Source organism: Erpetoichthys calabaricus, chromosome 8 (assembly GCF_900747795.2).
Source record: "Erpetoichthys calabaricus chromosome 8, fErpCal1.3, whole genome shotgun sequence".
In the NCBI taxonomy this organism is placed as follows: domain Eukaryota; kingdom Metazoa; phylum Chordata; class Cladistia; order Polypteriformes; family Polypteridae; genus Erpetoichthys; species Erpetoichthys calabaricus.
The window spans coordinates 103,372,798-103,516,976 of NC_041401.2; the positions used below are offsets into that span (position 1 = coordinate 103,372,798).

A 144,179-nucleotide genomic window follows, 5' to 3' on the forward strand; every position below is an offset into this window, starting at 1 on the left:
AAAAGGAATCAACTGCTCAGTGAACTGGGTCACTCTCAGACTAGGTACCAGAATGCTTTTTGCCTTTTTGGGTAATCAAGTGTAATTATGTATGGGAATTCTTAACAAACTGGTGGATAATAATTGCCAACCTTTAGAGGATCTCATTCTGTGGTTCAGACAAAGATCTATGGAAGATGATTTTTAGTGCCACTGTACACATAATTACATTTACTATGTTTACATGTCTTTTACATCCAAAAAAATTGTCCTGTGAAGATTTTAGTCAGATTTTTCAAACTTTTCAGTAAGAATTACTTGTACTGCTGCTAGATAATGCCAAACAATTTGATACAGTCATCTTGCTGCATGCTTATCAATGCCCAAAAAGATGTTCACCGCTCAAAGTTAATCTTGCCTTGAGAAATCCATCCATCCATCCATCCATTATCCAACCCGCTACATCCTAACTACAGGGTCACAGTGGTCTGCTGGAGCCAATCCCAGCCACAGGGCGCAAGGCAGGAAACAAACCCCGGGCAGGGCGCATGCCCACTGCAGTGCCTTGAGAAATTAACCATACATATGCAGTCTTGCAGTGTTTGAGAATGACATACAGATGGATTTTATCTTAATCAGATTGGTAGTCTGAGAAAATATGGTAAAAATAGAAGAAATGATAACCAATTAACAAGTAACATTACAACAAATGGAAAGTGTTTTTGATCAAATAAACTGACAAATGGTTCAATAAGTAGATTAAAAAAGACAAACCGCACTACATGAAAGACTAAACAAGTGAGCATGGTGTTGTTGTTAAAGGCTTATTTAAACAGTGAATGAGACAGGTGAGCAAAGGAGTGTTAAGAGACTATTAGATAATCTCAGTTGCCGAAAAACTACCAAGTAAGAGACATGTAATCTTAGAATATAGATGAATTCTTCACTTGCGAAACATATTTCAACCAAAGAGAGCTAAATGCAGATGCTTTTTTAGGGAGTGGGGAATCAATAATTATACTTACTTTGTATTCTTTATGATCACCAAAACAAGATACATCAGTTACATAAAAATGTAATTCCCATGTGCACTTATCTGCAACACCCAAAGCACTAAATGACAGTTTCAACTTTCTTCCATTTTCAACTGCTTAGCAGTACAGATGAGACTCCCTGCTCTCTTTTAAGGTGAAAGACACCATAGAATGTATTTATAGTCCACTAAAGCATTTTATTTTTTGATTATACAGCCTCATAACATTGTAATTTTTAAACAGATATATTTATTTTGGCGTCACTATATGTAGAACGTGGGGATGCCTCAGCGTTCCTTTTCCTTTGTGTTGTATATATGCTGTCCTTTATGAAGATTTGTCCTGTTGCCACTGCTTTTTTCCTGAAGTCCTGGTGAATTGTTATCAATTGACCGATGTGAAGATCTTGGTGAACTGTTCGATAGTGATCCTCTGCATTTAAAAAACAGAAGCAATGTTATTGAAATAGATCTACAGATGTCTCCAATCATCAAATACTATACGATATGAGTTATATGAGTTAGAATATTTGTGGATTAGTTCATGGTTTCATTCACTGTCCCCTCATTGCTCACTTTCAGAAAAGTACTAGCAATAGCTGATGATATATTTGTGGTGCCTCCAGCTGCCTGGAGTGTCATTTAGGAGTCACAAATAATACAAATGGTGTATTAATTTTTTAACAAGCAAGCAAGACAGCACAACATAAAGGAAAATATAAAGTACTACAATAAAACCAAGTTTTCCCTGTGGATCTACCTTTACAGATTGCTGAACCTATATCTACCCAGTTGAGTGGCTTGGCACGTCTCCAGTACCACCAAAACATACCTTTCTCACCTCCACCTTCTCTCTCTTATGACTCTGGCATCTTCTTTCTGTCAGTGAACCTTAACACCAAACTCTCCTTTTAATTCCAAGTCCATATACCTAATACCTAGGGCAGGTATTAACCTCCTACTTTGGTCACTTCTGGTCAGGCTCCAAAATTATTTTTGGAGTTAGGTCCACCTCTTCTTTGACTATGAGCCCACCGGGGTAGAAGTGAATTCCTAGTAGTTCACTGTCTGTCCATTAAAATTAAACAGAAAACTGTGTGTTGCTCATCAGAAGGTGAAACAGGGGAGTAATTGTGGTATCACTTTCTGGAATCTGCAGGTTAGGTTCCTCAGTAATTTAGCATGATACTACCTGGTCTTCCACTCACCCTTTCTTTTATGTTTGTCCTTGTACATTAAAACGTAAGGAACCCTAAAGACAATGAAGTCTAACACCCCTAAATATCCTTATGTTAATGTGATAAATGTTCAGCTCTCAATTACTGTGCAAGTGTAACTCTTGGAGATGTCTTGGGGGACTTTATTCTGTTCTGTGCTATCTTGCACCTGCCCTTGTTCCTAGGAAACTCTTCTCAGATGGGCTCAGTTTCTTATACTTCTATAAAAATATTTATTGTATTTTTATTATACTCTCATAAAACTAAAAATAATTTAAAAGTAAGAAAAAAATGGTTAACTATTTCAATTTCTCAAAGCATTTCATTTGAAGGATACTGTACATGCTAGCTATCAAAATATATATGGTGGCAATATTATAACCATGATGAAGGAGTCTGTTTTTTTTTCGTGGTGTTTTTTTTTTTTAAACTAGTGAAATTTATTTAAACATGAAATGGTAGACAGACACATCTGGAATTAGAGCAGGAAAACAGTTCCAGCCAGGAACAAAGACCCTTTCTTCTTGGGGCAATGGCACACATTTCACTGGTCGCGAAACATCATTTGTTTCTTCAAATTTTTGGGAAGCAGAACTCTTGGGTTTCCTTATGAATTCAATGTTGTGCAAATTTCTGGCTAATCACTAATTTCTCATTACTACATGATCACTTGTCACAGAGTACATGCATCTTCATTCTACCTCTTAACTAGAAAACAGCAAAACTTTTATCAATCAGTGTGGCAGGACTATAGGACCCGTGCCTAAAGGCAAAATGACTTCAATGCTTGGGTGATTATAATCTTTAAGTACAAATCCTAATTCTACAACTATTACTTATGCTGGCTGGTAAAAAAACCTTAATTACCTTTTTTAAAATAAAAATCTGACATTTATATATTAACTCTTCAAACACCTTTTGAATATAGTCAGCCAATAAAGATACCAGACTACTGAATTCAAGAAATATTAGCACATATAGTACAAAAACTAATTTTGACACATTCACACTCAATAAACTCAGCTTACATCTCAAGGACAGATGATCAGTGACAGTTCTTACATTTGTTCTCAGAAAAAAATCCTAAAAATATCATTTTCCATTAGACAGTAAATGGTAACATAGCTTACAAAAAGCAGTGTTAATATTTTTTTAGGATATTATTCATTTTCTACTTGCTTTAATAAATTGCTTCTAATAAGTTGAATTGAAGTACATATTCTACCAATGTCCAGAAATCTGGAGCTGTCAAACACAGTTTAACAATGAGATATATAATTTGTAGTTAATATGTACGTCCAAGATATTATGAATATGTTTGTACTCTAATTACAGCAGAAAGTATTTACTGCTTTACAAAAAAAACAAACACAAATGCCTTTGAGACACTGGGGAAAACTGGTGCACCTACAGAAAAACCCAGAAAATTTCATGGGGAAGATACAACCTCCATGCAGAAAATGACAGGATTTAAACCTACTCTGCTAAATCAATGAGCCAGCTGTGCAAACCACTAGCCCATCATGTCACTCATTAACTAAAAAAATGTGATTTCATTGAAGATATGTCATTCTTAATTCAGCTAGGCAGGGATTCAAACCCACACCCTTGGATATTGGAGTCAGCAGTGCTAAACACAGTGCCACCATATTGCAGAGTAAAAAAAATAAATTAAAACTAAAAAATCAATTGGCCTGCATAATATTTGCCTAAAAGCAGAATAAAAAATGAGGATAACAAAACAAAATGCTATAGCACAGTACTGAATCCAGAAATTCTACAGCAGTCAAAACTACAGTAGCTCTAACTTGCTACATCACACTATTCTGCCAGAACACATTGAGAAATAGACACTATTTCTCAACTAACATTTCACGTGGTAGATAAAAATAATAATTTTTTGTTTCACTTTCTAATTATATACCATTACTTTTCTGTCATTACTGCATGGTTGCACTTTTACTGAAATAACAAAGTTATATAGACCAGTCCCCTTCACAGACAGAGTGATAAAAGGAATCTCTTTGCTGACTGTTTGTAATAGAAGCTTTGATTGTGTAAGCTTGCACTTCAGATGATCACAGGGGCAAAGGTGGGCAAAGGTGGGGTCCCTTGCTTTGGATTAGTTGGTAACATTATATATAAATCAGTCACTATGGACACAAAAAGCTAAGTAATTATCTGCCTCTTGGGCTTGCTTACCACTAATCCGGATTTCCTGTTCTTCTATTAGGTGTTGGTTGCTGGTTCCAGGCTAACCACAGTGAAATGAAGCCAGAAATGCCCTGGCTCCAAAGTTCTCAGTTTTAACCACTAAGACGCAGGACCAGGATGTTTGGATACCAGTCCTCTGTCATAATCACTTGGCTGTGTTTCCAGTATCCTCTGCTTCTCTGTCTTCAGATCTAACCACTGTACTTCTGCCAAACTGTGCTGGCGTCAAGTGTTTCCATCTTTTTTGAAGCCAGCATTTTCTGACTTGTTAGTGAGAGGCTGACAACTGTTGACATTGTGTCAATAAATCATGAAACTGTCACATCTTGTGTAGCTTTCTGGATTTGCTAATAGACTATATAGCTGCGGTAAGCCAAATTAACATTTTGAGATATCTCAGAAAGCACTAGAAGGATTTTAAAATACGTGAAAACCATTTAAACATATCTTAAAATAAATCTCTGTCTTTTTCCTTAATATACCTTCTGAAATTCCCAAAACACAATGTATGCCTCCAAGATATTTCAATATACCAATAGGTTACAAGAACAATAAATTCTTATATGGAATTGGACTTCCATTCTTTTTCAAAATATTTCACAATTAATCATATTAAATTACTTCTATCCATCAACACATTTTTGACTATCGTAAGACACACACTGACAGATATCTGGAAATATTTGAGATGTGGGAGATATATCCAGAAGAACTGACTATGTAAGTTGGGAGACTATGCAATTTGCAGAAATTTTTGTTTAAATGTGCCAAAAGCAAGCCTATTATGAAATACCTAAGACACTTTGGATAGCTCAGGTTCAGTGAGGATACATTTTACATAATTTGTTTTAAGATATTTGAAAAGGAGCAGTAGTTTGTTTAAAAGGAAGGGTATTAGTACAGGTAATGATATTAAGATATCTAAAATGCTTTAGAGATGCTAAAAATGCACAGAAAGATGTTATTGATCAATCCATTTTCTAGGACTCCTTTCTCCAATATAGGGTTGCAAAGAACCAGAGCGTACGGGTGGCATCATTAGACACCACAGCACTGGATGGCACTCCATCATAGGAACCTATCATCCATTAGGCTCAGTTAGACTCATCTGTTATCTTTGTTAATCTTTGGATTAGGGAAAAAACACGAATACCTGCTACCTGGAGAAACCCTAGAAAAAAACAGGAAGGACATGCAAACATCACATAGTGAATTACCCTTTAGTGAAACTCTGGTTGATGCAACTGAGAAAAGAAGAAATAAAACAACTCTGTCATTGTGCCATCCACAGATCCTAAAATATGTTTTAGATATCTCAAAGCAAATGAAATTTCCAAATGTGTACTGTCTGATTCTTTGAACAAGTCTTTAACATTTCCTAAAAATTTTCAGTTATTTGCAAATATTATAAACCAGTAAACCCCCCCATTCTCGAAAGAATCGCAAATCCAAGAATGGCAATCACTTTCTGTTCCCTCCGATCTTTGGAGGGATGAAAAATCATGAAGGATGGGTGCGTTCTGGGAAAGTTTTCATTTAATTAGATAAATATATTTGTACTAAAGTTGTTTCTTTTTGGAGCCGTGACTCCTTTGGTTCTGGTATTTCAGAAGCGCGTTGTGGGTGCCTTCGTTCATTGTTTTTATCCATGCGGTCTTGTTTTTGTTTTTCTATGGCTGTGTCGTTAGCTAGAAGTCGTTGGCTGACGGCGGCGGATTTGTGTGCTGAAGTGACCATGGTGGCAGATCTGGGTTTGGAGATCTACATTACTAAATGAAGGTTGTATATGTGGTGGTGTGTGCGTTTGTGTTCGGGCGGCAGTTGTATTGTGCACAGCTTGCTTCTGGCCTCTGGCATCCGTGCATATATAGCGTGGTCCAGATCTAACTATGCAACTTTTAATGCAATGCAATAATTGCATAGTTAGATCTGGACCACCCTGTATACAACCTGGTGTGCATGCTTTACCTCAAGTTTAGATTACAGGTTGTGTTGTGTTGTTTGGGCGCCACCTACTAAACAAAGGTTGTATATGCGGTGGTGTGCGGGTTTGCGTTCGGGCAGTGGTTGTATTGTGCACGGCTTGCTTCTGGCCTCTGGAATCCGTGCATATATACAACCTGCCGTGCACGCTTTACCTCAAGTTTAGTTTACAGGTTGTGTTGTGTTGTTTGGGCACCACCTACTGACTCTGAGAAGCTGCTGGGTTTGACTCTGAGGCGATGTGCGCGTGCGCTTTCGGCATGGTTTGCTTCGGCACTGTGTGCGTGCGCTTTCAGCACGGCTTGCTTCCAGTGTCTGGCATCCGTGCATATATACAACCTTCGTTTAGTAATATAGATTTGTTTCTGGGTATTGTAAAATAAACAAAGTTGAATTCAAAACAAGGGCATGGACACTTGAAGTGATATTCAGATAACTTGAAATATCTATCCATCTCATGTCTGCTCAGTGTATTCAAGTGACGGTAAACTTGAACTTTTCCACTTGAGAGTTATAGTAGGCTGGTATACTAGAGATATTTAAAAATGTAGACATAGTTATTTTATGATATCTGTACATACTTTTTAAAATTATTTGTAATGCATTAATTTGCCTTTAGAAAACTAACCACAGCAGTACATATGAGTTAAACAATCTTCTAAATTTTGAGGAAGGATTTTTCTACATAGCATGTGATTGAATAGATTATATTCCTAAGAGCTCACTTTGGGGTGCCTGGTGGCAAGGCAATCACTCTTGGCCTTGAAGTTAGAACCAGTTCTCCACTGTTAGCTTCTCTCATGATGTTTTGTAGCGTATTCAAGAAAATCTCTTCAAGCAGGTTGCAAAATTCTGGCAGCCTAAGGAGGGAAATCCAAATATGCATATTTAAATTCAAGTCCTTTATTTATTTTCCGAACTTGGTTATGTCAGTATAGGAGTACTTAGGTTAAACAAGACAGACATCATTCATGGATGAGGCACCATTTGCTTACAGGGCACACTCAGGCACTCACTTACAGTGGAATAATTTAATAAGCAACCTATCCTACACATCTTTAAGTTGTAACCGTATCTGGAGTAAACCAATATAAGCAGTGGAAGAACTTGCAAATTCCACACATACAGTGCCTCAAACTAAAGACTTTCATGCTGAGAAGCACCACAGCTATATGCCTTATGACCAGCCTGATAATGTGTTATTCAGTAAGTTAAAAAATCAAGGAATCAGTCACTTAAGCTAACTCCACAATTATATATATTTTGTTCGCATCATGTTCTGCTTTTCCCAAATGTAGTCAATTTGATTTTCCTAATGAACAGTTTTATTTTTAAACAAATATTCCATACATTTGATTCATAAATGTATGAAATGCCCTAACTCCTTATGATACTTTTGTCCCCAAGGCACTCTGAAAATGTCAGCCTTGCTTAGTCCTTTGGATTTGAAGACTCATGTCAAACATCATGAACATTTTCTATACTCAGCCCATACCAGAAACTTCTGCAAAAACTTTCAGCCTGCAGCACCCATGTCACAACTGCAGCTCTCAGGACTCATGCTTCAACGCAACTTTGGGCTATCATTTGGTTTTACGAAGTCCCATTTAAAAACATAACTCACTGAAAATATAATCAAAAATGCTTTCATCCTTTAGACTAGCACCAAAAAACCTCTGGTTTTAGTTTTGTCTTTCTTACCTTTTAATATTCTCTTTTAGCTCCAGTTGTTGTTCTTGATGTATGAATTCCTGCCTCTGCATCTCCACACTTTGGCGATCTGTGATGGGAAGCTTGGGGTCTTTGTTAAAAGTGACAGACTGGACACTCCTATCACTATGTGTGGACATACTTTCATCATAGTCAGCATTTGTGTCTTCCTGGTTAGTTAAGGTCCTGTAACTATCCTCACTTTGCATCTGGCAGAAGTATGGCACTGGCTCCGAAAGAGTTTCAGCGAGTGACTGTTGAAATGGAGGGTCGTCCAGCAGACTCCTGTTTGTCAAGAAAGGCAAAAAAACTTAATATAGTTTTGGAAATTTAGCAAATTTTCTATAAGAAAATAGAGAAATTTATATTTGTGAATTTTGTGAATACTTATTTATACTTGATTTAAACTTTGTGAATCTCCCCTTGGGATTAATAAAGTATCTATCTATCTATCTATCTATCTATCTATCTATCTATCTATCTATCTATCTATCTATCTATCTATCTATCTATCTATCTATCTACTTCTCTCTGTGTAGCTCTGCATAAAACATTCTTCTGTGTCAATACTCTGAAATTAATATAAGAATATTCTAACAAATTCTGTAAATATTCTGCCTTAAAGCAATGGACACATGCTGTGTCTTTGCAAGGTTACGCTCACCATCAAGACCCTTAAAAAGACATAAGATGAAGAATAACATTTAAGTCATCAAAAATGGATATTAAAATGCTCATGAGTGACGTTTTCTGATTATTATGTACATCCCTCATATCTGTTTGTGGCATGTAATATGGATAGTTTGCTATATACACTTCATTACTGTTGAAAGACAAACAAACTAATGCATCTAAATAATGATTATCAATATGTCTGAGTGGCTGATTAATCCAGGATAACATACACAAGATATCTGTCCTCTATTGACTCACATATATTCTAAAGAATTCTGCACATAATGCCATAATGTATGCTGCACAGTTCTGTTTATGATTTTTTATTTTTAATAAAGTTTCCATTTGAAAATGACACCAAAAAATCTACTTCTAGTCAGAAACAGATAAACAGCAAGTGAAAAGCAAGAGGAACAGTTTTTTTGCAGGACAAGACAGAAAGTCTTCTGCTTTAAGATCAATTCAATTCATTTTCTGAAGCAAATTTACTATTATGGTGTCCCCTAGAGTCAAAGCTGATCAGAAGCCTCTGGTATGAATAAATCTTGAATGAATGCATGTCTAAGAGCTATGAGGGAAAAGCTGAGGCACCAGAACATGAAGAAAACATGGAAGCTCCACATGTGTTCCCTGTCAGGGAATAAAGTGGAGTCTGTGTGGTATGAAGTGGAAAAATAACTCACTGAAAATCATCCATCCATCCATCCATTTTCCAACCCGCTGAATCCGAACACAGGGTCACGGGGGTCTGCCGGAGCCAATCCCAGCCAACACAGGGCACGAGGCAGGAACCAATCCTGGGCAGGGTGCCAGCCCACCGCAGGACACACACAAACACACCCACACACCAAGCACACACTAGGGCCAATTTAGAATCGCCAATCCACCTAACCAGCATGTCTTTGGACTGTGGGAGGAAACCGGAGCGCCCGGAGGAAACCCACGCAGACACGGGGAGAACATGCAAACTCCACGCAGGGAGGACCCGGGAATCGAACCCAGGTCCCCAGATCTCCCAACTGCGAGGCAGCAGCGCTACCCACTGTGCCACCGTGCCGCCCCACTGAAAATCAGTTCATTTAATAAAATAAGAGCAAAATAAATTAGTGCCATTAACAGAAGACTGTCGTAAGACAATATACTAAATGTGAAATCACATAACCAACTAGTATAGAATTTCAAACATAAAATTAGTCAATTACGATAAGTAATTTATTGAAATGCTACCACTGTGCCACCATGCTGTCCTTTTGTATATCAAGGTGCTTCAGCACATGGCTTTTCAGATTTTACCTCATTTACTTACACTTCTGGGGAAAGACAACAAAATAAAGTGGGGTTTCATGTCAGTGAAGTGGGTAGATTTCACTCATACAGAAACAGGAGTATTTAACTCAAGAGTAAATATCATCACAACATGAATAAAAAGAATGTGATTTTCAGTGGTGTATGATGAGTTTCAAGACCTTGGCCCTTACCGATGTGTTGCAAATGTAATTTCTAAAATTATTAATTTGTGTTGCCTTTGAAATTTTTTATTTCAATTTAATATTTTATTTCAATTTTGATTTTAACACAGAAAAGTAGCAATTTAATTTATATTTATTCACATTTGTGTTGATGTTTTTATTTGAGAAATTTGTTCTGCTTGTTTCTGAATTGCCTCAAAACCTATGAATATGTTAGTTTTTGTTGTGCTGTTCCACTGCTCTTGAGGTAACACGATTCCAGTTGAACAATGTGATTCAATTTTATTTGCCACTTTATAGGTGTAGGCTGGCCTGGGTAACTGCATTATTACAAACTGATGTCCTCTCACTTCCCATTCATGAAATAGGTACTTTTTGTACATTGCTGTGACTCTGAATAAATTAAAGATAATTTACTAAGAAGTGATTAACTGACACTTAACTATCTTATGTCCTATAAGAACACTGCCAACTAAGTGCACAGAGTTTGGCACTTAGTAATGTACCTTGTGAGCAGCCTCTAATTTTATAATTAAACAGTATATTTCCAAAACCAATGCACTGATCTTTTTATCTCAAGAGAGGTTTGAAAGTCCTCATAAATTGTGTCGATTGTTATCATATCAAACTTGGTGACTTTTAATCCTGGTTTAGACTTTGATTATTTAATTGTCCAATGGCATGGTGGCATAGTGGTTAGTGCTGCTGGCTCACTGCTCTTGGAAATGATAATTAAATACCAAACTGTTTACAGTTTTGTGAGGTTATGTACCTTCTCTCCATGCCTGAAAATATCTAGGTTCCTCCCATATACCAAAGATATTTAGATAAGGTTAACTTGTTAACCTTTAAATTGACAAACAAATGAGTAAGTGATGGAGTGTGTGTGTATGTAACCTGTAGTGGACTGCTCTCCCTTCCATTGTGGTGTATATAAAGAAAGGGTATGGCTCTCAATGAACTTGTAAACTAAGAGAGTTCAAGAAAAAAATGGATGAATTATTCAAGTGGCTTTGCTGATTTTCAAAAACTTGCTGAACTCTGAATTTGATATGCTAAGCAAGGGTATGCACTAGATTATGCTATGTGCTGGACATCCCCAGTGTGAAAAGCTGTTCATCTTTCTAGGAAAGGGTTCATATGGATATAATCATTAGTGTTTGTCTATTTATGCTAAACACACTTTTATCAATTGTTTCCATTTTTCAGCTATATTAATACAATAGGTGATATTATTTTTTAAAAGAAATACCTTATCATAAGCATGAGTACATCTGAAATAATTTCTCGGTCAGTACTGTTATTTGCAATGCTGCTGTATTGTCCCTCTGATGATGTGGACTCCATGGAGTTTGACTCCTGCTTTGCACTGGTTGACCTGCAAGAAAATCATTTGAAAAACAGATACTCATCCATCAGTAGAAGAGAGATTCATCTATAAGAATTGCACTCAAACAACAGCAAAAATTTATATAAACTAGCAGCAGCACCCAGCATTGGCCTAATAAATAATTTTAAGCTATTGTCCTTTTGTCTGCTAGTCTGGCTTCAGTCTGTTCTGGTGTTGCTCACTTGCTCTGGACCTCAGTCACACAAATGAGCTACTAGTTGGCACTATCTTTAAAACACACTGTAGTAAACAAGAAAAAGAACCCTAAGGTACCCCAAAGTCAAAATTCAGGGTTCCAAAATAGTCTACAGTTTCTTCTTGATGATTTGTGTGCAAAATTTAGTTGAGATTGGATCAATGGTTTAGAATTGATTGCATAAAGAACAATCACACACACATTGAGCATTATATATAAGATACTATTGAGATGAAGGACAGAAAAAAGAAGCAGTTATATATACAATTTTCTTTGAGAACTTTTTTAATATAGGCATATAAAAAGATCAAAATATACAGATCTAAAACAAACAAAAAAAAAACTGTAAAAATGCAGATTTAAAACAAACAGCTTCTTTAGGTGAACCATCTCAGAATTCACAAGTATCATCAAAGAAAGTAATAAAGTTCTTGGGTGTGATTAAACAGAACTAAATCACCAGTGTTAAATTAGTGCTTTAAGTGTATAGATGGTGACAGTCTTCTATTGTACACACTTTACTTAGGCACTATAAGAGGTAATGTAATACTGCCAATTTTGCTGTGAACATATTAGATGGGCAATGTTTTGACATATTACAGTTTTCCTCCTTCAATATAGGGGGGATTCTGACAAATAGTTAATTGATTTTTAAATTAAACATAAAAACATTCATTTTACAATATGTTATTGTCACTAATTTTCCAATACTTTACTGTAACCTAGACATGAATAAAAAAAGTCAATTGACGAATTCACGTATTATCAGAAAACCCTCTCTCTAGGAGTCAGGTAAAAAATTGTGACATTCAGACTTAATTAAATTTGTTTTTGGAGAAAACACTTGGGCAAAGAAAATAAAAGATTATTTATTTATTTATATTTTTATACATAATATTATGATTTTTCTATTTCATTCACACCAACAGTTTTAGCTTCCATAATAGCTACCAATCCCTTCAATGAGTTAGTGCCTTAACATGGTGGAGTGGTTCACTGATGATCAATGATCCATTCCACATCCGCTGTCTCCAGAAGATCCTGGCACACTTGGGAGAACAAGGATCCACACACTAAAATTCTGGAATGCTGCTCATCAACCAGTACTGAGGCCATGCTGCTCAGCCGTGTCTTCCAATGGACCGGGCCCGTTATCTGCATGGATGAGTCTCAGCTTCCCCGGATAGTACTGTATGGTGAACTTGCTAAAGAATCCCAACCTCAAGATAGACCAAAGAAACACTGAAAGGACTACTAGAAGCATTCTCTCAAGGCTTGCTTGAGACACCTGCTGGGGACCACGTGCTTTGGAGATGGACAATAATTGAAGGAGTCCATCACTTTGAACAATGATAGATCCATCAACAAGAGGAGAAGAGAATAGCAAGACAATGAACCCAACCCACTGTCCCTTGTGAGCAATTCTCTTGCCCATTGTGCTCATGGGTCTGCCTTTCCCGACTTGACCTGCTCGCCTACCAGCATACACACAGGAGGGGGAGTGGTGGAGATGGACAAATGGATGGACAGTGTCATTGTCGGATTGACAGACAGCTATGACTGAATAACTACCAATAACTACCAAGTTTTCATCATATTTTTTGTATAGGGTCATAGGAACTAGGAGCATAACTAAGCCATTTGCATGGATAAAGGAGTAAGGGGTACATCAGGTTAGCTGACTTATGTTTGCTATTAAATAAAATGAAGTTTTGTATTTCACTGTACACTCTTTATGTAACAATATTAGTACTACTAATACAAAGAGGTATTTTAATTGCAAGGTGAGTCATTTGAATTAGAATAGTTCTCTCTAAAATCATGCACTTTCAAAACAGCAAAGCAACAGTCTGTAAAATCAGAAGTACTGCACATTTATTTCAATCACTGAAAACTATAGATCACTCCAAATTCTTTAGTTACAGTCAGTATGATATCTTGAGCTGGACACATAGTAGAGGGTATACTGATTTAGGCAGAAAAAGCCATTCTCTCAGAGGTTCTAAAGAAAGACAGGGCTAAGAAGAAAACTATTCTTGAGCTTAAAAGTTTTATTACAATATAAAATACTTGTCGTGATTAGTGGCATCATTGTGTGACTATTCAAGTTAGTAAAGCCATCTGTGTTATTTTACATCAAACCCAAAAATCTCCAGCAATTTTTGAACAGCTGGAAGATTTTTATTATGTGACTCCTATCCATTAATAACTGGTCTGTTAAATTTCATACTTGTTGCACTACATTTTGCACATTATTTAATGTACTAACACAGTTTCTATTATCTACTTTAATGATAATAAATTTAATGAAAGAAAGTTATTTTTATACTCATTTACTTATAAATATTTGCTTTAGTATTTTTATTGATAAAAATACATTAAAATATGAATAAGAATTCCAGTGCTCTGATCATATGTGGAGTACTCACAATTCCATGGGCCTTGGTTTAATTCCAAACCTGCTCACTGTTTGTGCGGAGTATGTATGCTCTCACTGTGTCTACATGGGTTTTTTGGAGGAACTCTCCTTTCCTCCCAAACCCTGAAGACACATGAGTCGGGTTAATTGATAACCCTGAATTGGCAGAATGCGGGTGAGTGTGGATCTGTACATGAGTATACCTAGCAATGGGCCAGTGTTTCATACAGAGACAATTACTGCCATGTTAACAATATTACTAGGAAAGGATCTGAGTTGATGCGGCCCTATAATGGAAAATGCTAGTTTGACAAATAAATCTTGATGGTTAAAAAAAAAATAATTGGAAAATGTAGTGAAGGATCCTTGCAATAACTACATACTGTAAAATATCCATTCAAATCCTCATATTTCCTTTATCTTCTAGAAGCTTTATAAATAAATGTATTATTATTATTATTATTATTATTATTAAGCTCACGTTTTTTTTAACTCATGAAAAAATAGCCATCTATTGAGCATTAGTATGTTGTAGTCAAACACCAGGCTACTCAAAGTTGTCTACCAGCCTGACTCTTGTATTTAGACCTACAAGAAACGCTGAGGCTCAGAGGTTATCTCTCAAGACCACAAGAAGATCAGGTAAGCTCCTGATAGAAGTTATGCCAGCAAGGAAATTAACTAAGGTTCAAAGTGTTATGTAATTGTGTAGTCTGATACATTGTTTAACAACTCACTCAAAGAAAACTTATACGTAACTAAATTAGAATACATTTTTTTTCTTTCAATTTATTGTAGCGTTTGACAGAACAACACTTACAATTAATTGGACTCAGTGTGGAGAAAGAGCTTTAAAAATGTAGAAACCAATGCCATTGCTTGCTCCATCCTCCTTCTGCTGACCGCAACATAAATTACACCTTTCTGGACTCACACAGACATTAAATTGGCAAATTGCTGTAATATGAATTATGGTATAACCAACCCAATATACAAGTCACATCTTGGAGTAGTTTCTGTTTTTAGTAAAGATGGATTAAACATGTTGTATATACAGTAAACTGCTGTTTTGCAGTGAGCCATCCAACTTTGACTAACTGAATGCTTAATTATGTCTTAGATGTCACACAGTTAAAGTGTATGTCTCAATAAAACATTAAACACTTCAAGCCTCTCAATGACTATCCCTCAATCAACACCAAGTCAGTCACAAGTATCCAGTAGATTTTAGCATTACATTTAAGTGTTTCACATCCTGGCTTTGTCAGTGAGCTCTGTATCTTGTATTCTTTGCTCGAGTCACTCCTTTAGCCCACTGACCTTACGAGTTCATTCAGTTCTCTTTCTTCGCTTCTCACTCATCGCTAACAATCCTTCAAGCCTCTTTCTTATTCTCAGACATCATCTTGTGTTCACCTGTTACTAACCTTCATATTTTGCTTTTCCACAAAATGTTTTGTCATTCTAAGTTTAATCCTTACATACGAATCAGTTAGCTTGCCCTGTAATCTACTATTACATTTCTTACACTTCCCATATCTGCGCCAGCCAGTTTATTTTAGATCTACTTTCCTTTTCTTGGTTCCCACCTGTATATGTAGTGTTTCTGAAGTTCAGAGGGAAAGTTAGCTTCAAATTCTTCAAGGCTATGAGAACGTGCTAAAACTGCCAGGTGAAGTGGGAAGGGGTCTGGAGCCTCTGGCTTCTTCCACAGCATTCCTGCAGCTCTCTGTCTTCTGCGCAACGATTTGTGTGACCTCCGGACATATGAAGTTCTGGATATTGGTGGAAGAGTCTACCCAAAGTAAGAAAGACATCACCTTGAACAGGACTGATTTTCAGAGAGTAAGAAATCTGCTTTGTATAGGCCATTGAGACTAGCTATTTTAGAACTTCAGATTATACAAATAACAAGTAACAATTATACTGCAAAGGAAATTATCATGAATTTACAATATTTACATGCCTCTTGTAATCAGTATATGCATGGATCATACCTTATATTTTCTAATGTTCCCTCCTACTTTGTGAAGATCATCTAAAGCATCCTGTTTAAGGGAAAACAGAAGTACAAGATGGACATCAAACATTGTCATTGTCCTTAAAATAGAGAGAACATGAAATGGAGTCATTTCCTCTTAATGACCTTTTCCTTTGTAAGGAAATCATTAACTAACTGACTAAACCCTTCATGTGTTGTTACCTCAAGAATTCTGTCAACATGACATTTAATTAAAGACACTCGTGCAAAAAAATTTTGTAAATGCTTTCAGAAGAATTAGAACCATCAAGCAGTGAATTCTTAAAAAAGGCCTGCTACACTTTTGCAAAATTATTTTAAAAGGGACAATAGCTAAGCAATGAATGAGAGTAAAAAAGGTGAAAAAAAGTGACCTATAAGAACAGTGTATAATATTGGGTAGTGATGACTAATAAGATCATCAGATCAGGACTGTGTAAAATTGTTTAAATACATTTTTTCAACAGGGACACATACAGGAAAACTAATTTGATTGGGATCACACAATGTGTTGAGGGCAGAAATTGAATCATCAGTCTTATGGTTCTAAAATACAGTGTTTTTGCCACTATGCCTCTGTAATTCATTACTAAACAAACACATATAGGCATGAAGAACAGTCATTGGTTGGATTCAAAATGAACTAATGTGACAGGGACATCATTATAATAATGAAAATGGCAGCAAAATTGTACTCTTTGATCTGGTAGGCAGACAAACACCATGCATCTATAAATTCACTTTAGGTGAAAGGGTTGCAGAAATTCAGTGTCAATCATAACAGCTACACTACCTGCCATTCTAAATAATATGGAGACATGCTGGTCCATGACTAGGAGAACCAGAATCAACAATATAAGATTGGATTTATTAAAAGTTTGAATAAAAATGTGCACTAAAAAGTAGATAAAGTCTTAATTTGATCATTACTGTGATGCCCATTTTATCTCCAAAAGTAGAAACTGCATTTTGGAACAGACAAGTGATTTCATTTATTATTGCACAGTAGTGGTTAGGCATTGAACCAGATACCTAAAGTGAACATTTTGATTTCCTCACTACTCCAGAGCCCTTCTTTCTGAATGTTTCTGAACTCATTATAATGTAACTTTAGAGAGAGACTCCTATTAGGGTAATGTAAAGATATTCACATTGATTTGACAAAAATAAATGACATAAAGTGATGTTATTTTAAACACGAGTAAAGTTCAGTTTACTAGTACTCCATCCACCTCTGCTGTCCTGTGTCTGGTCTTCCATTTTTGGTTGCGATGAGCTGCACTGATCATTAAGTATAAGGCAGAAACCAATGGCACATACAGGCACAACACATGCACATAGTCATAGACATAGACATTAAAGAAATTTACAATGACCAATTAGACTACCGCACACATCCTTGGAAAAAAAATTAGAATCCATTGAGACTCTGATGAGCCTAAAAATCTCCACACGGTGACCAGGCTGAGAGTATAAACCATTCTTTTTGGAGCTGTAAGGGAGTAGCTCTTTGTTTCAATGTGACATCTAAAATTCAAGTTTTTTTTAATTCCTATATTTTTATAGAAATTCAAAGTACACTGTTTTTGAGCATTTATGTTCACAGGAAGAATGACATTATTCAGATATATAAATGATATGATTACTTAACAATAATGCTACAATAACATTGCTGGCCAGCAGGCACAGTGGTTAGCACTACTGCAGGAGACTGAGTTTGAATTTTGTCCTTCTCATTGTCTCTGTGGATGTTCCCTGTGTCTTTGTGTGTTTTTTGAGGTACTCAAGTTATTCTCCCAAATATATTCAAGTTAAGTTGATAGATTTCTCTTGTGGACCCACCACCTGCAAGAGAGGCCATAGGGGTCGGGTGCAGTGCGATATGGGTGGTGGCTGAAGGCAGAAACTCTGGCGTTCTGACCCTCGGTTGCCGAAACTGGCTCTTGGGACATGGAATGTTACCTCTCTAGCGGGGAAGAAGCCCGAACTGGTGCGTGAGGTTGACAGGTACTGGCTAGATATAGTCGGGCTCACCTCTACGCACGGTCTGAGCTCTGGAACCATTCCTCTTGAGAGAGGCTGGACTTTGTTCCATTCTGGAGTTGCTGTGGGTGAAAGGCGGCGGGCAGGGGTGGGCTTGCTTATGGCCCCCCGGCTCGAGGCCTGTACATTGGGGTTCTCCCCGTTGGATGAGAGGGTTGCTTCCCTGCGCCTTTGACTTGGGGGAAGGACTCTGACTGTTGTTTGCGCTTATGCGCCGAATGATAGTTCGGAGTATTCGGCCTTCTTGGAGTCCCTGGAAGAAGCACTGCGAGGTGCAGCTCCTGCAGACTCTATCGTCCTGCTGGGAGACTTAAATGCTCACGTCGGCAATGACAGTGAAATCTGGAGAGGTGTGATTTGGAGGAACGGCCTCCCTGAACTAAACTCGAGTGGTGTTCAGTTGTTGGACTTCTGTGCTGGCCATGGATTGTCCATAACGAACACCATGTTCGAGCATAAGGGTGTCCATAAGTGCACTTGGCGCCAGGATGCCCGAGGTTGTAGCTCGATGATCGACTTTGTAATCGTGTCTTCGGATCTGCGACCTTATGTCTTGGACACTCGGGTGAAAAGAGGGGCTGAGCTGTCAACTGATCACCACCTGGTGGTAAGTTGGATCAGATGGCGGGAGAGGTTGCCGGACAGACCAGGCAGACCCAAACATATAATGAAGGTCTGCTGGGACCGTCTGGTGGAGGAACCAGTCAGAAAGATTTTTAACTGCCACTTCCGGCAGAACTTCAACCTTATTCTGAGGGAGGCGAAGGACATTGAGTCTGAATGGGCCATGTTCCGAGCCTCCATTGTCAAAGCAGCAGAACGGAGCTGTGGCCGCAAAGGTTCGTGAGGCCGTCAAGTTGAAGAAAGAGTCCTGCTGGTTCTGGTTGACCAGTGGGACTACACAGGCAGCTGAGGGGTACCGGTGGGCCAAGCATGTGGCAGCATCGGCTGTTGCTGAGCCAAAAACCCGGGCATGGGAGGAGTTTGCGGAAACCATGGAAAGCGACTTTTGGTCAGCACAGAGAAGGCTCTGGCAAACTGTCAGGCGCCTGAGGAGGGGAAAGCGGTGCTCTACCAACACTGTGTACAGTGGAGATGGGGCCCTGCTGATTTCAACTGCAGACGTTATTGACCGGTGGAAGGAATACTTTGAGGATTTTCTCAATCCCACCAGCATGTCTTCCTTAGAGGAGGCTGAGCTGGAGGACTCCGGGAGGGGCCCGTCCATATTAGGGGCCGAGGTAGTTAAAAAGCTCCGAGGTGGCGGGGCCCCTGGGGTGGACGAGGTTCACCCTGGGTTCCTTAAGGCTCTGGATGTTGTGGGGCTGTCCTGGTTGACACATCTCTGCAACATCGCATGGACATCGGGGACAGTGCCTCTGGACTGGCAAACCAGGGTGTTGGTCCCCCTTTTTAAGAAGGGTGACCGGAGGATGTGCTCCAACTATAGGGGGATCACACTCCTCAGCCTCCCCGGTAAAGTCTATTCAGGGGTGCTGGAGAAGAGAGTTCGGTCGATGGTCGAATGTAGGTATTACTTTATATATCAAATATTCCAAAGGCGAGGCTGTCAATTTACCAGTCGATCTACGTTCCTACCCTCACCTATGGCCACAAGCTTTGGGTAGTGACCCATCGCGGATACAAGGGGTCGAAATGAGTTTTCTCCGCAGGGTGGCTGGACTTTCCCTTAAAGATAGGGTGAGGAGTTCAGTTATCCGGGAGAGACTCGGAGTAAAGTCGCTGCTCCTCCGCATTGAGAGGAGCCAGTTGAGGTGGTTCGGGCATCTGGTCAGGATGCCCTCTGGACGCCTCCCTGGGGGGGTGTTCCGAGCATGTCCCAGTGGGAGAAGGCCACGGGGCAGACCCAGGACACACTGGAGGAATTATATCTCCCGGCTGGCCTGGGAACGCCTCGGGGTTCTCCAAGAGGAGCTGGAGGAGGTGGCCTGGGAGGGGGAGGTCTGGGCTTCCCTGCTTAGGCTGCTGCCCCGGTGACCCGACCTCGGATAATCAGTGGATAATGGAATAATAATGGATAGGTTGCTAGATTATTCTCAATTGTCTATCTGTGTGAGTGAATGTGCCTTAAGGTATGGGCTGGAATCAAGTCCATTGTGTGAATGTCCTATTCACCCCAACACTAGTGGAATCAGCTCTGGCTTCACCATAATTCTGAACAGGATTGGATGGGATCAGGAAATGGATAAATTACTTTGAGGTTTTAGTTTAGCGAGAACAATAATCAGGCTAATAATAATAATAATAATAATAATTTGGACCTTAAAACTCAGGGTAGTTTGAACCTTATTACGTGGCAATGAACCGGTCATCTGTATTCCTAAATCAAAATCAAATAATTGTACTATATTGTGTATTGTGAAGTACTTTGGATTGGTGTTAGCTAAACAAAGGTACTACATATTATAAATATGTTTGTAGTTGTTTGTGTTATTAATTTCTAAAAAGCACTTATTGAGTTGTTTTAGTAGACTACTTCAAATTTAGTTTCTATTTAGTGTGCCACATGGCAAATGTATTGTGACATAATGATATATAATATCAGGTATATTACCACAATGTCAGGTCTTTCAGTGTTGGTTCTGTCCTGCTCCTGATGATGCACTTAAACTGCAGGGCATTGAAAGAGTGGCTAGTGGGATGGAACTACAGGGTAGATATGCCTTTTTTAATTGTTGTGAATGGCATTCATTAAAAACATTGTACCTATTCCAGACAGAATTCCTGAACATGTTGTACTTCTTTAGAGATGTTGCTATCAAGAATGTCATACACACCAACAACTCTTTCATACCTTACTAGGGGATGAAGTTTTAATGTTTTTGTCTGTAATAGAAAATTCAGTAAACTGCCTGTCCTTTTCTTTCTCCCATTCCAGAAGTTCACGCTTGTACTGTGCCAGTGCATGCTTGGATGTCACCTGGGCCATTAAAAAAGAAAGAAAGAAAAAAGATAACAGGATTCGTTAATTTTATGTAATTTTACACCTGGTATGTGTAAATATCATATGAAAAAAAAACTTTGTAGGTATTTGGGTTTTGGCAACACTTTTGTTTAGGTATTCATTATAAGCAGCAATTAACAGTCTGCATTTTAAAAAAAAAAATATTAGAAGACTTTTAACATGACATATGTGTATAACATATTAAACAATGAAAATTTACAGTAGCACATTCTAAGAGTCTTATTACTTTTAATGATAATGTACAGTTATATTGTGTGGGATATGGCCAGCCATTCATCCCGGCCAATACCCCCAGGCCGCCAGGTGCAGCCCTCCCTGTAGCGTGGAAGTGCCTCGAATGCCAGCAGGGAATTATGGACAGTGGACTTTTAATTCACAGCCCTGCTGAATACCATGGGGGCCGCCAGAGGATGCTGCAGGGAGGAGTAAGGACTATTTTCCCTAAACCCCGGAAGTACGTCCCAGTCACATGGACAGAAGAAATTACATGCTTCCAGGATGAAAAAGAAGAGTTTTTGATCTGACCCAGAGGTGCTAGGAAGTCACATGGACTGAGGGTTCAGAAGCACTTCTGGGTCAAGAACTATAAAGGACTCTGGGAAATCCCAGACGGATGAGCTGAGCTGGGTGGAAGGGAGGCAACACGTCTGGGAGAGTGGAGGATTGATTATTGTGTATTGTTTATTGGAGTATAGTGGAGTGGAGGGTGCTTTGTGCACATTTATTATTAATAATAAAGTAATTTTGGACTTTTATCTGGTGTCTGGTGTTTGAGCCGAGGGTTCAAGGGGTCAACGATGCCCTTATCTGTCACAATTGTTAGTGATATAATTAATAAAACACTTATAGGCTGTAAATAGTTGCTTTATAAATGTTACCTAATATCTAAATTAATATGTGACCTGGTTTTTCTTGACAGCATGACCAGAAAGATCCTGACATGGCTGCCACTGACAATGCATTTAGACAGTAATACCTGAGGGCCTCACCTGACAAATGAATTCCAAGAGGTAGAAGCTGGGGCTTCCTGATGCAAATAGTGTTAGAATGCAAAGACAACTCTCTCCAGGTGCCAGTTCTCCACTTGAAGGCATGATGCTCACTGCCTGTACCCACAAAAGCAGAAAAACAAAAAAAATCCATTTGAAAAAGGTAAAAAGTAAGATATATCACCTTCCAAATAAACCGGATTACAATAGTGTCTAATTTTACAAAAGATGTATCGATATATTAAGAAATATGTAATATATATAAAAATGTTGATAGAATGTTCATTTTAACTATCTTAATTATTTTAGCTAATATAAGGCGAAGAAATGACTGTCAATAAATATTAAGTTATAACAATTAATTTTTAAACAGACCTTTTAATTTTGTTTAAATTGTAATTCCCAAATATATGAAATGTTGTAAGACAGTAACTGAAATTTCAATTGATACAAGTTGATGATAAATAATATTTACTGGGAAAAATGTGCTCTCACTCAAACAAACCATAAACCCAAAAACATATGGAATTCCTCCAGTATACTTAATAAACTTGGCAATGATGACAATGTTTTCATAACATAAATTACCTATTCATCTGCAGAGAAAAGCCAAGCAAAATGACACCTTTTATTGGCTAACTAGAAAGATTACAATGTAAGCTTTCGAGGCAACTCAGGCCCCTTCTTCAGGCAAGATGTAATATCTTGCCTGAAGAAGGGGCCTGAGTTGCCTCGAAAGCTTACATATTGTAATCTTTCTAGTTAGCCAATAAAAGGTGTCATTTTGCTTGGCTTTTCTCTACATTCATAATGGCTAACACGGTACAACACCCTAGTACTATTCATCTGCATAAAGAGATACTTTCTATTCAAGTCTTTTTTCTTAGGACTCCCCCAAATCTACTTATGTATGAATACTGACAGTGAAAGAATGAAACAGCAATGGCAAATAGCATGGATGACAGAGGGCATCCTTTCCATCATTTAAAGCAATTTATTCAGGGTTTATATTATTCATGTGAATGGAGGCTTCTGGATGTATAATATAGAATATAACAGCCTAATCCATATGCATATAAGTTACATCTAAGCCCACATTTACAGAGTAAAATAAACAGATATCCCCGTTCAACTTTTTTCATCAACATAAAAATAGAGGGGCAGAACGGTGGCACACCGGGTACTCCGGTTTCCTCCCACAGTCCCAAGACATGCAGGTTAGGTGCATTGGCGATCCTAAATTGTGCTTGGTGTGTGTGTGCGCACCCTGCGGTGGGCTAGCGCCCTGCCCGGGGTTTGTTTCCTGCCTTGCACCCTGTGTTGGCTGGGATTGACTCCAGCATACCTCTGTGACCCTGTAGTTGGTGTATAGCGGGTTGGATAATGGATGGATGGATGGATGGATGGATAAAAATAGATATCTAACACAAAAATAATGATAACACAAACACAGAAAAGCTCAGTGACTGTGGAATAGTATATTACACTAAACATTTCTTGGAAGTATAATAACATTTGGGTTCATTTAAGAAATATGTCTTTTTGGTTAAATTATGGGTAGAATTACTTTTTTGCTTTTTGCAATGACTATTGCCAAACTCTTGACATCGTTGCTCAGTAGTGAAACTACTAGTGGGATATGTGGTAGTGACATACAGTTTTAGACAGAAAAGGTACTTTTTTGTTCCCACAAACATAACTGGGAAAGCACTTCATTAATTCAACATCTTTTTGTAAAATTTTGCTGGGCATCTAGGGCATCTATCTTAGCCTGTGGCTTTCCCTAGCTCTATAAAGACGTGATTGCATCCTGAATCTCAGAAAGGCTCACTGGTCTGTCCAGCTATTCTAAACATAGCACATCCAGCTGTGTGATTTCAAATTTAGAAGATCACAATGGCTACTATGTTTCTAAAATAAATTACTTGATTTTTTATGTTTGGTTTATGCTCACTGACTTTAATTTCATCTGATTTCTGTATTTACATTCTGAACTTCCTTTCTAAATAGTCACTATGCCAGAGTCTTGTTGACAGGTAAAGAAATCTCCATTGGTTTTACAAGTTGTGGTCCTTAATAAGCCAGGAAATAATCAAGGCCATCTTAGACCATATGATTCCATTAGGAGATATCATTCTAATGTAACAATAAACTATTAAAGTGCACTGTTATTATGTGCCCATGAGTGTTATAAATAGGGATTAAAGAGAGAACTTTCACAGTTAACAGTGTCTCATCCCAATTTGGTCTATATAGATTCATTTAGTCTCATCCTTTCTCCTACCTACTTAAACTTACCTCAGAAACTACAAATGGTACTACTTTATATATCAAATATTCCAAATCCTCTAGTCTTCTTGTCATACCCGGAGTAAAATACCTGGCTTCTTTTCAGCCTAAATTTGAACTTTAATATCTAAATGGGTCTCCTGCAGGAAGACTTTTTTTACTTCAGTATGCTAAGATATGAGAGCATATTCTGTCTGAATTAATGACTGAGACCTTTAACATTGCAAATTACAAAACTTACGATTTATTCATTTTTTTCAGCACAGTTCATATCCTAGTGGCAGTGGACACAAGCAGAGACCAGCTCTGGACACCATGACAGCCAATCACAAGGCATACTCATACTCACACACACCTATTCTAGGTCAAATTAGCCACCAATTAATCTAACTTGCCTGACTTTGGAATGTAGGAGCAGAAAAGGAATACTCAAAGAGACATTTATTTTAAAAGTTTGGCTATTATCCTTACATAGTTAAAAATACTGATCTGGACATAAGTAATTAGCATTTAGTAGCCTCTACTAATTCTTCCTGGAAATGCATTAACAACACAAAATAAAAGATAGTCTTGTCATGTACATCTGTTTGTAAATTTCTAATGTAAAACCACTGTTGTAATTAAGGTGGAAGTAATAGCTGATAAAGAAAGGAAATATTTATGTAAACTGTCTTAATGCAATACTGGGGCACCATGAGCCAGCACAGCTTCAATGCCCTTTGGCGTAAGTTCAACAAGTATCTATAATAGTATTGGAGGAATATGACAATTTTGAGCAGACATTATCATTTTGTGTTTTGATGGTCGTAATATAAAGAGATGTTATAACCACAACTGCAGAATCTTCCAAAAGTGTCCTGTTGTTTTGAAATGCAATAAATGGGCTAGTCATTATATACAGTCAACATCAATGTCAGTTATTCAAAGCAGTGTTTCAGAATAGCAGTGCTTTACCAAGGATGAATTAAATCATTCAGAAATGGATTGTATTTTTTAGTAATGTATTGTATTTATTGGCATTTACTTTGCTTTCTAATTGAATGAGTGGAACTACATATACTGTAGCTTGTAAACTTCATTCCCCATTACACCAGCGCCACCAGGATGTGTCATTGAGGGAAACGTAGGCCTTGGGCCTGCAGACTTCTTTAGGTATATTATATATAAGAATATGGTGTAGCTTGATGCATCTGAATAGATTACTTTTTCTCAGAGCTAATTAGACCACTATTTGTGTTCTTTGCCTGAGGTGTACCCAAAAAAGTGCATTTTTAGGTATCACATGAGGTTTATGTTGCTGAAACTGACCTCCTCTCTCTGTGAAGTTCTCAAAGGGCTGTCCTTACTAACATTGCTACTTGCACCCTAGGTTAACATTTAAAGTCAAATGGTTAAAAGTTTTTGTCTATTGTCCATTTCATCCTGATAATGTTTTTTCCCCAACTTCTATTCCAAAATTACCTTACTCACTGAAGATCCAACCAAATGAATACAAAACATAAATACATTCTCAAACTCAGTTAAACCAATTAAGGCATATGGTGGTGTGAAGTCTATCCCAACACCACTGGGTGCAAAAAAGTGAACAACCCTAAATGCATTGCCAGTCCGTCGCAGGCACCCAGCCAAATCAGCCCTGACAAAAAGCTCTTTCTCAGAGTCACTGAGAGTAGTTCTTCAAGCCATGGTCATCAACATAATGAACAACTACACCATTATTTTTGCGCATACCCTTAAGTGTTATGAAATGTTAATTATCTCAGTGACTACACTAGTGAAGAACCATCTGCTTTAAATAGAATTTGTATCCCTCATTTACACAAGCATCTCCCTCCTCTTGTCAGTTATGTATGTACTTTACACTGTGAAACTTTTATAGACACCACTGCTGAATCTAAATAAATAATGAAGACTAAATGTATAAGGCAGACTTGAAAAACAGCAATTAAATTCTTTTATCAATGGTGTATTGTAAAGTAAACAATAACATTACATTTTAAAGGCAACCATAAAGCATATCAACTACTAATCTATATTATGAGATGTAATAAATTAATTAAGCATAAAAATTATGTACTTGAATAATTGAAAATGTAATTAATCAATCTTACCTTGCTCATTTCTGATGTATTATGCCAAGTGAAGTGCATTTTTTCCTTCTCGGATGTATTGTACAAAAAGAATATCCGAGTGGTTTTGGAATAGACAGGAATGTCTCCAATTGACACTTGTTCTTCTGAGAGGAAAACTACCTGTGAGATAAAAAGAAACAAAGAGCAGCATCACTATAGCTGTCAGTTTTTAATTAGGTCTCACCATTTCACTATATCAAAATGATGCTTTATAATTTTTGGAAAATATTTAAAGGTGAGGTCAAAAATGAATGCTCAGATTTGGAAATATCAGGTGAGCCATGTATTATAAGCAAACAACACACATAAATTATAGTTGGGCGACCAAACATATAAAAATCAACAATAAATCAATTAGTAATAGCAGTGGAAACTAGACTGAGAAGGTAGAACCTATGCAAATGCGGGGCAATCAAGGACCACTGCAGCCTACAGCCGTACGTGAATCCTACAAACACTAAAGTGACCTCATTCCGGACTCACTGTGAACAAAAAACAAGTGGATGATTATTAGACACAAAATATTTGCCCAATGAAAACATGAAAGTGATTTGATTTCAACAACATACCTCTATCAAAACTAAGACACACTAATTCTTAATGCTTATTTTAGAAGTTCATCTATGTTTGTGACTATTTTAGCCAGTGCATTCCAGCTCCTGTATTCCCCCAGTATTTTGAGATGAGATTTAAATCCACATTGATACAGTACACTATTATAACATAAATGTTTGCAATGTTATTGACTTTGCCTTTGTTTATATGTTCTATTTGCTAAGACTGAAAAGGTTCAGTTCCTCCAGTCTTTCCTGGACAGTTTCTGAAGCCCTTAAATGCATATTCTGTTGGCTTTTCTGTGGAAGTGCCCAAATGTAAATCACTCGTTTCATTGATACAGTGATGCATGCTTCCTGAGTTGAGAATATGGTTATATTTTACTTGCCAAAACTGGGGTATCATACATCAGGAAGGAAAAGTTTACTCTGTACTGACACATTTATCAACAAGACAAACTATAGCAAGACATTTTAAAACCACACTCTAAATATGTCATTTTCCATTCAACAGGGGCAAGCATGGAAGCAGGTCTTAAAAATATCTGACCAAAAGAGCTTATTGTTGCAACCATCTCTTTAAACAAATAACAAAAGTTTTTATTGGTCTCTCTAAACAGGCCCGGCATGAGTATGGGGTGTGATAGGCTGCTACCATGTTGAACTCTAAACTACAGCGCATGACCCTGGGATTGAATTAAGTGGTTTCACAAAATGTTTTGTATATAAAGAAGTCCATTATTAACTCAAGCAAAGTATCCAAATGTTTACAGTATATAGGGTTAGTTATTATTTTAAAGGCCTTTTTATCTCTTTATAAAGCAAACACAATTAATAAATGAATACAAGTTAGGAAATGTCAACATTGTATTTAAACTGGGGAGCATGTACTACTTCACCTGGTCTGGCAGTGGCACCTTCTGCACTGGTGGCACTGAAAATAAAGCACTTGTAGTTCTGTCAGGTGCACTTTCTCCAAGCAGCTTTCTATTGTATCCCACGCCACAGAACGATATAAGAGCCGATTCTCCACCAATGATATGCACAGGTACATCAACCTATTGGAGAAATGGCAAAGGAAATTGTGATACAGTTTTCAAAATCATCATTTGAACAGATTCATCATTTGCTTTACACTACTACATAATCTGTAGAATTGGGTGGATTACCTTCCTCATCCACCTACATGATAATTTTATCAGTGGAGCCTTTTTTTTGTGGTGGCGTAGTAAAACGTTACCCAGAATCCAACATTTATGTACAATGTCTTTTGAAGCATAATGTTAACTGCACTAACTATGCGTTGCTGTCAATTTATATGTGTGTGACTAAATATATATATATTTTATTGATTTTATTGTAATCATTCCATACAAATAGATCAATTTTTACAAAAAATTGGATTGAAAACAAATCAACCCCCACCCCGTGACTAAATATTTTCTGTCGACAGTATTGCTCTTTGTGTCCCATCTGTTCTGTTTATGCAGAATGCTGGCAACTGTCTTTATGATTGCATGGCTTTGCAGGCATTGCGAATGAGAGCTTTCCACAACCAGCAATTTTCCGCTGCAGTGGCTAAGCACATCAGGCAATGGATACACAAAGGAGATACATATATAACATTTTATAGTTAATCTGAGAAGCAAAAAACATTCTTTCAATGCTTGAAAAGCAAGAAGAAAATTACAGTATATTGTTTAAAAATGCATTTACTGTCCAGGGATGGTTTCTGCCCTGTGCACCATGCTGTCAGAGTACTTTCTAGCCCTTTGCCACCGTAAATCAATTCAAGTTTGGTCAAGAATGGACAAACAGATGGAAGAATGATGAAGTCGATACTATCTGGATATTGTGTGCATAAAAGAAATCACACTCTCTTCCCACTTCTTCCTCCTACCTCATACATTTTAGCCTCCAAGGGAGAGAAGATCCATTCAATGTGAACTGCCCTACCAGGAGGGATCTGTCCACTGGGATTGAGGCACTTGAAGATAGGGTGATTGAAGTTTTCTTCTTCCATAACACGCAGGGGTTCTAGGTCTATGTAGTAATTTACAGGGGCAGCGCCTCCGTTGAAAAGTTCATAGATCTAGGGAGATGAAAATTATTTTGTTTATATATACAAAACTGGTATTTGGTATGATGCATAAAATAAATAAGAGATAACAGAAATTTTTCAGCATGTTCTAAAACATTTCAGCCATATCATTTTCCCATTGCTTATCTACTTATTTAGGATGTCTAAAACTAACCCTGCACCCTTCCTGGATATGCTTTGAAATCATAGCCCCATACTCATCATATCTGTCACCACATTTTTGCCATGCTAATAATTAAAAAATAGGCTACTCCAATGCATATTTTGAGGTAGGTAGTGAATTATATAATTCAGACTGATGAGACAAATGCGTTACATCAAAAAACAAAAATGCACACTTATGTCTGTGGTAGTTCTAAATATTGCGTTCTGTGAACTTTCCGAAAATCCCTAGTATATCAAATGTTTGCCGTACCAAGAATAGCCTAAATGAGATACAGACGTTTTATTTCCAGTTAGGTCCCTCATATAATCATTCTTCCCGTGGCTTGCCCAAGGCCGTGATGTTAGCCAGAGAGAGAAATCTTTTGATTTGAACCCAGTACCCAAAGGGTGCCTGCCCTCAGTTAGGAAGACCACAAAACTACATCTTGTAAACAGATGGCGAAGAATTTAGATAGACGTGATGACCATTAAAAGGAAAACAGAAAGGACTATTGTTGATTCAAAAGACGGGAAGACAGCACGTCTTTTTATGACTAATGTCCATTTAACAAAACACTACTTCGACATAAAAATAAACACAAAACAAAACAAAGTTATGAAATTGGTCTATCAATGTGTTTTAACCACTTAAAAGAATGTAAGCTGGCATCAACAAATTCCTGTGGCGATTTTCAGTCTGGAAAACTGGCTTTTTTGGTTTTTCTCAAAGTTAAAAAAAATCCCAGCACCAATGAAAACTTTGAGTAACTGTTCTGAAATGATTTTGCTGTCGCTCTTTTTTAACTGGAACACTTTATGAACAAAATGTATTTGTGGAAGAACCCACTGGTGGTTGGAGTGGCAAGGAAATGCACAGACCCCAATTCACCCAGATCTGCTGCTACAAGTCATTGAAAATTAAAGGCTAGTGACATTTCTGCCTCATATGTAGATGGTCCAGATGTGTTCATAAATACAAATGGATATGTAATGCCCCTTTGCTCAGATTCTTTTCAGCAGGACTGAGTAGTTTCATGTTTTTACACACAATCAAAAACACATATTGCCACTCACCTGTTTTGGGGGACTAAAACTCCCGATAGCTACTGGAGCAAAGGTGTGTTTGTTGGAGGTGAAGTAAACATAGTGCCTGTCTTTTTCGATTGTCACTCCAATAAAATTCAGCTACAGACAAACAGAACAATTATGAAAAAGTAAAAAATAAATAAATATATATACTGTATATATATATTTCTGAGAACCAAAGGACTAATGTCTATGCATAAATACAGTTTATATAAAGTACATATATCTCAGCATAGCTGAAGAAATTTAATTATCATCATCATCACTTATGATTTCGACATCCCGTGTGGAGTAACATTTTTCCATATTATATTTAAAACATTATCCTCCATTTAGTGGAAGAATTTAGATTCCACCCACAAACTGAAAATTATGAACACTGCTCATGAATTAGAATGCTCAAAAAGCATATTGTGTAGGACAGTGCCATTTATACTAGTGAATCAGAGTGTGACTCCTTTCCTGATATTAGTGAGCTCTACTGTGTCACCCCCAAATTCAAGACATTTATACAAACTACATAAATGACTACTCAGTCTATAACAGCATTATTTGTGTAGACAAAACAGCTAAGGCTAAACCAATGGATCACATATATGCACAATTCATAAAGAGAATGGGCAGCTTTTAGAGACTTTGAACATGACTTGCTGTTAAGTGTGCTAATGTAGCTACTGTATATAAGAAACAACAACCTCACTAGGTTGTTCATGCATGCTTCTAGGTGACTGACAGTTTTGAAGTAGTTTTATTGTAATTATTAGTTGTGTACATTTAAATAAATTAGGCAGATTGAAGAAAATAATGTTAAAATCAGTTTGTGACCATTTTCATAATACAATAGACCCAGGGACCTGCAGTATATATAATAGTACAGGTGCGTACAGTACTGCTACAAGTCATTGAAAATTGAGCAAGTCAGAAACACAACGCTTTTTCTTACCAATATTTCACGTCCATGTGACAGCTTCAACAAAACTGGCAGCCGAGATATGCCCAAAAAATCATGCCTAAGGAAAAAAGAATAGCATTCACATTCATTCAACAGAATTTCTTTTTTTTTTGGTTCCTGTAAACAGAAGTCAATTTCACAGCGCACATTCACGTACACACCTAATCCTGTATCTGTTGAGGCAATTATGAGTCTCAAATTAATGAAACATACACATTTCTGGGTTGTTGAAGTGCCCTGAGACACAGAGATAACATGCAAACTACACAAAGACAGCACCTACGAAATAACCTTTCCTATAGTGTTACCCATTATGCCGTAATGCTACTATATACGTAAGCAAAAGTTTAGAATTCATATTCACATTTGTTCATTATGTACCAATAAAATATGAAAGGAAGTATTTTAAAGGAAATGAATACATATGGAAATTGCACTCATCATTGCTAACCACAGTTCTGCTCGAGAAATCAGATTAACAAAAAAAATGCAAAATGCTTTACAGAAAAGACTTCAAATAGTTTCCTCCAACTTTTTAAAGTGAGAATTTCTACAAGAGAGCTGACAGGCTCATAATTAAAGAGTTATTACCCTGAGGATCATTGAACAACCAGCCCCACAAACCACTAGGCTCACCAAAGTAAAGCTGAAAATGTCCCTGTGGGGAAGCACAGAACTGTAACTCCAAATAACTATTTGGGAATGTAATTTGACTTGACAGAGTGATGCTACCAAAAAAAAAAATAATGTAACAGAAATGAATTGTGCATCTGAAGGAAGACTATTATTGGAATACCTACAGGACCCATCTTAAGGCTGATTTTGGTGGAAAGTTAAGTGAGACCTATATGGGGCCTACTAACTTTCTGCTAAGCTCCTTTGATCCTGAGCTATTTTTCTAACATATACTCTACATTCTTTATATATGCAATTCTGTGTGTATTCGTGTGTTTTTTATGGGTGACCAGTAGTTAGCTCAAGGGAGGGACACTTTGTATTACAGGCAGGACCATTTCTTGGCACAAGCATTCTAGGTGACTTTTGGAGCCCCATGACCATGGGCTGCCCCTCAACCTGCACAGAGAAGAGAGGCAAAATGGATGAGGTTCCCAAAAAACGCATAGTGCTTAGAGCTTCAAATACACAAAAGCTTATTTTACGAAATAGGAATTAGGTGCCATGGGTGGAGTAAGTCTGTCTCCAGTCATTGGCTACAAAGAGATCTGAGTAGATGCAAGAATATAGGGGACAACTGCATAGCCTGTGTACATTAAGAATGTACACAACAGTGGCAGTAAATTAATAGGCACTTGACTTATTCTTATGGTGAAGAAGGATCAGTTTTTCTTGATAAAAATACTTTTTTCCTGGTCATAGCATATTAACAATACACAGATTAATACAAGGGCAACTGCAGTGTTAATAGGATAATCTCGTGATTCATTAATATTTCTTACTGTCTTAATGAGTTACCTGTAGCTGAGCTGCATGGACTTCTGTTGCCCTGGAAAAAGAAAGCCCGATTTGGGCGACACAGTAAACAGCTTGTTTTCCTGAATACTCATCGCATTGAGTTCAGCAGGATCAAACTCGCCAGTCTCAGCCCAATATTCCAGTTCAATTTGCTGGTCTGCTGGAAACAGAAAGGTCCTAGGACAAAACATGATGACGATTATACTGCTTGAATTTAATCTGGAACATAACTGGACTGGAGAAAATTGTAAAAGATCTTCTACAATGGCTAATTACTTTGGCTTCAAAGTTCTTGTGGTTTATTTAGTTGATGGGCTTCAAAACTGAATAAGAAAAAACTTACAGGCTCCAGGAGTGGCAAATTTTATTCTATGCAACCACAGCTATGCTTAGAGGGAATTTCTTAACCTTTTTCTAACCTTACACCAGAGGATTTTCATGTTAACATGGATGTCTCCCTTTATGACACAATGAATGTCAATCTACGCCAACCATAATTTGACTTTATTTTAATAGCTCCTTTCTAGAGCACTATAATAAATACATGAATTTTATTATTATTATTGGAGACCTGGTAGGTTAGATGACTTGCTCAAAGCCACACAGTGAGTTAGTGGCAGTGAACCTGTAATCTCATACTTTACTGTCTTAAGTATTAGGTGCTTGGCCATGTAAGTCATGAAAATATACAGGATGGTTGATTGCTGCTCCATGCATACTCACATACCCACACACAATCACACCAGGTTAATTCTGAGTCACCAAATCACCTCACTACATCCTTTTAAGTTATAGTAGAGGTTTAGAGTTACCAGAAGCTGTATAGGAAGTAAAAAGTACACAATGGATGGTCTAAAGCTGGAAAGAGCACCTTGAGAAAAGGATTTAAGAACTGTAGTGGACTCAGACAGTGGACAATCAAAAAGGCTAATAAATTGTTAAATTATTTTATATTGGGTGATATGTAGAGTGCAAGTCAAAAGAAGTTATGAATAAGGACCATAAAAAGCCCTTGTAAGGCCACAGATGGAGTACTGTGCACTGTTTTGATTTTCACATTACAAAAAATGATACAGAACTGTGTGAGAATCAGTGACTAGGGTGATTCTCGGAGTGAGAGGTATGACCTACGAGGAAAATTTAAGGATTTGAACCTTTTCAGTTGATGGCATTTAAAATTGTATTACAGAGAATTCCCTGTTACTTCAACATGAATTCTTCAACAAGAACACAGGGACAGATATGAAAGCAGGTTAAGGGTAAATTTCAAACAGACATTATAAAGGTTTTCTTAAGCACAGAGAACCATCAATATATAGAATATGGTATTAAGCAGTGTGGTAGATAGCAGTAGTTAGGGGACCTTCAAAAGGTGATATGATGTTACTTTACAAGAGCTGGGTGAATATACAATTATAAGTCAAAGTGGGCCGGATTGCCTCTTTTCGTCATAATTGTTCTATTGTTGCAAAGCAGATACATGGAAGCAGGGCTCACAAAAACTACAGAAAGAAAAATATCAAATTGTGGTTGAACCACTGTAAGGTGTCAAAGCTGTAAGTCACCCCACAGTCCTCATTTTTATACTGTGCTATTCCTATAGAACTTTGTAAAGTTTAGCAAAATGCAAATTTATTAAGAATTTTCCTTGAATACAGGAACATTATTTACAGATTATGCTTTAGGATGCATTGGATGCTAGGTGACAATGGACAAAATGAAAATGAGAAGACATATTTACTAATCTGTAAAGAAGCTTTCTGCAGCTTGGATGATACTCACAACACTGGTACATTTGTGGGACATAAATATTTGTCCCCATATCCCTAGACTTTTTTATTGTGTGTGTTGACCTTTTACATACCTTGCACAGTGTGAACTACTGCAGTATATTTAATTCTACCTTATTTCAAACCATGTTTCAGAAAAATGATTTATAGAGTTGTATGAAAGTGTCTCACCTTAGCAAGAAGTGTCTTATCCTAGCTGTGGTAGGTCATAAGTGTATGGCGAGAGGACCATATTGCTGTAGTGCATATGGCAGTACTAGTAACATGTCCTGAGGGAAGTTCTATATACCATGAGAAACTTAAGGTATTTTATGTGCTTTGATTTCATGGCTAGTTCCCATGCCTTTTTAACAGAACTCTAGTGGGGTCTGTGCACCCCAGATGTGCAGGCATACATCTGTTTTAATTACCATTCATGACTTCATTATGTGTAACATTTTTCTTGCTGAAATTGTAGAACTTGACATTTACGAGGAATATTTCATTTTCAATTTCCCATGTGAAAAACACAGATTTCCTGTTTATGTGAAAAATGAAAGCCTGTAGTACTATTTAAAGTTACAATATTTGTATAATGTTAGAGGTGGTAGGGCATGCTGGCATTCTCATTTAAAAAACATTTCAGGTCAGGGATGTGATAAAACTTTAATTAAAACAAAAAAAAAGTAAAGAAACCTAAATAACAATAGGTCACACTTCTTTTTTATGATTTTCCATATGATAGATGGAAAGAGTACAGTAAGTGTCATTGCATACTTATGGTGTTCACTTTCAGGACAATACTCTTTCTTCTACAGCCCTGACTGACCCCCACCACATCTTCCAACAAAATTCTTGGGTGCTTTCTGTCTTTCTATCCTTTGCTAAATCACTGTTGGCACTACCCACAGGTGGTATATATATATATAAAGTATATATGTATATTGAAATTTATGCATGTAATAGTTTGGGAGGTTTACTTGGTGAATTGAGAGAAGACAACCGATATCTTTTCAGTCAGTCAGTCAGTCATTATCCAACCCGCTATATCCTAACACAGGGTTGCGGGGGTCTGCTGGAGCCAATCCCAGCCAGCACAGGGCGCAAGACAGGACTTTTCAATACATTAATTTCCTAGATGAGAGTGAAGAAGCAATGCATTTTGAGAATAACAAAGTACAGGCTGTTATTTAATCAAAGGAATCAATATGGGGGAAGAATTCTCCATCAGTATCTTGCACCAAAACATAGTGTGACAGATAGTGAGAGAATAGCAAACACTTTTCAAAAGTCATGCCTTGCTGAAGACACTGTGTGCTACCTGTTTAATTTTGGTGCAAATAATTCACCCAGTGATGGACAAATTCTCCATCCAGGGCTAGTTCTTCCCTTGCACTTGAGTGTGCTGATTTAGGACCTGGCTCTCTTTAAGCAAGAACTAGATTAAGATGGCTTAAGAATATTTTTTTACGTTACACAGAATCCAAAATGGAAGCACTCAGACAATTATTGACAACTCATTTTGTTCATGCATGTCACAGTAAATATTTCTGTGAATGAAATACAAGTTAGCACAACAAGTCAGCTAAACAGATGAGATCACATCTATTTTTCATTTAGTGATTGGTTAAGTGTGAGCTTATGTGAATCTGCACATAGTAACCTCTCTGTGCTGTTCTTAGCATCAACACCATGTTTGTCTGTGTGCACGATTGAAGCAAGTTGTTTTTATTCTGTGATGTGGTACATAACTCCTGTGTGTGGACTGGGTCAGCTTCCATAATTATTCTCATTATTTAGTTTCTGTGCAGAATCCTACTCTGTCAAAGAAGGCAGTGTGTTATGTTATAATAAAGCAATGTTATCTCAGGATAACTCACTATATATAGTAGGTGTAAAGACCCTTTTTTCTCTATTACAGTGTGCAGCTGCCTTTCCTTCCTCTATGGTGCACATTCAATTAAGCAAATTACATGCAAAACATTGTGTTTGATTTTTTAACAACTTGTTTTGTGAAGCTTTTGGACTCTTCCCTTCTTAAATCTCCCACTCCCCCTTTGTATGAAAATGTGTAAAAATGTACTAAATCGAAAGAACCAACATTATCACTGGTGTTACATTTTTGAAGGGCTACCAAAACAGATCTATTAATCAGTTATTTCTATATTAAAAGCCCTTAACAGACATTTTGCTTGGCCTTAATAAGACTTACAAAGCATCAATCTCAACTCTTTAGAATAGCTCTTTCAGTGTCATCACAGAGTTGATCATCTAATCAATAAAATGGGAAGAGTTTGGCACATACCATTTAACTGGAATTGTTTCCTTGTTTTCAAACATTAGTAGTACAGAGGAAGGCTCTGAACCAAGGGGTGCAGCACCAAAGTTAAAGTTCAGTACAGTTGGCGTGAACACAGAAGGACAGCGCCGGATACTGCAAAAGAAAAGTGAAAAACCTTAGATATGAATGAACAATTTGGAAAAATGCGTTAAAAATAATTCTAAACTATAGCACAGATGCCCCGTTTACTGATTCTCTGTCATGGCTACACTTGGGCATAGCACATTATGAAGCATACATCTGACAATCAAACAGAAAAAATGAAAATCTTTATATATTTATTTACAATAGAATGTCTGTGTTAAATGTTCCCTGTGGCAGTAACTAATGCAGATTATTTGTGCTTAGCTTATATAACCTTTACCAGTGTTTACTGTATGATCAGACTACCAACAATCAGGATGTTATTTTGACATTTTCTTTCATAAAAACATGTGAATATAAGAAGCCAAAGCCATACCTGTGTCTGGTGGGAACTCTGTATATAAGCTCTGAAGGTGTGGGATCTCGCTGCAGATAGGAGTTGAGTGTATCCAATGAAAAGAGCTTCCACAGATGCCGTTTGCTAATTCCCTTGCTACTACCAGAACTGCGTGCATCAGTGACAGTTATCATTGGGTACACTCCCCTGGCTTTAATCTGGCACAGTGGCATACTCTTTTCCAGCACATGTGCTGGGGCTGAAAATAGAAAAAAAATCAACTGTTTACCTCAAAAAAGGTTTTGAGATGCTAACCATAAAGGATTATTTTTTTTAAATTATGCAGCAGGATATGACTTTTTCTGCTGATCATTTTAGCTACTTTTACAGTCTGTAAATTAACCTGGCTTATTAAATCACAAACCTTTCCACGCATTGACTAACACTCTCTTCAGATTCCTCCTGTCTTTCACATATATCCATAGCCTTGAACTAAATTAAGTGGGTTCAATAACTGACAGACAGACCTCTACACACATTGTTCTCCCAAACTCAATGGATGTTTGTTCCATTTAAATGCTACCATTCGCCCAGGGCATGCCAAATTCTGTGTTGACTTTCCAGCACAGTTTCACATTTCCTGTGTCTGCCTGCCACAGCCTGTTCTGTATGAACACTCTTCAGGTATGACAAGTTCAGTAGGCCCATTTTCTCTCTTTTTCTATTTTGTCATGGTAGGTAAAACTTCAGATATCAGTCAAATAAGCCTCTCTTCTGTTTGTGAAGTCCATAAGTCCTGCAGTATTCCATATAGCTACATTATATTTATTTTACTCCAGCTGAGCACTCAACTCTCGCACACACAGAGCTCACCTGTAGTCTAATTTTTTGGGGGCAAGTTGCAGACTGGTCAGACTGAGATGCTGGGTATGTCAGACTACACAATCAGGTTTCACAGGAGCACGCCGCAGCCACCTCCAACTTGCTAAGATTATGTAAATGAAGTCTGTGATTGAAAATCAATGGAAAAATCATGTAATGTGACAGGACCTTTATCTGGGGATTATTGGTGTGCAATATCACTGATCCACTTGGCTGGAAATGCACAAATTCTAAAAATACATAATACTGACTGACAAATCTGAAAATAGTCTTTAGGTACACTGAGACAGAGCAATTACAAAAAGTAGGCTATTTTCTCCTGTAAGCTAAAGGAGAGGCAGGAAATATACAGTATATGTATGGACCAACAGAACATTTTAGTTAAATAATGTGAGGAGTGATCAAAAAGTTTTAAGACATAGCATTTACATTAGCAACAATGTACAGACATCATAATCAAATGCAGTTGTTTTAAAAGTGAACTCCCCCAGATGATATTCATTTGTCACCACTTTGGTGACACTTTTGGAAGCAATGTTGACATTCTTCAGCTGTGATAAGAGTACTCATAGAGCTGTGTCTTTATGTTATTCCTGATGGCTACAGTCTCACCAAATCTCCTTACTTTCAGCTTCATTTTGATCTCTTTGGAGCAGATGATGAAATTAGGGTTGATGCCCAGCCTTTGCAGATCCTTAAACACATTTCTTGATGATGAAACCTTTGTTTATCAGTCTGAACACATTTTGCAGATGCTTGATACGTGCAACAGTCCTTGATCAAAATTACCTGACCAGATCCAAAGGAGATTACTACTTCATCCAGCAGTTTGTAAATTGTCAAATCATTTAGAATTTTTTTTTTGCTTCACCACTGCATGATTTTGATGGTAACCCTGAATGTATATAATTTTTGACTGACTCTTGCCCATCTTGGAAACATTTTATCCACTAATAAAAAAGACAGCCATATTCAAGCACCACTAAAGTTTTAAAGTCTGGAGGACTTCGATTCCACTTTTTACCATTTGTCATGAAGAACACAATGCACAAACACTGCCCCAATGTTCTACCCATTTTTGTAATGGCAAGAACAAGAAATTAGCCTATCTTTGAAGATTTCTTTCTCAGGTATGGGGAAATGGCTTTTTCTTGGAAGAGGTTAATATTTCTCTGTTGTACAGTACATGAAATACCTCAGTGCAGCTCAAATACTTTGAAAATATACCTGACAGATTTCACACAAAGTTGAGCTATACATACCGAGAACAGCGATGGAGTAAAATACAAAACTGGGTACAGTGCAATACTTATAGAAAAAGTAACACAAGGAGCTACAGAATAAAAGTGCAGAACAGTGTATAAAATAAGGCCAAGGCAGGAATAAGGCAACAGAAAAGGTGTTTACAAAGAATTTAGACCTCAGCCAAGGACTCTGTTATATAATTCATTTTCATTCTAGAATTGTAAAGAGAATATTTACTTAGTACTGCTATAAAGATGGGGGTTACAGAAAAACATGAGATATCAAGTAGTTCAAAATTCCAAGTCTTACCTCTAGGGGCCAGTATGTGATAGCGGATGGACCAAGAGTAGTTCAGTCTTCTGGATGGCCTGCCAGTTGCTCTAATGATAATTTTTGACCTTGCAGGAATTGTTCCCTTTGAAACTTCTAGGTCAAGGACTTCACCAAATAAAAAATAATTAAACATTACAATCTGGAGTAGATGTTTCTTTTTGATCAAAAGTCATTTTGGAAGCTATTGTTTCAGGATTATCATTATAAAATAATCATCTACTTTTATTAAATCTGCATAAAACATAACATTTCGTTTAGATCTCTACAGCAGATCTAAAGATATCTGACCTATATAAGCCAGGTCAGTGTTATTTCAATTTCCATTATGTAAGAATATGAGGCACCATTTCTATCAATGGATGGCTGCACATTTTATTAAATTATGTTATGAATTTCCTTGATATTTTTACTTATTAAAACTGAAATACACAATCATCATTAGGTGTAGGTGTACAAAGACGTGGTACAAGAAAAAAACATTTATTTCAACATGTGACTAAACAACACACTTGGAGCACAAAGCACTTCTAGATGACAGTATTTTAAATAGTCTTTCCTAGGACCTTCTTTTACACCCTCTAATAAATACTGTGGTGTCACAAAAAACAGAAATAAAAAAAAAGATTAATTTCATCACAGTTTTGGTGCTTAGGTGCATATTTTTCTTTACATACAATAAATGTTACAGAACTTAGATAAAAAAATAAATCAATGTAAATTAAATGATAAAATAGTGATAGGTCCATTGATAAGGCTTTTAAATTGAAGAATCATAGCTATAATAGATTACTGCTATAAATATCATAAATGTTATCTGAGACTGACTATTCACTGTTTATCTTTAAAGAAAGATGTTCAAGGAGTAGTGCAATAAAGCTGCTGAATCAATTAAGCATTATTTTACATCAGGACAGGCACCAGCCCCCTGCGACACTGAACTGTATAAGCAGATCTGAAAACAGATCATTGCCTAACAGCTCACACCATCACAAATCTCAAATTAGTAAATTCATGCATAGAGCACAATTAAAACTGAAGTATATTTGAGTACTAGAAAGTTAGACTTTGAAAAGGCCAGATATCAAGAATGGGAACAATGCACTGTGTAGATGGAGAGATCAATTGGAATAGGAAAAGTTGTGGCCCAGTAGCATAGAGTAGAACTCTTGATTTGCAGCTCCAGAGTCAAATGTTCAAATTATCTGCTTGTGTGGGTATCTTTGGGTGTTCCAGTTTCTTAACATGTCCAAAATTACATGAAAATGTGGTTGACTGTCAACAAAATTGGTCATTGGAGTGTATATGGGTGTGAGTGTGGCATGTTAGTGTGCAATGCAATTGACTGGCACTCCATCCAATGCTGCTCATATCCTTACTCCCAAAACATTAGGTTTTTGCAGTCCTGTCATGGACAAAGTGAGTTTGTAGGATTAATGAGTGACTTAAGATTTTGAGAATACACCTGGAGGTATAATTCCAGGGAGTAGGAGCACAAAAACTACATGAAAGATCACCATAAATTTTGTAGGCTTTCAGAACATTTGGAATATTTGGCTCCTGTTCTCTCCTTGCTTTATGTTATACATAAGAATTATTTCTATCAAAATCAGGAAAATAGTGGAAATACTTGGAATGGACTGGTTTTCTTGATTCTAAATGAATTATACATTAAGTGTTGCTTTATTTACAGTGCATTTTGAAGTGCATAAAATACCTGTAGGATCATCATTGACTTCTTCTGGGTCACATGGACCAGAAATTTCCTGATCGACTTCAAGGACAAAATCCAAAGAACAGGAGTCTTTGTTTAGAAGCACTAGATCACAAGACTGACAGTCACCAACGAGCACATCACACAGGTCTATCACTGGCTGCTCTGCCTAGCTCCATAAAGAAAAATGTTTGGAATAGAAACAAGACATTCTTATTAATTGAAAGACATAATAACACAGTTCATATCTGTCAACCCAATTTCTATTGCAGGTACCACAGGTTGCTCTACAATAAAAATAAAAATAAAAATTAGAAATTACACAAATCAATGAGAAAAATGCATTTTTCAAAACATTTAAAGACTGTTGCATATCAGTAACTTTTCCCTAGGGTCTTTAGGAATACCTTTTTTAATTCAATTTTTCCTTAAAAGTGGATTAAAAGGTCAATATTGTTACTAGAGTATGGAAGGGATATTTTGTAGGCAACGCAAGAAGAACAGTCCAGAATAAAGTAGAAATCAGCAACCAAAACAAAATGACTAGATGAACTAAAAATAGTAAACAAAATGAAGTTAAACCCAAATGTCAAAAGCAGCCTTGAAAAGAAATTGCCAGAGAAACTAGTTTTCTTAAGCTAAACAAAAAGTCAACCATCTGAAACAAAGTTCAGAAAATAATAAAACATGTGGCTCAACCATAAATAAAATGGCCGCCATGCATGCATGCACACACATGTACATTTAGACACATGGAGCGCATTGGAGTGATAATGTAATTGATAACTGGAGAAATAACCAACAGAAAAAAAAGATTTTAGACTGAATTATGATACTTAAGAAGATCAAAATATTAAGATTAAATCATGACAGTCATGCCTCTTGACTCTTGAGTTTCTGAGATTTACATATTTTGTGAAAGTGCCAGATCAATTCTTATTGTTTCCTTTTTTTACACAGGTAACAATACATATGTCACTGAAGAAAATGAAATAAATCTCAAAAGTTAGTCTTACTTGCTCACTTAGGTTCCGTTTTATCTATTAATAGGTAATATACACACAGTGGTCAATGTATTAGGTACACCTCTTCGATAACACAAACATCCTGCTTCTCCAAACAGCCAATCGTGTAACTGCAACTTAGCTGAATGCAGACATGGTCAAGTTGGTTACTTGTTGTTTGACCAAATATTAGAATATAAAAGAGGCATGATCTAAATGAGTTTGACCGTGGTAGGACTGTTGGTATCAGATGTTAGGATTCCAGTGTCTCAAAAACAGCTACCCTTCTGGGAATTCCATGCACCTCATCATGACAATTAACAAAGGATGGAGCAGTAAACAAAAATAAACAAAACTGATGATGATAAATTCTCTATAATGGTAGACAGGGTAGATTTGTTCAGGCAAATAGAAATAACTTTACAACACTGGTGTGTAAAAGGATATGTTTTAATTCACAACATACTGGACCATGCAGCAGATTGGTTACAGCAGCATATAACCATGTTAAGAACAACTAAGAAGAAGTAGACGAAACTTCACAATACCCAAAACAAATTAAAAAATGTTTATTTGGTCAAACAAATTTTGATTTCTTTTTTTGACATGCAGATGACTGGGTCAGAATTTGGTGTAAACAGCATAGATTAATGGATTCATACTTCCTTCCTTTAATGGTAGAGGCTGCTGGTGATCTCAAAGTAATATTTGCTGATTGTGTACCATGTCACAAAGTACACAACTTTTTAAATTGTCTATGAACATGAAACAATGACTTAAGTTTAGTCCTCTGGCCTGTATAATCCCAGGTGTCAATATAATAGAAGCCCTTTGGGATCAGATATTGTAGGAGGTTTATGCAATGTATGTGTGGCCAAAAAATCTACAGGATCACATTTACATGAGGTGATTGAGTCGATATTTAGCAAAATCCTTAAGGATTGCTTCTAGCACCTTGCTTAATCCATGAACCAAAGAATTCAGGTTGTTTTAGTGGGAAACATGGGACTTCCATGGCACTAAATAGGTGTACCTAATATAGTGGCCACTTAATGTACCTTTTCTTAATTTGTGCCAGATATGGGCTATTCCGAGCTGACAATGTCATTGCAAGAGATCTTTGTTTGTTGAGATGCTGCTTAAGAGCAATGTATTTGTTGATGCAGTTTTGGCTATGCACCATCTCAGGGTCATGTCATCACATTTTAGCAAACAGTGCATTTTTGTCTACCATGTAAAAATATTCCAGTGCCCAGTCTGCTACAGACACACCCCAAGATATAACAGAACCCGCAAAACAAACACAAGGAGAGAGAAATGCCACAATAATGCCTAAAGTCAAAAGGCAACTGGTAGGTGGAATACTTGATTGGCAGCACAATTGTTTCTGATATAATTCATTAAAAAGGGCAAAGATTCAGAAATTATTAAAGTTATATGTACTTTTTATAGAGCTGTGGGATAGTTACAATGGGTGTGTGGAAAATGCAGCCGATCACAGAAATGTGAGATTTTTATTGGACACACAAAAAACCATAAACCATACAAAACTTAATGTTTTTAAATACTGGGCATTATTCACAGAGAATATGCAGCATATCAATTGTGTCAGTGAGTGCTGTTTATTGTTGTACAAACAGTGCACGGTAGTGTTTTGGAATATGTCAATCTGCAGCAATTGGGATGGATGGACGTTTTCAGCCCTGCTCAATCACAGAACCAGGCTGTTGGGATCAAATCCCTACCCGGTCATTGTCTGTGTAGAGACTGTATGTACTTCTTACCTATGTGATTTTTTTTCCAATGGGACACTCTGGCTTTTCACACACAGCCCCAAAACATATCAGTATTTATGGGTGCAGGTATCAGGTACCCTGTTGTGGTCTAGCACAGAAGGTTGAGCTGTGTCTAATCCGGTCAGTCTGCCATCACAGACTCCTCATCACCCTGAATTGGAACGAATGGGCCAGAAAACTGGACAGATGAATGAATCTGTTGTAAGGCTCTGGTGAAGAAGGGTGGGGAAGGCCCGTTAAATGTTCAAACAAAATTGGTGTAAGTTTTTAACAATTGCCAGTATGATGTAAGTTTATGTTGCTTGCAGGTGATTTTGACCTATTCACATGGGTCTGACTGCAGCCTTCCTGTCAACACTTGAGTAAGACAGCGCCAACCAAAAAACTCATTAGCAATTGTTAAGACACTGGCCTTTCTAAGGTAAACCTTAAAAGTAAAGTTCAGTTTTTTACATGTTCTAATCCAAATGTAATTATTACATGAGTTAATTTTACTTAAATATTATGTACTGAAAGGCTTGGTCCCCAGCCATTCTTTTTCAAGGCATCAAAATATTGGATAAAAGAATATCACATTGAAAAAAATGAGCCTATGAGGCTTACTGCACCTTATAATAAAATAACATTCAGTGAGCCACAATTAGCTGCTGCCACCTTAGGGCGGGCACTGATCATATGCTGTTAATTCTTATTCAGTTTACATGCTTAACATTTCTTTAAAGAAAGAGCACAAAGATCACTTGGGATGCTGGTACATTCATCTTAGGAAATGTAGGTGCAAACATGTCTCCAAAACAACATAAAGTTTACAGAATATAAAACAAAAGTTGGCAGGGAGAGACCATGAAAGGTGGCTCTTAGTCATCCTCAAACATCACGGACACTTTAACAGGACTCACTGCATGAGAGAAATCAATAGAATAAATGAAAGAACTGCACCACTCACCGTAATAACACCTTTGCAACCTTCACCAAATATCTTTAAGGTCAGGCGGGTTTTTTTGATTGCTTGGGCATTGGGTTTTTCACTTGCTCTCCAAAAGAGCAGGTTGGCTGTGATCGTATATCTCATCTCCTCTAGTGGTAAGAAGGACCAGACCTGAGCCTGCAACAAAATATATCATCACACTACCACATACATCCATTTTGCTCTATTTGATTTCTTGCAGTTTCAGTCTTTCTGCACAATATGGACACCAGATGTGGCTGTATTGTAAGATTTCTGTAAATAAAGGAGGAGGACTAAGATACTGACTGTATGATGAATATCAACAGAGCAGCAAAGAAAAGAAGATCTAGGGTATCATTTCCCTCCTCCTAAAAACAATCATAAGTGATAGTAATTTATTATTGGACAGATTGATGGGTGTGGCGTCTTAATGCTAATGTGGATGATAGCTGATTATGTAGTGGGTTTCAGAATCCGGAAATTTACAACCCTTTAAAGACTTCTACTTAGAACTGTAAGTCATTAAAAGTGGTTGTTTGTCACTGAAATGACAACAACAACGAAAAAAATTACATATTTATAATTTAGGAACTTTAAAAGACAGAAGCTTGCAATTAGGTGCCACTGGCTTTAGTGGATTGGTTAGTTGTGGTTTGTTTGACGCATCCTCCTTTCTAGTTACATTGCAAGGCCAATCAACCATAAAATCAAAGTATATCATCAAACATATGTCTAAAATACTCCAGTAAGAAGACGCACTTCACATAACATTTTTATTATGGACAGCTTTCCAGAATTCTAGCAACACAGTATAGCCAAAGGGAACTTTTTCCAAATGCTCCATCCATATTTCCACCATACTCTATGACCAGCTGTCTGTTTTCTAGGGAATTTAAAATATCAACCAGAAAGTATAACCTGTAGTCTTCTGCACTGCAGGAATACAATGAAGGAAACATTCAGAATCTTTTTCATATAGTAAGTCTTTCCATTTGCATACCTTCCACTTGTGAGTTCAAGTACATGAACTCTTAAAAATAACATATGAAGAAAATAAAAGTAACATTGAAGACCTGCAAGTAAGCTTGTCTGAGAGATATGTAGATCAACCAGCCAAGAGTTATTAACACATATAGAAAGAAGGAAAGGTGTAAAGGAAAACAAGAAAAGGAATTTAAAAGAAAGTTTCTCGTCACATATTTCTGTTTTATACATTCAACAAATATGACATCAAATTCTATTATTAAACCTAGGGTCTGAAGGCCTGGAGCCTTTCTTGGCAGTATTAGATGGAAGAGAGGCTCATAAAATGGCACATTCACTGAGATGCTGGCATTTATGTAAGTCAAAAAAAAGTCTAATAATGAAAATGAATGTTAAATGCCTTAATTGTATTTATATATTAAGCACTTAAATGCACAATACCATCCTATCCACATCTGTCTAATTTAGACTTGACTAAAAAACCTAACCTACATGATTTTGAAAAATAACTCACATGAACATCAAGAGAATGTGTAAACTTCACACAAGATAAAGAAGTCAGTTTCCATGAGCTGTGGTACCCTGCTGCCCATTTAAATAAATACATTTTTCTTACTAGTGAAACACACAGACCCACATTCCTGAAATAAAATGCAAGTAAAAACTAAGGTAAGGAGCTGTTGATACTTCTTATGTTTTCAAAATATTTTTTCAGTTCCTCTAGAAGTCACTGTGTATTTTATTATTTGTGGTGATTCATCCAGAGCAAGCTGAACATTTCTATTTTGGAAACACACTCTTTTTTGTTTTCACCATGAAATAATACATCTTGACAATGATCATATTGCTGATATAACTTTGCCAAATAGAGGTCTTCAAAGAAGCACTGAGGCAAGGATGTAAAAGCAATGCTTTTATATGGTCAAAAATTTCTATTATTTGACAAACTTCTCTATTGTCAGTGAACATTCTGTATCCTGGACTTTGTCTTATGTGCTCAAGAACCATTGTGTTTGTCTTCTGTTCAGTTGTGCTATATTCAAGATTGCTTCCTGCAACAGCAGATGGTACTGCTGTTCTTTTTCTTTCTGCCATTTTGGTGGTTATCATTTGGTTTTGCAATTACTTTGCCATAAACACACTACCACAGGTCTCTTCGCCATGCTTTATTTATGTTTAATAAAGTTTGATATTTGATGATTAATAAACACAATCCATCCATCCATTACCCAACCCGCTATATCCCAACTACAGGGTCACGGGGGTCTGCTGGAGCCAATCCCAGCCAACACAGGGCGCAAGGCAGGAAACAAACCCCAGGCAGGGCGCCAGCCCACCGCAGTAATAAACACAATACTTATTATTAAATCTGAATTCTGAACATGTACATATATACCGCGATTTGGGGAATTTTCAATAGATGAGCTTGTGGGGACCATGCTTTTATCACAATAAACGTTTCTGGCCATGAGGTTGCTGTAACAAATGTTTTTTGCATTTCCAGAACATATCAGACTATATTCGGTATTAATTCTTGTTTGTCTATAATTTTTCATCACTTATTCGCTTTCTGTGATTTGTTTGATGCTCAGCAAATGTCACTGCTCCCCTTTTACTTTCTGCCCTTCTAGGTAGTTATCACTGCTTTTTTGGGACTATTTTGTTGTCCTTTACGGCCAGTAGCTTACACACACAAGATCCCACTCTTGATTATGAATTCTGAACACATATTTGACAATCTTGATTGTCAACATGTATTTCTCCGTGTTTATCGATCTTCAACATAATTGGCTTCTGTGATTTGATTGATGCTCAGCAGATGTCACTGCTCCTCTTTTTCTTTCTTCTATGTCACATGCTTTTGCAATTACTTTAACTATTATAAACTCAAGACCACAAGTCATTTTGCCGAGGTTGTCGGTACCTAAATTTTTTTGAATTACCAGGACATATTTGGTAATAAGCTTTCAGTGAAAACCAAGATCAAAGTTCTAGCCCCTTCAGAAGTAATCATGTGACAGACAGACAGACCTTAGCATTATATATTGTGAGGGATGGCCAGCAGCTCAACTAGGCCGGGATGCCCAAAGGAGGAAAGAATGGGGGAAGGGAGATATTTTTGGACACTGTCTCCCCCAAGCTGGCAGTTCCCTTGGACTGTAGCAGTGTCCCGGATTCCCACAGGGCATCCTGGAACTTGGCGTTCGGCTTCTCAGCCCTGTTGGATGCCATGGCTGCCCAGAGGGGAAACTGTCAAAGGACCTGGGGATTCTTCCTTTCCCTATGGCCCAGAAGTATGAGGTAGTCACGAGGACAGAAGCCCCAAAGTACTTCTGGGCTGAAGAAAAATGCCAGTTCTTCATTAGACTCAGAAGTGCTAGTCAGTCACGTGGTTGGAAGGACAGAAGCACTTCCAGGTCGAAGACTATATAAAGGACTGATGGGAACCCAGCAAGGGAGCTAGGGTTTTCAGTAGCAATTTCCTATCTGCATTGACTATGTGTTCCCTGTGCCAGGAAGTCATCAGTGGTGTTTTTGCATTAAGGGCCACCAGATAATGGGCAAAGAAGTAACCAACATGCTTCCACCTGTAGTTTAACTTATTACTAAAATGTTTATAATAACCGTCAACTTTGTCTACTTTGCAATTCTTTTCCACTTTTTCTATCATATGCTCAATGTAAATTCTTATCAAGAAAAAAATATTTTTTATAGTATGTGAAATTGTCTTGGTGCCAGATGAACTGAAGCTCTCCAGTAACTGAAAGTCTATTTTGCCTTCATTACATTGGCCACTCCATATTACATGCATTACTCATTACATTTGTAAGACTTTTGTGCTGAGCAGAGGGTACAATTAGCTCTGAGACATTTGCTTCTGTTATTCAGAATAGTAATAATAACACAGCAATGATACTAAAAAGCAAAGCACATCAAAAAGGATACTTCACTCTTGACATCCAGAAAGTTGATAATGTTGTCAAACCAAATGATATACAAGTAAAAATTAATTTGTGAAATATTTTATTTCAGTTTGTCATCCACTGTATTATTCATCTAGATGTCATCATTACTCTTTAAAAGTAAACAGTACTAGTCTGCAAGGCTCTACTTTGCAGTTTTATTAGACTCATAAACAAAACAGTCAGCATGGATCTATTATCTTGTGAAAATGCAGCATTATATAAAATAAGTGGAAGCATGTTTTAAAATGTACTGTGTACCTAATTATATATTACCTAATGAGTCATCTTTATGAGCCATTTTTTGCTTTTTAGCTAAAACCCTCATTAATATTGATTTTTTTTTACTATCCACGTGTTGACTGTTCACCCATATATCACAGCTAAGCACATAATAAAAAAGTAATTCCTAACACAGTGGATGGAGCATGTTCTCAGCATGAACAAGAGCTCTGAACTTTATGAATCTCATCTTTTACGTATATGAGACCAACTATTCACTAAACGTTCTTCATTTTATTTTGCACAATAAAAGAGTTGTGAGTAACCCAGAGAAAGCGATATTCACAAACTTCCTCAGACTGTCATTCCAAGGCAATTGCTAAGATGCACTAAACAAAAATCAATAACTATGCAATGGCTGGAATTACATTGCGATGGCATGAAAGTGAAAGTTAGTGCTGATACCTTTCAGACCTAAAATTCAATGTCTGAATCTTCCACTATATGGAGTTTCCATGTTCCCCCTGTGTTGTGGGGGTTTACTTTGGCTGAGGCGTATCTATTATAAGGATGTTCTGGGCGCATGCCCAGGGGCCCTTGACAGCAAGGTGCTTTTTGATCCACTCCCAACAACCTCACCCCACTCCAATCAATGAAATGATCTTAGTGTCTGTGTGCTAAAATACAGTAGATGGTTAAGGGTGGGCTGTATTCATTAAGTCATCTGGGGACCTGAAAAGGGTCTTAATCTGGCATTGAATGTGGACATTCTGTTTTTTCTCCGACTTCTCACAAATGGTGGTGTTTGGTAAATTAACGAGTCTGAAATAGCAAGGTGTGAGTGAAAGAGCCTTGGTTCCTTCCATGCACCCAATATGGACAGAAAAAATAGGCCACCAAAATCCTGAATTAGACTAAGAGGATTCAAGAGTAGATGGATATAAAGAATTAAGCGGACACTTACAGTATACAAATCAGACATCACTTACCAAGCATTCATTGGGCTGAATGATTCCACTAGTTGGGGCAACAGACAAAACTTGAGAGTCATCACTGTAAATTTTCCACTCAAAGTTCATAGGCATTCGATTCATGTTCTTAATGATATATGAGCGCTGAGACAAGCCGTACAGACATGTTGGCTTAAAGAATAGCATCCCGTCCCCTTCCAGAGCAATCTTTGGCTTCTCAGCTGCACTTAGTAGGGTAACCTCCTAAAGTAAGCATAAGGGTTAGTTTATAATTTTATCATTAATTTTTTTGAACATGAATATACTTGTTCGTTATTAATATGGAGGGACTTATTGGTTTGTCATTTGAGTTTATACTGTTAAGCTTGCTTCTTAGTTTAAAAAGTGCATATCCATCCATCCATCCATTATCCAACCCACTATATCTTAACTACAGGGTCACGGGGGTCTGCTGGAGCCAATCCCAGCCAACACAGGGCGCAAGATAGGAAACAAACCCTGGACAGGGTGCCAGCCCACCGCAGAACAGTACATATCCTGTACTAAAAGTCCACCAGAAATAATAAATAAAAATATGTTGAATCAGTGATACAAAATAAGGTGCATAAAGAACAAGAACCAGGCTAACAATTACATCTAAGTTACAAGACTATGAAGTAGAAATCATGTAGATCATGCAATAATGGATTAAAAACATGCTGTAATATTGTCTAGGTAAATTTTATAGTAGCAAGAGAAAACACCCAAAGCCTATCGATTTTAACATGAATATCAGAAAAACATGATATAATTATCATTCCCGTAAGAATTTCCAAAAAAAGCACTACACAATCTCTTAGAAACTTCCAGAAGTGCCTTTTTCTTTCAAAACTAGCAATTTAGAGATGTTTGAAATATTTAATCACAGCTGGTTGCTTTGTTACGGGAAAACGCATTTACCGTAATTAATCTGAATTTTGTACGGCTGCCGTCCTTTTTTGTGTGATTGCAATAAACGCTTGATCGCAAACAGAGTGAACAGTAGATAATGTCCTTTAAGGGAAATGAGAGGACAATTTCACAGGAATTAGACTGGAACAAGGGTGGTTTGTGTAATTACATGGTAGGGTTTTATTTTTGGACAAATGTTCAGTAATTACATACAGTATGATGGAAATGGTAAAAATGTGCAATTAGCCTGCAAGTGTATGTATAAATATGTGTTCATATATATAAAATGTCAAGGGTATTTTAATATAAATGAAAAGAAAAAAGGGCTGGTAATAACTCAACAGCATTTAACAGAAAGCAAAGAATCATATTGCTTCATTGCACCATCCTACACACCTCACAATAATTAAACACATCTCTCTCTCCTCCCGTACTTTCCTCTCCACTCTTCACCCTAACAGTAATTCAGCTTACTTTTTGACTTCATGTTCAACTAGCCTCTCAAGATAAGGAGGCTTTATATATCATTCAGAGTGCCTTAGTTTAGCCTTAAAACAGCAGGCAATGAATAGGAGCTTTGTTCATAACAGTTAATAGCAGAGTGCAAAAGACCCTTGCTTTCTACTTACCTACTCCTATGCCCCTAGAGTAGAGCAGACTTTTTGGGGTACCCACTATAAACATACTCACCACTGCCCCAAGAGCAGTATTCTTTCTGCTATTATCTTTGTGTGTTTTATTCATGCTGTAACCTTTTCTCTTATTGCAGGGGCCCTGTAAAGCCTCTTTTTGTAGCACACCCTGTTTCTTCTACTTCTGTTTCTGACCTGGCACCATTCTACGCTGTACTCAAAGTAACAGTGATACATGGATCCAACAAAATGAGTTTTATTATATGCCTGATTCTGCCCATGCAAAGTATGAATAGTCTATGATGGACTGCCACCATCTCCATGGCTATTTCATGCCTTAAAACCCAGTGTTTCTTGAAAAAGTGGACAAGTATAAGTAAGTCAATTTGGGTTTTTTTGTTTCTTTTCTGTGTGCTACTGCAAAATGTTGTGTGCTGAAATGTACAAAGTTGCACACACCTCAGCAGGAACATTGAACAGTAGGCTGTATTTTATTTACATTAAATGTACATGTTTTGCATTATTTTATTTACAGTTAGTTTTTGAGTTAGCAGCTTTAATTTCAGTTTAGTTTTCATGTTTACTTGACTTTTAATTTTGTTATTATTAAGAGTAACAAAATACTTTTTAGTCACTTTTGTTATAATTTTCGTTAATACTAATAACCTGCTTGTTTTGCATTTTCCCTGTCCCCCACAATCCTTTAATGCTTGTAAACCCCTTTTCTACTAGGTTACCCCTTACAATAGAAAATAAACAAATAAGTGAACGTTGCATACACTAGGCAAAGTCACATTCCAATTGTTTTCGGATTTATTGCCAATCACATGTTCGCCTGTACCTGCAGTATTATAGTATTATTATTATTATTATTAGATGTTTATGGTTTTCACATGTTTGTTACTCACTTAAGCATTTATTTTTGTCATTTTCATTAGTTTTATGTTAAAGTTTCTTGTTTTTGTAATTAGTTTTTTTTCTTTTATTAATATGGCTTTTCCTGGGAAGCCATAGCCAGACAATTAAGTTTTAACACTGAATCATGTTTTACTTTATCTTATTACAAACAGCAATGACAACTACAGGGACCACTACCTGTGTAAACATTTTTTATTTTAGGGTTGTTTTCTCTCTGTAATGTACTGTAGTGGCCTCTTCATGGGTAGTGGAAAGAAGACACACAAGTGGCTAATGTAGAGAACCAAGGGAAGAACTTTTCATGAAGAAGTTAAGTCCAAAACAGAAAAGAATTAAGTACTGTACAGAAAAGAATGGGTGAAAAGAAATAAAATATTATGAGCTATGTACAGTTTTTCTATTGCAGGAGTTGTTTTTAGCTGTAAATACTGATATACTGAAATGTCCTTTCTTAGTTGATACCTACTGCCCTTGATGTACAATTTATTTATATATATATATATATATATATATATATATATATATATATATATATATATATATATATAATATATTTTAATGCAATCTAATGACTACCAAACTACATTAATGGATGGAAGTATGTACTTCTTACCTAAAAATAGCTAGACATATTCAAACAGTAAAAATAGCTCTGGTAGCATTCCATGGAGGTTAGGCTATCAGGCTCAGTTTAGGTGAACTTCTCAAATGTACCTGAATGTATTTTTCTGAGGCATTGAGCAGGATGGGCAAGATGTGTTTATGAATTCTGCCTGCTTGTGGAACCGTCTTGAGCATGAAAAACTGACGCGCTCCAGCAGGAATGATACCAACAGATGGCTTCACTGTGATGTCAGGGCATAGCTCTGTGTCCAGTTTGTAGGTAATGGGCAGGTCTCCAATATTTTGGAAGAGTAAAGACTGATATGTTGTCTCTCCTTGGAACACGGGCAAGAACACCTGAAAACAAAAGACAAAGAAAAGTTATAGATGTCAATGTACACATTTTCATTTTATTTAATTTACTTTTCTTTTACATTTTAACTGACATAAAACAACCTTGTTCCTCTTTATAATTAATACTAGTAAATACATCAATCCCTCCCTGGAGAGTGGTAAATGTTGGCTGCTCATCAAAGTAAGAATTTCAACTTACTCTGTACATGTGACAACAGCTAACACTACTACTACTCTCCAGTGCCATGAAGCACAGAGATAGCCCTCACTTGAACAGATCATACATGTTCCCAGTGTTAAGCAGTAATGGGAATGTTTGCATGTGATTTCAACCTAAGAAGTAGGATTCCTTGGGGAATCATGTCACATGGCCGTAGTGACATAACTGACACTCCCTCACAATGCAGGTAATGTGCCTCATCTGGGACTCCGTGAGCAACCGCTCATTCGACACAAAGTCAAACCAGCGGTACCCAAGGATTCTCAGAAGAGACCCAGCACTAAAGGAGTCCAGTCTTCATCACAGGTCACTGGATAGTGTCCATGTCTTGCAACCATATAGCAAGGCAGGAAGTACCAGGACTCTAAAGTCTTGGACCTTCGTCCTTTTGTATAGATATCAGGATATCCCAACCCGTCTACTGACTTCATAGTTTGAGTCACCAGAGAGTAAGTAAACCTCTCAAGAAGGTCGACACTATCTCGGCTGTGCCCAAGAGGTTGTTAAAGGCCTAGATATTGGTTTTTATCCAGGACTCGCAAACCCAGACACTCAGACTCCTCGCTCAGTCTCTAGAGTACCCCAATCAGAGCCTCCATTGACTGCGAAGATCACAGCATTGTCAGCAAAGTCAAGATCAGTGAATCTTTCTTCACCAAGAGATGCCCCACAGCCACTGAACCCCATGACCTTGCCCAACACCTAGTCTATGCGAACACGGAAAAGAGTAGGAGCACAAACACACCCTTGATGAACGCTAGAATCAACTGGTACAAACTATCCCAATATCTCATCAAAGATATTTCTTAGAGGTCATCAAGGTTTCTGCTTTAACTACATGACACAGTAGTTTGTTCCAGATTCCCACAATTCTTTGCATAAAGAAGTGCTACCTGGCTTAATTTGTAAATGCACTTCCCCTTAATTTCCAATGGTGTCCTTGAGAACGTGACTCACCCTTAAATGGAAAATATTCTGCTGGATCTACTTCATCAATGCCTTTGAAAATTTTTAAATATGTGGATTAGGTCCACAAACTGTCTCTTCTGTTTGAGACAAAACAGGCTTAATTCTATGAGTCTGTCAGAGTATAACACAATTTAAGTCCTGAGATGTGCTTGGTTAATCTCCTATGCACAGCTTCAAGTGATGCTATGTCTTTCTTTTAGTGTGGTGAGGATTATTGCACACAATATGCCTGATGCAGTCTCACAAGTTATGTTGTCTGAGCATAATATTTCATGTTCATTGTTGGTGGTGTAGTACTAATATCATTAGTCTGTGGGAGACATGCAAGTAAGAATCTGTGTAATGTGTATACATTGCAAAAAACAAGAAGTTGTACTTTCTGATTATTTAAATAAAAAACAGTGTTTTTAGAACATAGTTGAGCATATTATAATTCTCAGTTTATAGGGTCATTATTACCACAAATATAGAGTAAAGATGTTCTAGCCAGTGTAATGATAAGTATTCATGCTTTGGCCCAACAAAGATACAAAGGAATCATAAGTTTCTCTTTGCATTTAAAACATATACAGATGAGGTACTTACTCAATAAGTCTAACAAAAGAGATCAATGCACTTTCTCACCATACGTGGAGATTGCAGAGTGTATTTTGGGATGAAATGTGTAAGTCCAGGTTGAAAACTATGCCCGGTCACACGGATGGTAAGACACCAGGGAGGGCACAAGGTGCAGTCCTCAAACAGCCGATGGTCTTTCATTACCTATAAGTAAATAAAAAACAAAACAAAACAAAGGACATTGAATTTCAACTGTAGTCCATCCATTTATTAGGAGGCCACTTTAATCCAGCTCAGGGACATTGAACAGAATTTTAGCAATATTAGATACAAACCAATAAATACACTCAAGCTTAAAGAGCAAATTTAAAAACATGCACATTTTTGGAATGTAATAAGAAAATGAGAGTATACAGACAAAAACCTATCTAGATAAGGAGGGGAGTGGTAAACTACACACAGACAGTTTTTTAGGTAGGATTCAAACTCAAGAACTGAGAGTCAGCACCACAAAACCACTGCGTCACCATATTCCTTTTGGTATAAAAATATATCGGCTTCTTCCAGCTCCTAAAATATATCAAAACTTTTTTGAATAATATTTCCACTGCTTAATTGTTGATTCACGCTCATTAGAGTGTTACACCATGCCAGAACTGGAGTTAAAGAAAGAAAATTAGACAGTATCTGTATTGGCAGTGTGCTCCTAGTTACACAGCACAATGTACAGTACTTGAACACTATGTAGACCACCTAAGAAAGCAATGAAAACTAACCTTGTATGAAGCAAAGCACTCGAGTTCAGCTCCGTAAAGGGCGTTTGTCTTGTCTGGTGTAAAAGTAACACGGAAGGCAGTCGACTTGAGAGGAGGGATATCACAGGCCTGAGGGCTTATGGTAAACACACTGTTGGCAGTGCAGACCCAAGCAATGCTTACTTTGCCCATTGTGTGATTGGTCATGCTGAACGGGCAGGACTGGGTGGCACTGCTGAAAACAAATTCCTGGACATCAATACTGACATGAGGTGGGAGAGAAGAGTCAGTGCTGCTGAATGTGTCATTGAAGTATTCTGCAAGAGGGTGAATGAGAGGAGGCTGCTCCATAGTGTCACTAGCTTTATCCTAGAGAAAACACAAAGAGCCTGTCATTTACAATCCAACACCTCATGACAGCAAGCATCAATAAGCATTATTCACAGCAGCAGAAGCTCAAGTCGCTCAACCAGCACCATTACAGAGGATATTCAAATAGTTGAGCTAACTGCTGTACTCACTGCATACTCTGAAAGTATATGTCATCCCAAAATGATTTTATAATTTTTATTTTTTATCTTACATCAGAAATAGTACTCTACACATTGTACTTCATTTTTAAACTGTTCCTAGTAATGCTCTGCAGTCCAGAAAACATTTATCTTCTAGTGCCACTCCAGCATCCATACTCATTATGAGACAGTTCACAAGTACACATAAGTTAAGTAACTCGGTTACATTATTTAACTTGGTTTAAGATGATTGGATGCAGGAACTGGACAGCGCCTTGGAGTTTAAAGTCAAGTGCTGGATATACTTTACTCTATTTTCAAATGCAAATGTTTAGTTTTACAGATTTGTAATTTAATATTAAACCAGAAAACAAAAGGGCTATGCAAATATGCACAATTATCTAAAATACAGACTTCTCCCACACTTTTACATGTGTGGCACTGGCACCAACACCTGCTCTTCTTTGTAGTCATTCCAAACACACCTCACTGCAGCACACAGAATGGATGTGTTGGATACTGGTACAATCCCAGTTTCAGTTATTTCCAAGGTAATGCTGCTGTGTTTGGTTGCTGTCCTCACTGCAGCCTGCAGATCAGGGCAGGGATAGCTTCGGAGGCTGCCATGAGGTGTACTTATGCATTCACGTGCTTCATTCACTCATCTTGTCACGTGTGTTGCTTATATATCTTGTCAGATACACTTAGGCATCACAGCTTCAAAACAGATTGTGAACTAGTTGGAAAAGCCCAAGAAAAACTGAAAGGCCAATCCTTTAAATGTCTAACTAGAAATTATAAAGTCTTGGTAATGCACTTTATTAAACATTATTTAATCAAGGGTAGTATATATTATTTGCTTTCATAATTAATATTATTATTAAACTATTTTTGCCAATCATGTAGTTTGGTGTCATTTGAATGTGTCATTTTTGTGGCCAGGGAACGCTTAAGATGTTTTCTATTTAAAAGATTAGGCTTTGGTATTACAAAAATTCAGTTTCATGAAAGGAATTTCAGAAATTAATTTGTTCTTTTTTAAAATGGAGGAAGACTATACACCTCTACTATTAGCATCCTCTCCACTGAACTAGGACAAAATTATCGAGATGTCTACTTGAGCTGAATGTCACCACTTCAAGCTGCAGCTACCGACTTGTATTTCAGTGATTAAATTACGACTTACACCCAAAAAGAAGGTAGCATGAATTATTTCAAGTGTGTAAGGCTTTGACTGTATATAAAATGGAGATTCCACATTTACATATATTTTTGATACTTAGTGTTTGTTCCCTTAATATCAGATAATTTAAAATTCTACTTAAGTAGTTCTGTCATTGGGAACTTTTACTTGAGTCACCTCCAAGAAAATTATCTCTACTTTTACTCATGTATAGCTGTTGGGTAGTTTATAAAGCAATGATGAGGAAACAAACAAAATTCTTATTTTTACTCACAATTAAATCTCAAATTAGTGGGAAAGCAAATGCATTATTCAAAACTGGAGGCACATTCATCCCGCATAAAACAAATCATCACTAACAAGGTAAAATTATTGCTGAATGTGGCATTACTAAACTAGCTTGGAAAAAAAGATCAGTTGATGGAAAAATGGCAAGCTAAAGAAGAGATGGGAAAAATTACAACACAGGGTGCAAGAAATGAAAAAGGAAGCAGAAGAGGGAGGTTGCACATTTTCTTCCTATTCATCTTTTCCCACTTCTATGTGGGGTCGATGTGCTTGATCAACCTTCTCCAAACAGCTCTTTCCTGCACCTCCTCGTCAGTCAAACTCTTTTCCTTCAGATTTTCTTTTAATTTATCTATCCATCTCCATTTTGCCATCCCTTGCTTTCTCTTTCCCTGTACTTCCATTCCCATCACTCCTTTGCCCACATATTCATTGTCCCTCCTTACCACATATCCATGTCACTTCAGCTTTCCTGTACTTGTTTAGATATCTCTCCCACTTTTGTTGTACTTCTGATTGTCTCATTTCTTCTTCTGTCCTTTTTTCTAATTCCACACATCCATCTCAACATTCTCATTTCTACCACGTCTATCTTCTTCTCCTGCACTCCCTTTACTGCTCCATACATCATTCCTGGTCTTACCACTGTCTGAAAAACCTTACCTTTAACCTTTGCCTTAATTCACACAATACTCCTAAAACCTTCTTCCAATTGTTCCATCCACACTGCAGTCTGTAGGTCTCTGCATCTAATTCTCTTTCTTGGGCTACCACTGATTCTAGACATTTAAATGTATTTGCTCTTTTCAATAGTTTTCCCTGCAGGTGAACTTCTCACTCCTAAATCATCGTTAAACCTCAGATATTCTATATTCTTCCTACAGTATTTATCTTTAATCCTGTATCTTTAGAAGCCCTTCTCCATTTGTCCCTCTTCCTCCCCACTTCCTCCTTTCTAAAGCTACACAACACAATGTCATCAGCAAAAAGCATGCATAGGGGGATTGGTCTTTTATCCCACGAGTCAGCACATCCATAACTAGATCAAAGAGGTAAGGCCTTGAAGACCTTCAGACCTCCTGACGTGGTACTGTATCATAAGCTTTCTCTGAATCAATAAACACTGCATGCAAACCTTTTTGTTTTTCTTGATGCTTTTCTATGAGCTGTCTCAATGCAAAGACTGCATCAGTCGTTCCTCTCCCTGTCATAAAACAAAAGTGCTCCTCGACTATGGTGGTCTCCTCCCTAAGCCTTCTCTCTACAACCCCTTCCCAGATTCTCATTGTGTGTGACATCAGCAAATGTGCCACTTATATGTTTATAGGTTTATAAAGTGTCTTTAAAAAGGTTTGTTGTAGAAAACAGGAGTGAATAAGAAAAAGACATGAAAGGTGATCTCTATGACATGCATTCTTATATTTGGTATCTGATAGTACCAGGAGCATTAACAACAACTACGTTATTTAATCTTTTCAATGCCACTCCTTCCTGTCACCAATTCACACAAGAATCCCACAACACTCAACATGTGACAACAGTGAAACCCTTCCCACCCAAACCCTACATGGCCTCACTCAACCCTTGAGATGGGGTGCCCAGCAGCACTGAGGTCATGAACCAACAATGGATGGGGCTCAAGCTCATTGCAGATCCTTTAATATGAGGCCAATTTATTTAACCTTCACGTCATGGTGATGTAAGATGAAAACTGGAGCATCCAAAGAAGACAGCAATGGACTATAGTTGAAAGACATATGGTTATTCACACTGGATCAATTTGGATTTGGTAATTACCTAAACACATATGTCATGGGATGTTGGAGGGAAACTAGAATAGCAAGAGAAAATCTATGTGAATCCATGATTTCTCATCTCTGGATAGACAATGCTTGGGATTGTATCTGAACCTGGGTCTTAGGAGACGTACCACCCTCTAGAATGTCATACAGTGGTAAAATAGTTTTTATTTTAATTCCTCTCAGGTTGGAGTGCAAAGTTTTAGTGCAAACACCAGCAGATATAGTACTAGAGAAATACCACAATTAGACTTACCTTGACAGTGGAAGGGAAAATTGAAAAAATGACTATTTTATAGTTAAATAACTACTTAATGGGAGCCTCTCTACCATCATTTAAGAAAAAAAACACAGCACATTGTAGAAGTAAAGAGGCAGAAAGCAAAGCAGGGATTACAGGTTCAATGTCAGAAATAACAGCAATGGAGTAAACGTTAGTCCTATGGCCCTATTCAGAAAAAATGGTATGCACAGAACAAAAACTTGAAAACTAGTGAAACCGGACTAATAATCAAGAGATAATCAGCTGCTGTCAAGTGTGAATACTATCTGTTGATATCTGCATCCAGTTGTTAAGCAAAGGTTAATTGTTTACTGGACTGGAGTGGTAATGTGGTACCTGAGGAGCAGGGTTTTCTTTCCTTGTTCTGCTTCTTTTTTTTAGTTAAATTCCTATTTGAATTCCATTTTGTTGCCATTTTCACCAGTGTTCTTACTTTTCAGCTCCTGTTTTGAATCTCCCTCTGTATTAACTGTCTATGTTGAATACATTTATGTTCAAATCTGTCATTAAGCCTAATAATATTTTAAAATTTAGAAGCAAAGAGGACTTGATTGATAATTCTTACTTTCTTTAGGTTTTCAATATGTACCTTTTTGCATGCTATAAAAGGTCTTTATACAGTACTCTGTCATTTATGAGAAATCTGCCTGCCTTGAAACTTTTCTATTAGCATTCGTAAATACTTCTGAATCTGGAAAATTAAAAGCTCACTTTCAGAAGCTTAAGGCCCATTAGACTTATTAGAAGTGCAACTCAGTCATTAAAGTTCAAGTTGGAGAAGCATGACTTTTTTTACTGAAGTCATAATTTCATGCAATTTAAGCAACCATTATTAGCGTCACTTGATGGCCATTTTGTAACACTTGGGCTCAAGTGATTTTATTTAACTAATGCAGACATGATGTTAAAAAAAGCTATAGTGAGGATAATGTCACACTCAGCCATTATGCTATTGTAAATTACTGCTCTTTGTAATTTTGGCTTAAGAATGGTAAAGCAAATTATCTTCATGCCAAAGCTGGCTTTGATGTGAAAAACAGTAACTACAACAACCATCTGTCAAATCCTTATCAACTAATAAGGCGTTAGACTATAAATCACAATGTGGCTGGTTCAATCCATGTTAGAGATGTGCCAGTGGAATTACTATAATATGGGTGTGGGACTGTGCTCCCAAAGACAATCTAACTGCTCCTGCCCATTTTCACTGATATATTTGACCCACTCCACCCATTACTGTCTATTTTCCCTTCTGGAAACATTTCTGATAACCCACATAGATCAGTTGCTTTACATCTAAATCTAAGGCCACTGAAAATTTGGTTTAATATCTGGCCTCCCCCATTTTACTTACTGCTCTACACTGGCTGCTTCTGATTGCATACTGCATGTCTGCTGAGTCCATTTGCTGAATAAGTTTTGATTGTCTGGTGTTCAGAAAAAACATTATAAAAATAATGACATCATGACTGGATTTTGAATTTGTAAACAAGACAGAAATGTAATATTTTAGAAATGTTTTTTGTTCATATTCAAAGCAACAAGAAATATCACTGGAGTTTTATTGAACATTAAAATCAGTAGCTCTAATCAGGGAGTATTAGAGCCGCTGATTAGCTGTGCATATTTCATGTTTATCAGTCATTACTTATATAAGTAATACAATAATTATGAACTGTTACTAACCCTATTCTGTTCTGTTCCCTTTCTCAGTATCCTGTTGGGCACTTGGTGCCAGTGCTTTATTGCCAAGTTGTTTTCTTGCCCATAAAAAAGTCTTATGAGATATGGAGAGCATTGGAATTAATGACTTCTGTCATCAGATTAATCGGCCCAGAACAGACTTTACTGTAGAGTGTTCAGGAGAGGGATGGCAGCCAGCTGGCCGAGGTTTACAGGATTGTGACTGTGTCTGACTCTGTCTTTAACTTTGTTGCTATAACTTATCATGGACATCCCAGAGGTTTATTTTCTCCAGGGATGCTGTTGACTGGAGGTTTTGTTTTCCTCTTCTCCATTGTCATCTGGCCATAGTTCAACAATTAATGAAAACATTTTGATGCACTTCATTTATTGTATTCAGTTTCAAACTACTTTGTTTTCCAGTCTGTTCAAACAGTCTATGTATTTATTTATACTTTTATAGTAGTAGGATGTAGCATTTGCATTTGTAGTTATCTGTGAACTCAGTGAAGATCACTATATAAAAATTAACGGAATTGAATTCAACATTATAGGACATTTTCTATCCCATATTCTCATATATGACTGTTCATTTTTGCCTACATATTTGCGAAAAGGTACTTTGATTGCAACATTTATGGCTATAACTCAGTTTTGACTCACACCTTCAGACTCCTCAATGACCACCATCCATATTAGGTTTAAAATTAAGTTTGGCCTAATAAACAGAGTGGCATCAGAGCCTCACAGTTTTGTCACTGGGATATATTTTAGCAAAACCAAGAAAGGGGAGAGTAATGAAGTGCTAATGTCATGTCTGTTCTTTCTATCTCACTCCCCCTCTCTTAAGGTTTGTTACTAATTATAGTAAATGTATTTAGTTATTCATTTTGAGCACAGGCAGGTTCAGTGATCTGTTGAGTTGAGACTGAGTGATGTGGTACTGAACCAAGAACCTTGTGGTTAAAAGTCCAAGACCTCTGCCACACTGCCTACATTACTACACTGTACACTAATAACCTGGTCTTGGGGAAACACCATGCTTGCTTTCTCATTCCAACAATTTTTCTGTCCAGAATACAATGTATGCCTTTCATTTAAAACTAACAAATTCATACTGTTTAAACAAGCTTCCTGGTTAAATTAAGCCTGGCAAAAAGGAAGCCGGTGTGTGCTTAGCAATTCTGAAAAAAAAACTGTGCCACTGCTAGGTGTGTAAAAACATAGTTTAGTATTCATCTCTGCCATTTATTTAACTTGCTTACGGTTTCTTAATTAATTATTTGTACTGTATGTATATTTGCACATTTCTCAGGAAGAAGAAGCAAAAAGGTGAAAGGAAACGTAAGAATGCTCAAGAGATGCCATTTAATAAAGGGTAATGAACTCTTGTAACTGAATAAACCAATATAATTACACACAAGCTGCCTGTAAAAAATAAACTATGTCATCTAGTGAGGCCCACTTGGGAAAACTTGCATCCTACTGCTTATGAAAGAGATTAAAAAGCCTTCAATTCTTAAAAGCACCAGCCCTATTAAAGAAAGACTTAACAGGTGCAGCGTTTCTAGGGATTACCAAAGGGTAATGTAGTCTAGTGACCATAGGATTATGTCCTTGACCCTGGAAGTGATTTCAGAGAGAGCCATGGAAGTAACTCAAAGATTGTGGCTTTTAACCTGGCGGCTAGTAATTGTAGGAAGGCCAGATGGAAAAAGGGGAAAAGTGTACCAAGTTATCCACTATGTCCAATGGCTTACTACTATGTGCCATTCCCACCTTTCTGATTCCTTCATTATCAATATTTTCAGCCTGGTATCTGTCTGCCTTCTGCTGCTTCTGTAGTAAAGCACCCATTTGATCCAGTGTGAGCTTCTTCTCAGACAGCATGGTACTAAGATCATCTGGAGGATAGTAAGTCAAACCCCGAGCCATGTTTATCTGGTAGAGATCGATGTGTTGGGGCTTTAGAATTCCTGGTTTGATCTGCTCTGAATGACATGTGCCAATCATATTCACATAAAGGGGGTCCTAAAAAGGAAAGAGAAGGCCAGTGTTACTAGACTGCTACAAAAGCAAGTTCACAACAAAGAATGAGTACAAGATGCTGCTTTGCATAGAGTGGTACTGTTCAGAATTACTAACATGGAGGAGTTCTATTCTGTATACTAGGGGACTTCGCCACCTGCTCGCTTCGCTCGCCAACCCCCGTGTTTGGTTTTCCGCATACACACTTTTAAGATTTTTTTGTCTTTGAATTGTTGCTATTTCATTAGTTTCAGTTTTATTTCAGAACTTCTGTAAAAACAATATTTGTAATCTTGCGAGTCCCAATATGCTGAATCTTTTTAATGAGGTCAGGATAAGTTTCTCTGTTTGGAATTTCAGCACAGACAAAACGATCTACATCATCAGCAGTTAATAATTTTTTTTTACAAAGTGAAAAAGTAAGTAGAGTTCTGCATTGGACTCCTGTCTGTAAAGTCGTGCTATTTTCCTCTCACAGTTCCAAAAGTACATGGGGTTACCAAGGTGATACCCCAGCTTTTGTCTAGGTTTTTGTGCAAGGGCTAGACAGAACGTTTTTGACTCCTGGGGTAATTGTAGCTTTTTAAATAAGCAGACAGATAAATATATATACATGAACAAAGTAACCAATAAATGCATGCGCGGTAAACTCCGTTTTTGAAATTCTCAAGATTCTTTATTTGTCACATGCATAGTTATACAGGACAACACGCAGTGAAATGCATCCTGATCTGCTTATCAAAAACTGTGCATAGTTAGAAGAATATCAGTTAGATTAACAAAAAGTCATAGATTGAAAGATAACAGTATATTAGAACATAATAAATAAGTACAATTATGTGAATAAAGTAGAATTAAGTGTTAAGGTGCAATAGTGTAGTAATTATTGTGTAAAACCAAAGTTAGACTGGTGCATAGTTAAATGAGGCAGTTTGTTTGTTTGCGCTACTGCGATCTTTATTTTCTTTTTTTATATTTTTCTAATTTTCCTACTTTCATATCCTTTAACTTTCTCCATATGTGTATAGCACCGTTTTTTTTTAGCCTTTCTAATTTCACTGGTTTCATAGTCTCTAACCTGCTTTGCATGTGTTTAGCGTCAACGTTTGTAAACGTCTTTATGAAGTTCTACTTTCTTTTACTCATTGTCTTTTAATTCTGAGCCAGATTGGACGTGCTTTTTTCAATTCCACTTGTTCCTGGCTGATAATTACTTTCCTTATTTTCTGAATTTGCACCTCGATTATTCTTTTTTGCTCTTTTTTCTGTCCAACGCATTTGAGTCTCTTTTCTCTGCGCTGTTTTCTTCTTCCCTTAGATGTCGACATTTAATTTATAATGTACCTTATACGCTTTATATGCGCTGAGAGCCCTGGATCTGTGTGTGCTCAAATCCTTCACAAGACTGAATGTTTTGCTCCCTATTGTCCTATTTGATAGATAGTAAGTAGGGCATGTCTTTGGTCTCGCGGGTCTTTAAAATGTCTTATGAGAAGATCACGTATCGTAGACTTGCTTTTTGCTTTCCAGGACAGGATTTCTTTTTATAATAGATAGTTATAATCCTTAAAAAACTGTTATCGCTGTTAACATTTTTAATTTGTAAATGTTTCATTTGTTTCAAACACTTCCCTCCAGTAAACACCTCAAGGAGCTCAAAATCAAAACCAACAGACATCTAAATGTCATCTTTACCAAAGGAGGATGCTCCACTAATGTCGACCCTACAACTTTCCATTCTAGTTGAAATACATTTCCAAACTATCTCACAATCCTGCATGTCTTGCACCTAGTAAATGGCATTTCTTTCTGTCATGCTTACATATCTTCATGTTACATCTCAGACTGTTCTTTCCCACATTTTTTTTACTTTACACATACATATTGCATATACTATATGTGTCTAACTGTTCCATACATAGAAACTGTACTGTAAAATATGAATGCAGTTGTATCTTGTAAATACTGTAATGTCAATGTGTCCCATACATTATCCAGAATGCCCATGTCCATATATGGACCCTTCAATGGGCCTGTTGTTTCCCAGACTCCGAGTACCAAAGGTCATGCAGTCCCTCATGAAAATTATACTAACTGATTCTGGAAAGCTGGACCAACATACAACTATATGGATTTTAGGCCACCTGCGAGGTTAGTTTTTGAGTAATAATGCCATTCTGGGTGACTTTCTTTTTGTGCTTTCTACTATCTGTTGAGCTGCTGATAGGTGTTGGCCTATGTTGGTTGGATAAGTTAGCATATTAAACGGAGAGAATACTGATGACTATAATGATATTGTTAGTAGCTCTATGGAATTTGACGGTGCATCTCACTGCCAGCTGTAAAACTGGATGTTTAGAGCACAGCTTGTTAGCATCAGGAGCTGCAGCATTGTACGTTGCTCATCTCCAAAATCCAGCACTGCACCATTTGTTCAGCTTTAGTAAGAACAGTCTCATTTCAAATGAATGACTGATTTTGTAATCAGTTGTGGGAAGAAGGCTGCCAGACAATGATCACAATATTTCCCAATTTAGGTTATTGTGGAGCATGTTATTATGAGCTTTTATTTTTTTGTGTTTTTTGTGTTTTACTATAAGGTTCAAAATGTGTATACAGTAATCCCTCACTACTTCGCGGTTCACTTTTCGCGGATTCACGACTTTGCGGGTTTTTAAATACAAGTGATTCCCCGCCTATCGCGGAAGTTATATTCCAGACCCATCAGCAACAGGAGAAAATCCGCGATATAGAAAGACCATATAAATAAACATTTTTATAGTTTAAGCCTTAAAATACCCATCCCACATGCTTTAAACACATGTAAACTTATAAAACACACTTTGTTAACACATATGATATGTGGATGTTGTGCTAAGGATATGAGTAACATCTCACTATTATAAAACGTTTTAACTTCACGCAAGACAAGACAGTGAGACAGGAAAATAGGTGCTGTACAGGCTTTTAAATTATTGACTCGCAGAGCGACAAGCAGCACAAAGTCAGCACAAAGTCCACTTCTCCTTACCGTTCATTCAGCTCCCCACCCCCTTGACAATGCGAAGTGGCAGGAGCGTACTGCGCCTCCGGGGAGGAGGGTTTGAGCGAACGTGCGTTCAGCCCTCACACCCCCCCACTCCTCCTCCTCCTTCCGAACGCGCAGAGCGACAAGCAGGCATTTTGGCTGAAGCAGCACAAAGTCCATTTCTGCTCAGCGTGAGTTCAACTGCCCCCCTTCACAAAGCAAGTGCAGACACATCGACGTCTGATCGCTGCGTACAGTGTGCAGTGTTGGTCTGCGGTGTTTAAGAATGTAGAAAGTGTTTAAGAGCATAGGAACTGTTTATAAGAGTGTGGGAAAGGTTAAAAAGAGAGTGAGAAAGGTTTATAAGAGTGTGGGAAGGGTTTATAAAGCCTTAAAATATGTATAAATAATAAAATAAATATAGGTTGCTACTTCGCGGATTTTCACCTATCGCAGGGGTTACGTTCCAGAGGGATGACTGTATAGTGTTTTTATTTTAATTGCTAGCTCTTCATGTAATATTAATTCCAACACAAATTCATTTTGGTGTAAATTATGTAATATCTGTTTTGCTAGTATAACAAACTTTTTAGGCTGTGCTTAATGTTCTGAACAACATCATCTGGCTGAATAACACACTTTTATTCATCATGTCTGTACATTGGTTATGGCAGGCAGCAGGAACTGAAGAAATGGGGGATGACATCTCATCAGGCCAAGAGGCCTGTGGATTTTTGATCCATCTCATGTTTATGTCTGTAATGCTGTTGCTCTTTTTTTGCACATTAATGATTCTTTTTGTTGAACAGGTTTCAAAAGTTTCAAGACAAATTCCTGTACTTGACACATACAGTACTGGTGGATACAAAAATTCTACTTCTGAAATCTTTGCAGGTCTATGCATGATATGTGAAATAAGCAAGAAGTTCTTCATAGTATCCAATGGTTTACCACTCGGACATGACATAACAAACCAAAGGCTGTCCTATCATTTATTCTGTAACTGGAACTAGGTAACAGTACAGTTTTCTGCTGCCTGACAGCGTTACCTTTTTTTTTATTTGAAAACGTTACCCTGTATGAAAATTACCGAAGCAAGAGGCATCAATTAAAAACAAGCGATATGCCTAAATTACATATAACATTCTCACAACCACCAAATTCAATTAAGGGTCACAGGGAAGCTATCCTAGGAGCAGCAGTTGCAACAGAGTAATGCCAGTCCATTGCAGAGCCCACACTCATGCACACGCACACACACACACACACACAAACACACACACACACACACATGCACACACACACACAATTACAAGGGGATATTTAGAATCGCCAGTCAGCCTAAGACACACTTAAATATTTCCCAAGTTTGAATGATTCTTATACCTGATATTGAATAAGGCAGGCAAGTCGTCTGTAGTAGTTAATTGGCTGCATTGGATGAAATGTTACACTCAGGGTTTTTGAAGTTAGTCCATCAAGTATACCCTGTGGCTGATCAATGACAAACACGCTGTGGCTGCAATCTGTATTGAACTGGTAGTAAGTCGTGACGTCAGAGAAATTCTTTAGCTCCAAGGTACATGTTGCGGATTTACCAAGATTTACACAGCCAAAATCTACTAATGATTTTTCAAGAGAGACCAGAGGGCCTACACAAGACAGAAGATTTATTAGTGACATTAAACCACAACTACTATAAAACTGATTCTCTTTATGAAGTCTGGAAGAAAAAAATGACAGAAATATAGAAAGTCAATACAACAATATTACCTTTGCTGGAGCCAACCACTTTGAGGATGGATTTGCTAGTGTTGCCTGTGGTTCCAACATAAAAATAATCCACATTGGTGATCCCCACTGTCTGAGGAGAAAACAGCACTGGGATTTTTATTTTGCCATCAGCTTGAATAACTGCTTGGTGTTTGTTGCAGAAGAAAACAGGATCCATCAATGCAGGCCGATGAGCTCGAGAAATTCTGAAGACAGCTTTCACCTGTTAGGAAACATTGCAGATACCACTTGTTATTATTTAAGAAAGTTAGGGATGTTTGTTAAATATATTGTGCCTCATGTTTTTTTATTTTACCTACAATTGATGAGATCAGCAATCATCTAAGTCTCATCTGTCATTTATTGATCCATTCATCCATTATGAGGGCTGGAAATTTATCCTGGCAGCCCTGGATGTACAAGGCATGAACTAGTCCTTGTAAGGTCAACAATCTGATTCACACATTGCTGATTTTGTTGCCAATTAACCTACCATTGAGTTGTGAAAGAAAAACTGGAGTAGTCTGAGAAAAGGCCTACATTGAGATGGAGAAAATGTGCAAGGTCCAACATAAGCAGAGGCCATTGTTATAAAATCAACAAACCATGTTGTGTTGTTGGCAGTATCTACAAGCAATACATCTGTAAATTAAGCATTGGACCTTTTTGTACAGTTTTTCTGTGGTTGATACACGTTGACTTCACCACCCACATTTTGTGGAAATAAGGGACATGACATGACATCTCACAAGACAGAAACTAACTGGCAATGAGCAGGAAGACAAAAACATACAGTATAATGCAGGTATGTCTTAGATTTAATATTTATTACATGAGGACTGTAGGCTGTCCCTGAACCCCAAACACAAACACAGTAGTACAAAATTACAAAAAAGCTTTATAATAATAATAATAATAGATTGAATAAACAATACAATGGGCCAACAAAGTACAATTAAACAGAAAATAATAAAAACATCTGACTTCTGGGCCCAGCTAAAGAGTATTCTGGCTCTCTTTCCTTCCTCTGGCCAGCCAAACCATTGATGTAAGCTGAGCAACTCTAAGCTCATTTGACCAAAGGAACTGAGCCCCTTTCACATTGCTCCCACACTTCTTCCGGGCACCCTACCATAAGCAATTGTGGGGGCCCAGCTGATATCATCTATCTCTGGTGTTGTATGTTTAGAACTCCCCCTACTGCACCAGCATGTTAAACTTTTTTTTAAATAATTTTATTAATTTTATTGTAATCATTCATACAAATCGATCAATTTTTATAAAAAATAGGATTGAAAAACAAGTTGACCCCCACCCCTGAGAGAAAGAGCATGGCCAATGGGGTAAAACTTAAGGCTTGTAAGCATACCTAAATTGATGAGTTTAATAAGCCAGTAGAGATGAATGGAGAGGAAAAAGAAATGCGGAGATAATTACTTCCTCTGTGCTTTAAGAGCTTATTCTAAAATGTTATCGATTGTATCCTGCCAGGTTTTTAAAAAATTCTGTACAGATCCTCTAAATGAATATTTGATTTTTTCTAATTTCAAATAATATGAAACATCGGTTACGCATTGACTTAAAAGAGGAGAGTTAGGATTCTTCTAGTTTAGCAAAATAAGTCTGTGTGCCAAAAGTGTAGTGAATGCAATCACAGTTTGTTTGTCCTTCTCCAATTTAAACCCATCTGGAAGAACACCAAACACAGCTGTTAATGGGTTAGGAGGGATTGTAACACCAAGGCTGTCTGAGAGGCACTTAAAAATTTTGGTCCAAAATGATGTTAATTTGGTGCAGGCCCAAAACATGTGACCCAGTGAGGCTGAGACTTGGTTGCAGCGTTCGCAGGTTGGATCTTGCCCTGGAAACATTTTGGACAGTTTTAGGTGAGACAGATGTGCTCAATATATAATTTTAAGTTGAATAATTGCATACTTTGTGCATATGGAGCTCGAGTGAATTCTCTGCATTGCTACTTTTCACTCCCTTTCTGATATATTGATTAAGAGATCTTTTTCCCATTGTCCTCTTGGATCCTTGAAAGGGAGGGACTGTAAAATAATTTTATATATTGCAGAGATGGTGTCTAAGTCCTTGAAATTGAGCAATATTTTTCCAGCATGGACGAGAGTGCAAGATGAGGAAAATTGGGCAAGTTCTGTTTAACAAAGTTCCTAATTTGAAGATAGTGAAAGAAATGTGTAGTGAGAAAGTTAAATTTGGAATGTAATTGTTCGTAGGATGCAAAGATGTTGTCTATATAAAGATCTCTGAGAAATTTAATCCCAAATTTTTTCCAGATATTAAAAACTGCATATGTTTGCGAGGGTTAAAAGAGGTGGTTCTCTTGCAGAGGTGTCACAGATAAAAGATTCTCCATCTTAAAATGCTTTCTACATTGGTTCCATATTCTGAGTGAGTGAAGCACAATTGGGTTATTAGTATATTGGTGATAATGTGCATTTACTGGCGCACAAAGCAGGGAATATAAAGAAGTACTGCAGGATTTTATTTCTATTGCGGACCAGGCCTGTGTATGTTCATCTATTTGTGTCCAGGTTTTTATAGCTTGTATGTTTGCTGCCCAGTAATAAAACTGAAAGTTAGGTAGAGCCATGCCACCTTCTGCCTTAGGTCTTTGTAGGGTCGATCTTTGGATACGTGGATGTTTTGAGTTCCAAATAAATGAGGTTATTGTTGAATCTAATTGCTTAAAAAATTATTTTTTGATGTATATTGGAATGTTTTGAAATAAAAAAAGAAGCCTAGGAAGAATATTCATCTTAACAACGTTAATTCTTCCAGCTAGAGTGAGATGAAGGGTTGACCATCTATGCAAGTCTTGCTTAATTTTTTCCATACAGACAGCGAAATTTTGTTGATAAAGAGCTTTGTGTTTACTTGTGATGTTTACTCCTAGGTATTTAAACTGATCTGCAATAATAAAAGGAAAGGTGTCCAATATGATATTGTATGCTTGAGAATTCACTGGAAAGAGTACACTTTTATTCAGATTAATTCTGAGATCAGAGATCTTTTGAAATTCTGTAAGTTCTGTTAAGACTGCAGGCATAGAAATTTGTGGGTCTGATATATATAGTACCATATCATCTGCATATAGAGAAATTTTCTGTTCTAGTCCTTCTCTGATAATCCCATTTATCTGAACAGCATTTCGACAGTGAACCACCAGTGGTTCAATGGCGATTGCAAATAGCAGTGGTGACAAGGGGCATACTTGTCTAGTACCACGTTCTAGTTTAAAGTAGTCTGAACAAATGTTGTTAATACAAACTGAAGCTTCTGGATTGGTATACTGTAGTTTGATCCATGCACAAATGTTCGGGCCAAACCTAAATTTCTCTAATGTAGTGAAAAGATATTTCCATTCAATCATGTCAAATGCTTTTTCTGCATCCAATGATAATAATATTTCTGGGGTGTTTGACTTTGTTGGTGTGTATATTACATTAAACAGGCGTCGAAGATTGGAGGATAAGTGTTGACCCTTGATAAATCCAGTTTGATCTTCTGATCTTACCAAAGGCAGCACTTTCTCCATCCTTCTAGCTATGATTTTTGAGAGTATCTTAACATCATTATTCAGAAGTGAAATTGGTCTGTATGATGCACATTGTAATAAGTCCTTATTTTGTTTAGGAAAGACAGTGATTAATGCTTGGTGAAAAGTTTGAGGTAGAATTTGATTGTCTCTAGCTTCTGTAAATGTTGCTAATAGGAGGGGAGCTAGCTAAGCAGAGAATTTCTTATAAAATTCTGCAGGGTAGCCATCAGGGCCTGCTGCTTTCCCCGTCTTGAAGTGACTTTATAGCATCTAGTAATTCTGATAGCGCCAGAGGTTTATCCAGTTCCTGCGCACTAAAAGTATCTATTTGTGGTAACTGTAATGTATCTAGAAATGCATTAGATTGTGTGTTGTCTTCTTTAAACTCAGTAGAATATAAGGATTTATAGTAGTCTCTAAATGTGTGCATTATATTTTTATGGTCAATGATTTTGACTCCGTTCGTGTTGGTGATTACTGGGATTGCATTGCGAACTTCTTGCTTGTGGATTTGTTGAGCTAAAAGCTTATTAGCTTTCTTTCTGTGTTCATAGTAATGATGTCTGGATTTATAAATTAGTTGTTCAGTTTCTTTAGTTGTCAAGAGGTTGAGTTCTGAATGCAGAGCCTGCCTTTTCCAATGTAGAGCCTCGCTTGGAAGTCTGGCATGTTCTTCATCTATTCTAGTAATTTTGCTTTTTAGTTCTGATACTTTCTTGGTTTCTAATTTATTCCTGTAGGAAAGATATGAAATAATTTGTCCTCTTAAGAAGACCTTTAGAGTTTCCCAGAGTATTCCTGCAGAGACCTCTGAGGATAGATAGATAGATAGATAGATAGATAGATAGATAGATAGATAGATAGATAGATAGATAGATAGATAGATAGATAGATAGATAGATAGATAGATAGATAGATAGATAGATAGATAGATAGATAGATAGATAGATAGATAGATAGATAGATAGATAGATAGATACTTTATTAATCCCGATGGGAAATTCACATTCTTCAGCAGCAGCATACTGATACAATAAATAATATTAAATTAAAGAATGATAATAATACAGGTGAAAAAAAAAAGACAGACAATAACTATGTATAATGTTAAATATTAACGTTTACCCCCCCTGGTGGAATTAAAGAGTCGCATAGTTTGGGGGAGGAACGATCTCCTCAATCTGTCTGTGGAGCAGGACAGTGACAGCAGTCTGTCGCTGAAGCTGCTCTTCTGTCTGGAGATGACATTATTTAGTGGATGCAGTGGATTCTCCATAATTGATAGGAGCCTGCTGAGCGCCCTTCGCTCTGCCACAGATGTTAAACTGTCCAGCTCCATGCCAACAATAGAGCCTGCCTTCCTCACCAGTTTGTCCAGGCGTGAGGCGTCTTTCCTCTTGTCTCTAGGAAGAAACTAATTTGTTTGGATATAAATTCTTGACAGTTCTCGTCTGCTAATAGAAGCGGGTTAAGACGCCATCTACGAGGTGAGTGTGTGGGGCATAGTGACTTTAGCTCCAAGATCAGAGGTGCATGGTCGGAAATAACAATAGCATCGTACTTGCAAGATTTAATCGTAGGAAAGAAATTATTATCTGTAAAGAAATAATCTATTCTTGAGTAGCAATGATGTACTGGTGAGTAGAAAAAATATGTTCTTGAGTTTTGGTTTAGAAACCTCCAGGGGTCTGATAAGTTGTGGTCAGTTACAAACTGTGTAATTATCTTTGCAGTGTTAGATGTCATCCCCCCGTGACAGGAGTCCTATCTAAGAGTGTATTTAAAACACAATTAAAGTTCCCGGCCATTATAATTTTATGAGTGTTCACATTGGGAATGGATGCAAATATGTTTTGTATGAATTCCTTATCATTGACATTCGGTGCATAAACATTTATCAAAATCATTTTACAGTTAAATAAGTTGCCCATGGCCATCACATATCTCCCTTCCGGATCAGATACTACATCTGATGCTACAAATGAGACTGTTCTATGTATGAGAATTCCCACACCTCTAGTTTTCTTTGTATAGCTAGAATGGAACATTTGGCCAGCCCAGTCCTTTTGCAGACGGAACTGATCCTTGCTTAGTAAGTGGGTCTCCTGTAAAAATACTATTTTAGCGTTTAAACCTGTTAGGTGAGAGAGTACTTTCTTTCTTCTGTAATTCGTGATTCAGGCCTTTAACATTCCAGCTCACAAAGTTAACTGTCCCATCATGGAGATATTGATTCTGAGTTTTTGATGTCATTTTATAGTCTTAACTGGAAGTAAGACAGCTTTAACCTTAATTTCCTATTTCCCTATGAGTTATTGCCATGCAGCCTATTGTTACGTTGGTAGTTATAATTATAAGGATTAACAGGATAGATTAGATATAGCCTGCTCTCTCCCCCCCCCCCTATATTTTGCCTCCCCACGTGAGTCTGGACCCCACTTCACAAAGTCTTGGTCCTCTGACATACCTAGAGACAGAGCACGACCAAAGTAAAAACATGTTAAACTTAATACAGAGGTGTACTGGAGAGGGGCAGATTGGTTATACTTCTCTGTACCCTAGTGAGGCTGCAACACACTCCTCCCTAGTGACCCAGGGAGCCTCAAACTCTGATGGGGCTTATGTTATTACCTACAGGGTCTTGGATGATCTCCTGCTGTGATAGTAGCATCCTCTGGTAGTCACTAAGGGTACTGCTACCAAGAATAATTTCAAAACTCAAATAATAAATTAGTATTTATTTGCCAAAGCAACAAAGGATTTATTAATTTCTTGATGATTTAAATTCATCATTAGTTTACTTTGTGGTCTGACTCTATTCTATCTGCATGTTAAATCTGTTAACTAGTCCTTAATGTAAAGACAGCACAATATTGCATTGATTTCCTTTAAACTGTATATTGCATGATATTTAAGCTGTGAAAGGACATTTTTCTGTTAATGAGTTCAGTAGTTTAAGAGATGGAGGTGTTTTCTTCTGTGAAGAGTAACTTGGGTAAAAAAGGTGACAGATTGCAGCAAACAAAATAAAAAAGGGAAAGGAAGACCTCAACAGTCAGCCAAAGGTCAGGAGTGGATGTCAGAAAATTGGGAATAAGGTCACAGAGATGTCCATTTAGCTTGCTTTTTTTTGGTTCAGGTCTCACACAATTTTACTGTTAGTTGTATTGTATTTGCCTTATGCGGCTTTATATTATCACATAAGTAAGGTAATTTCTTTCTGTGTAAAAAACAGACAAGCATGCACTTTGTATTGAGATGAATTAAAATTATATTGTTTTACTTATACTTTAAATTATTTAATTTGTTTTCTTGTCAACAGGTATATATTATACAAGGAGCCAGAAAATATGGCAGTAATAGTCCTGTTCTAAATAGAGTCTCTTTTACAGTTGACATGTGAAAGTTAGAATACTATGAATTTTTTACCTCATTAATCTTATTAGAGTTGATAAGACAAATTTGATTCAATAATAATGAGCCATAAACTATCTTATATTTCTGAAGTTAGATAAACAGTTTTAGGTGAAAAAAATATTTATTGTGCTTGGGAATGGACTCTTTTGTCTCATAATTTTAAACCAGATTAAAAACCCATAGATTTAGCATAACTTCATCCTGTTGGAGATGCCTATCCAGTGGAGCCACATGTTTAGTTTTTTACTAGCAGGAGCAGGAGCACTGCCCGAGCTGGAGGCACCAACTAAATCGCCGAGCAAACCAAAATCCATAGCACTTCTCCTACTAATGGGAAGATGTGCAAAATTTATTGGAGAGATTCAACAGTGTGGATTTGCATACCGGACAAAAACACAAACATGTACACATTCACTTTTATTTATTACATTAATCTCAATTTCTTAATCCATAATTTGCTGTTACATTTATAGAAATTATAACGATTTAGTTTTAAGTGTATTTTAATTCTTTTTTCAGTTGCAGTTGCCAAGTTACTGTTTCTTCATATGGAGTGTCAGTGTGTGACCAACAAATAAGTAGATAGATAGATAGATAGATAGATAGATAGATAGATAGATAGATAGATAGATAGATAGATAGATAGATAGATAGATAGATAGATAGATAGATAGATAGATAGATAGATAGATAGATAGATAGATAGATAGATAGATAGATAGATAGAAACTTTATTAATCCTGAAGGAAATTGTAGGGGTACAAAAGCAGAAAAATGCAGAAATAAACATATAACAAGAATTGTAATGATCTTAGGTATGCTAAAAGGTGCAAACATATGTGCCTTGTTGACTGAGAAGCTGTAAAGGCTAAACAAGAATTGAAAACCAAAAGATGACTCAAACAGCTGGACAAACTTTTTGTTAAGGAACAAAACAAGAACTGCACTTGTAAGATCTAATATTTGTAAATCATAAACTGCTAAACAAACACCTTGATTTCTATTTTAAAAATGAGTGTACTTTATATTAATTTGCATGCTTAACACCTTGCTCTTAACAAAAATGGAGATGTTAGCTACTGGTACACACGTCAATAAAAAAGGTGTTGGCTGTAGCATGAATGGTGTAATGAAAAAACGCAATAAAAATAATGTAAAATATTTTAAAAAATCAATTATAAGAGAACCAAACATGAAAAAAATATTCTGCACATTTTTAAAATAGCTTAAACCACCTGCAGAACATGACACATTACCATCACAGTTTCATCCTTGTGTCTGACTTTTCAAATGCTACAACTATTGGACAGTCTTATCTGTGTATTATTTGATTTCCCAGAAAATCACTGGGTAACCTTTCATTCCAATCAAAGCTATTGAATTCCTGCCTCTGCATTTAAGGTGTGACAACAACAAAACTCCTGACGTACAAGAAAGTCACAATTGTTTATTTGTCTAATAGGTAACATGAAAAAAGTTTTCTGAAGAACTATGAACATAATTGTGCTATCCTACTCAAGTATAGTGTTTTGTAAAATGATTGTATTTGCGTTGTAAACAGTTATTTATACAAGGACCTTATTTCAAGTTGAGTAATTAATATAACATATATTACACTGCAAACTCACCTAATTCAGCTCAGGTTCTTTTGGGACTAGTATCTATCATGGCAATATTGGGTGCAAGTCACAAACAAACTCTTAACAGGGCACCAGGCCACACTCACACAGAGCCAATTTAGACTGACCAATCAACCTAACCCATACGCCTTTAGTGGCAATAAGAAAAACCTGAGCAGCATCTGCAGAAAAAAACAGAGAACACGTGGAGCACATATGAACTCCAGTGGGATTCAGGCCCAGTAGGCTAGATATGTGAGACAACACTGTTAACCTCTGAGCCACTCCTCCATCCCAAGAAGAATGATATTTAATAAAGCCAAGTTTATATCTATCATATAAATATTCTTGAAAATATTAGCCAGCAAACAATTTCCAAAATAATAAACAGTATCAAACTGCCATCTGCATTTAATAATTAACTAATAAAAGATATTTTGATTTTGTATATAATACTATACATTCATTTCTAATATTTGATTTAATCCTGAAAAGTACTTGTTCAGTTTCATAACTTGTCTGTCCTGTATACAATTCTACACTGGCATATAAATATCAAATATGAAATGTACAAATCTAACATGGTACCTTAAAAACAAATAATAAAAATTAAAATTAAAAATTCAGAGATCCATCTTAATTAAAACCCCATGTCCAGAGGATTACATTCTCTCATATCAAAAATAAATAATATTCCAAGTTGTTTAGTGACACTAACCTGTGACAAATTGAAAACTTCAATGTGTTTCTCCACAGTACTGCCTACTGCGATGCAACCAAAGTCCAGCACAGTCTGAGTATCATCATGTTGTGTAATTTGCTGCATATTCTCTGGCACCTTCACCAGAATGTGTGGATATTTTGCTGTTCAAAAATCAAAGGTATGAAAAAAGGTGTCATCTCATCATTTTAACGCCACATTAGTTCAATGTTTATGGGAATACACTTGTCAACAGCAACATCTTGTGGATGTCTGAGTACTAGGCAGTCAAAGGCACAGCAGAGTCAGATATTTATCAACAACAAAATTACTAACAAGGATTATTTATATTAAGCCTGGGATTGAACCTTTCCAGGCAAAAACAAAGATTGCTGCATAGTCTAGGACACGAGTTAGGCTCTATTTAAAAAAAAACATTGAAAATGACTTATTGAAGCTGCATTTACCCTGCTTTTTTCTTTTTCACAGAAGTTCACAAGTGATTTTTATGCTCTACACCTATACAAAAGCTCAGAGTACATTTTTAAAACACGTACTTACAAATGCCTCTAAGACAGATGCTTTTGGTGCTCTCTTCTTCTCCAGTGGATTTGCAGGTTGCAATATCCTCATACACTAAAGCACCATAAGGCCGAAAAATGACCTTAATTGTACATCGTGATCCTGCATTCAGTGTTCCTTTGGCTGGATTAAACTGAAAAGGTTCTGGGACAACCCAAGAGAAACTTGTTGGGTACATGCTAAAAACAAAGAAAAATAATTGTATATATATATATTTAGTATTTACATATATTCTTGAGCGCAAACATTAATGGAAAATTGTTGAGAGTTGTGTGTGCTGGAATCTGAAGCTTATTCTGGTAGAATCAGGGTCAAAACAAGAGTCAGCCATGAACAGTATGCCAGTTTATCACCAGGTCCACTTGTTCATGGATCCACATTAACTCATTAGGGTCACTGCTCAGTCAGACCTGCTCATCTGTGAGGAGCAAAACATTTGTGAACATGGGGGCAACATGCAATATGCACACAGTGACCAAGTCAGGGTTTATACTGAATATTCTTGAGATATGAAGCGGAATCTCTGACCAATGCACCAACATGCCACCCAGGATTATATTATTAGAGTACAAGTGGCTTCATGTTGGAATAGTACCAAACCATTCCATGAATTTAAATCAGTGTTATTTTCCTTAATATAAAATACTTAAATATTAAAAGTACAGTACCTTAGTTTCAATGGTTACCAGTTTTCAGTTTCAGTTATTTATTTTAAGTGAGGCTTAAATCTTTGCCATTTTTTACATTTTCACACTATTTTATATATCCATCTTTTCATCTATCTCCATTCCGCTGCTGCCTTACAGTCCCAAGAATCTAATTTCTAGACAGCCAACTCACTGTTTGGGAAACCTGCATGTTCTGTCTGTCCCCATCACATCTTTACCACATAACTGGTAGATCTACATTGGTCTGGTATGAATGAGGTATTCACTCCCTTGGAATATTTCACATTTTATTGTTTTATATATATATATGGGGCGTAATGCTGCTGCCTCGCAGTTAGGAGACCCGGAGTCGCTTCCCTGCGTGGAGTTTGCATGTTCTCCCCGTGTATGCGTGGGTTTCCTCCGGGTCCTCCAGTTTCCTCCCACAGTCCAAAGACATGCAGGTTAGGTGCATTGGCGATTCTAAATTGTCCCTAGTGCGTGCTTGGGATGTGTGTGTATGTGTGGGTGTGTGTGTGTGTGCACGCCCTGCCCAGGCTTTGTTTCCTGCCTTGCACCCTGTGTTGGCTGGGATTGGCTCCAGCAGACCCCCATGAACCTGTAGTTAGGATATAGCAGGTTGGATAATGGATGGATATATATATATATATATATATATATATATATATATATATATACTCATATTTTATTGAGTCACAGAGGATTTGGCTTTTTTGACACTGATCAACAGAAAAAAAAACAATATTTAAAGTCAAAGTAAAAAATGTGTTACATGTTGGTGAGATATGTAAGTAAGAATTTCACTGTACCCTGTAGATGTAAGAATATTACAACTACCACCACAACTAGGCCAATTTAAATTTATAGATTCCCCAGTCTTGTTGTAGCTTATCACTCCTTTAGAGTTTTCATAGGTCTCTATGTATCATCCTTCACAAGTGTTTTCTTGCATGATCTCACAGTTTTTTCGTTGTGTGGATTAGGCCACAATATTGATTCACCACAAGTCAACCTTCCAGAAACGGGAGTATTTCTACTAAAATAAATTGAAATCCCATGAGTACAGACAGACAATATCCATTTAATTAATTTTGTGACTCCTAACACCGATTGGCTGCACCAGTGATGATTTAGGATTTTCATATTAAATGGGGCGAACAATTCTGTGATCAAATATTTTGAGTTTTATGATTGTAATTAATGTGTACCACTTGTTCAGTGTCAAAAAAGCCAAATAAAATCCATTGTGATTGAATGTTGTACAACAAAAAAATGAAAACTTCCAAGGGGATAAATAATTTTTATAGGCACTATATATGAGGAGTGAAGATTGGTGAGGAAACTGTTCAATGGGTGGTTATGGAGAGAATCAGTTATTAAAAAAACAATAGTGAAGCTTTTTGCCTTAATCATGTTCTTCTTTGATGTTACTCAATAATTTCTCTTGGAATGTGCTAGGTAAGACATTTTTTCAGAAACACAATGGTAATATGCCCCATAAGGGCATTCTGAATGTAAACCTGTAAATACTCAAGGATAAACTGGTGTGCTACATAATTAACTTGGCTGCCAGCAGATAATAGTCCCTCATTTGACATGATTTTGGCAGGGATGTACAGGCAGCATTTAGCAATGTGTGAACTTTTCCATCACTTTATTTTATTACATTTTCAGCAAGGTGGTGAAAGGGAAATAAGAAGTCAACACTAATAAAGTGCTAATGAGACCTATGAAATGTTATTCGATTTTATAATGACCTCTGAAATATAAATTTTATTTTTCTTTTGAATTGTTTCAGTAATTACAATTTGGAAGTGTGTGGATAGCATTTCCAAAGACCTTCAGATGACAGCCTAGAACTCCCACAGGACATAAATGGATGCTTGACAAAGACATAAAGGTTTCCTGGCTCTTTATACAGCTATGTGGACTCAAGGGTGCAGGAGGCTTGGGGTTCCCAGAGGCAGCTTTAGACATTTGTCCCAGGAATAACCTCACAAGTAACAGGTGACTGTTGTCAAGATGCTCATTAGGTGAGCTGGGACAAACTGTTAACCAGCAGGAAAATACTGCATCTAGAGTATGCTGAACTTTGGAAGGCGAGATTTTGGAGATCAGAAAAAGATTTTTAGGTGCTTGGATCACAGTATATAAATTATGAGCAAGAGGAAGAGCCTCTCCCAAGCCATATATCCAAAGTGGCAGCTAGGGTTTTCTTTCATTTCACTATACTCTCCCAATATTTATCTCCCCTTTGTATCATTAACATTAACAAATCATTATTTTTGATAAGAACATTTTATTTGTCACTCTTTGTTAGGGTGGCACACAGAAGCATTTCTTGTCATAGTATCTTACCTGGCCAGTAGTATTTCTTTCTTCCCTTATACAGGTTACTGTCTGAAAAGTACACTGTTCAAATTTAAAAATCAAATTACATGACCACCATGCGAACTTCTGAGGCTCAAGTACCCGTAGCTTTTCTTCAGTAAGCATTTCTGGTACTTTTTGTGGTTTTCAAAATTACTGTGTATTATTGTGTAAAAAAGGTTTCTGTTCAAGCATAATAATAAAATGTATTGACAAACATTTTGAAACATCTAAGTGCTGTCCAAACATTAATATTTCAGTAAACAAGAGCATCTATGGATATGACTGAAGCCCAAGGAGCATGTCTCTATGTCAATTCAATGAATTAATGCAGGAGTGCATGAAGACACATAAAAAGTATAGCCTGTACTGAAACCTGAAATGAGATGACCACACTATGCTTGATTCAATTCAGTTTCTAAGACAATCATAGCATACAGCATCTGGGCATCCAGAGTGAAGGTCAGTCCATCAGCAGAAACACTCACATATACATCCACATATACTCCTAAATTTGGTGAATTTGCATGTATGTATTGCTTGATATTGTTTGTGCTATTATAAACTAGCATATAGAAATGTCCATTTATTTAAACAGGCTTAATGGCACAATGGTAAGTCCATCTGTTTTGACCACATTGTGCATTTTCAAATCCTTGTTCACTGGATATGCAATACATCCCTCTTTGTCCAAACCTTTTTGGTTACACTTTAACTACTGCAAAAAAGTTATTTATTACTCACTTACTATATAATATACACTTTACTCTTTACTTCATTTGATCTTCATAACACTTACAAAGCATCAGTAAAGTGTTTATTCATCTCTGCAATGTGAAAGACTAACAAAACTTCACTTTGGAGTGGCCTGAAGTTACTTAACTGAGACACACACATTTCTCTTGAAGTTAAATATTTAGTATAAGACTTGAGAATCCTTCATATTAACAAGTAATTATACAATCATGTCAATATGCCGTACTGGACAGAGATCAATAACCTATCTACTGATGTTTTATAAATGTTACGAAGACCAAAAGAATCCTTTGTTAAGGTCTTGTTACACAAGAGTAAATAAGTAATAGATGCATTTTTACAGTACCTAACAAAAGATTAATGGACATTCTAGACCTTACATCCCAATTCTTTATGCTTATCTGTTTGAGATTTCTGAATAAAAGTAATATAATCCAGTTTATGAGTAAAAGATGGATGAAAAGGTACCTGATGTTTTTCATTTGAAAGATGGCTTCAGAGCTGTCACAGGCTCCACATGTAGGAAGATGAACAGCATCTGGCATTTCTAAGGCATATCCTGGAAGTGTTGCACGAAGAAGGACTTGAAAACTGGAGTCTCCCAGTTCAAACCAAATGCTGTCATTATATTCACACTGTGCAGAAAGAAAAAGCAGAACCAGAACCAAAGTCATTTATAAACCACCAGAAGGGACAGAACTAATATGTGGAGATTTCAGTTTCACTTTACCTTTTCAGTTGGGTGGAAAGTAACTGGGAGGCAAAAAGACATACCAGGATTCAAGGATATGGATTGTGGAAACAAGGTGGTGAAGAATTTTGAAGACGGAGAGCTATACAAATAATTAAGAGAAGCTTAATTACAAACTGGCCTTAAGCTGGAAGGAGTAAAATAAACCTGGAGATTGCATTCTACCTTAAAATTCCCAAAAGCTGCTATAGGTAAATAGCTTTCTATTTTAAAGATGTTATCATCTTCAATCTTAAAAAGACTTTTTGCAAGTTAAGCAATTTTACTGTAAGTATTTTCAAATGAAAAAATCTTGTGCAGATACTAAGAGACACTGAAGCCTTTATTTCATGCGCTTTATGCTGCTGTTGTTCTTCCTTAAGATTTGCTTGAATCAGATAAACATAAAAACTATCTACCTCTGGGGGTCAGAACCATTTAATTATTCTAATATCTTTGGAAGACCTTACGGTTCCATGACAGAAACAATGCTGTTAAAATAGAACACTTCGTTCAAAATAGAGCTTCCTTCAGCTAGTAACACTGGTAAAGAAGATAATCTGCATCAGGTCAGGAAGATGATGCTTGACATGATGCACATGACTGAGGAGTGATACAGTAATAATTTTAGATGGATCAGGATGTTTACTAAAATTAATGTTTTATGATTAATTCAAAGAAAAGAAAGAATATGAAAATGACATGGCTAAACACATTCAATCCAATTAACGTCCAAAAATTATACAATTTTGGCAAACCTTCCACACATACCTAAATGTTAGAATTTGCTTTTTAGACTGAACATTTTTCAGTTTAAGGAGTTTGGTGATTTCTCGTCCCAGCTCCCAGTTCTCCCACACCAACTCCTTGGCTACCTCAATGCCACAGGTACAATTCATCCTCTTTGGAAGCCTTCCACACCTTTCAGGCATCTCCAGGATCTGCAACAATCTTAGCTGCCAATAAAGATGTTATAAAAAACAAGTAATGACATATATACTGTTTTTAATCCATCAACATCAAACCAGTAAGATCATAATTAATGGTCACAGTGATCATATTCAGGTTAAACATTAATTACAACAAGTATAAGTATACTTTGTGTAGTCTTAGACACCTCCTTAAAAGTGGGAATAAAATGTGGGACACCTTAGAGGCTGTAGAATACAGTACTTAACATGGAGGCATGTTTAGGCAGCTCCATGAACATAAAAATGTTAATGTTATGATCTGGGTTTAGGTATGTATTTTATGTTTTCAAATTTTGTTTTTGAGAGTTTTGTGTTGGTCATTACATGACTGCAGCCATGTTGTTGTGGTTTGCAACACCCTTTGTCAGTCATGTGTCATAGAAGTTGTATGACATATTATGTCATTTCATCCAGCCTGTTATGCACAGAATGCTAGCCTGCACATTGTTATTGTAAGAAAATAAGAACTAGGAGAAGAAGCTGGAGTTTTAAAATATAGAGGCAGTTTTAAAGTCAATGAAGGAGCTGGGATCAGGAACCAGAAAGCAAACAAACCTCATGCACAAGTATTTGAGAACAAGAGTGTTATAGACTCGAGCAATTCCAGCTAAGATTCAGAAGCTAAACTAACAAGAACGGAGTCTTAACAAAATAAATTTATAGTCATACAATACAGTGATTCTTTTAGATTACCCCAACACTAGGATAGGAAGCATCCCACATTCCCATTGTAAATAGCTGATTGGTGATGAGGTCACGTGTCATACCAGTCAATGACTTTCATGTGATGGCAAACAGCCTAGCAACAGATCAACAATACGAACATTACTATTCACAAAACAGCAGTAGGCACTGCAAAATGGATTCTTGAAATGGCATGTCATGTCAGGTCAGGTCAGGTCAGGTTGGGAAGCATGCACTGGTAATGTGCGTTGCCACACCCACCACACGAAGAAACAGCTCGGGATCCTGATTGGCAACCCCCCAGGCAGACACGCAGTCTAGTCCCACCCTCTGGAAACAACCTTCTATCTGCTGCAGCCAGGTATTACGTGGATGTGCCCTTGGCCTGTTCCAGCCACTTGGGTCCTCAACAATGAGGATCCTGCGAGCTGGATCACCCACTGGAAATCGTGCCACATGGATGTAGTGCCACAACTAACGCTCCCTCCAAATGTAGGTAATGTGCCTCATTCGGGACTCCATGAGCAACCGCTCATTCGACACAAAGATAAACCAGCAGTACCCAAGGATTCTCCAAAAATTACTGAAGATATGAAACATTATAAATAATACACAAACAAAAAAATAACTTATGACACTGCCTATATACAGTATGGCGGCAGACAGCTTCTTGCCATTTGAGTACTGGATTTGCTACAAAAAATATATTATTAAAACAACTTACATTGACCACCTGACCACAGTATCGGACTTATCATCAGAGACTTGAAAATAGAATCTATAGTAAGGACTTTATCTGTCACTTGTATATCAATGTTATGTAAGTGAACATGATTACATCTTATTTGCTAATTTTGGAATGCAATATATTCATTCATATTCTTAACTATGTTATTTTCGTTTCTTGAAACTTTTTTCTTTGATATCTTGTAAAGCATTTTAAGCTACATTCTTTGAACAAAAACATACTATAGAAATAAATGTTGTTGCTGGTATGATTTGCATGGGAATATACATCCACATAAAATAAAAAAGAAATTTACAGTTTTTGAAAATTTTATGTTAAGGTTAATTAAATGACTCTCTCAATTGGCTCATAGATTACCCAATAATCTATTTTTAAAATAAAACTTGACATTAATTGTATTAGAAGGATGGTAAAATGATCACTGTTACATATCTCTCCTCAATAATTTTAGTACTAAGGGTGAAATGACTTTATACACTTAAGGTGACTGCACCCAAAATATATCTGATTTTGATCTATGAATGTCATGTTTAGTAAGACAAGTCTCCAAATGTTTTCACCATCACCCCCCGGATGATTTCACATTTTATTGTTAGACAACATTCAATCACAAAAAATTTAATTTGTTTTTTTTTCAACATTTTTCAACAGAAAAGGACCTTTTATTGTCAAAGTTAAAAGAGATATCTGCAAAGTGGTCTTAATTAATTACAAATATAAAACTCAAAAATAACTGATTACCTAAATATTCACCCCCTTCAGGTCAGGTTTTGTCTCTCTATCAGCTTTGCATACATGGACACTTTAGTTTTTTTCAGGTTATTTCTTTAAAACTACTCAAGCTCAGTCAGGCTACATAGGGATCACGAGTGAACAGCCTTTTTCAAATCTCTCCAATCTGAACCACTGTAGCTTGTAACTTCTTCAGAGTTGACACAGGTCACTTGGTGGCCTCCCTCACTGGTCTGCGTCTTGCACAATCACTCAGTTTTTGTGGATGGCTTGCTCTAGGCAGATTTACAAATGTGCTGTGTTCTTTCCATTGCATAATGATTGATTTAACTGGACTCCAAGGGATATTCAATGACTTGGATATTTACTTATCTCCATTCCCTGATTTGTGCTTTTCAGTCACCCTTTCACTGAGGTGCTTGGTGCGCACTTTTGTCTTCATTGTTTAGGTTAGGCCGCTATACTGACTCACCATAAGCTGAGACATTCCAGACACAGGTGCATTTATACCACAATCAACTGAACCCGCAGACAAGTGATCTCCCCAGAGCTTCTAAAACTAATTGGCTGCACCAGTGATGATTTAGATGTGTCATACTGAAGAGGGGGAATACTTATGCAATCAATTATTTTGTGTTTTATACAGTATCTGCAATTAATTTAGATCAGTTTGCAGAGATCTGTTTTCATTTTGACATAAAAGAGTCCTTTTCTGTTGATGAGTGTAACAAAGGAAATTAAATCCACTGTGATTCAATGTTATTTAACAATAAAAAGTTAAAACTTCAAAGAATATGAATACTTTTTAAAGGCACTGTAGTTAACACACACTTATTCTTCCAAAGCCTGAAACAAAATAGTGATGAGCAGTTTAAACTACAGCAAGTCCAAAATACACCATAACAATTACTGTATGTGATGACTTTTAACTTCACTACAGAATTACTATAGTTGAACAGAATCATGAAATACAAAACCTGTTTACTCCTCTTGAATTCCGGCTTCAAGAAAGGATCTATGCTCACGAGGGGTCTAGATATTTCAGCCTGCATTGTAGCTCTGTGAATAAAAAAAGAAAAATTTCACTACAATTTTTTATTTTCATTCCATATTTATCTTATTTCCAACTAACTTATGAATTTGTACTTTCTAACTGAAACATGAATGCTGCTACTTATCACTGTGAAATGAATGGAACCTCTACAAACACACACCTTAAAGTCCCACTCAAAATCCTTATCCTAGTCCTCCCTGGCCATCGGACCTTACTTTTATTATATGTTAATTAGTGTTCCCTTATTTTAATTCTTATTTATTTTGTATTTTTTCTCTTTCTTCATCATGTAAAGCACTTTGAGCTACATTGTTTGTATGAAAATGTGCTATATAAATAAATGTTGTTGTTGTTGTTGTAGCTGATTATGGTGAGAGTGAACTACTGAAATGTCTGGCAAACGTAGAATATAACAGTTAATCAAATGTCCAATTCCTGGAAACAGACAGTCATGTGGGTGCAGACCTTTTTTATAGTATGCAGACATCAAGTGGTTTAGTCGTTATCTGACAAAACATTAGAATGGACAATATTTGTGACATACGCAATCTGAACTGTGCTATGATTGTTGGTGACACAACTGGACTCTAAACAAATCCAAATCATATTATGTGATATCATCTACTGTTAAATTCTGCTCCATACTTGTACATTTTTTATTTTTATACTGTATTGAGGATTTGTTTTGTTCTGTTCTGCATATTGTATTGTTTTGACCCCCTTCTTTTTGACACCCACTGCATGCCCAACCTACCTGGAAAGGGGTCTCTTTTTGAACTGCCTTTCCCAAGGTTTCTTCAATTTTTTCCCTACTAGGGTTTTTTGGGAGTTTTTCCTTGTCTTCTTAGAGAGTCAAGGCTGGGGGCTGTCAAGAGGCAGGGCCTGTTAAAGCCCATTGTGCCACTTCTTGTGTGATTTGGGGCTATACAAAAATAAATTGTATTGTATTGTATTGTAACTGGAGGTTCCTGAATCTCTAAAACCTGTATTTCTTATGATGAATGGTGCAATAAACAAAAAAAAAAAATCCAGTGAGTGACAGCTTTGTGAGCAAAAATGTCTTATCAATGAGATAAGTCAAATTAATGCCAAAAAGGCTACAGACAATTAATAACACCTTTTACAGCTGTGATGTGTAGGAAGATGCCTCTGTCAAATTTAGAAATCTATCCTCTACAGTAGCAAAAGACAACAGTGAACCCCACTCCGAACAGCAAAATACAAGAAAATAAGGCTGCAGTGGGTATTTGATGACCGAAATCGGATTTTGGAAAGCTGAAAAATGTTCTTGGTCTAACAAACCTTGATTTCTGCAAGGACAAGCAGAGGGCAAGTTCAGACATTTTTTTCTGAACAGCATGATTCCATGAATCTATTCTGCCATTTTCAGTGGTACACTGGTATTGTACTGGAGTGGGGCATGTTTTTTATGGCACACACTAGGTCTCTAAATATCAACTGTCAATTCAGCATAATCTTAATACTATGATGTACCTAAGCATTGTTGCTCACTTTGTGCTGTATAACCACAGTCCACTCTTTTTCGATGGAAATTTTCAGCAGGATAGTATGTGAGGTCACAAATCATGTAACGTCTCATGTTACTTCCTTGAACATGACAGTAACTTAAGTTTATTTTTATGGTCTATTATTATGGGAGTGCATTCCGCCTTTTGGGTTGCGCAGGGTAGTGACTAACCATTGTATTCAATGAGAAACGGTCACATACAGTTTGCAAAGTATCTTGCAATGGGTTGCCACAGGCAGTTTAAACAACTAACATTGTTCCACTATGTCTATTGGCGGCAATTGTCCAAGAGGGATGGGGATGACTGCTGGTGGCCATTCTCCAAGGAGGAAGGGGGTGACTTGCAGAAGGCCAAGATTGTGTTATAAGACAAAAAAGTTAAAGAAACACATCAGATTTCTGTACCCATGCCTCAAAGAAACCAATCTCTTCTGTAGGAAAATGGAGGTCTTATTTGGCAGTAGATAGGTATGCCTAATAAAATGGACACTGAGTGTATATTGGTGTATATAATTTGGATTTATTTGATTTTGCTGTTTGCTCATCTTGAAATGTATGTGTGCATATGTAAATGCAGGAGCATTTTATACTTTACTGCTACAATATTATAGGTGTAAATCTGTATAAGCTTTTCTCTTCCATAACAAAAAAAATTAACTGTGCTGAACTGAACAATTTTCACAAGGAACTGTGAAACCAAACCAAATGTTCAACCAAACATTTCAAGCCAGCCTTCAGAAAACCTTCGCAAATCCTTTCAGCACCATCATCTGGATGCCAGGTAACAAACATATGTCATGTTCAACACAAAGTCCGTTGATCACAGACAGGCAAAACCCACAGATGCAAGTAGCAAAACTAGGCTGCACCTTTGTGGAGAATATGTCAAATCACTAAGCAGCTGGTGACTTGTGATTAAATTAATTAAATAGCTCGTTTTACACAGCAGAAAGACCTGCCTCTTAACAGTAAGAGATGCCAAATGAAGTTTATTATCCAAACTTGGCTTATTTTCATATGTCCAAACAATGGTTTAGAAGGTGAGATGAAAATTTATTACACCCCTGCTCATTTCTCCATTTCCCATTTACTTAAGTGACACTGCAGGCATTGCAAAACACTGAACCCATATGGGAGATTAGTTTAAAAGATCACCCAATCTGTTCATATTGCAGTAATGGGCCTGGCTTTCCTGATTGATTAAACAGCAAAGTATAAATATTTTACAGGGTCATGCTGCTTAAGGTATTGTTCATGATTTATAACTCTCATGATAAAATATAAATATTTATTTGTTTGATAATAAAATGGTTCCTTCAACAGATATTTTCCAATCATGCATTTGTATTGAATAAAGTAGAATTTAAGAAATAAAGAGTATTGGACAGGAGACACCTGAATGCAATATTTAGTTAGTGTCATACTCTTCAAATCCTTGCATTATTTTCACATTGCCATTTCTTTTCCTTGTACTTGCAGAATTTAGCATCCTGATTTTCACAGGACTGCTTTTACATGTACTAAGAAAGACCACTGCTTGCAATGGTTCCAAAATTATTTTAAATGAATTTCAATAATACTGGTAAACAATTAAATTTTAACTCACATTACCAGTACATGTCTCTCTTTTATCATAGAAAATTGTGGCCTTGTTGTTGTATATATAATGAAAATTGAACAAGATGGAATTTTGATTCAAACTGAGTTTACATTAAATAACAGGCAGAGGATGGAATGAACAAAGCATTTACTTTCATAGAGGAGCAGTCTAATTATAAAGGGAAGTTAAACCTTATGGTTGACCTTTCTGAAACTGGACTTCTTTGAAATGATAATAATGCAAAAAATGTATTAACATTATCATCATCAATCATTTCTCAAACCTACTCAGGATCACAGTTTGTAGAAGTGTATACTGGCAGAATCAGCTACATGGCATCTATGGAATGCATACATCAAAGGGCACACTCATTCATTTTGGCTCAATTTAAGATTACCAGTCAACCTAACCTACACACCTTTGAGATACTGGAGAAAGTCAAAGTAGCATAACAAGAAAGCATACACATGTCAAGAACATGCAAACTACACACAGGCAGTAACTGGCCTGAGGGATCAACCCAGGTTTCATTTGCATATTTGGCTGACGCCTTTATCCAAGGCGACTTACAACATGTGTAATGCAACTGGTTACATTTCTTTTCGGTTTTCCAGTTGGAGCACAGGCAGGTTAAGTGACTTACTCATTGTCACACTGTGTCAGCAGCAAGACTTGAACCTACAACCTCTGGGTTGAAATTCAAAGCCTTAACCACTACAGCACACTGCTTGTTTCAAGAGCTGTGAGGCAGTTGTGCACTACACAGTACCTCTGTGTCACTCCAATATACAGTACATCCAGAACCATTTAAACTAAGTTAGTGTTGAGAGAAACTTGAGTCTGTCCTCTGCAGCACTAGGTCCAAGATGGGAAACAACTCTGGACAGGAGATAAGTCCAATTTAAAATATTACAAACTTTAATAAAGTAGTAACAGGCTAAATCTATTTTCATGCACTATGTGCAATACATTAGAATAACCTTCCTCCTTCATGTATGTGTTGAAAATAGATGGAAATTCATTCCCAAGAGGACAAGAGAATTAAGTTTAGAACTGGTAAAATAAGCAATGGGGGGCATTTCTAAGCCTGAGCTTTCTAACAGGCATGAGATCAATATCACAAAAGCAAAACAACTCGTGGGTGGTAGCATCAAAAAAGTGAAGTGCTGACTATCTGATAAACCTCTCCCTAAATCACTACTGCTGTTCGCAAAGATTGTAGAATGTGTGTGATAAATTTAAAACATGGAGATCAGCAGTATTGTAATGATCTAAAGAGCCACATTAAGTACAACATCACTTGCCAAGTCACTACAAGTAACATGACTGGCAATGAATGCTGTTGAAACCGCAACAAGACTCATGATAAAATGTGTAGCCCAAAATAACGCCTTGATGATGTCTCCAAAAACATATCAAAAGAAATAAGAACAATGTGAAAAATGACTTATTATTCAATATCGTGGTACCCTCGTAGTTAATATTCAAAACAGTATGAACCTCCAAAATGTAAATATGTATTAGCCTATATTATTGTTAAGATGTTTCTCCAGATGCTGGTTAGGGTTTTTTTATTTTAATTTAACAGTATTTTGCATCCCAGATACCATTACTTTTATTTTTGAGTTTTTCTTTTTTGACATTTAAAATTATTTTGTGTTTTTTATAATGCCATTTTGTTTTTCTAGGTATATTTTAAACACTGCTACTACTTTGCTATGTATTGATTACCACAAGTGTGAATCATGTGACATCACCATTACGATGGTATAAATGTCAGTGCCATACACATTCTGGTTATCCAAGATTGCAATTTCAAATAAAACTTTAACTGTGTTTATGGTGTTTGAATATTCCTGGTTAAGAAATCTTTCATTTTGAATTTTCAACTTTGGTTCTGGTTTTCTGTTTTTGGTTAAGCTGACTCTCAGTATTAATTTCCTCATAACAATTTTTGGTGTGTTCCTTCAACAGTGTTTCATCCTCTGGTACCAGTTTTCTTTCAACCTACAAGTTTTCAACTCTTGGCAGTACACATATCTTTCGTACAATATCAGAATCATGGGTGACATGCTGCAAACTTAACCTCACTCTAATGTTTCAGTACACACACAAAGAAAATCAACTGAAATAACAAAGGGTAACTTAAGCATTAAGGGCAAGGCAGGAACCAAACTTGAATGGCACGGCAGTGCTTTTCAGGGCACAATAACATGCCCACCCATACTCACTCATATGTAACTAGTTAGGACTCAACAAACCATGGGGGAAAATATGCAAACTACACACAGGACTTGTCAAATTTGAACCTAGGGCTCTGGAACTAACTACTATACAACTGTAAATGCAAAAGTGCGTATATGACAAACTGAAAAAGGAATGAATTTGGCATTGCATGTAATTATAAAGTTAATCCATCCATCCATTGTCTTATCCTACTTCCTCAATTACAAGGTCAAAGGCAGACAAACTTTAACCCAGCATTATGGGAAGCATAACAGAAACCAATCCAGGATTGAATGCCAATTCATCATAGGGCAAGCTCACACACACAAAACGGTTTCTATAGATATGGCCAAAAAGTTGATATTTAGAACAATTTCTTCTTAGACATTTGATTTATTTTTTCATGTTAGAATAATTTGAGATGCTATTGTTTAAAATGTTTTATAATATAAATGTAATCAGTATCCAAAACAATAGGCAGAATCTTTATATATAATACGCTACCATGGTTGCCCGTTTGTCTGTCCAAGATTTTAAATCACCTGTAGCACACAAACTGTTTGACCTATTGACCTGAAATTTGGTACACACATACTATGTGACGTCTACTATCTACTTTTGGGGTGATGATTGACCTCCAAGGTTATTCCTCTTTTTATCTTTATTTTATTTTATTATAAAATCAACTCTCAGAAGAGGCCAGCAGGGCAGCCGTGTGTGGTGTATGCGTATGGGCGCCATTCTCATTCCTACTACCTTTGCCGTCACTTCCTCTACCTCTTCATATATTAAATCTTTCTTGAGGCAGATTGAAGACTTAAATGCCAGCTTAAGTGAAAAATTAATTGCAACAAAAACACTGACTTAATCAGTTTTAACGTGAAAAGATGCAGAAGAAAGAAGAGAAGAAGCAGGCCGCTAGGGTGGAGAAAAGAAGAGCTACTCAGAAAGCAGCAAGTGCATCAACCTCTGAGCAAATGAATGGTAAACATACAGAGAAAGAGAATGAAAACTATGAATGCTCAAGTCAAGTGTATTCACTGCACGTTATCATGCAGTGTGCCATTACTGGTATTATATATTTAATGAAAACATGCTTACTTTATTCAAGCTGCTCTAAATGATATCACTACTGGGTTACTTAAATTTTAGTTATTGTGAGTTATTACTGGGACTTTTTGGAAACATAGAAACAGGAGGATAGTGTATATCAGGTAAGCTGATTTGTGTTTGTTATTAATTATAATAATACTGTATTATGTTATACAAGTAACATGCTAGTTGCAACATTTAAGTAGGAATTTCACTGAATCAATGTAGTCCGTACATGTATCTATAGTACTACTACTACCACCACCAGCAGTACAAGGTCAGTTTAAATTTATCAATTAGTCTAAGACATCTTTCTCTGCAATGTGCAAAAACCCATTTTGAATGCATGCCATCTTTACATAGACGAAAACCTATAGGGTGGTCCAGATCTAATTATGCAACTTTTAATGCAATGCAGGAAAATAATACAAGGCAAAAGAATTGTTCGAAATATCTTGTAATAAATTAAAATGGACTTACATTGAATTAATTCACTAATTTTCCATGTAATGTCCCACTTGTCCTCCATTCAGTTGGATACAGGCTTGGAGTAATAAACTTAATAACTTATAACGTAATGAAAATTGCATAATTAGATCTGGACCACCCTATAGGTTTTCGTCTATGTGAAATTTGATCCCTCATGCTGTGAAAATGACATGTTATACACTGCACTGTTTTGTCACCAATAATAATTTCAGAAATTTACAGATCGGCACAAGTCTTCTAATAGTTTACCCATGTCATTGTCGTACGAAGTCAGAGTTTATCAATCTTTACAAAAGACTTCCAGAGCAGAACAGGGTCATAGAGAGGGTGACAGTCCACCTTATAGAATAATCACAAACACCCCTACAGAGTAGCAATTGGGATAATTAAGAGGATTACACTGACCTAGCTGCCTGTCCTGGTACTTCATAAGGAAACGAAGGCTGTGGAGATCAGAAGAAGAAGAAGATAGAACTTTATTTGTTCCCAAGGGAAATCTGGCTTTTTACAGAAGCTCTTTAAATAAATCAACCAATGTGAATATGTAAGTAAATAAATAAATAAATAATACAGACATAGTTTGGTCTGAACACACATCAGTTGACTATAAAGAAAAATATTAAAAAGAAAGAAAAGTTCTGACTTGGCTGTCACAGTTACAAGTGAGGCATCATGCAAACATATTGTTGTTGGTATAACAAAGCCCCAGTAGCATTTTTGACTCACATTGAAGCAAGGAAAGAATATGCAAACTTCACAGAGATGGTAGGCAAGGCATTTTAGGGTGGCAATTTTATGTCCTGTGTTTATAAAAACGAGGGAAAATGAAAATACATTATAGAAGATTTTACATACAATCCCACAGTTCAGTTCTGACCTAGATTGTTTCCTCTTGGCTTTAATATAATAATATATTTCATTTTTATAGCGCCTTTCCCGTGTTTCAGACGCTATTATCAATACTGGGCAAGAACAGAAAACAGCTGTCTTAGCAGGATCAACTGACACCTGATCGCATCTTAACTTTCTGCCACCTTCAGCTTAGCAATAATACTCTGCTACGGAGTCAACTGAGAATGCCTTATCTAGAGATTACATACAAGTAGGCATGAATGCAGAAATGTAAAAAGAAAAACAAATATAACAAGAAAATAAAAATACATACTTATTTTTAGAAATTGTGATATTCTGATTGCTTCTATAAGAATTCATCTTATGGGGAAACACATTAAACAGCTTTCCATTATTATTCCTCTGAAATCACATTGCCATTTGCTTTAAATCACTGATGAACTGGAGTGAGCAAAGCACATCCCAGGTCCTGTCACCAAGGCTCAACAAAGCTTCTGCAAGTGCAAAGTGGAGTCATCCCTCTACTGCATTACATCCTGGTATGGCACCAGCTCACCTGAAGATCATAAAGGCTGTACAGAGCATTTTACTGGAATATTCAGGCACACACAGCCTTTAATAAAGACCTTAGCCATCATGCACAGTTGCTTTTTTTATTCCTCCCTTCTGACAAAATATTCAGGACCATTCACACAAGCACCAAGGATTCAGGTAGAAGGACAACTTCTATTCACAGGTTGTGTTGAACAGTCAGTCATAAATGCTATACTGCACTGGCACTTAAGAATCTCATTGTTCAATACACACAAGAGAATAAACTTTAACTTGAAAAAAGGTTAAACAATATACAATACACATAATACAACTCAAAACCTAAACAAATGGTATTGCATTATTTAAATTACACTTTTAAAAATAGGAACAGCATCTCGAAAGATCATGCTAGAATATATATATACTATGGAAGGAGATATTAGGCGTACAGTATATCAAACATGAAGGCATTAAGTGCCCAATGTTTATTATAATTTAATGCAACGCCTTATTAAATAATAGAAACAAGAGCCCATCTCGCTAATCAAACAAATACTTCTTAAAACTGTCAATACGTGAAAGCACTTTGGCCTCACAACTCTACCGTCCCGCGTTTGAATCTCTCAGACAGTCGCTGCCTGCACGGATTCAGTTTTCTCGCCCTTTCCGGGTCTGTTATTTATTTTTTTTCCAGGTTCTTTGGTTTCCTTTCAAATCCCAAGAATTCATTGGCAGTTTTGGTTTCGTGTAAAGCCTAGTTTATACCTGACGCGTACGAGCTGGGCGCGAGTGCCGGGAAGCGAAAATGACGTCGGATTTGCAGACATGCAGCTAAAGCTAATATTGTTAACTACGAGGCGTGACGGCCGTGAATTCAAAATGGTTAATATCAAGGAGAAGCTGGTTACGTGGGTGATGCACGTGGAGTGATGAACGGAGGGCTGAGTAAGACACAACAGGTCATGAAAACGCAAGGGGGACAAGCAAAAACATTTGAAATGCATCTGCTCATCATGTCAGCCCCCCACTCATGAGAATATTACATTCGCCTTTCCTTCACCGCTTTTGGTCAACTGGTCTGACATTACACTTTCGACTTTTCCTCCTTTTAAAGTCAGTAAATGCGGGCAAAGCTTTTCTTCCATCAGTAGAGTTTCATATTCTCTGCTGTGACATTATTAGCTATGCGACATTGATCGAATGATGTCACTTATCGACTAGAAGAGTATCCACGCGCTGATCGGACGGGCCGCAGAAATTATAAATGTGTTTCGGTCGCTCACCGAGCACGAGCTTTGCGATGCGGTCTCCAAGACAGCTTCACGTAGTTAGTATAAACCAGACTTAGGTGTGAGTGTGGAGCGAACGATAAATTGTCTACATTTGCGATCTTAACTGTTGAGATATTCTCGAAGTCTGTGAAAAAGACTGGGTGACATGGGATAAGTCTCATACAGCTGTACTTAACAAATCTCCAAGCTATAGTCATACTATCTGTTACTGAGCAGGTTTAATTTCAGGGATTTTCTATTAACATTAAAAATGCCATCGGGTTCAAAGCAAGAACCAGCACTAGGCATCCCGCCAGTCACAGCTACAAACTGACTCGAACTTGTCAGTTAAGAATTCTCATTGCGTCTGCAAAGAGCCACGCAGATAAGGGGATAATGTTTAGATTCCACACAGACAATGATAGGATCGGGATTCATTCATAGCCGCTCACAGCGGATCGGGTTCGTAATCCGTCCAGAAACTGAGTTAAAGATGCGCTGAAGTACGCTATGCAGAAGACAGTTGTGTAGTGTCAGGGGACGTGTCCCCTACCACGTTGAATAAATCACGGGTCACTCTGTTTCTAACTTCTTTGTAAGATGTTACACAAATTGTAATATTCACCGCGAATATTCACGTTTCGTCGCTCTTTGTCCTGCTTAGTTAATAACCGTAGATTCCCATTCATTTGAATATTCGGACTAGGCACCAGCCAAACACATGTGTAAAGCGATTTACAGTAAGTAGCATTTACTGCCCGTGTAACGTACGATGGAAATTCACAGACGAGCAGGACAGTAATTCTCTCTGGTAACAGTGCACAATACACTGTGTGGTTCTTCCGAAGCTGGAAAGCTTAATTGTTTAAATCACTGTGAGCAGAAACGTGATTTATTGTGCAAACTAAAAAGGCAAATAACGCGCTCTGCAATTTAGTAGACAAGCGTGGACCTGTAGATCATTAAGATGTGGTATGCTTTCATAATTTCACAAAATAAACAAAGTAGCTTAACAACAGTCTGAAATATGCGTACCTAAACGTGCACCAAATGTCTTTTACAGATGGTGACGAAGCGTACAATTTAAAACTTGAAACACGCCTCTTTTAAATTCAGTGACAGGTTTCCTTTATGTGTTACCTTTTACTTTTCTTAAGTATTCAACTTGAAAGCTGTTACTGCGCTCAATTTTGAAACAATCCTCTGTACTCAGACTTACTTAATTGATTTTGGAATGACAATATCGCGAAAATGCCAACGTTCCACTAACCGTCGTTTGATGAGTTAATAATAATAATAATAACCATACCCTCCCGACAAACAACAAAACGTACATAATCTTTAGTAACTATACCCACAAAAAACTCACATAGAGGGCATCTAATCATCTACAGGTCCGGGCATTCGGGGCGCCGCCGCCTCCATGTTCACGTCTCCATGGACACCGCGTTCTTAGAAACACGCGTCACCCTAGATACAACGGCGCCCTCTGAGGGTCAAATAGGACGGAAGATCTAAATAAACCGCAAAAAAAGAGTCGAATTACGGGACCGTGTTAACATTCCTGGTTTATTATTCTTTGAATAATAAGCAAAATCTTTAGAGCTGGCTTTAAATATGTAAAAGCACACTGAAAAGTTGTAGTGCATTTCGAAAAATGTCTTTGATAAATAAGTTGTGTAACGCTTGTAAACCACATCATATGTACAGTATTTTTAAACGGAATGTAAGTGAAAAAATTGAAATACACATATCTATCTATCTATCTATCTATCTATCTATCTATCTATCTATCTATCTATCTATCTATCTATCTATCTATATGGTTGTTGAGATAGGCTCCAGCTGCCCAAGACCCTACCCTGAATAAGCAGGTTAAGAAAATAGCTGGATAAAATGCATCATTCTAGTCTAATGGTATGAGTGTGTTTAGTTGATTACAAGTAGTTTTTAACAACATGATTTTAAATTAGTTTAAATCATATTTAATGTGTTTATATCAATGCATGAAAAATGTTAGTTTAGATAAATAAGTCTACAAGTTTGGAAAAAAGTGAAAAAATATTGGAGTTTTTGAAGGTTTACATTAAACGTGTTTAAAAGAATGCATACATACTAATAATTTAGGTAAGTAAGACTTTAGTGAAGATGGCTAGGGCATTGGGTAATGCTATCACATCACCAACCCAGTGCCCTGAGTTTAAATTTCACGCCCAGTTGTTGTCAGTTTGAGGTTTATACAAATTCCCATGTCTGCGTGAATATTCCTGCAGGTACCCTGGCTTGCCCCTTACATCCCCAAAGACATATGGGTTTAGCTGACCATCAATTCCAAATTGTTCAGTCTGGGTTCATGAATGGGCTCTGAGATTTGCTGGAATCCTGGCCTTTGCTGCTTCCCGCATTCCACCCAGTGCTGCTAGGGTAGGTTCTGGCTCCCCTGATCCTGAATTTAAAGAAGTAAAGTGGGTAATGCAAAGAATCACCCCTTTGAAAATATTCACAATTTATTGCTTTACAGCCTGAAATAAAAACACAAACAAAAAGTAATTTTTTCATCTTTATTTACCCAATGCAACCTATGATATCCAAGTCAAAGATATAATAGCAGACGCTCAGAAAAATAATAACAACTAAAAACTGATAAAGTTTGAATTGATAAAGAATCACACCCTGTGTGTCAGTACTTTGTGGAACCACCTTTTGCTTTAATTGCAGCCTTGAGTTTGTTGGGATACTTCAATACCAATTTTGCACATCTAGACTGAGCAATATTTGCCCACTTGTCTTCATAGAACTGTTCAAGCACTGTCAAATTGGATGGTGACCATTGGTGGACTGCAAACCTCAGATCATTCCACAGATCTTCAATAGGGGTTAAGTCTGGGCAACGACTAGGCCAAGCAAGGACATTCACTTTTTTCTCCTTCAGCCACCGTGGAATCAATTTTGCCCTGTGCTTCAGGTCATTGTCATGTCGAAAGGTAAACCTTTTTCCCATTTTCACCTTTCTGGTAGAGGGTAGCAGGTTTTCTTCAAGACTTTTGATAGTATGTTGCCCAATCCATTTTTATTTCTATCCTAAGTGTCTCATTCCCTGCTGCAGAGAAAGACCCCCATAACAGGATGCTGCCACCTTGATGCTTTACTGTATGTACAGTGATTTTTGGATGGTGACTTGTATTGGATTTCTTCCAGGTGTACCATTTGGTGTTGAGGCCAAATACTTCAATTTTGGTCTTATCTGACCATAACACCTTTTTTCCACTTGGCCTCAGAATCTTCAAGGAGCGTTTTGGCAAAGACTGCCTTTCTTGAGGAGTGGCTTTTTTCTTGCAAACCTCCCGTAGAAGCCACATTTGTGGAGCACTTGTGGTATTTTTGTAACATTCACAGAAGGACCACATTTTGCCATAAAGTCCTGCAGTTCCTTCAAAGTTGCTATTGCCATCTTGGCAGCCTCTCTGACCAATTTCCTCACCACTCTTCTATCCAGTTTGGAGGGATGGCCTAATCCAGTTAGGGTCCTAGTAGTACCAAACACTTTCCACTTCTTAATTATGGACTTTACTGTGCTCCTAGGGATTAATAAAGCTTTTGAATTTTTTTTGTATCCATCTCCTGACTTGCAGTTCTGAGGATGTTTCATAATTCTTTAGCTTGGAATGAAAGTCAGAAGGTATTGGAGTCCTTGAGGTTTTATTAGTAATATAGTTAGCAGTAGTCTTAGTATTGTCATGTCTACAGAGTACAATGAAATTGTTACTTGCACATCCAATCAACATGAAACACATTGGTGCTCAATGGTTAATTGATAATAAAGTGTAAATTAAAATAGAGAATTTAATTGTATCTCACATAAAACTCAAATAAACTTACCTGATCTATTCCTTATCCTGTTTCTCTGCTCTTATTTCCAATTTTAGGAATAATGGATTTAATCAGAGCGGCACAGGAGCACTGCTGCCCCGGAGTATGGTGTTGAGGGTTCAAGGGTATCCTCGCGTTGGTTTCCTCTGGGTGCTCCAGTTTCCTCTAGCAGTTCAAAAATATACATGTTAGGTGGATTGGCAATGTTGAATTGGCTTTAGTGTGTGTGAAACTGCAATTGACTGGGGTCCTGGGTATTGTTCCTGCCTTGTGCTCTGTGCTTGCTGGGATAGGCTCCAGTCACCCCACCCCCCTGCTCAGAAGTGGGCTGAGAAAATGGTATGGTACACTCTTAAAAATACTGGTTCTTTAATGGCACTATATGGTTCTTTACTGGGTTTTGTGGTTCCTTGTAGCTCCATTGCTTGACCAAGCACCATTTCATTCTGGGATTTGTTCATTGTATATGAAGTTGATTCTTTGTACTTTGGAAAACTTCCTAATTTGAATAAAAAATTAAAATCTTTAATGTATGGTTTGGGGGCTACAGGACATTAACAGATTAAGAAATCTGGACCTAGCCTGTGTTACTGAATGTATGCAGTGAGAGTCCTTTCAAACTCATGACTTATTGGTATTTCACAAATCTGTTACCATCTAGTCATGGTTATTTACTGTATGGGGCCTGTTACAGATCTAAATAAACTAAGCTTCTTTTTGGAACCTTTATGTGGATGGGTCTTTTGGGAACCAAAATGCTTACCTTATAGCATCACTTTGAAGAACCACTCTGGTACCTTTATTTTCATATCTGTATTTTTTTCTATTGAAGTAACTTTCATAATGAGCACTTTATAAACAGAGATAAATAGAGAACACTGAACATTAATGTTTTTATTTATAGGACAAAGCAAAAATGTATTTCTAAAAGACATTCTATCCTGTCATTAACAAAATAAAGGTCACTGGACCAGGAGACGGGTGTGATATTTCAAAACTGTAAGGTACAACCTACTTCTTAATTCACTTTGTGTCCCTGACTGAGTGACCTTTCTTGCCAGAAGTCTTCTTTGCATTAATATGTGCTGATGTTCAATAAATGCAGTGCTTTGAGCTGGTATTCCATGTTCAAAATAATGTATTCAATAAACATTTGAGAGTGGCGCAGTGGGTAGTGCTGCTGCCTTGCAGTTAGGAGACCTGAGTTCGCTTCCCGGGTCCTCCCTGCGTGGAGTTTGCATGTTCTCCCCATGTCTGCGTGGGTTTCCTCTGGGTATTCCGGTTTCCTCCCACAGTCCAAAGACTTGCAGGTTAGGTGCTTTGGCGATTCTAAATTGTTTGTGCTGGGTGTGTGTGTATGCACCCTGTGGTAGGCTGGTGCCCTGCCCGGGGTTTGTTTCCTGCCTTGCGCTGGGATTGGATAATGGATGGATGGATAAACATTTGATTGGTTAATTGAAATGGTAATATTAAAACTAATTAGTTACTGCAAAGCAAGAGAAAGTAATATGTTAGATTAATTTATAAACTTAAAGAACTTTGTTGCTATCAAAATTAATGATTCAGTATTACATTACTTTGGTTTTAATCTTAAAATGGTTTCATATTTTTGTGATTGCAAAAAGGCATAATACACTACAGGCATTAATATCTCAGTAATGTAAGAGAAATAATGCTTGGGGTAATCTGAATCACCAAACCCCACATTAATATCCAGTAAACATCTTGTCCAGGGCTGTTTCCTCCCCTGTACCTGATCATGCTGAGGTAGACTCTGAAATAGATTCTGTGGGTTTGACAATTGCTGGATAAAGATTACTTCTCATTGATTCATCTATCAATTATTTTCTATATTAATTTATAACAAATTCAGCTTTAAGTGTTTTTGTGTTTGACATTACACACTTGCTCCTTCTTTCCTTCTCAATGTTCATCTAACAGCTTTTTTTAATTTGTTACCAAGAAGTGTGGTAGACAGTAGTAGTTAAGAGAACTTCAAAACTCGACGTAAAGTTATTTTGAAGAAACAAGGTGAATGGGATTGATGAGTTTTACTGAGCTGAATGGCTGCTCCCATCAAAATTATTTTGTTTAAACGTTTTCAAGACTTTTCAAGTCACATTCTAACAAAAAATGCAATGAACATTGACTATAAGATCCTCTGAACAGAGTGAAATGTCAAAGCTTAAGATAGCTATGTTAGAGACTGCAATTGAGCCTGGAACAAAGCCAAGTAAAGGCTGATATTTGGGGGCTCAGTCCCCTATATTATATAGATATTTAGGGCTGTGCAAGTGTAAGAGATCACATGTACATGACATAAGCTGTAGCTTCTTTTATTTCTTTAGTAGTAGTAATAGTAGTAAGTAGTAGTATTATCATGGGTTCAGAACACAGTAAAATTCTTACTTGGAAGTCTATCCAACATGCAACCAGTCACCACTTTCTGGTTCCATGATAGACAAGAATGTATTAAAATACATAACTTTATGCTAATAGAACATACACATTATCTTACCTAAACAAACACTGTCTCAGAAAAAGAACAATACTTGAACAGTATGGGTAGGCCTAGTGGTATAGTTAGTGTTTGTATTTTTTTTTTTATTAAGATAATATTTTAGGTTAACAATACTTCACTATTATTTTCTAGTGTAATATAAAATAGCATGGAATAATCATGTTGTGTAAAGCTTGTGTTTAAAATATTTCACAATGTAAGATATTTTATATGTTTTTAGCATTCTGTTACACTATCGTTGCAAAAAAAATTTTGCTTAGCTTAATTTAGCTTAGGTTTATTGTCACATGTACAAAACACTGTGAAATTCTTAGTCAATGTTAATTCAAATATAATTCACTATTTAGTAATTCATCAATGAACATGTTTGGGATTTATATCTAATAAAATGTTACTATTGAATAACATGAATATCATTCTTCATATCATTTTACAAATTACATTACAGATTAACAACAGCTTCAGTCTTTATCAATTTACAATACAGGTGAAATAATAAAATATATAATGTTTTATTCTTAAATATGCAACTAATGTTTTAGAGTGCTGACATTTTTGCATTGTAGATGGTGCCAGTGAATTTACAGTTAGGTCCATAAATATTTGGACAGAGATAACTTTTTTCTAATTTTGGTTCTGTACATTACCACAATGAATTTTAAATAAAACAACTCAGATGCAGTTGAAGTGCAGACTTTCAGCTTTAATTCAGTGGGGTGAACAAAAAGATTGCATAAAAATTTGAGGCAACTAAAGCATTTTTTTAACACAATCCCTTCATTTCAGGGGCTCAAAAGTAATTGGACAAATTAAATAACTTGAAATAAAATGTTCATTTCTAATACTTGGTTGAAAACCCTTTGCTGGCAATGACAGCCTGAAGTCTTGAACTCATGGACATCACCAGATGCTGGGTTTCCTCCTTTTTAATGCTCTGCCAGGCCTTTACTGCAGTGGCTTTCAGTTGCTGTTTGTTTGTGGGCCTTTCTGTCCAAAGTTTAGCCTTCAACAAGTGAAATGCATGCTCAATTGGGTTAAGATCAGGTGACTGACTTGGCCATTCAAGAATTTTCCACTTCTTTGCTTTAATAAACTTCTGGGTTGCTTTGGCTGTATGTTTTGGTCATTGTCCATCTGTATGATGAAACGCCGCCTGTTGTGATGTGAGATTTTACATATAACTTGATGAATATTTTATATGTCTTTATTTGTTATTTAGGCAAAGTGTTTACACCCCCCTTAGGAATGGGTCTGTTTGAATTTTACAACAGGATTTGGGGGATGTGTTTTAAACCAGTTTGCCGAGTGTTTCTTTGCTAAAGTCATTTCTACCCCCGCAAATAGGCTAAGGTGTACTTTAACATATGGTTTGGGGGCAGGTGTTAAGATGTTCTATTCCCCCATTGGTCTGAAGTATGGCTGTTTGGAATTGGCTTGGTTCAGAAGCCTTTAAGTACTACGACGCCCTATTGTCTGTAGGGGTTAGACAGAAAATCTATATATTTACTTGTTTAACCTCACACTCTCTCTCTTACTAACCAACATCTGAAAGAAGCATCTCTCTTGCTAATCTGTGATGATGAAGACAACACAATGAAGAGCACAGCTCAGCAGCCATTTTGAACAGACATGTGGCTGAAAGCTGAGCACCAATGATGCCTTAACTAGAGACAGTTAAGTAACTGCATGTCTGTGTGCCACCTGAACTACATATCACCATTTAATCAGGTTGTATGGTTGCCAATATTCAAATATACTTTGCATTTTGTTATTATTTATGAATATTATCAATAATACATTGTTTAAACTGTAACTTAACTTCTGCTTGTCTTTTTACTACATCTAATTGCCTGAGGTTATAGATATAGAAGGGAAGGTGGGGATAAGTTATATACAATAATACCTTATAAACAGTGGTAAGTCTGTGAGATTAGGCATTCTAAGGCTACATATTAATAATACAACAGGGGAAAGTAGAGCAATATATATTACTCTACTGAGACAAAACACCGCCCAATCAATTTGACTGCATTTAGTTGGATTTGAGCAGATAGAATGTCTCTGAACACCTCAGAATTCATTCGGCTGCTTCTGTTGTGTCAGATCATCAATAAACACTAGTGTCCCATTGCCACTGGCAGCCATGCATGCCCAAGCCATCACACTGCCTCCACCGTGTTTTACAGATGATGTGGTATGCTTTGGATAATGAGCTGTTCCACACCTTCTCCATATTTTTTTCCTGCCATCATTCTGGTAGAGGTTGATCTTGGTTTCATCTGTCCAAAGAATGATTTTCCAGAACTTTGCTGGCTTTTTAAGATGTTCTTTAGCAAAGTCCAATCTAGCCTTTCTATTCTTGAGACTTATGAGTGGCTTGCACCTTGTAGTGCACTCTCTGTATTTACTTTCATGCAGTCTTCCCTTTATGGTAGACTTGGATATCGATACGCCTACCTCCTGGAGAGTGTTGTTCACTTGGTTGGCTGTTGTGAAGGGATTTCTCTTCACCATGGAAATGATTCTGCGATCATCCACCACTGTTATCTTCCGTGGACGTCCGGGTCTTTTTGCGTTGCTGAGTTCACCAGTGCTTGCTTTCTTTCTCAGGATGTACCAAACTGTAGATTTTGCCACTCGTAATACTGTAGCAATTTCTCGGATGGGTTTTTTCTGTTTTCGCAGCTTAAGGATGGCTTCTTTCACCTGCATGGAGAGCTCCTTTGACCGCATGTTGTCTGTTCACAGCAAAATCTTCCACATGCAAGCACCACACCTCAAATCAACTCCAGGCCTTTTATCTGTTTAACTGATAATGACATAACGACGGACTTGCCCACACCTACCCATGAAATAGCCTTTGAGTCAATTGTCCAATTACTTTTGAGCCCCTGAAATAAAGGGATTGTGTTCAAAAAATGCTTTAGTTGCCTCACATTTTTATGCAATCGTTTTGTTCACCCCACTGAATTAAAGCTGAAAGTCTGCACTTCAACTGTATTTGAATTGTTTCGTTTAAAATTCATTGTGGTAATGTACGGAACCAAAATTAGAAAAAAGTTGTCTTTGTCCCAATATTTATGGACCTAACTGTATATCATTGTGAAAATATCATTGTTGTAAATGTCAGTTTGCATATTTTTATTTGCTATGTCTTCATTATTTATATGCTAATAAAAAATAGAAAGCAGCAAAATGGCACAGAGCATTTCAGTATGTAGCTCTGTTATTTGCAGCTGTCTATAAGATAAGCGGATGCTGTGAAGAATGACCTTCATGTCTACTTCTTTCACAAGTAAGGCCTTTACAACCTTGGGAACAAGAAAATAGGAATGTAAATTGTTTAAATTTATGCTAATTCTATAATTAAGTTCAGTCAGCATTTTGATGGAAGAGTGGGCACAGGATTCAAACCCATGATGCTAAATCCATGAGGTAGGAGAGCTATAACAGTGTGCCACCATGCTTCCTCACATCTGCCACAAAGAAGCACAAAAGAGAGAGAAGGCCTAAAAAAGCCACACAGAAGACCAAACCAGACTTTTTTTCTGGTCTGGGCCTACTTGAAAGGCTTCACCTACAAATTAATTGTCCCAAACTCTAAAAAGCATGAGACTTTTAAATGACAGAAGTCTAAAAATGTCCAGAAAAATGGAGAAGAGGGAAACCGTAAAACCTCTGATCCAACACAGAGCAAGGCAATTAAGATCCTTATATCCATCCATCCATTTTCCAACCCGCTGAATCCGAACACAGGGTCACGGGGGTCTGCTGGAGCCAATCCCAGCCAACACAGGGCACAAGGCAGGGACCAATCCCGGGCAGGGTGCCAACCCACCGCAGGACACACACAAACACACCCACACACCAAGCACACACTAGGGCCAATTTAGAATCGCCAATCCACCTAACCTGCATGTCTTTGGAATGTGGGAGGAAACCGGAGTGCCCGGAGGAAACCCACGCAGACACGGGGAGAACATGCAAACTCCACGCAGGGAGGACCCGGGAATCGAACCCAGGTCCCCAGATCTCCCAACTGCAAGGCAGCAGCGCTACCCACTGCGCCACCGTGCCGCCCAGATCCTTATATTTAAAGATTTATTCAAAAAAGAATCTAAAATGTATAAACAGGACAAGCAAAGCAGGAACAAAAAGTAGCAAAACAATCCAATAAACAGAACCTCATAGCAAAAGCAGTGGGTCAAAAGCCAGAGTATCCAAAAGCCAAAAACAAAGCAGATCGAAACAAACCATAATGCCAACTATGCCAAAACTGATAAAACATTTTGCTGGAGCTGGAATGTCATCTGTCGAATTATGTGGCCCTGACTCCTTAGGTTCTTCACACAGGAGGCAGGGCAGAAAACAAATAACAATAAACAGAAATACAAAATAAACAGAATCATAATATTAAAAATATATAAAAACAAAACAAAAACAATTAAAAACATACTATCATACCACTTTCTAAGCCCACCTAATCCTAACTAGGGTCATGGGGAGCTGGAACCTATTCTAGCAAACACAGAAGTGCAAGGCAGAAACAACATCTAGAAGGGGTGCCAGTCCATTACAGGGTGAAAACACTCACACACACATTAACACCATGTATACACACACCAGCGTCAATCTAGCATTGCCAATCCACCTAACCAGCATGTCTTTGGATTGTGGAAGAAAACCCACAAAGACATGGAGAAAACATGCAAACTCCATTCAGGGAGGACCTGGGACTTGAACCCTGGTCTCTTCACTGTGAAGCAGCACTGCTACTACTACACCACCATCAATTAATGACATACTATATTAAATTATTTACAAAGTACAGCACAAAAACTAAATAAATAAAAAATCAATTTAAGCCACAGCAATTACCCTGTCTGAATCATAACATCTCCAAAATAAATGGGATTACATGAAATCAAATTTTAATTAACTGAATGAATGTAGTAAATTAAAACAATATTTTAAAATTCAATATTGATTTGTTTGTCAAAAGATGATATACTAAATAAAATAATAAGTAATTAATCTGAAAAACCACTCAGTCCAAATCAGCTTTAATGGAAGCCATTAAGCCACTCTGGATGAGATGTGTGTTCATCGTACTGTATTTAGTTAAATAAGAAGTAGAATTAAATTATCATTAACAACATTAATATTTATGGCATAGAGGCACAGTGGTTAAGGTTGCTGCCTCACAGCTTCAAATGGCTGGGCCCAAATCCTGGCCTGGTTACTGTCTGTGCACAGTTTTCATATTCTCTTCATGTCTTTGGGTTCTTTCAGTATTCTAGGGAACTTAACACAAGATGTTAATGATGAACTCTGAAAAGGACCAGTATGAGTGATAGTAATTGTATACCTCATCTAGGTATGGTTCCTGTCTTGCACCCTTTACTGCGAGGATAGTCTCCCTTAACCCCCGTAATCCTATAATTAGAGGACATGGGCTTAAACATAGATAGATAGATAGATGAATGCAGTTTTTAAAGGATAGAAAATTTGTATTCTTATCATTTAGTTCTATGCCACCAAGCCTGATCTTTTTCAATGTAGCATGGTTAAATTCTCTTTTCTGACAGCATTTTTCCTGCTTTTTTCAGCTGCCACCTATAAATGATAAATCATCTCAGCTCTACTGTCCTTCATTTGGTTGTTGGAGCCATGTGGGTCTTCCTCTTAAATCCTTCTCCTAGGCCATATATTCATTAGCTGTAATTCCGAGATCTTGGCACGCTTGCAGTTCCCGGATCCCTGGCTTTGATTCATTGTGCATTGTGGTGTTATGTGAGTCACCATGCAAACACTGTGATACTTGAGCCATCAAAAGGTGATTTATCCCAGTGGTGTATCATTAAATAATCATATTTTAAGAAGAAGGATGCAGTTTTATGAAGTCTTTATTAGGTTAGAAAATTGAAACTGTTTTAAGAGTAGCAATGTTAACCACAGTCTTTCTCTTAAAGAAAATAAACATTAAAAATGTGCTAATTCAATCCTAACATAGTGTCTCTTCTGTGTACAAACTGTGAAAATATACAGTAACTTTTTTAATTTATCAGGTACTTTTGCTCTAGCCATGAAAATATGAAGTGTCAATTCATTTCAAGACTGTGGGAGACAAAATACTGCAACAGAAGGAGAGAGGTGAGAACCTAGGTTTGTGGAAGGGGTTTCCAAATTCTGCAGCTCTTTCTGTTCTTTAGATTTGTCTGAAAGGCTTCACCAGTCATAGCCTTTACTCCTAAAGCCACAAGTTTTCTCTGAGATACAATCCTTTATTTATCACTTTTGTTTAACTGAGTTTTCTGTTCTCATGGCACTGATACTGATTTTAATGAACTGTATAACAAGTGTTACATTTACTCTTCACCTGCATTCATCCCTTGAGCCATGCATTGTCTGAGGCCATTTGCTCTGACTTTAATGGGCATGCTCACTTCTATTCACTCACTCTTACCATGTTTTAAAATTTTAACTTAATTTCCAGAAAGCTGCAGGCATTTTTTTTACAATGCATTTCCTGTGAACTATCCTATTTTTCCAGTTTCAATGGATCTTCTGGAATCGACAAACTATCGTGACCTGCATCACTTGCACATTCGCTCCCACTTTCGTTCTCAACTGGAGACGATACAGTGTCCCGGGGTCTCGGGAGATCTGTTCTTTCACCTGTCTGTTCCAGGTCAGTCTCTGTAAGGCCGTACCTTGAGGTTGGACTTGGACTTGATGCCTGTCTAGGCTTAGGAGTAGCTTTGGTTTTCTTTTCAGTTTTTTTCTGAGCCCGTTTCTTACCACTCATATTTATATATGTTTGCATATACTGCAATAGAACCCCCTCGAGTTGGGTAAATACAGGATACCTCGGGATGATAAAAATAAGACAAAAATTAACACCGCTGCTAACGGAGTTCCGCTTCAGATGTGCATCTCCAGAGGAGACCAACTCACGACTCGAATTGAAACAGGTGAACATCTGGCATCTACTGCTGATGGAAAAGCAACAGTTGCAAATTCTGAATGCAAAAAACTCAGGCTGCACTGGAACATGGATGCAGAAGGAATGGTATTAGAATTGAAGGTCTCCCAGAGAATTGTGAAAGTCCAAACCCAGTGAAATTCATAGCTGAATTATTCTCTAAAATAATTGGAGAGGACTTTAAATCAGACACTGAGATAGCAGCAGCTTACTGCATACAGGGATCAAATACCTCTAAACCTAGGAGTTGTATTGTGCACTTCGAAAAATTACAATTAAAATTACATGTAATGTCACTTCTCAGACAGAAACAAGAGATTTGAAGATAACCAGATTCGCTTTTTCCTGGATTTCTCACCCTCAACAGCTGTGAAATGTGCAGCTTTTTACAATATTAAACAGTGCTTATGGAAAGCTCAGATCAGATACAGCCTCTTGTACCCTGCCAAACTGAAAGTGCATATTCAAGGCAAGCATTACATCTTTACCACTACGGAGGAAGCAGAAAAAGAATTAAGAAAACTGATCCCGACACTTGTTTTAAATACAATCATGAGTCGCATCCCGTCATGGCATGGCAAAGAAGGTCTTGCCAGCTGTTTGATCCGATTGCAATGATACCAGTACTGTAATTATACATCCTTTTCCCTTCTCGGCCACTTTATGTTTATGCTTTAATTATAATTATACGCGAATGTATGTATGTGTGGAAGAAATTAATAATTCTTTTTTTTTCTTCTAAAGGAGACTGTTCAACATCATACCCTTGTTTTATTTTTATTCTTATTATTGTATTAGGATTTACTATGCTTATCCAGGGTCATTTTTTAACACCAATCCCTGGGTTTACTATTTTATTATCTCAAGATTGCTGAAGATTACAGTATATTTTATGCTTATAGTAATTGGACTGTATTGGCAGTAGATATCTCAATTTCATTTCTCATACGCCGCTGCTGGGGGGGGGGGCTTGTTTTGTTTTGGACGTGCTCTGTCTCTAGGTATGTCAGAGGACTGGGACTTTGGGAAGTGGGGTCCAGCCTCATGTGGGGAGGCAGAATGGGGGGGAGATAGGGAGGGAGAGAAAGAGAGCAAGCTATCTCTAATCTACCCTTTTAATTCTTATAATTATAAGTGCCAATGTAACAATAGGCTTCATGGCAATAATTTGGAAATTGGAAATTAAGGTCAAAGCTGTCTTATTTTCAGTTAAGACTAAAAAATGACAACAAAAGTTCAGAAGCAATGTCTCCAAGACTGGACAGTTAACTCTGTAAGCTGGAATGTTAAAGCCCTGAAAGTATTCTCTCACTTAGCAGGTCTAAATGCTAAAATAGTATTTTTAAAAAGATAGATAGATAGATAGATAGATAGATAGATAGATAGATAGATAGATAGATAGATAGATAGATAGATAGATAGATAGATAGATAGATAGATAGATAGATAGATAGATAGATAGATAGATAGATACTTTATTAATCCCAATGGGAAATTCACAATTTTACGGGAGACCCACTTATTAAACAAGGATCAGTTTCGGCTGCACAAAGACTGGACTGGCCAAATGTTTCGTTCCAGCTATACAACTAGAGGTGTGGGAATTCTTATACATAGAACAGTCTCATTTGTAGTTTCAGATGTAGTATCTGATCCAGAACGGAGATGTGTGATTGTCATACATAATTTATTTAACTGTAAAGTGATTTTGATAAATATTTATGCACCCAATGTCGATTATTGGGAATTCATGCAAAATGTATTTGCATCCATTCCCAATGTGAACACTCATAAAATAATAATGGCTGGGGACTTTAATTGTGTTTTAAATCCAGACCTAGATAGGTCTCTTGCCACAGGGGTGATGACATCTAACACGGCAAAGACAATTACACCGTTTGTAACTGACCACAACTTATTAGACCCCTGGAGATTTCTAAACCCAAACTCAAGAGCATATTCTTTGTACTCACCAGTGCATCATTGCTACTCAAGAACTAATTATTTCTTTGTAGATAACAACTTCTTGTCTATGATTAAATCGTGTAAGTACGACGCTATTGTTATTTGTGACCATGCCCCCTTGATTTTGGAGGTAAAATCACTATGCCCCACATACTCATCTCACAGATGGCATCTTAATCCAATTTTATTAGCAGACAAGAACTGTACAGAATTTATATCCAAGCAAATCATTTTTTTAGAGACAAATAAATCCTCAGAGGTTTCTGCAGGAACACTCTGGGAAACCCTGAAGGCCTTCTTAAGAGTACAGATTATCTCAAATCTTTCCCACAGAAATAAATTGGAAACCAAGAAGATATCAGAGCTAATCAACGAAATTACTAGAATAGATCAAGAACATGCCAGGGGCCTTATGTATAAACGGTGAGTACGCACAGTAATGTTGCGTACAAACGTTTCCACTCTGAAATCGCGATGTATAAAACCTAAACTTGGTGTAAAGCCATGCACTTTTCCACGGTACCTCATGCCCTGGCGTACGCAATTTCTCCGCTCGGTTTTGCAGACTGGCGGTACCCAGCGTCAAAGCAGTGCTACTGTTCCTGTGTGGTCACCCTTTCTTTCTTAGACCCACATTCCTGATGCGGCTTTATAAATACACTGAAACTAACTGCATATTGTTTATTACTGTAATGCATCTGATTGTAATTAACCTGCAGCAATATAATGGTCCAGGGAATAGCCATAGTATTCCAAATACCATAACTGCTTCAGCGTTGTTACTCTCACTGCATCTTCTTCTTCTTTCAGCTGCTCCCGTTAAGGGTTGCCACAGCAGATCATCTTTTTCCATATTACTCTCACTGCACCACTCGGAGTGTTTATATCACTGTATCTGAGTGGGGAATCACAGCAGCAGCTGATCGTAAAGAGAATTATTGCTATACAGCATGAAGCAGACGCTGACTCAGCCACTTCAAAACATTTCCGAGACTTCCCTGTACGGACTTCGTGGTTTAGAAAAAGTTTCATCCCAAGAACTATAAACGCACTAAATCAGTCCATCAAGTGCTCCTTGTAGAACTGTTTGGACTTATAAGTACAATCACCTCACTGTAAACTTGGGATAGAGTTATAATATTGCACAACCTGCGCCACTTTATAAAGCGCGTATTTACATATGATGACGATATCATTTGTAAGATGAAATGCAGCAAAATATGTTGATTATATTATACAGATAAAACTTTAACCTCATTTAAATAATCTGTATTGTTAATAATTAAACATGTGAGGACACAGTGCCGCAGTGCTAGCTAGTTCATGGATTGTTCCTGCATTGCATTGTATTCTTGCTCATGCTGACGCGACACTGGAAGGATAGACGGATAGAATAATTAAACATGTACTACAAAGATATTTCAATGTTCCTTAAAAGTTTTGAAGAATCGGTGTTCTAAGCTTACAGATGGCTTAACGTCTATTACAGAGCTGATTGTGCGGCGATTGGGTATTTGGAGAAAGAAAAGTAAGGACAGGAATTGGAGGTTAGTACGTTTGAAAGAGACAGTACTGCTGCAATAAATTATTTCATCGAAGGTCGCGCATGGTGCAGCAAGCCTCTTGCGTGAGACATGAACAAGCACTGCGCCACCGTGTTCCCATGTTTAATAACATGCTTTAACTCCTATCATCATGAAAAAGATATCATGTATACATCTCAGTATTTTAATTATTCAGAGAGCTGTAATATCACGAATGTAATGGATTCTGTGTCCTGTCGGAGAAAAAGAAAGCCCGTTTAAGAAGCAGGTAGTGATTCACACACAGAGCACATAGAAGATCAAATACAGAACAAAGCATTTAATGTGCTACTTTAGTTACAATGGGATTTGAGAAACTAGTAAATTAAACGATTTTAAGATGAAGTTTATGATGTTCTACTTTAATGGCAAAATAAACCATGTGATTAAAGTGGAAATTTCGAGATTAAAGTTGACATTTGGTGCTTTTTTCACACTGTGTGCCTATTTTTTTTGTCTGTACCCTAATATGCTTTCATATGACACTCAGACGGTGCGCTACGACTTGCCTTTTCACGGCGAGTTTGATATGTGATTTCTTTTTTATTTCGGGCACTGTGCAACTTTGTGAACTTGAGCTTTCAAGTTTCTCCGACACTCTGTCACTTGATCAACTTCATTTTGTTGATTATACCACTATTTAAACCAACAAACAGTACGTTTTTCCTTTGCCTCCATTTGGTATTCGCTGAAATTCTTATATTTTCCCCCGTGCTTTTCCCATTGTCTTTTCACAGAAGGCTGAGCTTAAGGGCTATTTATATTGATTTGCATATTCAAAGAGGCATAATTCTGGGAGGAGTTGGGGCGGGACAGAAGGCGCGTGCACATGCATTACTTTTCACACTGATCGGAATTTATGTAGCGGAAGAACGTGGAAGTTTGTGTACGTACAGATTCCTGCATCTGGATTTTTCTGTGCATACGCACATTCCTGCTTTTGTGCTTACGCCATGTTATAGTGTGAGTTCTATGCACGGCGTTATGCATGAGGCCCCAGGTGTCCAAGTGAGGCACTTCATAGGAAAAGGCAGGCTCTGTATTCAGAGCTCAACCTCGTAACAACTAAAGAAACTGAACAACTCAATTAATCAAGACATCATTATTACGAACATAGAGAGAAAGCTAATAAGATCTTAGCTCAACAAATCCAGAAGCAAGACGTTTGCAATGCAATCCCAGCAATCACCAACACAAACCGAGACAAAATCATTGACTATAAAAATATAATGCACACATTTAGAGACTACTATAAATCCTTATATTCTACTGAGTTTAACTCTTTCAGGGCTGATGTCGACTTTTGTCAAAATTCAGGGACAGAGGACGGTAATCAGCTGTAAACTGTAACAAAACTCGCTCTTCCATTTTAGTTCGACTCTCTTTGCTAGAAGGAAAGTTAAGTAGCTTTGTTGATTTGACCCAGATTCCCTGTGTGAGTAGCGAAGAACAAACAATTTCTAAAATGGCATCGACATCTGGCGAGGGACTAAAGCAGATATGCAAATTAAAATACTCCGTGGATGTTTTACTTATTATCGCGGAATCGGACTCTGACTTGTAGGACTTTGATGCAAGTGATCAGGAAATGGAGATTGAAAGCGAAAGTGAGGTACCGGCATCAGCCAATCAGTCCCCAGCTGATCTTATGGTGCTGAACACATTTGGGTAGCTGATGCGCCATGGCAGCGTTCATCACAGACGTTTTAGATTGATTTATGTGTGAAACCATTGCTGTGTGTGCTTTTCAGAAAACTGAGTATTTTGGAAAAAATATTCAGCCCTCAAAGAGTTAAAGAAGACAATATACAATCTAATACATATCTGGACGCTTTACATCCATCCATCCATTTTCCAACCCGCTGAATCCGAACACAGGGTCACGGGGGTCTGCTGGAGCCAATCCCAGCCAACACAGGGCACAAGGCAGGGAACCAATCCTGGGCAGGGTGCCAACCCACCGCAGGACACTTTACAGATACCACAAATAGATACTCTTAGTGCAGAGGAATTGAATAAACCTCTGGCACTATCAGAATTACTAGATGCTATAAACTCAATGCAGGGTGGGAAAGCACCAGGCCCTGATGGCTACCCTGCCAAATTTTATAAGAAATTATCAACTCATCTAGCTCCCCTTCTTTTAGCAACATTTACAGTAGCTAGAGAAAATAAAAATCTACCTCAAACTTTTTGCCAAGTATTAATTACCATCTTTCCTAAACAAAATAAGGACTTATTAAAATGTGCATCGTAGAGACCAATCTCTCTTCTGAGTAACAATGTTAAGATATAGCTAAAGCCCTAGCTAGAAGGATGGAGAAAGTGCTGCCTTCGGTAATATCACAAGACTAAAAATAATTTATTAAAGGCAGACACTTAGCTTCCAATCTTCAACGCCTGTTTAATGTAATATATTCACCAACAAAGTGAAACACTCCGGAGATATTATTATCGTTGGATGCAGAAAAAGCATTTGACATGGCTGAATGGAACTACCTTTTCACTACACTGGATAAATTTGGGTTTGCCCGAACATTTGTGCATGGATCAAACTACTGTATACCAATCCAGAAGCTAATGTATTAATAACATTAATTCAGACTACTTTAAGCTAGAGCATGGTACCAAACAAGGATGGCCCTTGTCACCACTGCTTTTTGCAATTGTCATTGAGCCACTGGCAATTCATTGTCGAAATGCTATTGAGATAAAGGGGATTATCAGAGAAGGACTGAAACAGAAAGTTTCTGTATATGCAGATGATGTGGTACTGTATATATCAGATCCACAAAATACTGTGCCTGCAGTCCTAACAGCACTAACAGAATTTCAAAGGATTTCTGTTCTCAGAATCAATTTGAATAAAAGTGTGCTCTTTCCAGTGAATTCTCAAGCATACAATATTAGATTGGACACCTTCCCTTTTATTATCGCAGATTAGTTTAAATACCTAGGGGTAAACATCACAAGTAAATATTAAGCTCTTTTTCAGGAAAAGTTTTCCATCTGTATGGAAAAAAATAAGCAAGACATATATAGATGATCAACACTTCATCTCACTTTAGCTGGAAGAATTAACATTGTTAAGATGAATATCCTTTCTAAGCTTCTCTTTTTATTTCAAAACATTCTAATCTACTTCAATAGATCATTTTTTAAGAAATTAGATTCAACCATAACCTCATTTATTTGGAATTCAAAACATCCACATATCCAAAGGACAACCCTGGAAAGACCTAAGAGGAAGGTGGCATGACTCTACCTAACTTTCAATTTTATTACTGGGCAGCAAACATACTGTACAAACTATAAAAACATGGACATGGACACAAATAGGTGAACATACACAGGCTTGGTCTGTAATGGAAATAAAATCCTGCAGTACTTCTTTATTTTCCTTGCTATGCACCCCAATAAATACAAGTTATCACCAATATACTAACAACCCAATTGTGCTTCACTCACTCAGAATATGGAACTAAAGTAGGAAGTATTTTAAGACAGAGAAACTTTTATCTGTGGCACCTCTGCACGAGAACCACCTTTTCCAAACCTCTCAAACATATGCAGTTTTTAATGCCTGGAAAACATTCAGGATTAAATCACTTAGAGATCTGTACATAGACAATGTCTTTGCATCCTACGAACAATTACACTCCAGATTTAACTTTCCAGCAACACATTTCTTTCACTACCTTTGTTAAACAGAACCTGCCCAATTTTCCTCACCTCCTACCTACCTCTATGCTGGAAAAAAAATCGCTCAGTCTCAAGGACTCAGACAGTATTTCCGTAATATATAAAATTATTTTACAGTCCCTCCCTTTCAAAGATCCCAGAGAACAGTGGGAAAAGAATCTCTTACTCAACATTTCAGAAAAGGAGTGGAAAGTAGCAATGCACAGAATTCACTCGAGCTCCTTATGCACAAATTATAATTATTCAACTGAAAATTATATATAGAGCGCATCTCTCTTGTTTAAAATTGTCCAAAATGTTTCCAGTGCAAGATCCAACCTGCGAACGCTGCAATGAAGTTCCGGCCTCACTGGGTCACATGTTTTGGGCCTGCACCAAATTAACATCATTCTGGACCAAAATTTTAAAAGCCTTTCAGACAGCCTTGGTGTCACAATCCCTCCTAATCTGTGTTTGGGGTACTTCTAGATGGGCTTAAAATGAAGAAGAACAAACAAACTGTGATTGCCTTTACTACCCTACTGGCACGTAGACTTATCTTGCTCAATTGGAAGAATCCTATCTATACTAAGTCAGTGGGTAACTGATGTTATATACTATTTGAAACTGGAAAAAATCAAATTCGAACTTAGAGGATCTGTACAAAACTTTTTCAAAACCTGGCAGGATCTAATCAATGGCATTTTAGAATAAGCATTTAAATTGAGGAAACAGGTTCTCTTCATTTATTAATTTATCTATTCACTTATTTTTACTAGCCAACTTTTACCACGTTTTACACTGCTGGCCTAGCTCTCTTTCTCAAGAGTGTGGATTGATTTGTTTTGTACTTGTACTGTATATATATCCTAATTGTTAAGCAGTTTTATCTTAATTAATACTTTTTATTACTTAATCGTATTAGACAGTTGTTACTTTTAAACCTATAATTGTAATAATTGTTTTAGTTCATGAATTGTACATCTCATTATATTGAGTAAACTATGTCTGAGACCTGTTTAGTGACAGCATCCTGTTCAGACTGTTATATTTAAGTATAAAGTGGTATCATATTCATTGTAATCAGTTCTATTAGTTTTTATTGCAGATTACTCTCTATATTATTGTCATATATTAGTACATTGTTATTTGTTGTTATTATCTGCTTTATTATTATCATTATTATTGAAGGCTTTCTTTTCTCTCTGTTTTCTTAAATGAAACCACACACAAACATACAAACATCACAAATCATCATCATTCATCCTGTATTTCATTCATCTAATAATAATCATGTTCTTGGATGTCTCTGGATCCAGCATCTTGAATTCAATAGAATTTCTGGATTTACGAATAGCTTCCAATTGTAAAATTTTCACTTATCTGACAGATGCTTTTGGATGCCCAGCCCTCTGAAACAACCATTTAAAGATGAATTCCTTATGGAACATGACTGGTGTAATTAACAATCGATTGTGGTAACTTACTCTCAGTTATTGGCACCACATCTTATCTTATTCTACTGATAGAATCCTAATCTACCTGCCATAACACAGAGAAAAGAATGTCCAATTAAAATATGAAAAAATCACTTTACAAGGAACTGTTTTAAATGTCCTTCAAATCTGTGAGACATTTATCAGTGCCACCACTTATTAATTGTACCGAATCCTTGCTGACCTTTAGGATCTTCCAGTATCTTTGAGTGATCACTTCATATTCAGTGTTCTAACTTTTGCTCACTAAATGAGCAGGAGAGGTCAGATTTGATTTGAATAAAACTTAAATTTAACAAGACTTAAATTCATTAATGATAACATAATTTCCTTAATCAATAGAAATTATAATATAAAAACTAATATCAATTATTACATAAAGTAATGCACATTAGTAGATTAAGAGGAGACATGATTGAAGTGCTTAAACTTATGAAGGGAATTAGTACCGTGGATTGAGACTGTTATTTTAAAATGAGTTCATCAAAAACACAGGGACACTGCTGGAAACTTGTTAAGGGTAAATTTCACACAAACATTAAGATGTTTTTCTTCACACAGAGAACCATACATGTATGGAATAAGCTACTAAGTGGTGTGGTAGGCAGTAGAACTTTAGGAACCTTTAAAACTCTACTTGATGTTATTTTGGGGGAATTAAGCCGATAGGACTGGTGTGCTTTATTGGACTGAATGACCAGTTCTCACCTTGATTGTTCTAATGTTCTAATATTATGTAAAAAATAAAGACGGACATTTGCCTCGAAAACTTAACAAGATCATTGCAGTCCAATGCAGCAATTCCACCCAGCCCTGTAACCCTGAACAGTCTACTTTCCTATCTTTAATAAATTTGAAAATATTTTGTCCACCATTTTTCTGTGGTAATTATGTACAATCCTGATGTTTTAGCCCAATAATTCACCTAATATTAGCACTTATCAAGATATCCCATTTCCACCCAAAATCTAGTTTTAGGCAATAATTTTCATCTACTGTATGCCTCTCAAATATACTTTGACGGATTTCCAGGGCTCTTTTCCAGCTGGGAGGCCATTGTAGTGGAAGGACCTGGGGAGCAGATATACACTAAATAGCAGCACCTCCTGGGTTGCAGCGACACCTCAGATCCCCACAGGGCTCCATGGGAGTTGGAGTCTGGCAAAGCCCTGTTGGATTCCATAGCAGCTGCCAGGGGGAGCTGCAGAGCCTTACTCACCGTGGAGTGACTCCAGACCTCCTTAATGAGCCACTGGGAGCAGTCCCAGGTTCAGCTTAAAAGGAGCTGACTGCATTCATTCCGGGAGCCAGAGTTTTGAGGGAGAGAATGACGCTTGCCTGAGGAGAAGTAGAGTACGCTGTCACTGAGAGACGAGACAAAGTTCTGTGATTTATTGGTGCTTATTCTACTGTGCACAGGTGGAAAACCAAAAAGGAAAGTGTTTCCCACACTTTAATAAAAGCCTTGTGTGTGCTGGACTTGTGCTTTTGTCAGTTGTATTGCGTCTCAGGGAAATGGAGCATCCCCTGGTGGTCACAGTACATATTTGAATCTCCTTACTCTCTTAAAAATAAGGATGCCAAAGTGGTTCTTCAGAGCAATGCCATAGGGGAACCATTTTTAGTTCCCAAAAGAAAAATCCAGAGAAAAATTCCAAAAAGATAATTAATTTATTCAGATCCTTAACACATTCCGTAAATAATTACGAATACATGGTAACATATTTTTGAAATACCAAAGAGTTACTCTCGCCGTATTAAATCGCACAGGCTAAATTCAGATTTTCTTGTTCTGTTAGGTAGCCTATTATACATTAAAGGTGTCTGCTTGTCCACATATTAGGGACTTTTTCAAAGCTTAAACATCCGATTTCACGTGCAAAGAACCCATGTGCAAGTAACCCTTCACAGAATGAAATCATTCTTTGTCAAGCAATGGTTCTACCAGAAGAAACCACATAATTCATTAAAGAGACATTTTAGAACTATTATTTTTAAGAATGTTGGAGATTCAAAAGTTTGCAATACATACAGAACATTTAGAAGTCCCATGTGGTACTAACAATTGAAGATCTATTGCATTGTCTGCCCCATATCTTTGGTAGCTCAGGTTTTTCAATAGAGTGCTTTGAATCATTCCTTCACATATTTCACATTTCTTTTTTCAGCCTGGCTGCACAGTATACCCACCAGTTAACCTTCTTCTTCTTTTATTTTATGTTTATGTGCTCTCTGTGTGTTTTGGATGTGCCCAATTCATTTCTATGGATGCAGCATTATGACCTATGAACCCAGTGTATGTAATTCTAATCCTCTACATTAAAAGGTATTCCAAAGGGACTTCCAGTACAGTAAGTACTTTTGACAATGTACACTCGGACTTCTTCTTATTCACCTTACTAGATGAACTTCACAGACAATACCCAGGGCATTCCTGTTCAACAACTTGCTTTAACCAAGTTGAAAGACTTGGCACAGATTCATGCTTGCATAATTATGCACAACACAATCGCCATAGATCAGTCAACCAGACAGCTACATGCATTAACCAATCTCATTATAATCCCTTGCATCATGTCATCTTTAATTCCTCATATTGAATGGTAATGAGCTAATTGAGTATTTTTGGTGCAAGTAACTCCCAGCGTTTGCAGAGAATGGACTCTCTTTCACTTTATTGATAGTTCTGCTGATTTCAATGTACTATTAGTTAATCGTATTTAATTACCTTAAAGCAATTGTTGGTGACAGGTACCTGGGGGTGAAATGGAGGACAGTGCGTCAGTATGGAAATCAGAGACAAGGAGCTGGCAAGTGATCTGGCATGCCGCCTGGAAATCAAAGACTGCAGCATTCTGTATTGGTCATTAGCCATCCATTGTCTGTCTGTCTATCTATCAGTCATTGGCAGTGAAGATAAAGTTATCAGATTAAAAATGTTGGTGATCAAAATCTCAGTTGAAAGGGATAAGGTGGAATAGAGTTACAAACAATAATTTTCAGAAAATAAATACATTCAAAACTTGAAGCAAAGCAAAATAAAAACATAAGCTGATAGAATGGCTATAGATAATAGATCAATACAAAATCAGGAGTAACTGGAAAAAAAAAACAACTACAGCTGACTCTTTAACTGTTTTCTTACAGCATCCCAGTGTTGAATTACCTCTTGATACATTGTTCAACAATTTTTTTGTTTTAAAGTTGTGCTTCCTAGTGAGAAATTAAGCAAAATGACACCTTTTATCGGCCAACTAGAAAGATTGCAATATGCAAGCTTTTGAGGCAACTCAGGCCCCTTCTTCAGGCAAGATTGCAAGAAAGAAGGGGCCTGTGTTGCCTCGAAAGCTTGCATATTGTAATCTTTCTAGATAGCCAATAAAAGGTATAATTTTGCTTAACTTCTCACTACATCCATAATGGCTAACATGGTACAACACCCTAGTACTACAGTTTTGCTTCCTGAAAACTTTTTGATGATAGTTTCAAGCTAAGTGGAAAACAAAAATAATTTCAGATTGACAGTATCACAGGAATTTAGGGAAACATGAATAACTTTTATTGAATTTACTGTATTCAATCACTTAATGATACTGACATATTACATTAGTCCACCTGTATTTTGACTCAGCATCTGATGCTCTTTGTTTCAGTGTTCAAGATCAGTCACACAGCACTGATGGATTCTGCTTACCACTTTTCTATCATTGCAATGTCCTAGTGAATTCCTTCTCCATGTTCATCACTGACTGTACTAAGATTAGCAGAGAAAAAGCCAAAACGTGAATGCAGAAAATGAATCTTTATAGTGACATTTTACACTTCATGGTTTTGTATGCTTGAAGCATGTCATCATTCAGATGGACGTAGTTTGGTGCTTAATAAAAAAATTTCCAACAACAACCATAAATGCTTTCCATGCAGTTACCTCTGACCTGGCAAACAGATCTTCAAACATTGTCATTGATGACGTATCTGATTTATAGACCAACAGAAATGCTTCCCTTAAACTTGGCATCAGTTATTCATGGAAACACTTACACAAAATTTGGCAGATAGCCATTTGTTGTGTGCCACATTGTGCTCTTTTCAGTACATCACAGTTCAGTAGTGATGAAAAAGTCATGAATGTGAAAAGAAAAGAAAATAATGCTGACATCAAATTGCTTCAAGGATCTGACTTCAATTCCCAGGTCATTTGCTGTTTGTGCACAGTTTGCATGTTCTCTCAATAAGTGCTTTTACATACACACACATAATCAGATTAAGGTGAATAACCCGATTAAGGCAGAAACCATGGTTTCTTAAAAATCTGCATTTCCATGCATGTGTAGTCTTCTGGAGTTCTCCGTTGTCAAAACGCTCTGACTTCATTTACTGTAACTATGTAAAAAAGAGTTAAACATGATCACTGGCCACTGAGAATCCAAAAATAAGCATGACACCCGTGATAAGTTTCTTGTGTTTTATAAATATTTTATTAAAATTGACGTTTTATTTATAAGTTTTGCTTACCAGATTGCATGCAACACACTCTTTTCTGCTTGGCTGTGCGATTGAGCCCTACAAATGACCCAGTAGAGCTGCTGGGATTACAATAACGCAGGTATTTTTACATCAATATGTTAAGTATTGTGTTAGGTTACTCGTCACTTTAAAAAGAAATCAGACTGTGTAACACACATTACTTTTAATATGTTACCCTACTGCTTTTGAGATTGTGTTGCCAAGTATAACTCTGTATACTCAGCACATCAACATAAATTTGGCCATTTCTGAAATATTCAGACACATTATTTCAGCCAGGAGAAGGAATGGTACAATTATCTGAACATTTGCCTTTGGAAATGTATTTTGTGGAAGATTCTGCCCATGGCTGGAGTATGTGTGGGGAAACAAATAGATGCGTGGTCTGACACAGTGCAACGGACATGCGCAGACTATAAAATCCTTAAGAGTAACCTGTTTAAAGGTTAATTTAACTAATCAGTGATACCAAATTAATTCTTATTTAACTACATAAAACTATCTCTGTGATCTCAAATCCAGACTTTAGTGGGCCTTAGCTTAATGCTTTTGGCTCCTTTTACATTTCCTAGGATGCTCATTTACTTCTCTGGCATGGGTACTTACCCATGTCAGAACCTAATTCATTCAGATAAAAGTCTTTTTCATGTGAAAATTAATTTTGATTAATAGTTTTTAATATTTTTTAGCAGCTTGTTCTATTCACAGCTGCACCACTATAGTCTTTAATGAATATTTTTCACCCATTGTCAAATGTGCTTGACATAATTCAGTATCAAACAGGAGTGATAGGTTTAATTCAGCAATGACTTGCACGTCACTTTATAACAGGCTGCCTGCAAGCATAATCTAACAGTTATACTGGAGAAGTGTAGCAACATAACTTGGCCTGACGAAAAATAAATAGAATTAAAAGATTTGTAACTGGGGATTTAAATATGTACTGTTGAAAGCAAATCACCACTTGTACAGATGTGACCTTCTAATACATCAAGGGAAGCTTCTAACACATAACACGTAACCTGGGTCTACAACTACCACACTAATCAGCAAAAGTGATCTGTATGTCCAGTAATCAATTTTACATCTGTCTCTCTTTTCTTTTTCTCTCTCTCCATCTCTTTCTCCATCTTTGTTTTTCTAGTCTTACAATATTCCTTACCCTTCACTGAAGTGTATACATCTAGATAAACGCCAAAGTTAATGGCACTTAAAGGTTATTAAGTTCTTAAGACAAAGTAACATCAAAATGGCAGTGCCTGCAATAACAAAAATGTAGTCAAAAACATAAGCATATTTCAACTAATTTAAACAAATTTTATATAAGAAAACTATTAAGTAAATCAAAATCTACATATTACACACATGAATCCTACAAAGTTCACTAAAACACAGAAGGAGAGCAGAACAAAAATTAAATTGTAAGCATATCAAAAGAGATACAAGAGATTTGTAACATATTTTGCAGAGCTCTTCTACATCAGGACTGATGATAATCAGAGCAAGAAATAAAATAAAGCTGAATAAAAGGTTCATTTTTCATCAGAGATTCTTACTACTTGACACATATAAGGCTGACAATGCAATGTAAATTTTTGCAATAAGACAAATTTTGTGTGGCTGTCCAGATTATAAAAGTTGCTGTCTCAATAGCATCAATTTACAAACTGCATATTACATATTAAACTATTTCAGTCTATCTCATCACTTTTCTTCATACTGTAATGTTGAAGCTTGCATTACAAATTGTGATGGACATGGATGGACTGGCTCATCCACTGAGGTGGAGACTCTTGCCTTACCCAGTCTGGAAGCCACCATTATGGATGGACAGCTGATATGGATGGGGATCCCAACCAAGGCAGGTGCAGCTCCCCACCTCAGGTGCAAGGCGGTAATAATAGATGGACATAAGGAGACTACCTCTAAAGAGCATATATTCCTCCTCTGACGTGCCTCCAGTATGGACTCGTGTGCTGCTGGTAGTGGACTCCCTTTTTTCATGGCTGTTCCGACTGACCAGGAGGTGCTTCCTGGGTGTGATGATCTAACACGAGAAGTATTTCTGGGTCCACCATAAAAGCTGCCACTCTGCCTCTCTCATGTGAGTTGGTATCATGTGAGGAGGATGGACAAAGTATGTCTTGGAAAAGTGCAGGAAGAAAAGAGAAAAACAAAATTAATTGTCGTGTGCCTGTAAAAGTTAATTTTATCAAATGGAAACGGTCATTTGATTCAAAGACTGTTGTTGTACAGTTGTGTTTGGGGTTTTGGCACTCTATTATAACCCACACAGATCAGAAAGCACTAAAGGTTGTGTATTTATTAAATATTGCATGTTTCAGATGACTAAAAATTAAGGAATATATTTTTATTATTAAACTGGTTGGAAAATATCATTAGTCAAACTCACTAGGATTACCACATTGTTTATTTGGCTTTGTAGGACAGAAATAGTTGGAATTACATAATAAAATATTGTCCAACCCGAATAAATAAATTCCAGTTTGTAGGAAGGCCTGTTTATATCTCAGCAGCACTGGGGCAGGGCATGTACCAATATTTGATGGGGCACAGGACCAAGACTTGTAACAAATGATTTTTTTTGGAGTGAATAAGTTTAATTCATATAGTGGTAGTAAAAAAGCCACACGTAGGAAGATGTACAGTTCACTGAGTTTTGGAATGACTCAGTGGTCTAAATAAAATCTCTTTCGAAAGGATTTCATATTATATTTTGCTATTTTGTATTTGGTTGTAACATGAGTTCATTTAGTAAATTAACAAAATGTAAGACAAATGCATTACACATAAGTTAACAGAAGTGACTTTTTCTGTATGACAGATTCTTGATTTTTAATTTAAAATAGTAGTAGTGTTTTTGTCTGGTGTATAGCATACAGTGAAATTGTTACTTGTATAGACTTCTGCCCACTCTCCAGTGCAGGATTGTCCAGTAATAGGGTTAAAATTGGTGAGATGTCTGACTGGTCATGCTGACTTGAGACTTGATATTCAGTAGTGCTGACTAATGTAGTCCAAAATAGTGAATAGTGAGATTAATCAATCTCTTTAACCATTAGCCATCTTTTTTCTAAACTTGCATTTTCTCAGTTTGAGATTCAGGAAGCTGGAACAACACAAACTGGCATAAGACACAGTCCTTCTCTGGACAGAATGCCAGTCCTTCAGAGGGCACACATGTACAAACTCAATCCCACACCTACTCAGACAAGGCTAACTAGATTGATACCTCATATTAGACTGCAGGTACAACATTTTTTTCTCTGCTTAACTGGATAATCATTTTATTCTCTTGCTTGATTATACCATTGTGTCTTGTTGTAGGTTGTGTTTATCTGTTCTGAATTTCCAAAAGACAGTTTTTCTCCAGTTTATTTTTATCATCACCAATTTCTGATGAAATGAACGAGTACAAAAGGTATGTAACAGGGTTGCAAAACCCTTAACGAACAATTTCCTTTCTTTCAACCCCCACCAAAATTGTTAAAGACACCCTTTTAAGGGGCTTTCACAGTTGCAAAATCACATGCGAAACAAAGTTGCACAAAACTGCATATGAAAGGAAACCGGACTGTGCTACTCATCACTACAAATTATTTTGTGATATTTTGTTATACATAACCAACAGAGTGAGATTCGGGCTGCTAGAGTGTGACAGTGGCAGGCCTGCTCCACATTGGTCAAAAGTAGATAAAAAAAATTCCTTACAGTGTGTACACATGACAATAACTCTGAAATGAATTGATAACACTACATATTTTAGCAAAGCAAAAGTTGATGTTCTCGAAAGAGTTAACTATCATACACCAGCATATTATTACTAAGTACGATAAAGTCATAATAAAACAGAATGAAATGCGATTTTTGGCACATGTTGAGTCTGTGGTCAGAATATGGTAGAAAGACAATGACTGAGGATGATGCTAGTAACTTTTACTATTTCTTTGATGGCCGACATTTATTCAATTCCACTTTATGATGAGGCACTTTTTACTTTAGGCTTTGATGCCAATACACAGAGACTTATAAATCAATGTTAAATGAATCTTTTCAAACACCTAATAATAATATGAATTCTGTAAACCCTAATCCCCCACCTCCCTCATCATTACCACTGTAGACGATTTCCGTAATCAGTGGATTCCTTTATTCAACAAGCCTTTCAGTTTTTTAATGTGTGATTCAACATCAATTCATGAAACCACATTAAAAAGAAGTAGCGTTCATAGTTGCAACCCAGCAAGGAGTTGTGGCAATTGTGGAATCCAATTATACACAAAACTAACAAATTCTTGACTATCGAGACTGCGATGGGCTGGCGCCTTGCCTGGGGTTTGTTTCCTGCCTTGCGCCCTGTGTTGGCTGGGATTGCCTCCAGCAGACCCCCGTGACCATGTAGTTAGGATATAGCGGGTTGGATAATGGATGGATGACTATTAAGAGCAGAGAAATTGATAAAGAGGTAATATAAATGATGGATTTTAACCAGCAATGACAAAAAGGTCAACTTTTAAAACACAAATATTTGCTTTACTTTAACCCATTATTACAAATATACCCAGGCAGCAATGGGTACTTTGGCTAGTACGTTATGAAAATGAAAGTGTTGAGAATTGTCAGACACATCTGAACAATAGTGACTTGAAAAATAGCCATGTGCTTAGTTTATAGCTTCAAAAATTAGTATTAAGTGAAGATAATAGTCACCAGCTATGCTTTCCACAATCTAGAAAAATAAGTTGGAAGTGCAGATTTGAATGAGCACATACAAGAAGTGGAGCCATGAAAATGGCCAATATATAATATATCAAAATATTTTTTTATCAATGTCCAAGGAGCATAAGATATTTAAAAACAGGTGGGAAGAAAGCTCAAGATTAAGTAAAAAACATGGATGTTTTGTTTTTAAGAGAATTATGTTTGAAATTAGAGTGGCTCTTATGGGATTTAGCAGAAGAATATTCAGTTTGATTGCAAAAGCCTATACAGTACACTAGATGTTAGATCATTAACCAGAATGCAAGTGGCTAGACTAAACTCAAAGTCAAAGAAAAAAATTTAATCAAATCCTGAATTAGAACCTAAAGTCTTAGTTTTCTTACAGACAAGTCTTTCGCTAAGTCAATCCTGTGATTTCTTAAAGTTTGGTTGCTCATTATTGATGATCAATGCAACATGATCATCATGATGTTTTTGTGCACATTTAAAAGTGCATGAGGACTTTTGTCAGCAAAATTATTGCAAGGCTGATGACTTATCCTTAACTGATTCATTGTCATTTCACTGAATTCTCATGGCTGAATTTTTGCCTCTTATTTGTATAAACAAATTGGGATTGTGCATTGGGATTTACTTGCTCTGGATTTATTAAAACAAATCTTCATTTATAAAGACTCTTCTTTGTGACACTACTTCATATCAAAGATGTTTATTTTGTAGACTTTGGAAAATTAAAGAGATTATTTGTATCTCTGAAAGCTACTTCCTCATTTTGGGCCTGAGTAAACTAAAGCCTCCCTGTCGAACTGGGAGGTCAGATTCTAGGCACAGAGAGAAAACGTGGCCTGGCTTGTGGAACTTTTAGAAGGCCTCACACTCTTTTTGTTGTTGAAGTGCAGTTGATATCACAACAGTGACATCATCTTAATGGAAGTCGTGGCCATGTAATGAAGTAATCTGCCTTCACAAAAACAAAGAAAAGCAAAAACTGTTAATGAAAATAAGCATTTTTGTTTCAAGACCAATCTTAAAAATAATATCAAAAAAATAGATTCTTCACATGTCAAAACCCTTAAATAGACAAAAACACAGAAATTAATCAGACTAATACTACTAACGTAATTCTAAAAATAAAGCACAATTAATGTGTCGAGCAACACAGTGTCCAAAGGTCCAAAATAGGCAGTGCCCATTAAAATAAATACACAAAACAGCAATGAAATGATAGCAGCAAAATAATAAAAAATATGTAAATAATCATTAAAATAAATAACATTTTATAGAAATAAAAAAACATTAGAAACAAAGTATTAAGATGTTTCAGATAGTGGGTGATGGTGACAAGACATTATACAGGTGAAACTGAAGAAGAACGTCATAAAGATTAATCTCTTAAGGTAAGTATACTAAACACAACACTGAGGAGAGCAACTTCATAATGGTTATGGGCAAATTGCTAGAGCACTGGAATCAATGATTGGTCCATTTTGCCCCTGCACCCCCAACCCCCCCATTATGTAATACATCCAAATGGGCAGAATTAGATACACACAGTATTTGAAAGGAAGGACCAGGGTGAAGCTCATGTGCCTATATGGAAGATTTCATGAGGCAAAAGAGGCTAAGTGCTGCTTTATGTAGCAGTAGCATTTCATTCTCATACTGTAACTCTTGTTTTGTCGTATCTAGATTTCTTCTGCAGTGAAACAGGTAACAGGAGTTAGAACTCTTATTATAATTCAATTCAATTTAACTTTGTCATTTTTTGTTTTGTGCAACAAAAAGTAGTTTGTGATAAACAAAAAACATCAAGATAGCACCGATAATAAAAACTATTAACATAAAAATATGAAAGAGAAATTCAATAAATGTGCAAACGCTAGGTGCTAGTCAACAGACAGTTCAGAGTTCCAGAGCACAAAGTTATTGTTGAGAATTTAACAGTCCTGGAAAAGAAGCTATTTCTGAGTCAAGGGGATCACTTGTATCACCTTTGTGAGGGAAAGAGTGAAAACAGTGTGTAGCTTGGGTGTGTAGGATCATGAGTGATACGGATTCCTGTACGTAACAAAGCTTTGTGTAGATATTCTTCACAGCTGGAAGTGGTATGCCAGTGATATGCTCTGCAGTTTTAACAATCCTTTGCAGGGTTGCAATTGTCAAACTACACAGCTCTGTCACTGGCTAGGATGCTCTTTACTGTGTATCAGTAAAACTGGCAAGCAATTTAGAGGACACATGGGCCCTTTTCAACCTCCTTAAGAAATGAAGACATTGCTGAACCTTTCTTCCCAAGGAGGAGGTATCAGTTGTTGATGCTTAATTCAATGTAAGTGCCAAAGAACTTAGAGTTAGACACGTTCTATTTTGGATCCATTGATGCAGAGGCGGATGGTTGTATGTTTTTTGATTTTGTGAAATTCAAAATCAATTCTTTAGTCTTTGAGATGTTTACAAGTAGATTATTGTTTGTGGTACATGCCACTACCTGCTAAACCTCTTTATTATAACCGTCTCATTATTGTTTGAAATCTTGTCTATCACACTGGTGTCGTCTGCAAATTTTAAACACAGTTGTGGCTGAAGAGTAAATGCAGGAGGGAGCTCTCACAAAGCCCTGTAATGCACCTTCCCTCAAAAACAAGATGGAAGATGTGTGTTTACCCATCCTATCACTATGGGGCCTGTTAGTTAGAAGTGCAGTGTCCTGTTGCATATTGGGGTATTTAGATCTAAGGAACAGAGTTTGTTGACTAGCTTGGGATGATCTTATTGTTCTGACATACTGTAGCTATTTTGGATGTCCAGGTGAGTGAAAGTAGAGTGAAGTGTAATAGATATGGCATTCTCTATAGACGTGTTTGAGTGATACTGATCAAGTGTGACATGGATGCTTGTTTTGATGTGAGACATGACGATCCTGTAATCACAAACTCTGAAAATATAGATATTTTGGCTCCAAGAGAAATGTAATAAAATACAATAATAAAAATACAGCACATTTTAAGTATATTAAAATGTCTATAGAGCTCATGGTCAGCAATAGAGCTTTGCAGTAAAATGTCTGACTCTGCTGCTCATCCCTGAGTGCTCTATGTCAATGTTTCCCCCATCTTGTCTACTGTTCATTTTATACTGAGTGATCTGGATTTAAGTGTTATTGCTTTTTATACTGTACTACTACTATTACTACTACTACTACTACTACTAATAATAATGTATTTATATAGCACCTTTCCCATGCTCAAGGTGCTTAACTGTATGTGTTTGTAACCCCATTGAACCCCCATTGTTATCAAATCATATATCAAATTATCTCAATTAACTTCACCACTATGGCAGTTATTTGTCATTCAAGTGAATTTCTGGCTAAAAAAGTCATTAATTCATTTGAAGGTGCTGTGGGGTACAACCAACAATCTTCTCTTAAGGTAAATGCTTCCAAAAAGATTCCCAAAAATGGCATAGTCCTACACCGGAAATCTAACTTCTCTTCTCTTTTCTTTTTGAAAAAGCTTACAAGAAAGACGCTCTTACAAAGAACTTAAATCTTTATATTCCATCTCAGACTCAACATACAAGTCCAGGTATAAAAGATGCCTCTGGTGACCAGAGATGTTTTAGTAATAGAGTCCTCAGGGATTTCATCTGATCACAGTTAACATTTTCTAGTTTATAATGTACATTTATTAATAATTTACTGTATAATCTCTCAAATAATGTATTAATCTGAAGACATATAACCACATAGAGCATATTTAAAGTGATCTTACTTAACCAACTGAATGTAGCTGAGGATCTAGAACAAGGTACCAACAGTCTGTTGCAAGACCTACTTATAGACATTGTGCTGACTCTACAGGACAGCAGCAGAATTTATTTAGAAAGAAAATCGAGAGAAGAGTCGCAACCAAAGAAACAGTGGTAGGTTGTAAATGGGAATTCAAAAAACAAATAACCAAGGCTTAATATGTGTGACAAAAATCACATTCAAATAAAGAGGGTAGTAATTTGAAAATCAACAGACAGACACATAACTAAAGCTAAAACATTACTTATAAATCATATTTTAAAAATGGAGTGAGACTTTGTTAAACAGAAATATTTCAAAACAGCAAAGGAATTAAACTTTAAAAGGCTTAGGTTGACTCCAATCAAGGATAAACAAGAAGTGCATAACGAGACCTTCATGCTCTTGACCTGGATATGATACGCTCTGCACACTTCCAGTTGACCCTGCCCAGCAAAGACACAGCAACTGTCCATAAATTATCCTTATGGTGAATTATTCTTATAATTATAATAATTCTTATTCTCCTTATTCTCTTTTATGGTGGCACCCATAAAAAACAAAATGGTGTCACAGGAGAACACTACTTATTTTCAGCATCGTTAAAAACATATCATCAACATCTGACTTAACATGACTTAAAATAAGAAGTAAATAATTTTTAGAGTCAAGAAGAATTTATACAAAATTCAGAAGTATCCATCATTTCACACCCACACTAATTCAATCCAGTATCTCTTATCCTAACATGTGTCTTTCTTTGGAATGTAGGAGAAAATTCAGAGTTCCTGGAAAAAGCCACACAGAAATAACCTTCACGCTAACAGAATTAGCAGGCCATGATGAAAGGTTTTTATGCACACTATTCTCTTAATAACAGTCTTCTTATGTCTATTTCTAATCTTTAAAATGATTTTTTTTCTCCCATTTTGCTCATCTTTATTTAGGCACTAAGCATCATTAGTCATTATTGCTTTATAAATATGTGTGTCATTAAGAATTCCTTCTAGTATGAGCTTATCCACATTCAACACATCGCCATAATCCAGTGTCAGGATTACACAAAACATCTGCTTATACTTCCAATTGAGAACTAACAATCAATAAGGGACTGAAGGCCTAACATACTGTATGTATGCATTTAAAGATTCCATTAGACAAATAAAACCATTTACAAAAAGGTATAAATGCATTTATACAAAGTCGGAAATTCGAGGCATTGATTGTTTCACTGTGAATAACTTCTGATGATTTGTCAAATTCTTTATGATAAAATTAAATATTTAAAACACACACTCATTAGTTCTGACGTGGGCAGCACAGAGGCTTACACTGCTGCCTTATCATTTCAGAGACCCATGTTTGATTCCCAGCCCAGCCTCAATCTGTTTACAATTTTTCATTCCCCATTTGTTCATATGGATTTTCATAATATGACAGGACATGTGAAACAGTCTCTCTTAGAAGCTTTACTAGTAAGATCTCTGAAGAACTCAATCAAAGTTATCTGAAAGCATAATTGGGATTTCTGTCCTGGTCAATGGTGGAACATGTATTGTGCTTAGACCTCTTAAATCAGGCATCAGCATGTGACAGTAAATTAGGCGCCGTTTTTGCATTACTTATGGATGGGCTGATAGTGAGACGTTCACACATTCTTTGCTGTGAGTATTTACTGGACTAGTTATGAGACAAACATTCACCTAAGACAACCATTAAATTTGCAACAATGTACTGATGGAGTTTATTTATCAACCATAGCAGTTCAATTTGAATGATTTACTATAATAATTAGAATTAAATAGATTTTACAATACAAATAAATTAAACTATACATTAGTTAGAGAATAAAACTTTTTTTTAAATTAATACAATAAAAAATCCTGTACTGCCATCTAGTGTTCAAATTTGAGGAAGATTTCACAGTTAAGCTTTAACAAGTACAGCATAATGATGTAACAAAAACAACACATTAAAGTATTTTCTAGTAAACCACTGGCTTTAATACGTTTGCATGACCTGTCCATTTCTAAGCCTTGTTAATCCAAATTTTAGGGTCATAGAAGGCTGGAGTCTTTCCAAGGCAGGAAGCAACATTGAACTGGACACATAACACACGCACGCTCATGCAAATCAGACCAATTTTGACCATCAGTCTATCTAACTTGAAACTATTTGGGATACTAGAGGGAAACCTGGAGAAAAAAATTTTCATGGACATGATCTGTCACATCCTGAAAATTATGCAAGTTAGGTTGATTTGTAACTCTAAATTGGCCTTATGTGAGAATCTGAGAAAGTTTAGCCCACCTTTTAGTTCCTGCCATACAATGATGCTAAAATAGGCTCAAACTCTCTGCAACCTCAAATTGGATTAAGTGGGGTCAGGAAATGATTGAATGAATAAAGTTTGTGTGACTGTTATTTTTATTGTGTTATTGTTTTGGAATTGATCAGCCTGTTAGGAAAAACTGGCTTCTCTCTGGAATTTCAGAAATATCCTAGGAGCAAACCAGTTTTGCACCATTCTCAAGGGCCTGCAGAATTGTCATTCTGCAATTAATATTGGTTGAAAATATTCAGGTCAGGTGAAGAGCATGCACTGGTACAGTGTGTTGCCACATCCACCACATGACGAAACAGCTCGGGATCCTGGTTGGCAACCCCCCAGGCAAACACGCAGTCCAGTCCCACCCTCCAGAAATGACCCTCTATCTGCCACAGCCAGGTGTTACATGGGCGTCCCCTTGGTCTAGTCCAGCCACTCGGGTCCTCAACAATGAGGATCCTATGATCTGGATCACCCTCGGGGAATGGCACCACATGGCTGTAGTGCCGTAACTGATTCTCCCTCACAATGCAAGTAAGGTGCCTCATTCATGACTCCATGAGCAACTGCTCATTTGACACAAGGTCAAACCAGTGGTACCCAAGGATTCGCCGAAGAGACACAACACCAAAGGAGTCCAGTCTTTGTCTCAGGTCATGGGATAATGTCCATGTCTCGCAACCATATAGCAAGACAGGAAACTACCAGGACTCTAAAGACTGGGACTTTCATCTTTTTGTATAGATATTGGGAGCACCACACACCCCTTTCCAGTGACCTCATGACCCGCCATGCTCTCCCAGTCCGTCTACTGACTTCATAGGAAGAATCACCAGAGACATGAATGTCACTGCCAAGGTAAGTAAACCTCTTGACAAGATCCAGGCCTTTAATGACCTCTTGGGCACAGCCATCAGCACACTGAGAAAAGTCTGTCTGCTGAGAGAATGTTGACCTTGTTGGGAGGTTTACCTTGAAAATATTATTTTTAAAAAAGTTAGACATCTCCTGGAAATCGATGAGCCCATTACTCCAAAAACAAATTATGTTAAAAGAAGAGGGGAAAAAGTGTGGATTGAACACAAAAGCTGTACATGTAGGGTATTAATGTCAGATTAATGGGACAACTCATTTGCTGAATTGACCACCTCTGCTCCCCAAAGTTCCTCATGTGGCCAATAGTCAGATATCGCTCTGTTGGAGTCAAGAGCAGTTAAATACAAAACATGCATCTTCAGCTCAAACAGTTCCTCCTGTTTGCTCAATCATTCAGTTCCTAATTGGCTTTTATAAAGTTATATTCAATACAAAAATGTAATTATTGAATTCCTTGGTGGGATCTCCCCATGGAGATAACAGTTAGGGACATCCCAAAATGAAGGATGACACGGAGTTCTGGGGGAGTGATAAACTAAACTTTAAAAAAAGATAAAGTAGCAATGTGAATGGAAAGAGAAAGGTGTAACTAAAACAAGATGGCTCAGCGAGAAAGACTGAGTTTGGAAAAAAAAAGTGGAGTTATGAGAAAGATGTAATAGAGAAGAAAGCAGAATGTTGGTATGCTTATAGTAATAAGGGAAATATAAAAAAAATATATTGGATCAAAGAACTTGACAGATTATTGAAGTTGGAATTTGACAGGAAGATGGAGGAATAAATTGAGTGAAACACAGGAAGAACATGGAGATGTGGAGAAGCACGCCATGGTTGCAGAGACAAGAATCAGTAGGTTTATTACGTTAACCTTTTGCTGTAGCTGACCTTGTCATTGAAGGTAACATTAATGAAGATGGGTACTATACATGCATTAATGATGAGAAGGTGATGGAAGAGTTAAGTGGACATTTCATTTGGAGGACATGAAAGCAACCAGAAGTCCTGAGCGGTGAAGGTGTGGCCAGAAAGAACAGTCTTATAATCCACAACATAGCCTAACTATGTCTGCTTTTTGAGGGCAAGACTAACAGTGTAGAATATAACCAGAAGAATTTCACAAACATGCAAACTTCAAGAGGCCATGAAACCATGCTGCTGAATTGCCCCCTACCCAACCCACAGTCTTCTCTTCCAGTTGATCTGTTATCTGCATCGTGTGAACATGCTTATGCAAAATTGTTTATGTTGCTGCAGCAAGTACAATAGAAGTTGTGAAAATATAAGGGCCACAGTGTCCATTACTGTTAATTTCTCCCAACATCCAGAAGGAAAAATGCAGTTCTGCAGCTTGGGCCTTCCCTCCTATATTTGTTTAAAAACATATTAGTGCTCGCGCCTCCAAATGCAGCCTGGTACTTGTGCAGCTCTGGGTCCTAATAATGAACTCACAATGTAACAATGTTCTATACATATGCACCATCCCATAAAAAGCAGTCCAAAGGTTCCATCACAGATCCCCTTTCCATCTTTGCTTCACTCACAAGCCAGCTCCTATCTTTCTATCAGCTAAACTGAGCTCATCCTCAGAGCAGGAACTGTGAGCAATGTAGTTTAGATCTGAGGTATGTCGTAGGTAGTCTGTCTGATGCACACGGTCATCATCCTCTTCCTCCTCCTCTTCCTCATCGTCTTCTTCCTCCTCCTCCATGGCCACGTGGCTTTCCTCTGTGAGTAACTTGTCTGATACTTTAACTCCATGCTGCTTCTCATTTTCTGCTTGGGCTGCTTGCTCCTTTGCTTTCCGACTACGTTTCCATTTCATCCTCCTGTTCTGGAACCAGATCTTAACCTGTGAAGACAGAAGACAGCTGATGACAGTTGGTTATGCTGCAGTGGAAGGCAGCACTTAGACAAAGCTGTACACTGCAGCATAGGAGGTGGGAAGCTTGTAAAGGCATATTAAGGGTTTGTGATGTCTACAGAGAAGCAGAAAGGAATCTGCGGGTGATAACATAAAAGCAATCATGGCAATGATGTTCCAGATGCATCCCAGTGTAACCTGATTATGCATTGGTAGACCTAAACATGAAGTGTAAACATCTAATACTAATAGGAAAACTGCCTATTACACTCTCAGCTGTCATTGAGCCAGTATGTTTTATTTTGATTTAGCAGATAATCTTTATGTTACAAACAAGGATTACTGAGGATGTTACATATACACTACAGTACAGTTGCCAGGAAGCCTACTTTGCATCTCACATTCAGTACAAGGAAATGGTGTGCCAAGAGAGAGCATGTATGGCATATCTTGTGATGTTAAAAAGTCAGAATGCCTCTATGTCATATATTGAAGAGTTTAAAAAGCAGTGTATTTCACTGCGTCCTTAAAGGTCGTGCATAGAGTTGCAGATGACTGTTGCTTCTTACACTAACGAGCCAAACACTCTATACAATTAATGTCATCTCATTTCACTTTCTAAAACCACTTTTCCTGTTAAAGATTGTGGTGGCAGCAGGCCAAGCAGGTCAACCCAGACTTCATTGGCTCCAGCTACAGATTCTAGCTCTTCCTTGGGAATTCCCAAGCTTTACCAAGCAAGCCAACAGATATAATCTCTCCGCGTGTCCTGGGTCGACCACAAGGTCTCCCTACAGTGAGATGCACCCAGAGCAGCTCTAGGGGGAGCCACGCCCCAGGGGGCATCCTTATGACATGCTCAAACTACCTCAACTGGATCTTCTTTATTTAGAGGAGCGGCAAATCTACTCTAAGGCTCTCCTAAATTGCTGAGTTTCTTGCCCTATTGCTGAATGTCAGCTCAGCAACCCTCCAAAGAAACTTCATTTCTGCCACTTGTACTCACAATCTCATTCTATCGATCATTACCCACACCTCATGACCATAGGTGATGACAAGGATATAGATGGACTGGTAAACTGAGAGTTTTATCGTTAGACTCAGCTCCCACTTCACCACCACGGACTGGTACAATGCCTACATATAATTTCTTGCACTGAAAAGTCAAAATGTCTATGTGCTGCACACAAAGGATAAGCATACATGTGTGGCTTATTGAGGTTAGGTTTTAATTAGTTTGTTTGTGGATGTGTAAGTGAATTGTGCTTTATTTTTGGGAGGGGTTAACTAAAAGGTGGGGTGGCTTTAAGTAATTCAGGTTGTCTAGGGTGTGGGCGTTGTGTACATGTAGAATTCACTGTTGATGATTTATTCTTTATTCACAATCGTGAAAGTGATGATCTGTATAGTTTACTCTTATTAATGAGTTATATGTGGATTATTGTGGGTTTAGTGCGTAGTTGATTTGTGGGTTTTTTATGCATTCTTTTTAGAGAGGACCCTGTTGGTATAAGGCATCCCAGTTCTTATTAGGCATTTTAAAGGGGTTTGTTGTATTTGATTATTAAGGTGCACAGATTGTTCAGATTCAAACTGGACCCAAAAGCAAAGGTCATGGCAGTGAATGTTGTTGTGAGAGAGTGAGCATTTGCTCATGTTGGACAATTCTGGTCATTACAATGTGATCTATTAGCAATAAATTACTTTCATTGACAAGAAACACATCAAGCATGAAGTGTAATAAAATAATTAATAATAATTCATTTCCTGACACCCAAAAAGTCTGCAGAAATAAACCGTCACAACAAAAGTGTGAGTATAAATGGCATACACTGACATGACAGAATACATGAAACACATTGAGGAGGCACAGATTACAGATCTAATATAATAAAGTACTGCAATGGGGGCCTACAACACTACAGGTCTCACAGTGAACTGCCAAAGAGTCTGTATGCCACGTACTTGAATGGTAGATAGTCTGATTCTTGTGAATTACACTGACATACGCATAGCATATGTCATCCAACAATATGGCTGAGAAGTGACCCAAGCCTGTACGGTTCCTTTGGGAAATTGTTTGTCCTGTTTTGTTAGATTACAACCATGAAATAAAATTAATTTTCATTTGGATTTTATGTAATGGACTTAACAATAAAGTTCAAATTGTTGAAGTGGAATGAAAATAAAATACCTTGTATAAATTGTATATATAAAAACACAAATAAAAATGAAAAAGTTGTGAGCGCATACGTATGTATTTGTCCTATTTGCTATGAAACCCCTAAATAAGATCTGGTCCAACTAATTAACTTCAGATGTCACATAATTAGTTGATTAAGATCCACCTGTGTGCAATCAAAGTGTCACATAGTCTGTCACAGGATGTCTGTATAAATAGACCTGTTCTGAAATGCCCGACTCTGCAACACCACTAAGCAAGCAACATGAAGAACAAGGAGCACTCCAATCAGAGACAAAGTTGTAGATAAAGGTTGAGTTATAAAAATATGTCCCAAACATTGAATATCCCACTAAGCACCACTAAATCCATTATAATAAAATGGAAAGAATATAGCACCATTACAAACCTGACAAGAGAAGGCCACCCACCAAAATTCAAAGACAGGGCAAGGAGGGCATTAATCAGAGATGCAACAAAGACACCAACGATAACACTAAAGGAGCTGCAAAGATCCACAGGTGAAGATGGGAGTATCTGTACATAGGACCACTTTAAGCCATACACCACACAAAGCAAGGCATTATGGAAGAGTGGCAAGAAAAGAGACATTGCTTAAAGAAAAAAATAATATAAAAAACACATTTGGTGTTTGCCCAACAGCATGTGGCAGATTCCCCAAACACATGGAAGATGGTTTTCTGGACTTTTTGGCCATCCTGAGAAAAGCTATGTGTGGCACAAACCCAACACTTCTCATCATCCCTAGAGCACCATCCCCACAGTGAAGCACGGTGGTGACAGCATCATCCTGTAAGGATTTTGTGCATCAGTACGGACAGGAAAACTGGTCAGGATTGAAGGAAAGATTGACAGCACTAAATGCAGGGCAATTCTTGAGGAAAACCTGCTTCAGTGTGCCAGAGATTTGAGACTGGGATGAAGATTTGCCTTCCAACAGGACATTGACCTTAAAAATGATGCTAAAGCTACACTTGAGTAGTGTAAAGGGAAATATTTAAATGTCTTGGAATGGCCTAGTCAAAGCCCAGACCTCAATCCAATTGCAAATCTGTGGCATGACTTGATGATTGCTATACACCAAGGTAGTCCATCTAACTTGAAAGAGTTGGAGCAGTTTTGCCTTGAGGAATGGGTGGAAATCCAACTGGCTACACGTGCTAAGCTAATAGAGACATTCCCCAAGAGACCTGCAGCTGTAATTGCAGCAAAAGGTGGCTCTACAAGGTATTGACTTGAGGGGGGTGAATACCTATGGACACTCATAATTTATGTTTTTTGTCTTAACTATTGTTTATGTCACAATAAAAAAAACATTTTGCACTTTCAAAGTGGTACACATGTTGTGCAAATCAAATGATGCTAACCCCTCAAAAATCTATTTTAATTCCAGGTTATAATGTGACAAAACAGGAAAAACACAGAGGGAGATCAATACTTTTGCAAGGCACTTACAAACCTTTTGACTTGGCCATTACATCTTGCCTGAAGAAGGGTCCTGAGTTGCCTTGAAATCTTGCATATTGTAATCTTTTTAGTTAGCCAATAAAAGGTGTCATTTTGCTTGGCTTTTCTCGACTTGGCCATGTGAAACATATCTCACATTGTCAAGTGAAGAGGTTAGTAAGTTATACCAAGACTGCATGTTTGACAAAAGAATAACAAAAAGCCATTCATTTTCCACTTACTGCTGACACTTGGAACCATATGGAAAGGCTGAGAAGAGGTGCTGCACTTTATGTTAATCAGTTGTCGTATATAAGAGATTCAACGTTTTATGATAATAATAAAACTGGTCTGGTACAGAAAAGGGCTAAGGCTCAGATGGAGCATGTATTAGAGTGCTCTGTTTGAGAAGAGTATAGTGAACAAGGTGAAATAATTAACATTATCATCAAAATCTTTAGGATGGTTAGCATTGTGACTGCTGGTATCTATTCCAACTAACTTTGTTTTCAGTGGCCAGTACCCATCTTTAAGTTTATTCCTTGCTATAATTATTTATCTTATTTATGATAAGTTGCAATGGACCTGTTCTCATCAAAATGTATCTTATTTTCATATTCTCTTATGGTGTGGAATGAAATCCCATGTGTGATTACCATTTTTGGAAATTTAGAAATATTAACACTAATATTGTTAATTTTGTTTTTAAATGTTGTCCTTCCAGTTTGTAACATTACCAGTTCGGTTCAGGGCCAAAGGAAATTGAAGTCTATTTTGGCAGCACATGGTAAAATGCAGGAACTAATCCTGGATGAATCATCAAGTCCATTACAGAATATATTTGGTGGTTTTGTCACTAAGCATTTACACTCTTTATTGCGTCTGAGTAGTGTTTATTATTTGAACTGTGATAATAAATAAGGAAGAGATGTGCAAATGGTGTTAAACCAATGTGAACAGGAGCAGCTTCAGGCTCATTCACCCATACACTAATCATGAAACATCCAATAAACACCTACAAGAAATTCATGTAAATTAATCTATTCCACTGTATTTCATATACAGTAAATATTAAGTAAAGGAGTTAAATTTATGGTAGATACAGAAGGAAGAAAAAGAACCAGCCACTGGATCACTCCATGTCCACAATTCAAAAACGCAAAAGTTGGATATGTTGTCACACACTTTTTGATTATTTGCCAGGTACCTGAGTCTCAGTGAGCATCAGTGACGTAGCTACTTCAAAACGCTTGGGTCGTGACAGGTACTTGTTGAGCTTGAATTGATTCTCGAGCTCCAGAAGCTGTTGGCTGGTGAAGGCTGTGCGTGGCCGGCGACACTTCCCCATCAGACCAGATTGTGGCGAAGCTGTAATTTAATAATGAAACAAAATGTATCAAATTAGTTTTGGCAATTAATTCATTTTTCAAACATTTACTTTTATCATGAAGTATCGTGGGAATCTAAACTTTGGATGCAAGACAAGAATGAACTCTGCATGTGATTCTTTCGCCTTGTTCCTGATAGAACATTAATATTCTCATTTCATTACAATTACTTTCAGTTCATCAGCTATAAAATCAGCCTCTGACATCAGGACGTCATGAAAAGTCCTGCAAAGTAATAAAAAGGCCCTCTTTTTGTCGTCATGAAAATACAGGAAAACCCTTTAAGCATGGAAGAAAAAAATCTGCCATAATTTAAATATTTAAGGTAGGCAGATTTTTTTTAACTATTAAAGAATGTTAATAACTCTGTGAACTGCCTTGAGCATGGGAAAGTTGCTATATAAATAAAATGTATTATTATTATTATTAATGTGAAATCATGAGACTTTGTGCCTATGGTCCCTGATGTATGATTGTACTGGAACAGCAACACTGATGTTGTTTCAGGTAAAGCCAAAACACAGGGCTATCTGTTTAAAATAAGAGAATGTCCTTTGCATGTGGGATTAAAATATAGGACCTAAAAAAGTCATGGATCAAACACGCAAACTCATGGGAAGGCAGGAAATCCAAGGCCAACCTATCAAACTATGAGGCAGCAGCACTATTTACAGCATCAACAGGCTAAAACAAAATCTGTCCTTGAAACTGAATAATTAGACTAAAACTGTCATCACATTACACGACTTCTAGTCGGAGGCGATATTAAACTGGACGATTGCAGTTGCTTATTTAGTTGCCTGAAGATATCAGATTACACAATTCAGAATCATAGAGGATGACAAACCGCATAACGCTGCGATAATTTTCCAGTACAGTTCCACATTTCGAAATTATCCTGAGGTCGCACCTCTTTCTGACAGCCAATAATGTACTGTCTGACCACACTGGTGCTGTAAGAATGATTTCCACATCAAGACAAGTTCAGTTGCAATCTTGACCTTTTTTTCATTTTTCCATAATGTTACGATATGTAAAACATGAGAAATCAGACAGATGAGCCTCTCTTCTATTTTGTAAGGTCCAAAAAACACACTTTCCTTGTTTCCTTTTGCCTGCAATATATGCTTTGCACTTTCAGGTGAGCACTCATTGGTTGTCAATTCTCACAAACGCAAGAGTCCACCACTAATATTTAAGACAGAACCAAACCTGTTGGGGTGAGTAGTCAGACTGAGTCACTGAGAGTGTCTCAACAACTGGAGGTCACATGAGTCCATCGTAACTGCCCTGATTTGCTACCATTATGTTAGTGATGTCTGAGACTGAAAATCACTGGAAAACAGTGTAGTGTGACAGAACATTGTTATGTACTAGAATTCATTGCTGAATGATATATAAACTATTCTGGAGAATAGCATAAGAATCTCTAAAGAAAAATGTGCAAGTGTACAGACTGTATACATTGAGTAGCTAACAGTTTTTAAAAAGGAGTGCATATCAAGTCCAAATGGATATACTTCTAGACTTACTGAACGCACACATAACACAGAACATGCTCAGTTA

At 37.1% G+C, this 144,179-nt stretch overlaps 2 protein-coding genes across 4 annotated transcripts in view; both read right to left on the minus strand.

Moving 5' to 3' along the window:
* Positions 1-572: 572 nt before the first annotated feature.
* cfap65 (cilia and flagella associated protein 65) lies at positions 573-98,812 on the minus strand. 3 transcript variants are annotated; one of them, XM_051931214.1, is made up of 34 exons: positions 98,719-98,769; positions 95,098-95,135; positions 87,681-87,762; positions 84,340-84,524; positions 83,569-83,671; positions 83,307-83,473; positions 79,024-79,223; positions 78,481-78,626; positions 69,162-69,384; positions 68,775-69,040; positions 64,112-64,363; positions 56,606-56,953; positions 55,896-56,033; positions 53,840-54,085; positions 50,664-50,888; positions 45,503-45,661; positions 41,760-41,925; positions 40,022-40,150; positions 37,625-37,844; positions 37,129-37,257; positions 33,055-33,231; positions 31,573-31,639; positions 30,618-30,728; positions 29,199-29,390; positions 28,198-28,356; positions 26,724-26,864; positions 22,324-22,440; positions 21,164-21,289; positions 16,283-16,333; positions 15,875-16,080; positions 11,533-11,658; positions 8,128-8,421; positions 7,152-7,286; positions 573-1,445 (listed from the first exon to the last, which is right to left on the minus strand). In XM_051931214.1, exons 3-34 carry the CDS (start codon positions 87,753-87,755, stop codon positions 1,301-1,303), a joined length of 5,424 nt encoding a protein of 1,807 aa, XP_051787174.1. In that variant the 5' UTR covers positions 87,756-87,762; positions 95,098-95,135; positions 98,719-98,769; the 3' UTR covers positions 573-1,300. The 3 variants fall into 3 exon arrangements, with proteins under 3 accessions (XP_051787174.1, XP_028663069.2, XP_051787175.1); XM_028807236.2 differs by lacking the exon at positions 95,098-95,135 and having other exon boundaries at positions 98,719-98,812; XM_051931215.1 differs by lacking the exons at positions 95,098-95,135; positions 98,719-98,769 and having other exon boundaries at positions 87,689-87,762.
* Positions 98,813-136,083: 37,271 nt separating this feature from the next.
* mnx2a (motor neuron and pancreas homeobox 2a) overlaps positions 136,084-144,179 on the minus strand; it is a 22,080-nt gene continuing 13,984 nt past the window's right edge. The window contains exons 2-3 of the mRNA XM_028808338.2: positions 142,433-142,593; positions 136,084-137,564 (exon numbers count right to left, since the gene is read on the minus strand). Of these exons, the coding sequence (XP_028664171.1) occupies positions 137,253-137,564; positions 142,433-142,593 (473 nt within the window). The 3' untranslated portion in view covers positions 136,084-137,252. The remainder of the gene's footprint in view (positions 137,565-142,432; positions 142,594-144,179) is intronic.

What these genes read in the sequence shown, in the direction of transcription:
- cfap65 (XM_028807236.2), bottom strand. An exon ending in CTTTCCACCCAACTGAAAAG is followed by an intron (nt 83,474 to 83,568) that starts GTAAAGTGAAAC and finishes CTTTCTGCACAG; the next exon opens with TGTGAATATAATGACAGCAT. An exon ending in AGTGGTTGGCTCCAGCAAAG is followed by an intron (nt 69,041 to 69,161) that starts GTAATATTGTTG and finishes TGTCTTGTGTAG; the next exon opens with GCCCTCTGGTCTCTCTTGAA.